This window comes from Panthera leo, chromosome A1 (genome assembly GCF_018350215.1).
Source record: "Panthera leo isolate Ple1 chromosome A1, P.leo_Ple1_pat1.1, whole genome shotgun sequence".
NCBI classification, from domain to species: domain Eukaryota; kingdom Metazoa; phylum Chordata; class Mammalia; order Carnivora; family Felidae; genus Panthera; species Panthera leo.
The window spans coordinates 94,226,851-94,363,275 of NC_056679.1; the positions used below are offsets into that span (position 1 = coordinate 94,226,851).

The 136,425-nt window shown below is 41.9% G+C and overlaps 1 long non-coding RNA gene across 6 annotated transcripts; it reads right to left on the reverse strand.

The window, feature by feature from the left end:
• Window positions 1-38,915: 38,915 nt before the first annotated feature.
• Window positions 38,916-121,382, reverse strand: LOC122216482. 6 transcript variants are annotated; one of them, XR_006200939.1, is made up of 5 exons: window positions 121,279-121,382; window positions 119,671-119,822; window positions 116,088-116,118; window positions 110,804-110,928; window positions 103,687-104,387 (listed from the first exon to the last, which is right to left on the reverse strand). It is a non-coding gene; the product is annotated as an uncharacterized LOC122216482 (long non-coding RNA). The 6 variants fall into 6 exon arrangements; XR_006200940.1 differs by lacking the exons at window positions 103,687-104,387; window positions 110,804-110,928; window positions 116,088-116,118 and adding exons at window positions 38,916-39,189; window positions 39,586-39,684 and having other exon boundaries at window positions 121,279-121,380; XR_006200941.1 differs by lacking the exons at window positions 103,687-104,387; window positions 110,804-110,928 and adding an exon at window positions 39,555-39,684 and having other exon boundaries at window positions 121,279-121,379.
• Window positions 121,383-136,425: the final 15,043 nt, after the last annotated feature.

Sequence of the window (136,425 nt, forward strand, 5' to 3'; positions counted from 1 at the left end):
ATTCTCCTGCTAGTGTTATACACAGGAGAAATGAGGACATATGTCCACCAAAAGACAATTATAAGAACATCCATAGTGTTATTCATACCTCAAACTAGAAACAATCCAAATATGCATCAAGAATAGAATGAATGAGGGTCACCTAGGTGACTCATTTGTTTAAGGGTCCAACTTTAGCTCAGGTCATGATCTCACGGTTCATGGGTTCGAGCCCCGCATTGGGCGCTGTGCTGACACCTCAGAGCCTGGAGCCTGCTTTGGATTCTGCCTCCCTCTCTCTCCTCCTCCTCTGCTTGTGCTCTCTCTGTCTCTCAAAAATAAAATAAGCATTAAAAAAAAACAGTAGAATGAATGAATAATGAATATATTTACTGCCAGTAATGAAGAGAGGGTGAGGGAGAGATATATACTTGCTACAACGTGAATAAATCTCACAGTAACAAAATGGGATGTATGATTCAAATTTCGATGTTCAAAAAGAGGCAAAACTAATGCATGATGTTAAAAGTTAATAGTGCTCACTTCTAGGGAAGTATTTATCAGCAAGGGGCATAAAAGAGCTCTTTGGGATGCTGGAAATGTTCTATACCTTGATCTAGGGAGTGGCTATACAGGTGTATACACATGCACCATTCATGGGGTTGTTCACTTCAAGACTTGTGTGCACTTTACGTATAGTATACTTCCACAATTTTTTTAAACCATGGGCTAAAGAAGATATTGTAAGGAAATTATAATGTATTTGGAGCTGAAGGAGACAGAAAGCACTACATATCAAAATTTGTGGGATACAAAATTTAGAGGGCCATTTATATCCTTGATCGTACACACTACAAAACAAGAAAGATGGGAAATTAATGAGCTATTCAACTTTTTTAAAATGCTAGGAAAAGAACCATAGAGAAATGCTAAAGAAAACTGGCAGAGGGGTGTGTGCATGGCTCCTGACCCTTGATTTCAAGGGTCCTGACCCTTGATTTCAGCTCAGGCAGTGATCTCACGGTTTGTAGGTTTGAGCCCTGCATCAGGCATTGATTTGACATGGCAAAGCCTGGTTGGGATTCTGTCTCCCTCTCTGTCCCTCCCTCACTCCCTCTCTGTCTCTCTCTCTCAGAAAACAAAAAACAAAAAACAAAAATCTGGCTGAAATATGTGAAAAGCAGAAATTAATATAACAGAAAAAAAAAGTAGCTCAGAAGAGAAATGTATATAAAGAAAGTAATAAAAGGAAGCCACAGGCAGTAGAAGCCATTTACAGAGAAGAAAATGAACAACAGTCATGAGTTAGTAGTAACAGAAACAGAAGAAACAGAAGCATCAAAATGGACCAGCCCTGCAAGAGGGAGTATAGCATACTCTATGCCTCTGTGATGTGGCAATTTCTAGAGTGGCTGTTTTATTCCAGAGCTGCAGACAGACTACTGGAGCCACAGCTGTATCAGGAATTGTGGTTCAATTCTCCATAAAGTATCTTTGTTTTTAAAAAAAAAATTAATGTTTATTTACTTTTGGGAGAGAGAGACAGAGAGAGAGAAAGACAGAGAGAGAGAGACAGAGCACAAGTAGGGGAGGGGCAGAGAAAGAGAGACACACAGAATCCGGAGCAGGCTTCAGGCTCTGAGCTGTCAGCACAGAGCCTGATGTGGGGATGGAACTCACAAACCATGAGATCATGACCTAAATTGAAGTCTGATGCTTAACCAACTGAGCCACCCAGGTGCCCCTCCATGAAGCCTCTTGAAACTGTTTCCTGATCTCTCTTACTTTCACAGGAATTCTTGAAATAAAATCCTATCCTTAGAGGTAACTTGACCTTGTGTCTTAATTCTTGCAACCTGTTGTGTTTACCTGACCAGTGTCCTTTCCCTCTTGTTTTGCTAACGTCCTATCATTTAGCCCTCTGGGAACCACTCCTCACACATGCTGACTACATATGGTTTTGTTTCCTGAGATACTGACCCAGTCCCTCGGTTCGATGTTGGACCCATGATCCAGGTACGGCTAAGTAAAACACAAGCTTACAGGTGGTTGGAGCAGGGATGGGCCCCTGCTCCACCGGGCCAATCAGTGTCATTCTTATGATTTTACAGGAAACCACTGGGAAGATGGTGACCTCTTTCCTTGAGGTTATTAGCCTGGTTGAATTAAGCCTAAAGTTACTGATGACCATCTTTCCAACACAATGCAAAGAATGCCTTGCCTGAGACGGATGCCCACAGAGGAGGAAAGCAGAGCAGACATGGAGAATAAGAAGGTGCAAGACAGGTTGAGAACAATATTGTTGGAGCAATCCTGAATCCAGCAGTGGCTGCTCCCAAAAGCAATTGCTTTTTTGCTCAGACTAATTTGTTTTAGATTTCTGCATTTGCAATTCAATGTCCTAAAGTAAGATTAGACCAATACAACAAAACAAAAAACAAAAAACAAAACCCTACCTCAACTACTTTGAAAGAATAAAAATGTCACTTCTCCAGGGCACCTGGGTGGCCCAGTTGGTTAAGCATCTAACTTCAGCTGAGGTCACGGTCTCATGGTTAGTGGGTTTGAGCCCCACGTCGGGCTCTGTGCTGACAATGCCTGGAACCTGCTTCAGATTCTGTGTCTCTTAGCCTGTGCTCAGAGCCTGGAGCCTGCTTCAGATTCTGTGTCTCCCTCTCTCTCTGTCCCTCCCCCACCTCATGCTCTCTCCCTCTCTCTTTCAAAAATAAATATTTAAAAAAACTAAAAAAAGAAATCACTGTTCCTTTAGCAACCTCCAGGATCTCAACATAGGTTTTTCCTTAATGTTACACTTATTTTTTTCCCTTTAAATGAGTGCTTAGAAGATGGTTTCTATAATATGCAACATGTACAAAATGTTTGCTGATTGTGTTTTCATTGGAACTTTTGGAAGATTCAGCACGTGGTTTAAATTTAAATTTGGGAGATGAATACCCTCATTTGGCAGAGTTCATGTGCATTCAGTAGTTGTAAGACAATTTAAGTACGCCTTCCCTGAAGAATTGTTCTCCTCTCTTCCTTGGAGCCTCCTGGACCGAAGCTGCTAAAATGAGATTTACAATTAGTGGTGCCATGGTAAAGCTCAGAAAGACCAGGGCTCTTAGAAACTGTGCGGAGCTCTCCCAAGTTTTCGAATACTCGGAATTCAAACCTTCTGAGTGTTATCCTTCATTTCCCCACACAGTCCGTGAGTAAAGGAAATCAGATCCCAGCAGTATCCACAATGAGAGCGGAGCTAATCTCCACTCTATCCTGTGATCTGCTCTGAGGCCAAGCCCTTGGCTCATACTGTGTGTGTGTGTGTGTGTGTGTGTGTGTGTGTGTGTGTGTCCTCTTTCAACAATGTGCTCTCCTCCAGAGAAAAGCCCGCATTCCTACACCATCAATACTGAAAGGATCCTCTGGTGCTTTCAAAGCGCATGGCGTAGCACTAAGCTTGCAGTTTTCATTGGGATGGGTTTCAATTCCGGCTTTAGGAGAGTGAATTTTGACAGGAGATGCTTCTCGGTTAATGCTAATCAGTGGTTAATTGGACAGAGCTGTAGAGACTGCAGGTGGCTGGATCATTCTTGCCTCTCAATTAGAGTCTTAACTGACGAAATGTACAGCGTCCCAAAGGAGGCGATTCAAACGACACCCTGCTGTCCTCAAGCAAACACGTTCTCTCACTTTGGCCTTGATGGGTTTCGCCTAGAGATAGATTCTGTGCCGCCCCACCCCCCAACTGCCGCCCCCATGGAATCAAGCAAGATGCATTACTATTTTATGAGATGCTGAAAACAAAGCACTTTTCAGCAAACAAGCAATAGGAGTGTTTCTTTGGGCTTGCTGCCTGGCTCATTTTGTTTCTAAACACTGGCAGTGTTACATCAGTGTAAGACGATACACCAAGTCTGATTTACAAATATTTAATCATTGGAATAAATACAGATAACACTACATCTAAAGTTCTCCAGAGAACCGAGAAACAAGAAACATATCTGCCTCCTCCTGGGAGGATCTAGGACTTAAATACTTGCAAGTAACTTTTGCTAAAAATTCTTTTTCTTTCCCCTTATACTCTGGCATCTGGCTTAAATACATCTTGAATGAGTGAATAAATGAATAGATAAATTCTACTTCACCGTGGAGATCTTCCTTCTGTTATTTTTTTTTAAAGATTTTATTTTTTGAGTAATCTCTACACCCAGTGTGGAGCTTGAACTCACAACCTGGAAATCGAGAGTCACACGCTCCACTGACAGCCAGCCAGGCACCTCTCCTCTCTTTTGTAACCAAATTCTGGCATTTGAAACACATTTTCCAGTATTTGGTCAATTTTAACAACCTTGGGGTCAAATAGCTTGCAATTAAACCTCTGATGCTTAAGGTCATGAGTAGACGCCTTTGGTTTATCTGTCAGGATGTCTTTAAAAAAAATTTTTTTTTAGTGTTTATTATATTTTGAGAAAGAGAGCAAGCGAGAGAGAGAGAGAGAGAGAGAGAGAGCGAGCCAGGGAGGGGCAGAGAGATAGGGAGACACAGAATCTGAAGCAGGCTCCAGGCTAACCCCAGGATGTCTTTTTTTTTTTTTTTTTAGTTTATTTATTTTGAGAGAGAGAGAGAGAATGAGCAGGGGAGGTGCAGACAGTAAGGGAGACAGAGAATCCCAAGCAGGGAGCCCCGGATGTAGGGCTTGAACTCACGAACCAGAAGATTATGACCTGAGCTGAAATCAAGAGACACATGCCTAACTGACTGAGCCACCCAGGTCCCCTGGATGTCTTTCTTTAAAGGAATTGTTCTTTCCTTCAATTTTGTCCCAGAAACCTAAAGAGTAGTGACTGAGAAGAAAAATACAATATTCACCTTCTTTCTTTCTGGCCAGTAATCGCACAGCCTGACAGATTTTCCCTGTTCGTTGATTGGTGGAACTCTTAAGGATGGGTAATATTTTTTTGTAAGATGCTGATCTGCCAAATCAAGCCAGGCACAGAGTGTCAGATCAGAAGCAGAATTCCATGTCCCCAGAGGGACAATGTGTTCTGAAGAAACAGAGCCAAAGTTTCCAGAGCTTTGACACTGTTCTACACATTGTGTCCAAGGATGCTCTCCTCTGTAATTTATCTCAGTAATTTCACTGAATTTTTAATACAGAAAGAAAAACCTTTTTCAAGCACTTGCAAGTTATTTGTTTGGCCATCTAGCTCTTTTGCATGGTGATTGCCTTTCCATACGAGGATTACACCTCTGGTGCTGTGTGTGAGTGTGTATGGTTTTCAATGAGGGCATTTGTTTCCTTGGTTTTAGAGGAGCCTTCCTTCCTTGGACTATTTCAGTAACTTCCAACATCCATCACTACTGGGTTTTCCAAGAGCTCAACTTTGGCTAGCAGGTCTCAACCCACTCTTTTTAACCTATATAAAAAAAAAAAATCCCACATCTGGACACACCAACCTATTGGGGTTTGGAGTTACGTCTTGATCATTTGAAGCATGAGAGTCGAACACTGTGGTCAACTTTTCTAACTTTTCTCTCCGCTGCTGTGCCACTCATTCTACTTTTTTCTCTCCCGTGTCCTCCCTTGAGAGTCAACTCAGATTCCTATACAAAATTTGGTATTTATTCCGTGCAAATTATGACTTCACTTCAAGAGTTAAAATTCTTCTTGTGAAATTCTCACGTGTTTTTCTTCTCCTGCACAACTTTGTTAATGCCGTGTTCTGGCCTCCTGGCCATGTGGTCTGGGCATTTGGCTCAGTCTTCCTCTTCATGCTTAGCTGGCCCTGTCCTGAGACATCTAACTGTCCATTGCCAAGCAAACATCCTAGCTTCTGAGCACCTTGACCTTCTCAACGCCAGGGGTTTTCAACAACAGTCCACGAAAATCTATTCCCATGGACCACAGTCTGGGCTATGTCATGATTTATAGCTGATCTTCAGGGGATATCCTATACATTAAGAGTGTATATAGCCTCTGTCAGCACTCTCTTATTCTTCCCGCTCACTCTTCTGCTCTCCATACGTCTAATCTCATCCATGTCCAGTCCTTGGAGCCACTTAAGTGTCTCCCAATTTACCACATCCCCTTAGATGACATATTTGGTCCATCGCTGTCCTTGCTGACCTGCCTTCACATCCTTCTGTTTTACTGGATTCACAAAACCACAGTCCACGAGCCGGGCCATCATACGTCTCATCTGCTCCTACCCATCGGTGGGTGTGTATGGTGGACAAGATTGTACAACGGGATAACCTGGAAATACTGGTCACAAATGATCTCCAGTCACCACGCTGAGCTACCACATGCAACAGTCAGCGGATGACGTTGATCCTGACTTCACTGAGAAGTTGCAAGTCGTTGAACAGACATGCCCTCAGCTGACCACCCTTGCGCCTACAAACCTACAAACATACCCTAACTGCACCGCCTCATCTTTTTCCATGCTACCTCAGTAAAAGAGGGATCCTTTCTGCTGAAACAGGGTGATCTTTTCATTTTAGTTTTTAATGCTAACCCAGTACCATCTCCTTCTCTTTACCTGCCTGCTCCTAACTCATTATTCCTCAGCAAATATTTACTAAACACTTAGCTCTTTGCCTACATTGCCATCACCTTCTCCTGGCGGCGGGGGGTGGGGGGGGGTGGGGGTGGGGGTGAGGGGTGGGAATCACTGCTTTCCTTGAGAAATGCTCTCACCACCACCCCCTCCCCCCCGCCATCTAGCCAGGTAGCTCAGCAAGGGTTCCATGTTCTCACATAATCCTACATGCCAGTTATAGCTGATTCTCAAGGAAAAGTTCCTGGCTCAGCACTGGGAATAAGTTCAAGGTGGGATCCCAAGGACGTGAGTGGGCCCTCAAGGTGTCATGTGGTCAGAGTAGTAAAGCTCTTCTCTCTCTGAGCATGGGGTGAATCGGTTTGTTGTTCTAAACAGAGGAGAGAAGAAAACCAAAAGCAGAGAGAATAGGAGAATCAGGATGAGCAAACCAGATGGAGATCAGCTGGGACTAGGTAGGAAGTGTTGATGGAACTCCAAAGCTGGGGGAGAGGGCAGGCAGAAGTGGTGAGAAGGGAATGGAAGGAGAGGGAGGTGAACACTGTTCCCAACACGGGAAACCTATTCCTTTATTTGAAGGTGCTTCTGTTGTCCTTTCACCAATCATTCCCCATCTTCCCACATGTCCCCCAAAAACATCTTTTGAGGGAATTTTGTTGTCGGTGCTGGGATTTAAAGAGGGGCCTGACTCTCACATCTGTGTCACTGTGATGCAGCACAGGGACCTCTCACATGGAAGAAAGGATCAAGACAAAGAGATCTTGAGATTGTAAAATGTGCCCACTTGCCCCCCACCCCTGAAACTTACAGAAATTAAGGAAGAGCTTTGGACTTCCATGGGCTTGGGGTCCAAGTCAACTTTACCACTTGTTTTTTTTGAAAGACAAGAAGAAGGTCCTGCTGACGCTGGGTTATATGTTATATGCCCAAGTCCGTAAATGACAATCGACACACAGTTACAAAGCAGTGATTCTGAAAATAAGATTTGCCAAACAATAATGGGATTTGGGACTCCTCTTTGTACAAACCCTTTAAAAAATCTTTTTAATGTTTATTTATCCTTGAGAGAGAGAAAGAGAGAGAGAGAGAGAGAGAGAGAGCATGAGCAGGGGAAGGAAAAGGGGGGAGAGAGAGGGAGACACAGAATCCAAAGCAGGCTCTAGGCTCTGAGCTGCCAGCACAGAGTCAGATGCGGGGCTCAAACCTGCAAACTGTGAGATCATGACCTGAGCTGAAGTCGGACGCTTAATTGAACCACCCAGGATTCCTGTGCAAGCCCTTTTAAAAATTATTATGGGGGCTCCTGGGTGGCTCAGCTGGTTGAGCACTGGACTCTTGATTTTGGCTCAGTTCATGATCCCACGTTCCCAAGATCAAGCCCCATGTTGGGCTCTTGGCTGACAGTGCAGAGCCTGCTTGGAATTCCCTCTCTCTCCCTCTCTCTCTCGCCCTCCCTTTCTGTGCATGCATGCGTGCACTCTCACTCTCTCTCAAAATAAATAAAAAAACTTAAAAAATTATTATGGGTGACTCATGCACAATTATATAGACTTACTCTACTTTTTTGTTTTTTATTTTTTTTAAGTTTATTCCTTTATTTTGAGAGAGAGACAGAGACAGAGACAGAGAGAGCATGAGCAGGGGAGGGGCAGAGAGAGAGGAAGACACAGAATCCCAAACAGGCTCCAGGCTCTGAGCTGTCAGCACAGACCGATGTAAGGCTTGAACCCATGAACCGTGAGATCATGACCTGAGCTGAAATCAAGAGTCAGACGCTTAACTGACAGAGCTACCCAGGCACCCCTAGACTTACTCTACTTTAAATGAAGACCAAAATTAGCCAGTTAGCAGAGTTTACTGAAGACCAGTACATGACATCTAGCTGCCACTGAGTGCTGTAAGATTCCCATTGCCCTTGACACAGGAAGAGCAGAATTTCTATTGATTCTCAGACTGCACTGCATTATCTGCACCATCAGTGCTGACCTGAGTGGGTCATGGTTTCCATTACTGCTGTTCCTGAAATAATTAATATAAATTAAGGATGTTTTCCTTCTGTGGGTCATTTTGTTTTTATGTAATCGTAATTTTTCCTGTAATTGCTGAAATGTTACCATTTTTATTTTAATTTGGGTCCTCTCTAAGCCTGGGTTATCACCAACTTCTTTTTTTCCAGTGGGAGATGGGAATAGCTTGGGTAGGTAGGCTGCAGCAACTTTTGTCCTGACTATGTTGGCAGAAGTCTAAGAAATTTTAAATCTCCTGAGCTTAGGGGCTTTCATTAGTGCCTTTGTAAGAAGCTTTTCATTCTATGCTTTAAAGATGTGGATTCTAAAGTATAGAAAAGTTGTGCTCACTTTCACTTTGGAAAGGTGGATTCTGATGCATCCTTTTATTTGTTTCTCTAGGGTCAGTAGTGATGTCTCCTCTTTTATTCCTAACTTTAGTAATTTGAGTTTTCTCTATTTTTTTTAACTTGTAATGTTTATTTAGTTTTAAGAGAGAGAAAGAGAGAGAGACAGAGTGCAAGTAGGGGAGGGGCAGAGAAAGAGAAAGACACAGAATCAGAGGCAGGCTCCAGGCTCTGAGCTGTCAGCACAGAGCCCAACGCGGGGCTCGAACCCACAAACTGTGACATCATAACCTGAGCCAAAGTTGGATGCTTAACCTACCGAGCTACCCAGGTGCCCCAAGTTTTCTCTATTCTTGATCAGTGTGGCTAAAGATTTACCAATTGCTTTTTAACCTTATCAAAGAACCAACTTTTGTTTTATTGATTTTCTCTATTGTTTTTTTTAATTCTCTATTTCATTATTTTCTACTCTAAACATTATTATTTCCTTCCTTCTTTTGTTTTAGGTTTAGTTTGCTCTTAAGTGTCTTGAAGTGGAAGGTTAGGCTATGTATGTGAGATCTTATTTATTTTTTAATGTAGGCATTTACACCTGTAGCTATCTAAGTACTATATGAGTGGTGACTCATAAGTTTCAGTGTGTCATGTCTTCATTTTCATTCATCTCAAAGTATTTTTAATTTTCCGTTGTGACTTTTTTTGACTTATTGGCTATTTATGACTATGTTTTAAATTTTCCATAGATTTATCAATGTCCCCAATTTCTCTGTTACTGATTTCTAATTATATTCCACTGTGATTGAAGAATATACTTTGTATGATTTCAATTCTTTTGAATTTATTGAAACTTGTTTTATGGCCTAGCATAAGGTATATACTAGACAATGTTCCATGGACACTTGAGAAAAATATATATCATGCTGCTATTGGGTGGAGTATTCAATAGATATCTATCAGGTGTAGTGGTTTTTAGTGTTATTCAAGTCTTTTATTTTTTGTTGATCTTCTGCTGTGTTGTTTTATCCATTTTTTTTTCAGAGGAAAATGACTTTATTATTCACAACACAGCAAGCAGCATAAGTACCAGGGAACTGGGGTTCCCTGAGCCCCATTTCCCAAAGGACAATGTAAAGAGTGTCACGTGATACCCACAGAAGTAATAGAATGCATTACAGAGAGAGGTGCCCCAAACTTAGGGAAACTGTGTCTTTTATAATGGGCAGTATGTCTGTCTGAATTTTGCCCCAAAGGGAGACATTATCTTGTTTACTGGAGAGTAAATGAATCTGCTTTTTGCTCCAAGGAAAACATTATCTCTTATCTTCTAAGACTTTTCACTATGAACATTCTCAAGAGATAGTTCTGAAGAAAAGTAATCAGTACCTAGGCAAGATATATAAAAAAGTGAGAGACCCATGAAGAATTGTTTCTCAACACTGAAAAAGAAAATATTCTCTGGTTCCTTCTCCCCTCTAGTTACTACACTATCACTACTCTTTCTTCCATAAGCAAATGTCTGAAAGTGTTTCCATTTTTCCATCATCCAGTCACTTCTTAAGCCATTGCATTTTTAAGTTCACTGTCACTCATGAATACAAGAGACCCTTTGCCATTTTCATCTAACTTGTCTGACTTATGACAACTCCCTCCTTCTTGAGACTTTCTTTGCTTTGCTTTCCTAAAATGAAATGTCTGCACCCTTCTTCTCTTCTCCTTCCTTCTCCTCATTCTCCTCCTCTCCTTCTCCTGAGATAAAATTCACATATCAAAAATTTACCTTGTTAAAATGTGCAATTTGTGGTTTTTCATATATTATCTATATCACACAATCATCACCACTAATTCAGGACATTTCCTTCAACCTAAAAAGAAATCCCCTACTTATGAGCAATCAGTCTTGATTCCCTCCTACCCTTGTCCCTACACATTACTCATCTGCTTCCTGCCTCTATGAATTTACATATTCTGGAATTTTATATAAATGGAATCATGCAATATATAGATATGGTCTTCTATAATTGGCTTCTTTCATTTTGCGAGATGGTTTCAAAGCTCACTGGTGTAGCATGTGTTGATATACATTCTTTTTTATGGCTGAATAACATTGCCTTGTATGGATACACTACATTTTGTTTATCCACCTATAAGGTGACAGATACTTGGGTTGTTTCCACCCTTTGGCTATTAAGGAACAATGCTGCTATGAACATTTGTGTACAGATTTTTATGGAAACATATATTTCAATTTTCTTGGGTTGAACCCATTATTGAAAAATAAAGTATTGAAGCCTCTATTATTATTGAATTGTTGATTTCTCTCTTCAATTCTGTCAGTGTTTGGGGCTCAGTTGGTTGAGTATCTGACTTAGATTCAGGTCATGATCTCACATCTCTTGAGTTCGAGCTCCGTGGCGGGCTCTGTGCTGACAGCTTAGAGCCTGGAGCCTGCTTTGGATTCTGTGTCTCTCTCTCTCTCTGCTACTCCCCCACTCATGTTCTGTCTCTCTCTCTGTCTCTCAAAAATGAATAAACATTAAAATTTTTAAAAAAATTTTTCAGTGTTTTTCCACGTATTATTTGTTAGTTTCATTTATAATTTTTATATCTTCCTAATGGATGGACCTATTTATCATTACAAAATGCCCATCTTGTCTTTTCTTTTTTTTTAATGTTTATTTATTTTTGAGAGAGAGAGACAGAAAGACAGAGTGTGAGTGGGGGAGGGCAGAGAGACAGGAAGACACAGAATCTGAAGCAGGCTCCAGGCTCTGAGCTATCTGCACAGAGCTGGATGTGGGGTTCATATTCACGAACCGTGAGATCATGACCTGAGCCCAAGTTGGACACTTAACAGACTGAGCCACCCAGGAGCCCCTAGAATGCCATCTTTATTTCAGTAATATTTTTAATTGTCTAATTTGTCCACTATTATTATAGGCACTCAGTTTCTTTGATTGCTATTTGCATTGTACATCTAATGTCCTTTTACTTTCAACCCATTTGTATCTTTGAATCTAAAGTATGTTTACTTTAGATAGTATATAGTTGGATCTTGTTTTTTTAATCCAATTTGACAATTTCTGCCTTTTTATTGGATTGTTTAATCCACTTACATTTAATGTTATTATTGATATACTTTTATTTACATCTGATATTTTACTTTTCGTTTTCTATATACCTCATGTCTTCTTTGTTCTACTGTCCTCTTTTACTGCTTTCTTTTGCATTAAAAGAATATTTTTGTTATAACATATTATCACTTTAATAATTTTTTTCATAGCTTTTGGAATATTTTCTTAATGACAGACTTACCATATACATTTTAACTTAACAGCATCTACTTCAGATTTATTCTAATTTAATTCCACTGAGATATAAAAATGTTACCCTATATAATTCTCTTCTTTTTCCCCTTTTTGGGCTATTATGATTATATATGTGTGTTTGTGTGTGTGTGTGTCTTACAAATTCAGCAATACATTATCATGATCATGACTTTGAATAATGTCATGTCTTTTAAAAAAGTTGAGAAAAAGTTGACATTTACAGAGTTTTCTATACTAACTTTATATACCACATATAGTTCTCTTCATTTGTTCTTGTGGATTTAAGTTACGATTTGGTATTATTATTTTACTCCAATACAGCTTTACTGCCACCTGTATCTTTTGTGCTGTTATTTTCAAATATATTGCATTTCTGTAAGTTATAATTCCAACAATACAATTATATATGTATTGTTTTATACAAGTGCTTTTTAAAAAGACTTTTCGTTTAGGGGCGCCTGGGTGGTGCAGTCAGTTGAGCGTCCGACTTCGGCTCAGGTCATGATCTCACGGTTTGTGAGTTCAAGCCCCGCATCAGGCTCTGTGCTGTCCAGCTCGGAGCTTGGAACCTGCTTCAGATTCTGTGTCTCCTTCTCTCTCTGCCCCTCCCCTGTTCGTGCTCTGTATCTCTCTGTCTCTCAAAAATAAATAAATGTAAAAAAAAAAAAAAGACTTTTCATTTAGAGCAATTGTAGATTTACAGCAAAATTAAGAGAAAGGCACAGAGATTTTTCATATACTTTTTACCCTCACACATGCACAGCCTTCCCCATTAACAATGTTCCCTAACCAAAATGGCACATTTGTTACAATTGATAAACTACATCATTATCACCTGAAGTCCATGGTTTACCTTAGGGTTAACTCTTGGTATTGTACATTCCATAGGTTTGGATAAATATATAATGACATGTATCCATCATTGTGGTATCAAAATCACAGAGTATTTTCGCTGCCCTAGAAATTATTTGTGTTCCACTTATTCATCCTTACCTGCCCCCTGCCCCCAACATTTGGCAACCACTGATCTTTTCACTGTCTCCATAGTTTTGCTTTTCTAAAATGTCATATAGTTGGAATTAGCACACAGCCTTTTCAGATTGGCTTCTTTCACTTAGTAATAATGTGCATTGAAGTTTCCTCCATATATTTTCATGGCATGAACTTTCCAAGCTCATTTCTTTTTAGTGCTGAGTAATATTCCGTTGTCTGGATTTAATACTATTTTTTAATCTACTCACCTGCTGAAAGACATCTTGGTTGTTTCCAAGTTTTGGCCATTGTTAATAAAGCTGCTACAGACATCTGTGTGCAGGTGTTTGGGTGGACAAAAGTTTTCAGCTTCTTTGGGTAAACATCGAGGAGCATGACTGCAGGATTATATGGCATAATTCATTTTATAAGAAACTGCTCGGAACACCTGAGTGGCTCAGTCAGTTGAGCATCTGACTCTTGATTTTGGCTCAGGTCATGATCCCAGGGTGGTGGGATTGAGCCTATCATTGGGCTCTGTGCTGAGTGTGGACCCTACTTGAGATTCTCCCCCCCCTTCTCTCTCTCTCTCTCTTCCTCTCTCTGTCCTCTCCTTTGCTCGTGCTCTCTCTCTAAAACAAACAAACAAACAAACAAAAAAAAACAAAAAAAAACCCAAAACACCAAATATATATATATTTATTTATTAAAAAATATATATATATGTATATTTTAAAAAGCCTGTTTTCCAAGGTAGCTTTACATTCTGCATTTCTACCAGTAAGGGGTGAGAGTTCCTCTTGGTCCACCTCCTCACCAGCATTTGGTGTTGTCTGTGTTCTGAATTTTGGCCATTCTAATAGGTGTGTAGTGGTATCACCCTGTTGTTTTAATCTGCAATTCTCTGATGACATATGATGTTGAGCATCTGTTCAGATGCTCACATGACCCTGGTATATATATCTTTAGTGAGGTGTCTGTTGGGTCTTTGGCCCATTTTTAAATTGACTTGTTTGTTTTCTTACTGTGGAGTTTAAAGAGTTCTTTGTATATTTTAGATAATAGTTCTTTATCAGATATGTCTTTTGCAATTATTTTCTCCCCATCTGTTTTCTCATCATCTTGGTATTGTCTTAAGTTTTTAATTTTTAAAAAAAATTTTTTTAACGTTTATTTATTTTTGAGACAGAGAGAGACAGAGCATGAACGAGGGAGGGTCAGAGAGAGGGAGACACAGAATCTGAAACAGGCTCCAGGCTCTGAGCTGTCAGCACAGAGCCCGACCTGGGGCTCGAACTCGCGGACCGCGAGATCATGACCTGAGCTGAAGTCGGCCGCCCAACCGACTGAGCCACCCAGGCGCCCCTTAAGTTTTTAATTTTAATGAAATGCAGCTTTTTGGTTATTTTTTCAAGGATTGTACCTTTGGTGCTGTATCTAAAAAGTCATCACCATATGCAAGGTCATCTGAGTTTTACATTTGATCTATTATCCATATATTCTTCTCTATTTTTTAATAGATTATATTATATTCTTCTATTTGATCTATTATCCATTTTTTATAGATTTATCTATTATTTATATTTTCTTCTATGGGTTTTGTAGTATCATACTTTAGCATTTAGGTCTCTGACCCATTTTGAGTTAGTGTTTGTGCAGGGTGTAAGGTCTGTGTCTAAATTCAATTCTTTTTTTGCATGTGTACGTCCAGCTGTTCCAGCACCATTTGTTGAAAGACTCTCTTTGCACAATTGCATTAACATCCCCTAAAGATCTGGAGTATAAGGTTAATTAATTCTGATAGTACGCTCAGAAATCTCATAGTTTCTGTTTGAACTTTGTAAATGAATTAAGGGAAAGTGTTCTTGTCTTAAAGTATCCAGACTGAGCTCCTAAGGGAATATTCTTCCATAAGTAGTTAAGAGTGTATGTTTTAGAGTCAAACCTTATTACTGCACCATTTTCCAGTTCTGTGGACTTGGGCAAAGGGATTAATTGTATCGACCCTCAGTTTTCTCATCTTTAAATGAGGTCAATATTTTTCTAGATGCTTTTTGTAAAGTGCTTTCCAGATTAGTAAATAGTCAGCAAATAAGAACCGTTGCTATTATTTATACTCAAAGAGTGGCTCTTTAGCGAAGACACATCACAAAGGAAGTTTAAATATTGTTTTCTTCCCCTAGAAACTATAATAATTCAGAATTTCAGAGGAACCTAATATTACACTTGAGCCCAGATCCATGGGAACCACAAATATTCCAGAGAACCCTGGCTGAGGAATATCCTTATGGAATACGTGAGACATTGTGTGGAAATTAAGAGCGGTCTATGTGGACAATATTTTGGTGATACTCTCTGTACGAAATGAAGGTAGGAGAGGACTATGATGAAAGACAAGAGGCTGCTGTTTCTGAAGTTTATTTCTGATGTTCGTATCATTCTGTTATTTTGCACCCAACCTCCCTACCTCAGCCCTCCTTTCTCTGACTGCTTTGTCACTCTGGCCTGCTACACAAGGGTTTTCTACAAAGAAGAGGTAACTGTAGCTGTTGTAGAAATTCTCCAGTTTCTACTCTTAATTAGGTCAAGGTTATGGATCAACCCTGAAATTTATCCATTCATTGAGCAGTTGTAATCTATTTAAGAGTCTCTATTTTGTGGGCACCTGGGGTGACTCAGTCAGTTGAGCGTTTGACTCTTGATTTCACTTCAGGTCATGATCCCAGGGTTGTGGGATCAAGCCCCACGGCGGGCTGAGCATGGAGTCTGCTTAAAATTGTCTCTCTTTCTCCCTCTGCCCCTCTCCCCTGCTTGCACTCTCTCTTAAAAAAAAAAGAGTCTCTGTTTTTAAGGAAATTAATTGTATTAATTTGATTAATTAATCAATGAATTTGATTAATTAATTTGATTAATATGATTAATTAATTAAGAAGCTAATGGGGCAGGATTGTTCTAGGCACTGGAGATAAATTGGTGAACAAGATAGACAGTGAGTTCATGAGGCTTTTATGATTTAATGTTATGAAATCATTAAAGTTGTTACAAATATTTTTTTTTGAAAATTTTTATTATTATGGGGCACCTGGATGGCTCAGTGGGTTAAGCGCTGGACCCTTGATTTTGACTCAGCTCACAATCTCATGGTTCTTGAGATGAAGCCCTGAGTCAGGGCCTGAGCTGACAGCATGGAGCCTGCTTGGGATTCCCTCTCTCTCTCTCTCTCTCTCTCTCTCTAATCTCTCATAAATAAATGAATAAAAATTTAAAAAATTTTATTACTATGGAAAATATAAAACATCCAAAAGCAGGGAGAAACTGCAATATTCCAATTATTAACACATAGCCAAACTTATTTAATTTGTAACTTCCGTACTTAAAGACTTGTAGAAAGGTGCAGTAAAAATGCTCTGACTCTAGCCTATATGACCACCTTCTCTGGTTTGGGATTTTAAAAATCAGGATATAGCTCGTAATTCTTCCATCCTTGGCATCATGAAAATAGCTTTTCATTTTTCTCACTAAGCCAACCTCTCATGAGAAGCCCAGGAGCTGCCAAGGCTTAATCATCCAGACCCACATGGAGAGCCCCTAGAATACTAGATTGGCCTTATTCTCTGCTGCTTTGCTCCTGCCACATGATAAATTTTGGGAATAAGGTTAAACTTGGTAATATAACAACGTGATGTGATCCTGGCCTTAGGGCATGAGGACTCTCTCCGTGCAGTTAATTCTGGACATGGGAGCTAGGCCTTAAAAACTCACCACAAATAAAAACACAGTCACATACTCATGCCCTCCACCTACCGCACTGAGCATAATCATGGAACAAATGTGAGGGTTTCACTCCCCATGGCCTTGACTCTGCTTTCTTCTCTAGGAAGTCAGCATTTTACGATTTTACTCGCTCTCGGTCTCTACCCTGAACCCAAGCCTGTCATCTCAGTAGATGCAGTGGCTTAGGTTTGGGCATGTCCTGCTTCATGCAGGACAGTCACCTTTTGACCACCAAGTTTTTCTGCACCTTTGAGGTGGAGGTAATCTTGTCTCTCTAACTCCCAGGCCCACACCAGTTTCATTTCTCCAGATGAGTGACACTTCTTTTAAGGGCAAAACTACCCTGTTAGCTGAAACAGTTTAAAGAGGAAAAAATTATGCAAAAACTGGCATACTTTGATGTCAGCTTTTTCAAGGAATAATAATGATTAAAAAGTAAGAGAAAAGACGAATGGAAACTACAGCAGAACACTAGAATGATTTGTCCAAGCATGGTAAGATTTGGGATATTATTTCTAAGCATTTGTTTCCTAAGTTATGTAATTTTCCACATTTTCTAAAATTAACATATATCAACAGTCAGAAAAAAAATAAGGCAAAAATACTAAGAACCTCGCCAAAGTTATAGCATTAACATTTTGTAAACAAGATTAAAATGGTAGTAAACCATTTGAAGGTTTCCTGGCCAGAGTCTTGTTCAAAAATCTAGTGTGATAGACATTTCACTGTGCAACAGGATAGGTCTAAAAAAAACTGGACATAGACACTTTTGGAATATGATTGTGCATATGTTTTAGCTTCTTCTCATTTTAGAGATAATACGTGTGCACTTCAGAAATTTTGGGACATAGAGAACAGTACCAGAAAAGAATAAGCATCGCCCTAACGCACACACCATGGATCTGTCCTCCCTAACTGTGCAAGGACCGGCCACGCCTTCAGGATCCCCGAGGCCACACCCCCTGCCCCCTCCCAGCCAATGGCTGAGCTAATCGAAGCGGGGGGGAGGTGCTAGAGTCAGGTCCGGTTTACCTGACGCAAGACTCCCCTAACTGACAAGAATATTCATTTACTGTATCGTCTGAAGTGATCTGGACCTTCTGGACATCTCACAGAACATCACCCTGATCCATTACGTCGATGACATCGTGCTGAGTGGACAGGTTAACAAAGTGGCGACTAATATGCTAGAAGCCTTGGGAAGACAACTACGCTCCACGGGGCGGGGGCCACGCCCCGGGAGACTCAGAAACCTACTATTGGAGTAAATTTTTTCGAGGTTCTGTACTCCGGGGCTTGCCAAGACACCCTCTCCAAAGTAAAAGACAAATTTCTGAATCTTGCATTCCCTGCTTTACAGATGGAAGCACGACGCTTGGTGAGCTTTTTTGGGTCCTGAATGCAACACGCTACACGTCTGGGAATACCTCTCTAGGTCCCTTACTGAGGGATATGTCAACCATGACTGGGGCCCAACCAAGAATGAGCTCTGCAGCAAATCTAGGCTGCTATGCAAGGGGCTCTTCTGTTGGGCCATATGATTCAGGACACCTTATGGTGTCCATGACTTCAGGGATGGAAAAAGCTGCAGTGTGGCAAGGTCCATGAGGGAATCACAGTGTGAGCCCCTGGAGCTCTGGAGCAAGGCCATGCCACCTGCAGGGCAGAATTATATGCCTTTTGAGAAATAGCTCCTGGCATGTTCCTGGGCCCCTGTGAGAGCTGGAGTGCTCGACCATAGGGCACTGAGTGACTCTGCATGCACAATTGCCCATTATGAAGTGGCTTTTGTTAGACACACCAAGTCATAATGTGGAATAGGCCCAGCGGAAGTCCACAGCAAGATAGAAATGGAATGTCTGGGATTGAGACCAAGCAGGACCAGAGGGCATGAGCAGGCAGCCCAAAACACCCATGTCACCCACTCTGGTTACACCGGTGCCCCTCCTTCACCTTGCACGTAGGACCACTTATGTGAGAAACTCATACAAACAGAATGAAGAGGGAAGAAAAAGCCAGCCTTTGGGATGAGCTGGCTTGGTCTGAATCTAAGCTGAAAATGGAGAGCAGCTGCATTTACAGCTACATTCAGAGCTGGATTTTAAAGACCTTAGAGACAAAAATCTTTCCAATGGGCAAAGCTGGGAGCAGTGCATCCTGTCATTGACTTTGTGTGGAAGAAAAAGTAGCCCAAGTTGGGAATATATAGATTCCTAGGTGCCAATGGGCTCCGTTTCAGAGGCCTGGAAGGGAAAACAAAACAAAACAAAACTGGAGGACTAGAGTCAAGGGGGTCTGGGGCAATATTAGCCAACCTTCATCACTGACCATCCCAGAATTGGCACACTGTGCCCACTGAATGGAGTGGCCCAGACAAGGCCCGAGACAGAGGACATGCATGAACTCAGCAGCATATATGCCCATTACCAAGACTGATTTAGGTACTTCCGCCTCTGAAGTTCCAACCTGCCAGCAACAGACACCAAACTAAGTCCCCTAAATAGCACTGCTCTTTTAGGAGACCAACCCATCATTTTATGGCAAGTAAACTAGGCCGGTCCCCTTCTTTGCTAGAAGAGCCAGCCAGTAGTTATCTTCAACAGGAAAGATAACTATTTGGGCTATGGGTTTGTTTTTCTTGCTCACAGAGCTTCAGCCAACACTACTATCTAGAAACTCACAGAATGCCTGATTTACAAGCATAAAATCTCATACAACACAGCACCCAACCAGGGGACCCATTTCACCGCAAAGGAGATATGGAAGTGGGCTCATGACCATGGGATCCACGCATTACATCATCTACAGCACCATCCAAGAGAAGTGGCTTTTCACTGGTGGCCTTCCAAAGGTGCAACTGAGGTGCCACCTTGCTGACAGTACTCTGCAAAATGGGGTGCCTTCCTTTGGGATGCACTATAGACACCAAATCAGAGAACTTTATGTGGTGATGTGTCTTCTATAGGAAACAGAAGCATCTGAGACCCAAGGGATGGAAACAAGAGAGGCTTCACTTGTCATCACTGTCTGTGACCACCGAGAGACTTGGTGCTTCTTGGGCAACTCTGTGATCATGGATGGTAAAGTCCTGGTACCCAATGGGGCACACTCTTACCAGGGTACACAGCAAGGGTCCCATTGAACTATATGCTATGGCTACTGCCAAGGAACTGTGGACTCCTTATAACCATGTTCCAGCAGGTGAAAAGAGTCACCATCATGGCAGGGATAATGGACCCTTACCAGCAGAAGCAGACTGCCTGTCTCATGCTCTTACAGGAGAGCAGGGCAGAATAATGTGCAAGTCCAGGTAATCCATTTAGGTATTTCTTGGCAGACGTTGCCCAGATGAAGCAGTGAATGGACGTGTAGCAAATGCAACCCGAAATGGGTATAATTACCAAGGCCTCAGACCCTGTAGGAATGAGGGTTTGGGTCACAGCACCAAGTAAGTCATCAAGACTTTCCCTCAGGAAGAGAGGTCCACAGTTCCTTGAATATGTGGAGCAAAGGATCTGAGCAGCACAAGGGGTGGACTGGGGCACTCATGAAGGTGCAATGCTCAGATCTTCCTTCGTGAAAACCTGCTGTCCAAGCCGGGTCAATGCTCTACCCAGGCTGCCCCAGCCAGTGAGTGGGCATGGTGGGGGTACTGAAGGTGGTCCACTTCTGCCTGATGCAGGACTCGTCCAATGAGCAACCTTCTACTCCAGGGTTGCCTGGCTTTCTCAGAGCCGTACTGCAGACTAAAACTCTTCCACCCAATCTTCCTTCCCTGCCCCTTTCACAGGTGTCGGACCCGCATCTCAGCCTGAAGTCTCTCCCTGTGTATTCCACTTCCCTCTCCCTTTTATTCGTTGCAGGCATTTCCCCCAACAAATCTCTTAAACTTCTAATTCCATCTGGCATCTGCTCCCCAGAAGACTTGAACTGACATATTGGTGTACAAGAATAAACACGCTCAATACTGTGAAGTATTTGCTTTGAGTGATAAAGTATTGTTTATTTGGGGGGCCACACTCTCTACTGAATGAATGCCTATATAGGAGGGATCCCAATTCTACAAGCTGTTCAGGCTAGGGCACATAAAACCACCCTGATATAATTCCACTGATTCTACTGGCCGAGGAATGGGTTTCCACATTTGCCCTAGCTCTGTGGCCAGCACCCCATATTTAATATTTTAGGGTACATTTTTTCATACTTCTAACATTTGGGTCTCTATTATCACAATATCTGAAATATTGGACCAGAGTCTACATCTAAAGTTGATTTTGCATTGGGGCGCCTGGGTGGCTCCATCAGTTGAACGACCGACTTTAGCTCAGGTCATGATCTCACATTCCATAAGTTCGAGCCCTGCGTCGGTCTCTGTGCTGACAGCTTAGAGCCTGGAGCCTGCTTTGGATTCTGTATCTCCCTCTCTCTCTGCCCCTCCCCTGATCATGCTCTGTCTCTATCTCAAAGATAAAGACATTAAAAAATTTTTTTAAGTTGATTTTGCATTGGGGCGCCTGGGTGGCTCAGTTGGTTAAGCGTCCGACTTCAGCTCAGGTCATGATCTCACAGTTCATGGTTCAAGCCCCATGTCAGGCTCTGTGCTGACAGCTCAGAGCGTGGAGCCTGCTTCAGATTCTGTGTCTCCCTCTCTCTCTCTGCCCCTCCCCAGCTCATGCTCTGTCTCTCTCTGTCTCAAAAATAAATAAAAACATTAAAAAAATTTTTTTAGGTTGATTTTGCATTAAGTATTGAAGAACTGGAAATAACAAGCAGCTGTGGTCACAAACATGAGATATTTTACATTCATTCCCGATTCGTGATGCTAACAAGACAAGATTCTATTTTGGTTTTTGAAAAGTTATCAAGTTATTATATTGGGGCTCCAGGTTACAAGAGAGGTGGAATCTGAGGAGCAAGGGGTGGCAAGGATCAGGGATGCAGGTGAGGGTCAAGGGTAGAAGTAGGAATTGAGGATGAGGGTTTCTATTACACACATTATTTGATAATTTAAATTTAAGCTGAATGTTTAACGGTGATTGTTTAGTTGCAAAGCTGCTGCTTTTTTTTTTTAAGTTTTTATGAGAGAGAGAGAGAGTGTGTGTGGAGCTTGAGGGGGGGCTGCAGAGAGAGGAGAGAGAGAATCTCAAGCAGGCTCCTCACTATCACCATAGAGCCCCACATGGGGTTTGATCTCACGAACCATGAGATCATGACCTGAACTGAAATTGAGAGTCAGATACTTAACCGATGGAGCCACCCAGGCACCTCTAGTTCCAAAGCTTCTTACACAGAGTTGAGATTGCAACAATTTTTAGATAAGACACACTTTTTTTCCCCCATGTTTATTTTGAGAGAGAAAGAGCATGAGCAAGGGAGGGGCAGAGAGAAAGGGAGAGAGAGAATCCCAAGCAGGCTCTATGTTGGTGCTTGTTAGTGCAGAGCCCCATGCAGGGCTCGATCTCATGAATTGTGACATCATGACCTGAGCTGGAATCAAGAGTCAGAGGCTTAACCAACTGAGCCATCCAGTCGCCCCAGGATGAGACACACTTAACTACATCATCAATGTTGGTTTGAATGGGCCAAGGGTTCCAATTAATATATAAGGTTTATATTAGTAATATATTTGTATAATTATCAAAAGGTTTCAGTTTGTTGATCCTTTTGTATTTTCCCCCCATTACTTCAATAAGACCATGGTAATTATAATCTTGGCCCTGTCTTAATTCTTTGGAATCCCCAAGTTCCTTTTCCCAGTGGGAGGTAGATCTAGGTGTGAACAAGGGGTTCCCTTATCTGAACAGAGTTGATTAAGGTAAAAACAAGTTTGAGAATATTGATCCAAGAGACTTGCAGTTATGCCTTTCTAAGTATTTTATTACCATCCTTTAGGTAGACTAGTACTAGAAGAGGGTTAGGGTGTGCTCAGTGTTATTTGGGGAAGCTCCATTATGATGCAGTCTTTTCCCTCAAAGCCCCGCCCTATTTGTGATTGGGATCTGCACGGTAGCCCTGAGGCACTCAGTGCTGAAGGGACCTGTAAATCACTGTAGTGCACTGCCCCCTTTGATGGTCATTTTCTAATATGAGAATACCTTTCTTCATATGTGGCCTGCCCAGAACCTACCTTTGTTAGAATCTTCAGGAAACACCCATAACCTACCATCATTAGAATTATCAGGAAACCGGAAAGTTTCATCTGTTTTGCTGCCAGGGCTGAGACTTCTACCTGCCCAAATGATGAATTTTGACAGCCAGTGACTTGTGTCCCCGTCCATTGGTCGGCTCAATCTTCTTCATGCAGACACCTGGATTTCACGAACAACCCTCTGAACACTCTTCACGTGCAGAGGTCAAAGGCCATCGTTCCTTCCATCTTTGCCTACATGATTTTGGCTCAAAGACCTCTAGTGTCCACTTATCAAGGGTCTGGACTTAGCTCTGCTCTTTCTTTGAATTATTCACGCCCACAGTCATCTCCCCAGTTTGTCTAGATTACATGAGAATGGGCAGCCACCCTCTTAAGTCTCCAGAACCACACTTCTGTATCCCCCATTTCTCTCCTCCAGACTCTGAGGACAGAGACACTGTCTTCGTCTCTCAAGCATTAGAGACACTGCTGTTAGGTGACCAGATGCAATTAGATGACACAATTACTAATAAATGAAAACACAACTTGAAGTACAAATTGCATTCATAATTTTATCTGAGCTAGGTAAAGGAATGGACAGAGAAAGTTCTGGAAAGAAACATATCAAAATATGAATCACTATTTCTCTTGGGCGATAGGATTGTGGGTAATATTTCTAACTGCCTCTTAGCAGCATTGTGTACTTTACAAATTTTCTACCGTGACCATGTATCTTTGCTCATCAAGCAAAAGAAAATGGTGTGAAATGCTAGAAAACAATACAAAATGTGGTGTTGCCAATCACTGTAAGCCAGGCAAAGTTGTAGTGGCAGAGGGTGTGCACAGTTCCTACAATAAAGGCCTTTGTGTGTATTTTTTTTAAGTTTATTTATTTTGAGAGAGAGAGGCTGAGCACAAGTGGGGGAGGGGCAGAGAGAAAGAGAGAGAGAATCCTAAGCAGGCTTAGTGCCACCAACACAGAGCCCGATGCAGGGCTCGAACCATGAAGCACACACGAGATCATGACCCGAGCCAAAACCAAGAGTCAGACACTCAACCGACTGAGCCACCCAGACGCCACTACAATAAAGGCCTTCGTAGCTACATGTGATCATGTCCCTCCAGTGTGGTTAACGGACTGTGAAAAGAAGCGGTGTGTCTTTTCCGGTGGTCATTTTTCCAGGGGTGTGGCATGCCACTTCTCCCTAGCTCCTGATGGCTGTGAGGTGGGGGTGCTCAGCGATGGGGGTGGGAGTCAAGAGTGGGTGAATCTCAGAGAAGACGGTGGAGCTCAGGGATGGGGGGAAGAATAGGATACAAGTCATGAACGAGGTGATCCCCAGAGACGAGGTGGGGCTCAGGGGTGGAGAGGCTGAGACAGAAGCTGGAAGTAGTGAAGAGATGTGTGGAAACAGACCTCTTCATTCACTCTTTCACACGCAGGCGGAGATCTGTTTTACACACGGTCATTAGAAAAACAAACAAGAAAAACAGAAAAGAAACTATGTTTTAGGCCCACATTTTGGTAAGGCGGTCCTGGCAATGATATCAAAATGTCACCTTCCATTTGGATTTCAACTCCTTAAAACAAAATGGAATGGAATGTTGGTTGTTCAAAAGCATACTTCAGGTAGCCTTCAGGGGAAGACGAGAGCGCTGCCTGGCCTGGTACAATGCTACCTCCTCAGGGGGGTCAAGATTGGAAAACAGGGGAAGAGACAAGGAAGTATTGACAGAAATCATTTTAGGGAAGAAGGAAACCCTATGTTTTAGATTATCTATTTATTTATCTATTTATTTAGAGACAGGGTGAGTGGGGAAGGGGCAGAGAGAGGGAGAAAGAGAGAATCCCAGGCAGGCACCACAGTGTCAGCACAGAGCCTGATGTGGGGCTCGAACTCACGAACTTTGAGATCATGACCTGAACCTAAATCAAGAGTCAGATGCTTAACCAACTGAGCCACCCAGGCACCTTCAGTGTTAAAGCTATTCTTCAACGTGTCAGCCTTGAACTATTTCCTCCAACCCTGTTCTAATTTCTATCCCTGTTTTTATTATATGATTTTATGAGTTCTTGTTAGAGTCCACTCCCAATCGTGAGTACAGTGAAAACGAATATTAGTACCTTAATCAACAAATCAACAACCCACCAATTAATATACATGCTTAAATAAAACCAAACTGACATAGAAAATGCAATCTTGATTATACCTTACCGGTAATTTAGAGTATTGAGGTTATATTAACTATATTAATATCTGTAGCTATTTAATATTCTAAAACAATAACTTACTAGGGGCGCCTGGGTTAAATGTCCGACCCTTGATTTTGGCTCAGGTCATGATCTCACAGTTCATGGGTTTGAGTCCCGCCTCGGGTTCTGCACTGACAGTGTGGAGCCTGCTTAGGATTCTCTCTCGCTCTCTCTCTCTCTGCCCCTCCCCTGCTCATGCTCTCTCTCTCTACCAAGATAAATAAATGAACATTAAAAAACAAAATAAAACAATAACTTACTAGCCAATACCATAATAATATTGTGAAGCAAAGAGAAATGACATGTTGGGTTTCATGCAAAAATATGGCAATATATCCCCACCTCCACAGCTGGTTAGCCAATGGAATAGGAGTAGTTAAAAGTAATAATCACGGGGCATTTGGGTGGCTCTGTTGGTTAAGCATCCGAATGCGGCTCAAGTCATGATCTCCCATTCATGAGTTCGACCCCTGCATCAGGCTCTTTGCTGACAGTGTGGAGTCTGCCTTGGATTCTGTGTCTCCCTCTCTTTGCCCCTTCCCTGCTCATGCTCTGTCTTTCTGTCTCTCTCTCTCAAAAATGAATAAAACATTAGGGGTGCCTGAGTGGCTCAGTCAGTTAAGCGTCTGACTTTGGCTCAGATCATGATCTCGCAGTTCGTGAGTTTTTAGCGACCCCCCCCCCCCCGGCTCTGTGCTTACAGCTCAGAGCCTGGAGCCTGCTTCAGATTCTGTGTCTCCCTCTCTCTCTGCCCCTCCCCCTGCCTGTGCTCTGTCTCTCACTCTGTCTCTGGAAATAATAAACATTAAAAAAAAGAATACAACATGAAAACAATAATAATAATAATAATTGTAACAATGATAACTCTACATCTTCCTTGACTTACATTGAAGCACTATCCTGATAAACCCATCAAAAGTTGAAAATATTCAAAGTCAGAATAGATTTAATACACCTAACCTACTGAACATCATAGCTTAGCCCAACCTACCTTAAACATGCTCGGAACACATTAGTCTACAGTCGGGCAACATCATCTAACACCAGGCCCATTTTATCATAAAGTGTTGAATACCTTATATGATGTATTGAACACTGAACTGAAAGTGAAAGACAGGTGGTTGTCTGGTACAGAATCCTTCGAAGTTGTTTACCATCATGATTGGGTGGCTGCCTGGGAGTCTCAGCTCGTTGCTGCCCAGTATTGCGAGAGACTATCATACCCGTACTACTAGCCCGGGAAAAGATCGAAATTCAAAATTTGAAGCATGGTTTCTATTTTTTAAAATTTTTTTTTTAACATTTATTTATTTTTGAGACAGAGAGAGACAGAGCATGAACAGGGGAGGGTCAGAGAGAGGGAGACACAGAATCTGACACAGGCTCCAGGCTCTGAGCTGTCAGCACAGAGCCCGACGCGGGGCTCGAACTCATGGACCGCGAGATCTTGACCTGAGCTGAAGTCGGCCGCTTAACCGACTGAGCCACCCAGGCGCCCTGAAGCATGGTTTCTATTGAATGTGTGTCGCTCTCACACCAACGTACAGTTGAAAACTCGTAAGTCAAACCCTTGCAAGTTGAGGACCATCTGTGTAGGTGTTATGTCCTTAGAGTCTTTTTAAGTTCTTACAACAGCTGTGAACTAAATGTCATCACATCCATTTTGTAGATGCGGATTGTGAAAATGTAGAGATTAAGTAGCCTCAGTAATGGGTACACATGGAGACCAAAGCCAAATCGGGCTGACTCCAAAGTCTGGACCATTCACTTCTACAGCCATGCTATCTGTCACCTGGAACTCTGAGACAGCATTCAACTGTGACAATAATTGTCTGTATCATTGACAAACTCTCTCACGGTTCACAAAGTTCTTTCAAATTCATTGGTTCAGTTTTGTTTTTTTGTTTTTTTTTTTAGTTTGAGACAGAGCTGGTGGTGACCGGCAGAGAGAGAGGGAGAATCTTAGGCTGGCTCCACACCAAGCATGGAGCCCAAAGCGGGGCTTGATCCCACAACCCTGGGATCATGACTTGAGCTGAAATCAAGAGTTGGACGCTCAACCAACTGAGCCACCCAGGCACCCTAGCTGCATGATTCTTTATATGAGGGCCAGCAGTTAAGATATAATCATGTCCTCACTTTCCAGATGAGCTAACAGAAGACCAGAAAGGTCATCTGACTTTCCCAGGATTATTAACTAGAACTGCAAAGTTAAGGAAATCCCCAAGACCACTTCGGACAACAATTGCGAGTTCAGGGGTCTCAGGTTTGATGATTCCCGGGGAGGACTCATAGAATTCCCTGGAAGCTGTTATATTTGTGGCTGTGGTTTGTTACAACGAAAGGGTACAGAGTAGAATCAGCTAGGACGAGAGGCCCACGGGGCAGACTCCAGGAGAGGCCCATGAATGGTGAGCCGTGACCAGTGATTTGTTCAGGCAACAGTATGTCACAATACACACGGGGTAGTGCCAACAAAGGCCGAGCCTTCATGTCCAGAGTTCTTACTGGGCCTTGGTCACATAGACACCGTTGAGTCTGACCTTTTAAGTTTTATTGTAAGGTCTGAGCACCTCTGATCTAAAGGGGAAAAAAAAAAAAAAAAGCAGAAATCTGCTACAGACTCTATAGAGTTTTCATGTAGGTTTGGGGCTGTCTTATGGAAAACATAACCGGCGTCCTCATTTTGAGTCAAGACCAGAAGAGAGAGGAGAGAAGATGAAGGAGTTAAGAATGGAGTCAGAGAAGATTCCAGCAGCAGGGGACGGGGGGGGGGGGCCCTCCTGGAATCTGACAGCATGCCCTCAAGCCCAGACAGTAGCAAGTTGTAGGGTGCTAGATGTTTTGCCTTTTCAATCTTTTGTTTCTCTTGACAATGACTTCTCAGAGAAGTCTCTCTGCTGGAGTGCCTGCAACAGCAAATAGAAAAAAATAGAGGAGAGAAAATGATTTGTTTTCTTCCATTCTCCAAAGGTTCAACAGAAGACAGGACCAACTAACACGACCTTGGCACAAAGACAAAGAACATCTGGTTCAGCGGTCACACTTGCAATTCTATAAACACAATGAATCCGGGGTCAGGTAGCATGTGGCTTTTTGGGTACTGATGAATGGATCTTTATCAGCAGCCTAGGGACAGAATCTGAAAGGTGACAAGTGTGGATAATGGGACACAGCTGGATTGAGGGAGAAGCTAACTTTGCTGTTCTCTAGAACAATCAAGAAAATGTCTGGAATTCATAAATAACAGTGGCGGCGGGGCGGGGGGCGGGGGGCGGGGGGTAGAGCACAAATGGCCAGAAATGGCCAGAAAGCAGAAATCCCTCTGCTTGACGTCTAGCAGAGTCTGCGAAATTTGTGTGGGTTATTCGAGAAATTCTTGTGGTACTTATGATATATTCAGGCAGTATTTTCCAGAGCTCCGTTTGCCTTCCGGATGCTAACGGCTGCTGGATGCAACGCGTATGCAGGAGATTTTAAATGGGTTTTCCTTTCACATGGTCTCTGGGGGTGTTTGGAAGTGAGTACCCTAACCAGAAGTATGCTGCAGGGAGGCACTAAATGTCCAGCCCCTTTTGTGCTCAGGAGACGTGGAGATTAATCCCCAGTGCCCACGTGCCTCCCTGCCACCGGCCAGACCCCAGAGAGGGTGAAGAGCGTTCAGTGGCGCTGGCCACTGAGGCTGAGCTAGGCCCCAGAAGGCTTTGTTGTCTTTTACCTCTGCCTCTTTTACCCTTCCCGGGCCTCAAGGGCTCTGGCCACAGTTTGCTCAGTCTCTCTGCAGCCTCAGAAGCAGCCAGTAGAGAAAACCGTCAGAGCCTCAGCCACATGTGGAGAGACTCAGCCAAGTACACAGCCTGGAGAATACTAAGCATGCCTGTGTGTGTTCTAGCACTCAGCCACCAGCCTGCCCCTCACACAGCCCTCTGACCGCAGAAGTATAGTCTGGGATAGTGAGAAAAGAGGACCTGAGCTGGTAGTTTCTTTTTCTTTAAACAATTTTTTATTTTTATTTTATGTATGTATGTATGTAATTTTTTAAATTGACATCCAAGTTAGTTAGCATATGGTGCAACAATGATTTCAGGAGTCGACTCCTTAGTGCCCACTTAGCCCACCCCCCCTCCCACAACCCCTCCAGGAACCCTCTGTTTGTTCTCCATATTTATGAGTCTCTTCTGTTTTGGCCCCCTCCCTGTTTTTAGATTATTTTTGTTTCCCTTGCCTTATGTTCCTCTGTTTTGTCTCTTAAAGTCCTCATATGAGTGAAGTCATACTATATTTGTCTTTCTCTGACTGACTAATTTCACTCAGCATAATACCCTCCAGTTCCATCCACGTAGTTGCAAATGGCAAGATTTCATTCTTTTTGATTGCCAAGTAATACTCCATTGTATATATATATACCACATCTTCTTTATCCATTCATCCATCGATGGACATTTGGGCTCTTTCCATACTTTGGCTATTGTGGATAGTGCTGCTATAAACATGGGGGTGCATGTGCCCCTTCGAAACATCACACCTGTATCCCTTGGATAAATACCTAGTAGTGTAATTGCTGGATTGTAGGGTAGTTCTGTTTTTAGTTTTTTGAGGAACCTCCATACTGTTTTCCAGAGTGGCTGCACCAGCTTGCATTCCCATTATTTTATATCTATTTATTTTAGAGAGAGAGACAGAGTGCGAGCAGAGGAGGAGCAGAAAGAGAAAAAGACACAGAATCTGAAGCAGGCTCCAGGCTCCGAGTTATCAGTCCAGAGCCTGACATGGGGCTCGAACCCACAAACCTTGAGATCATGACCTGAGCCGAAGTCAGATATCTAACCAACTGAGCCACCCAGGCGCCACTGGGTTGGGCTTTATAAGCCATCACCATGCTAACCACTCTAACCCGGAGGGGTGGGTCTCAATCCTGGCAGCACATTACTATCACCAGCTTGACACAGGGCTTGATCTCAGGACCATGAGATCATGACCTGAGCTGAAATCAAGAGTCAGACACTCAAAGAACTGAGCCACCCAGGTGCCCCTAGCTGTATCCAGGGTTATCACATGTAAATTCACGTGTGTCTGTGACCACAACCAATGAGCAAAACACTTTCACTCCCACAAGGATTCCTGCGTTGCCTTTCTATAACCACACCAACTCTGCCCAGCCCTCCTCCCACTCCCCTCGCCCCTGGCAACCACTAGTCTGTTCTGCCTTTCTAAAACTTTGTCATTTCAAACTCTTCTATAAATGGAATCATACATTATGTAACCTTTTGGGATTGGCTCTTTTCCCTCAGTGTAATTCCCTGGAGAGTCACCCAAGTTGTCCCGTGTATCAACAGTATTCCATGGTACAAGAGTGCGACAGTGCACTGAACTATTTTCCCACTGAAGAATCTCTGGACTGTTTCCAGATCTTAGCTCTTAGGAATACAGCTGCTACGAGCATTCATTTTTGCGTGAACATAAGTTTTCACTTATTTGGAATAAATACACAAGAGTACAATTTATAAGAAATTGGCAAATTATTTTCCCATGTAGCTGTGCCATAGCATATTCCCACCAGCCAAGGGGCCCAAGTTTTCCAAATCCTTGTCAGAATTTGATGTTTTCACTATTCTTTTTTTTAATGTTTTTCATTTTTGAGAGAGACAGAGAGAGAGAGACAGAGAGAGAGACAGTGCCAAACGGGGAAGAGCAGAGAGAGAGAGTGAGACACAGGATCCAAAGCAGACTCCAGTCTCCGAGCTGTCAGCACAGAGCCCAACACGGGGCTCAAACTCATAGACTGCAAGATCATGACCTGAGCCGAAGTCGGACACTTAACTGACTGAGCCACCCAGGCGCCCTTCACTAATCTTTGTTTAAGCCACTCTGATAGTTGTGTAATGACATAGAACTGTAGTTTTAATTTTTATTTTTCTTATGTCTAATGACATCGGAAACCTTTTCATTTGCTACTGGTCATCTGGATGGCAGTGAAATGTCTGTCATGTCTTTCGTGAATTTTCTAACCAGACTGGTTATTGCTTTTACTGTTGAGTTTTGAGAGTTCTTTATGTATTCTAGATATTAGCCCTTTGTCAAGTTCAAGTACCTTTTAGCACGTTACTCATGAAATACAAGATGACATTTTCACTGTGGCAGTGATAGAATAGTAACAAACAGAAAAATAGGAAAGTACCCCTCTAATTCCCACTTTCTAATCCCACTCATGCTCCCCAGGGCAACCATTTTTAACAATTTTAGTTCAGATCTCTTTTTAAGCTTCACATGCACAAGATGGGCTTGATTGCTATACATTTTTCTGCAACTTGCTTTTCTGACTTCATATCTTGCCATGACAGGAAATACATAATTGTGTGACCGTTTTGCCAATCATTCAGCTTTCCCATTCTCCTGTAATCCAGAAGAAACAACAACAACACACCGCATCTCCAGAAATCTGGAAGTTTAGAACACTGCTTCTGTCAGTGTTTGAAATCTTAGGTTGGAACAGAAATGGGAGAACATTCGGATGAGGACTGCCATGCCAGCTGATGGGAAAAAAGTCTTACACCACCCGTGTGGAGACAAGAGACTCAATTTCCATTAATGGGCTAACTGGATTCCTTGTCTATTAGAACTACTGTTTCTTCAGTAAAACCACAAAATTGGACACAAAGCTTTCTCAGTGCCTTGCCATTTAAAAACATTTTTTTTAATGTTTATTTATTTTTGAGAGACCTAGCAGGGGAGGAGCAGAGAGAGAGGGAGACACAGAATCTGAAGCAGGCTCCAGGCTCTGAGCTGTCAGCACAGAGCCCGACGTGGGCCTCAAACCCATGAACCGTGAGATCATGACCTGAGCCAAAGCCGGACGCTTAACGGACTCAGCCACCAGGTGCTCTGTGCCATGCCCCTTTTAACATACAGCCACTCAGTTCTCCATGGAGGGGAAGCAGGGTCTAGGGTCTAGTGCAGAATATCGATGGCTATGCTCCCTTTTTTTTCCACCCATCCACAATAGAAACCGACTCCAGGCCAAAAAATGAGCCATTCTCTCTCACTGCCTGGGAAACATGTATTTCCAAGTGGAAATTTGAGACCCATGCAGTCTGTAATATAAGTGAAACTTGAGGAGAAAGATTTTTGTTCTCTGAGCTACTCTGCTATTGTAGGAAATAGAGCAATACAGTAGTGACTGTGTTTACTAATTTGTCTTTCCAAAAAAGGTTAAAGGACTTTAAACAAAATCATTACCCTCTAGAGGTGCCTGGGTGGCTCAGTCAGTTAGGCGACCAACTGTTGATCTCGGCTCAGGTCATGATCTCACAATCTGTGGGTTCGAGCCCTGCATCAGGCTCTGTGCTGAGAGACTGGAGCTTGCTTGGGATTCTCTCTCTCCCTGTCTCTTGGCCCACCACCATTTGTGTCCTCTCTCTCTCTCTCTCTCTTTCAAAAGAAATACACTTTTAAGAAATTAAAAAAATAATTGTCCTTTCAGAGAAGTAGAATAAAGAACGTGTGTGGGGGGAAACTTTTACTTTGTGAAAGCTGTCATCGTCAGCAGCCTAGATTAAATACACACACACCCACCCACACCCACACACCCTGATTTGATATATTTATTTACTTAACAAATACTACTGAGTGTCTGTGAGTGCCATACCATGCAATTAGATTTGTATCTGCTAGATTTGAGACCCATGCAGTTTGTAATATAAGTGAAACTTGAGGAGAAAGATTTTTGTTCTCTGAACTGCTCTGCTCTATGCATGGTAACCATACATAGAGGGTTCTAAAAACTTCAGTATCAGGAAATGGTCCAAACACTGGGCATTCTTGCCCTGTGGCTTATTAATGCCTTCTGAAAACTTCCACCAAGGGAGAAAATCTGCAGGACAAGGTGGACTCCTATGAAAAGAGCCGAGTATCCACCAAAGAAGGTGCTTGCAAGCAAGCCTGATATTTCAAAGCTGTTCTCCTGGCCTTGCAGGGTGTTTAATTACAGACGAGCAGGGAGGTGAGACGGATGAGCCAGGGTTAACGGAGGCAAAAATGTCAAGCAGCCTGGGACTGAGCGCTGGACACTCTGGCAATCAACTCAGTCCTGCCCCTTTCCCTGTTGCCTGACATTTTGTCATTTGCTGAGCGGATGATCACAACCTCTGTGATGGGTTGATCTGACCTTGACTGAGAACGTTTGGTTTCCGTGATGTCATGAGGACAACTGCGAACGTCTGTCGCCCGCACAGAGCCTTTTAAAGGACAAGGTGGGGCAAGAGTTGCTAACGCCCTAGGAAAACGTGAGAAGCTCTTGTGTTCCATGTTGTGTGGTTAATAAGTCCTGAAATGCTAACCGTCGTGCTCCAACAGTCCTACATAATGAACATAGGTTGTCTCAAGTTGGCTCGGTGTTTCCTCCTTCTATGTGGAACATACCACATTAAGCTCGCAGGGAAAGTTATTGGCAAACATCGCATCTATTTTTAACGAAAGGCAAGCTGCTGCAGATCAGGCCAGATGCTTGGCTAAAAACTGCCTGCCTGTGTTCCAATCGCTTAATATACAACCACTTGCAATACTGAAGTCCTCAGTATTTGCTTGTTCTTCTGGCCTGCCCTCCGGCTATAGGCATGAATTTGCCTGTGTTGGATTTTTTTTTTTAGATAATTCCCTTTTTAGATAATTATCCCTTAGAAAATTCCCAACCCAAACACTGAAGAAGTCAAGAGTTACTCAGGAACTGGCTGCTTTTGGAAGCTGATAGACAAAAAGTGTTGCTAGGGGGCAGCAATTGGACTTTTTGAGGGGGAAGAGCCGTTAGGTCAGAACATGTATTTGTTAAAAGGGTTTGGGGACTGAGGGGGGGGACATGGTGGGTGGACACGGTAGGTCTTTAAGAAGGGTGAGACAAGAGCTTGAAAACATCTGTCCCTTAACGTTTTAATTGAGCTTCCAGCTCGTTTGGAAAATTCTGGATACAGAAAAAGTACTCCTATGAATGCCACCGCAATTTCCATCTCCAAAATGTGGAATAATTTCATGTTTAACTCGACGTCAGGAAAATGTTTGAATGTTTTTCCTTATCGTTTTCTAGTGCTGATTTCAAATCATCAGTTAGTTCAGAATAAAAGAGGAAATGATCACGTCTGATTATTCTTAAGAATTAATTGCAAAAACAGACTTTTTGTTGCTATTGTTGCCTGTAAAGTAATTCAATGGCATTCATTCTTAAGAATCTGATTTGTATTTCTCACATCCTTTTCCCCATTTTCTTTTGTTAAAAACTTACCTGCGGGCACCTGGGTGGCTCAGTCGGTTGAGCATCTGACTCTTGATTTCAGCTCAGGTCATGATCTCGCAGTTTATAGGTTTGAGCCCCGCATCAGGCTCTGCCCTGACAGTGTGGAGCGTGCTTGGGATTCTCTCTCTTTTCATTTCTCTCTGCCCCTCCCACATGCTCTCTCTCCCTCCCTCTCAAAATAAATAAATAATAATTTTTAAAAACGTACCTGTTCTTCAAGGTCTTGGCTCAAATGCCACTCTCTTTCCTCATATGTTTCTCCTTTCCCGTGGCACACAGATGATTTTGTCTTAGGTAGGTAATTTTAATTTTAATCTTACCTGCTGTAAAGTAAGTTCTGTAAGACCTCATCTGTCTCATTTGCTGCTATGTCTCAGGGTCTAGAATAGGTGCCCAGAAAATAATTGTTTCCCCACTTCCTCGTCTTTGCCACTAAACTTTATTTAGAGTCGCCCTACAGACTGCTGAACCATTACAGCCCTGCTCAGCCAACCCAGAAAAATCTCCAAACTGCAGCAGATATACCCCAGGTATACTCAGGATGGTCCACTGGGGTAAGGGAACATGATGGTTAATTTCATGTGTCCAGCATGGCCAGACTCTTCTGCCCAGATGATTTGCTCAAACGTGAGTCTAGATGTTCCTATGAGGGTTTTTGGGGTTTTTTTTCTAAGTAGGCTTCATACCCATTGTGGAGTCCAACATGGGGCTTGATTTCAGCACCCTGGCTCAAGACCTGAGCTGAGATCAAGAGTCTGATGCTTAACCCCTGACCTGTGCCCTGTTATGAGGCTTCCCTGTTATGAGGGTATTTTTGAGATGTGAGCAACATCTAAATCAGTAGACTGTGACTAAAGCAGATTACCCTCCATTCCATGATGAAGGTTGGCCCCATCCAATCAGCTGAAGGCCTTACAAAATAAAAAAGAATGAAGAAAGAATTCTGCATCCACAATGCCTTTCAACTCAAGATTGTAGTATCAATTCTTCCTTACTAGACTCTTGCCCTATGACATTCAGACCTGTCAGTCCCCCCAACTGTGTGGGCCAGAAACTAGGGTAGGACTTCTAAGTATTAAGTCTGGCTACATGTTGATATGTCATTAAAATGAGGATGTTTTTATTTTTTAACTAGAAATCTAACAATGTAGGATCTCCCCAGGAGTTATATGCAATGCTGTACCTCAGAAGAGGCTCCCAAAGACAATAGGAAAGTTTTTCTCTGCCATATAGTATTTATGATATTATTCACGCAGAGGTTGGGTCAAAGAGCATACTCTTTTTGAGTCTGTTCATAGTTTCTGCTGAGACTATTTAAGGAAAATATGAGCTCCATACATTAACTGTCAGTTTTGTCCCAAATATATTATACTTACATTTTAAGGAATAAGTTCTTACTCTAGAAAAATGAACACTTATTAAAATGTGGTATAGTGAAAAGAGCTTGAGCCTTGAATTCAGAGCAATCTGGATTGAAATTCCAGTTCACCATTTCCCTGCCATGTAATCTTGGGCACGATGTCTAACTTCTGTGAATCTAGGTACCCACATGATGTTAAAACTTTTGGTTTCATTTTTTTGGGGACTCAGTGAGATAATATATGTACAATTCAGCTTAGACACAAAATGGCCTCCTCACTTCAACTAAAATTTTAACCCCCAAACATGATCTAGCCTTCTACATTCTTTATGTTTTTCTTCATTGCATTTCTTATTTATCTACTTTATTATCTGTCTCTTTGACTACATTGAATGTAAAATGGTGCAGCCACTTTGGAAAGAATTTGGCACTTCCACAAATAGTTAAACATAGGATTAATTTATGACACAGAAATTCTACTCCTAGGTATATGCCCAAGAAAAATCAAAACATGTGGGGGCACCTGGGTGGCTCAGTCAGTTAAGTGTCTGACTTTGGCTTGCGTCACAATCTTACAGTTCCTGAGTTCAAGCCCCACGTCGGGCTCTGTGCTGCTTCACATTCTGTGTCTCCCTCTGTCTCTGTTCCTCCCCCACTTGCACTCTGTCTCTCTCTCAAAAATAAATAAAAGATTTTAAAAAAGAAAGAAAGAAAAACGTGTCCACAAAAAAATTTGCACGTGTTTTCTGCAGCATTTTTTAGAATAGTAAAAAAATAGTAAAAAATAGTATAATTTGGGTGCAAGCAACCCAAATGTCCATCAGTTGATGTATGACTAAACAAAATATTGCATATCCACACAATGGAATATTAACCAGCAATAAAAATGACTGAAGTAATGGACACCTGGGTGGCTCAGTCGGTTAAGCGTCCGACTTCAGCTCAGGTCATGATCTCATGGTTCATGGGTTCAAGCCCCACGTCGGGCTCTTCACTGACAGTGTGAAGCCTGCTTGGGATGCTCTGCCCTCCTTTCTGTCTGTCCCTACCCTGTGCATGCTGTCTCTCTCTCTCTCTCTCAAAAGTAAACATTAAAGAAATGAATGAAATATGATACATGCTACAATACGAATTAGCCTTGAAAACATTATGCCACACGTATTAGAAAGAGTCAAATGAAAACACAGATGACACCAGATGCTGGCGAGAATGTGGAGCAAGAGTGACTCTCCTTCATTTGCTGGTGGGAGTGCAAAATGGTACGGCCACTTTGGAAGACAGTCAGGTAGGTGCTTACAAAAGTAAATATACTCTTTTCATATGATCCAGTCATCATGCCCCTTGGTATTTGCCCAAAAGAGTCGAAAACATGTTCACACATGGACATGTTTTATTTATTTTTTTAAAAAATGTTTATTTATTTTTGAGAGAGAGACAGAGCATGAGTGGGGGAGGGGCAGAGAGAGAGGGAGACACAGAATCCGAAGCAGGCTCCAGGCTCCGAGCTGTCAGCACAGAGCTCAATGTGGGGCTCGAACTCACAAACCGTGAGATCATGACCTGAGCTGAAGTCGGACGCTTCACCGACTGAGCCACCCAGGCGCCCCTATAGCAGCTTTACTAAGAACTGCTAGGACTTGTAAGCAACCAAGATGTTCTTCAGTGGTGAATGACAGATAAACTGTGTTACACCCAGACAATGGAATATTATTCAGCAAGTAAAAGAAATGAGCTCTCAAGTCATGAGAAGACATAGAAGAAACTTAAATGCATATTACTAAAAGTGAAAGAAACCAATCTGAAAAGCCTATGTGCTATAGGATTCCAGGTATCTGATATTCTTTTTATTATTGTTATTTTTTTTAGAGAGAGAGGCAGAGTGAGTGGGGAAGAGGGGCAGAGAGAGAGAATCTTAAGCAGGCTCATGCTCAGTACAGAGCCTGACACGGAGCCCGATCCCGCCATCTTGGGATCATGACCTGAGCTGAAATCAAGAGTCAGATGATCAACCAACTGGGCCACCTTGGCACTCTTGTATGGCATTCTTGAAAAAGCAAAACTATGAAGACAATAAAAAGGTAAATGATTGCCAGTGGCCGAGGTGGGGAGAAGGATGAATAGGTCCAGCACAGAGGATTTTTAGGGTGCTGAATATACTATGTAGGATACTATGATGGATCCGTGTCTTCATACATTTGTCTAGACCCATAGACTGTACAACATCAAGTTTACCAGTTGTAAACTATGAGCTTTGAATGAAAAATGGCATGTCAGTGTAGGTTCATCAGTGGTAACAAATGTACCATCCTGGTGGCAGATGTTGATAACAGGGAAGGCTAGGCAGGTGGGTGAAAGGGGGTTATGGGAAATCTCTGTAGCTCCCTTTCAATTTTGCCATGAACCTAAAACTGTGCTGAAACAATAAAGGTCTTCAAAAATTTATGCTACGTGAAACAAGCCAAGCACAAAAGGCCACATATTTGATAATTCCAATTATATGAAGAGTCTAGAATGGGAAAATCCATAGAGACATAAAATAGATTAGTGGTTGCTTAGGTCTTGCGGGGAATGAGGTAACTAAAGGGTTTGGGGTTTCTTTTGGGAATAATGAAAAAGTTCCAAAATGGACTGTGGTGATGGTTGCACATATCCGTGGATGAATGATAAGTTTTAAATTGGTGAACTATATGCTGTATGAATTGTGTCTAAATAAAGCTGTTAATAAAAACTATATGTCCCCTTGCTGATTTCATTGCAATAAAATGTAAAATAAGGTTACAATGTACATTCTCTTTTCTGTATGACTTAGGACTTGGTTACTCTTGAAGAAGACTAATTAAACTTTCAAAAATGTCTTGATGGTTTAATGGATCAGATAAGTTGATTCTTCCACAAAATATTTATGATCACAAAAATATAAACGTATGTGTCTGACTAAATTAAATTGTAATAAGTACTATCTTTTAAACGGATCATGTCTTGTAAACACCAGACAATACTGCAATTCATTTTGAATGATTTCATTTTCTGCAAACTTTTAAAGACCATCTGTTCAAATTTTAATATCAATAGCAATTCTATTACTCCACACTGTTTCAACTTGAGTATTCTTTCCAAGATCCTTAGGGCTTGGACGAATATTAAATTAACTTATGGATAAACTTCAGTTGTCTGAAGTCTTTGGTTATCTGGATACTTCTAAAGAGAGTAAAAGTTAGAAAGACAGAAATTACAAAAGCAGTATAAACAAGTAATAGGTATTTTGTCTTGGTAAAGGTGTGAATTATGATGACAAATGTGATATCGTACATTCACAGTCTTATATAAATCAGTGACACAGTTAATATGTCTGAATGCCAAAATTTAAGCTTTAAAATCCTCATCTCATTTATATGGATTTGTGTATGTTTAAACCCACTTGGAGAGTTATATTAGAAATGGGAAAACCGGGAATCTTGTGAATAATTAAGACGAAAATAGAATTAAGTGACGGGGAAATGGTCCTTGAATATTCAGTCTGTTCCCTAAAAAAAAAAAAAAAAAAAAAAAAAAAAAATGCTATGTCTTATTTGGTGGCTTTTATGGAGAACAGACCTTCTTATCTCATAGACAGAGCACTTCCGGAGAGGCTCATAAATCTTCGTCGTTTCGTGCTGACTTCTTGGTTCACTTTTTGACTAAAATCTCTTATTTCTGAAAAAAAGGTTAAAATGTATCACTTGTTACTTATTGTTTGATTTACTCGTTCCTTCTGATTATTTGTGTGGCTAAAATTCCAGTAATTTTTTTGTCTTAAATACCTATAATGTATATACTAATGCTATACAATGTTTCTTTTTTTTTTTTTTTTAAGTTTATTGTGAGAGAGAGCATGTGCGTGAGAGAGGGGCAGAGAGAGAATCCGCGCTGACAGTGCAGAGCCTGATATGGGGCTCGAACTCACAAACTGTGCGATCATGACCTAAGTGGAAATGAAGAGTCAGATGCTTGACCGACTGAGACACATAGGCGTTTCCTAAAATGTTTCTTGATAATTATTCTGGATATTGAATTTCTCAAATCTAGGCTCCGATTATTGCATAATGAAATGTTAAGGCATTATTTTGTCTAAGGGTGTTATTTTGTCTTTCGGGGCAAAGAGAACTACACTGTGCTAACTCACAGCATTCTGAGGTCCCGTATTCTGACTTTGGAATAGATATATGTCATTTATTTAAGGAACAAAGTGCTTTATTAAAAAAAAAAACAGGTCTTGGTCTGGTCCTGAATAAAGATGCTATTTTGTCTATTTTGGGGGTTTCTCAAGAGGCTTCTAGGACATGCCAAATATTTGTTCCAGGAATTTATAAAATGCATACTACTATAAATGATTAAGAATATGTGTTATATGTGAATATGTGGAGCGTGCACAGATATATTGGTAATTAGCTCTACATGACAGTGAGAGCCATCCTGTTGCCAATTTCACATTATGGGACAAAGAAATGCTCTCAAATAAAAAACACATTACCTCTATAGATTAATTATATGCAAGTAAAATATTATGGATGTAAATATATTCTTTTAAAAAAATGTTTACTGATTTATTTTGAGAGAGAGTGAGAGAGCGTGTGTGCAAGTGGGAGAGGGGCAGAGAGAGAGAATTTCAAGCAGGCTCCTTGCTGTTAGTGCAGAGCTGGATGTGGGGCTCGATCCCACCAACTGTGAGATCATGACCTGAGCTGAAACCAGGAGCTGGATGCTTAACAGACTGAGCCACCCAGAGACCCTGAATGTAAATATATTTGTATTTTCAGGAGACCTGTAGTCATATATATTAAAAGAAATTCCACTTTTTTCATTCTAATGACTCTGGAGAATATTAACATATTCTATAATATTAATTAATAGTTGATAATACTAGCTATTGCCCGGAGCCATTCAGTTGTGTCATCAATAAATAGTTCCTGCTTTTCCGTTCTCGTTGCCTAAAATCTCCTGCTACAAACCATGGATCAGAGATTCTAGGCAAAACTTCAAGAGATCTTCAGGAAAGAACTCTTGGCTATTTGAGTCCACAGGAAAAGAGTCATGGATCCAGACTTGCACAAAAAAGCTGGCTTCATTATTACAAAGATACACCTGTCAGACTTCACAAAGATTGACCTACAACTTCCATAACCATCAACCAGAAACACTCAACCTCATAGAAGTAGGCTCTTGAACTAAGATTACCACACAAGATTTAATCACCTAGGGCTAAAACAACCAATTTCATTATGATTGATATTTTATTTATAGTAAGCACATTCAAATTTTTTTTTCTTCTTAATAACACATTAATAGCCTTAGGAACCATTTCCTACAAATCCTATCACTAATGATTGGTGAGATGTTTTCCACTACCACTCTTTGAGCTAATATGAATAGGAACTCAATCAGTGAAATTTATTAAGTGCCTCTTTGCACATGATATTTTTCTTTTCCTTTTTAAAAATTTTTAATTTTATTTTTTGAGAGAAAGACACACACAGAGCACAAGTGGGGAGGTGGCAGAGAGAGAGGGATACACAGAATTTGAAGCAGGTTCCAGGCTCTGAGTTGTCAGCACAGAGTCTGATATGGGGCTTGAACCCATGAACCGTGAGATCATGACCTGAGCAGAAGTTGGACGCTTAACTGACTGAGCCACCCAGGTGCCCCTGTTCTGCTCGTTTAAATAAGGAAACTATGATTGTTAATTTTATGTGTAAAATTGGCTAAGCTATAGTACCCATTTATTCAAACAGTAATCTATGTGCTGCTGTGAAGATATTTTGAACATGTGATTACTATCTACAATCACTTGACTTTGAGTAAAGGAAATTATGCTTGATAGTATGATAGGCCTCATTTAATCAGTTGAAGACCTTAAGAGCAAAATCTGAGGTTTCCCAGGAAGAAGAAATTCTGCCTCAAGATTGCAGTATCAGCTCCTGTCTGAGTTACAAGCAGGTCTGGCTGCCCTACAAATTCTAGACTTGCCAGTCCCCCTAATCATGTGAGCCAATTTCTTAAAATGGATTTCTTTGTATCCATATCTATCTTCTTTCCATCCATCCATCCATCCATCCATCCAACCATCCATCCAATCATCCATTCTATTGGTTTTATTTCTCTGGAAAACCCTGACTGATCCAAGAATGGATTTGTATAGAAGTTAGCTAAAATTAGAAGTACTGTCCATGCCTGGAGAAAAGAGGTTTTCTCTACGGAAAGCTGACTAAAGCCATTTAAAAATCAAATCTATTAACTTGATCCCATAGGACCACCATGTCGTACAATAAGGACCCAAAGTGATAAGACTACACCAAGGCCTTTTTCAAAAATAAATAAATAAATAAAGCTTTTTGTTCTTTAAATAAATTATATGTATATATTGGTTTCAAGGTCAGAATATGAGATCTCAAAACGCCTTGAGTTAGAACAGTGGAGCTCTCTTTGCCCCAAATGTTCAGCTTAATTGCCGACCGGACATCTTATCCAGTGAGAGATGAGGCTGTTTGATGTATCACCTGCCAAGGAGTGAACCTTATTTTCCATATCAGACCCCTCTTCCAATATTGAATGCTCCAGAGAAACAAGGATTCCAAAGTCAGCAAGACAGTATATAAAAAATGCATTTGTTTTAAAAGCATAACCATACGGAGCGCCTGGGTGGCTCAGTTGGTTACGCAGCTGACTTCAGCTCAGGTCATGGTCTCACCGTCCGTGAGTTCGAGCTCCACGTTGGGCTCTCTGCTAACAGCTCGAGCCTGGGGCCTGCTTCAGAATCTGTGTTTCCCTCTCTCTTGGCCCCTCCCCCGTTCACACTCTGTCTCTCTCTCTCTTTCTCAAAAATTACACATTAAAAAATTTAAAATCATAACTGTACATGACCACAATACAAGTTTGTCTTCTTTAGGAGACCACATTCATTTTTGCTGCAACCACCAACCCCCGTTAAAACGCTATTTCCTCTGTTCTCAGTGGAAGAAGTTTTTTCAAATTCATATTCATGTGTATTCAAAGCCTTCATATAAAAAAATATCTAGAAACCTTTTCTCACAACAGTGCTGTGCAGTTAGTTAATTCCACGAAATACACAAAAGAAAGGGAGCAATGGGAGTTTGAATGACTTACCCAGTTTCAAAGGATTTCTACCTCTCAGAGCTCCTCTCAGTACCAAGTAGAACAAGACTTCATTTCTAGCCTGTTGCTTTCTTTCTGTTCTTATTTGCATTTAACACACTTATGTTCAATGGGGCACCTGGGTGGGCTCTGTTGGTTGAGACTCCGACTTTGGCTCAGCTCGTTTTCTCAAGGTTTGTGAGTTTGAGCCCCACGTGGGGCTCTCTGCTGTCGGCGCAGAGCCCGCTTTCCAGTCCTCTGTCTCCCTCTCTCTTCCCCTTGCTCCTTCTCTCTCTCAAAAATAAACAGACATAAAAAAAATACAAATGTTCAAGCAGTGAATAAAAGTTTAGAAGACAATTAGCATGTTCATTTGCTAATGTGCTTCCCATCGAGTCATTTCCATATCTGTATAAGCATTTTTTTAAGTTTATTTATTCATTTTGAGAGAGATAGAAACAGCACCAGTGGGGGACAGGCAGAGAGAGGGAGAGAGAGAGAATCTGTTGGTGCAGAGCCCAATGTGGGTCTGGAACTCACAAATTGTGAGATCATGACCTGAGCCGAAACCAAGAGTCAGACGCTTAACCAACTGAGCCACCCAGGTGCCCCAATCTGTATGAACATTTTGAAACAAAATCAGAGAAATGGCTTCTCTGCTTTACCATTCCCTAGGTTTTGATGCCTTGAACATCAACCACAGAAGTTTCTCTATTTAGAACATACTTTATCCTTTCCAAGGTATACAAATGCTACATTAAACATTCTACATCCTATCATAAGAAAAAAATCACTAAATCAAATACATGAATAAAAGCATGAATAAAAGCAAGTTGCCAACAATATTTATGTTAGTATATAATGGATATGTTGGTATGTGTATTTTTTTTAAGTAGGAAAAAATCTGGAAGAATACAGAAGAGTTATCAGTGGTTATCTCAAAGGAAGGTGCTAAAATTAAGGTTAAGGGTAAAAGAGAATTTCTTTTTCAATTCTACATCAAAAACAGTCGGGAGATAACTAATTAATACTCTTCAAAAGAGTCAAGGTCGCATGAAGGGTAAGGAAAGACCAAAATACTGTTCCAGATTGAGGGAGAGATAGGAGCAGTGGTAACTGAAGGTAACATGGTATTCTAGATTGAATCCTGAAACAGAAAAGACTTTAGTACAGTCTGTAGTTTAATTAATAGTATTGCAGTAAGGTTTATTTCTTAGTCGTGATTGAGTGCATCATGGTTATGTAAGATGTTTGAAGCCAGATGAAGGATAGAGGGGAATTCTCTGCAATTCTTATGTAAATACAAACTTATTTCAAATTAAAGACTTTCGTTCAAAAGGGAAAAGGGAGAGGGGGGCCTGGGTGGCTCTGTCAGTTAGCCTCCAGCTTTGGCTCAGGTCATGATCTCACTGTTCGTGAGTTCGATCCCAGTGTCAGGCTCTGTGCTGCCAGCCTGCTTTGGATTCTGTGTGTGTGTCTCTCTCTCTGCCCCTCCCCTGCTCACAGTCTGTCTCTCTCTCTTTCAAAAATAAATAAACACTTAAAAAAGTGTCTTCTTTAAGGGAAAAGGGGGAGCTCGTAAAAAACCACACCTTCCGAATCCCACCTCATACTTAATGAATCAGATCAAGCATGGAAGTCTGCACATTGAATATGCTCCTGGGTAATCGTGTTGCATGCCAGAGTTTTGAGAACCCCTGTTCCGTGTACTTTGAAAATTGTTTTAAACACTGAGAACCACATTTGAAAAAAAAACTCACAAGAACGTATTTATGCATTACTTGTACAACTAACAAGAATAGTAGAACAATGTAAGTGAGTGGTTCTCAATCTTGGCTGTAAGAGTCACCTGAGGAGGGGGCGCCTGGCTGGCTCAGTTGGTCGAGCGTGTGACTGATGATCTTGAGGTCATGAGTTCAAGCCCCATATGAAGTGTGGAGCCTACTTAAAAAAAAAACAAGGCCAAGAATCACCTGAGGGGTTTAAAAACAACAACAACAACACCCCAATGAACAGGGCACACCCCAAATCAATCATGTCAGAATCTCTGGGATGGGACCCAGGCATGAGTAGTGTTAAACGTTCTCCAGGTGATTCTTTTTTATGTTTATGTATTCATTTTTGAGAAAGAGAGAGAGAGGAAGAGCGTGGAAAGGGGACGGGCAGAGAGAGAGGGACACGGAGAATCCCAAGCAGGCTTTGCTCTGTCAATCAATGCAGAGCTCGAGGTGGGGCGCAATCTCAAGACTGTGTGATCATGACCTGAGAAGCTGCAACCAAGAGTCAGAGGCTTAATGACTAAGCCACCCAGGCGCCCCTCCCTAGGAGATTCTAATATGAAGTCAAGAGTAATAACCACTGACTTAAACATTCAAATCCAAACAAAGGACAAAGGCAAGAAGAAAATTTAGCCCACATAGTTGGCAGAACTTATCTTAAAGAAATGGGAGATACTTTTTTTTTTTTTTACTTCTTACTGCACTTAAAAAAAAAAAAAAAAAAAAAAAAAAAAAAACTTCCCCAATTCTCAGTTTCTTGTGCATTACTTTATATTCAGAAAAAGATTATTTTTTAAAAAAATGATTCCTTGTTCATAACAAAAAGAAAGTTCTCTCAGTTTCCATAAAGGCTTCCATTCTGTTGAGGCCAAGGACAAAGCACTAACGAGTCTTCTAAAGATTGGTTGGTGGAGGCATCTGCTCGGTAATTCTAGAAGGACAAAATTGCCCAACCCACCTATTTACACGACTGCAGCAGAAATACTCATGAATTAACTTAATCCAACACTACATCTGTCCCAGCCGGGTGACTGGACCAAGAGTTGGCATCTGACTCAAGGTATCTTTAAGAAAACCTCCCTGGGATTTTTGGCATATGAGAGAAAATATAGCTAATCTCTCTTTGGGAGCCTGAACCATCAGATATTAAACTTGCTGAAATAAATTGAGTACTTTGCTTTTTGCCAGTTACTGCTAAGTACAATAATACATCCATGTTCCCTTTGGCGTATGAAGATCAGAGAATTATGAAGTATGTATCCCATAAATTCATTGTCAACAGAGATTCCCTTCTGGGCAAGAGAGTAGAAGTGGAGGCTGAGGAGAATAAATTTCTTTCTTTTTTTTTCTTATTTTGTATATGTATTTCAATGTTTTTTAGAAAATTTTCAAAGACATCGGATCAGTGTGCTGCTGAAATAATTAAAACTCCATGAGGGTCAGTGACTTTGATCATTATACTTCCTGGAATTCTATTGGAAGCTTTGAAATGTTGCCCACAAAAAGACAACGGCCTTCATTTGTTACAGAAATCCTTTTCTTGAAATCATTACAACTTAGAGTTGATGAAAAGAAGCTCAGAAGGAGAAGAGACATTAAAGTTGGGGTGCTTTACATCTGGCTGGCTCTGCTGGAAGAGCATGTGACCTTGATCTCAGGGTCGTGAGTTCAAGGTTCACACTGGGTCTAGAGATTACTAAAAAAATAAGAAAGAAAGAAAGAAAGAAAGAAAGAAAGAAAGAAAGAAAGAAAGAAAGAAAGAAAGAAAGAAAGAAAGAAAGGGGAAGGGAAGGGAAGGGAAGGGAAGGGAAGGGAAGGGAAGGGAAGGGAAGGGAAGGGAAGGGAAGGGAAGGGAAGGGAAGGGAAAGGAAGATGCTTTAGGGAGATTTTCTCATTCTGTGGTCCAATGACTCCCAAGGATATATACAGACAGAATTCACGGAGTCCATAAACCTGGACGGGAATAACTGTCCCTTTATTTTCACTAACACCTATCTGAAATTAGAATCTCCTTCAGTTAAGAGTGTAGACAGCAAACCACAGTACTAGACAAGAGAGTCTGTATCTCCAGTGGGAATCACAGATCTATTCATACCCATTACACTTGTTGCAGTATCTCAAAATACTATTACTGTCCATCGCTACTTCAAAATGAGAGTAGGTCATGGGCCTGCTAGACTGTAATTAATAAGTTAATAAAGAAGCATGTATTATCATATTACAAATTTGACTTAATATTTGAGTATCTATTTATTAGTGATTGTTTTTATTTGTAGCTTTCTGGGTGGTGTTTTTAATGCATTTAAAACATTATTCTTGTTTGTTTGTTTGTTTGACTATAGCTGACACACGATGTGACATGAGTTTCAGGTGTACAACATTGCAACTGGACGATATGCTGTGCTCACAAGTGTAGCCACCACCTGTCACCATTCAATGTTATTACAATACCATTGACCATATTCCCTGTGCTGCGCCTTTAATTCCCATGACTTATTCATTCCATAACTGGAAGCCTGTATCTCATGCTCCCCTTCACTTATTTTGCCCATTCCCTGACCCCCCGTCCCCCCGTCTCTCCTTCCCTCTGGAAACCATCAGTTTATTCTCTGAATGCATGGTTCTATTTCTCCTTTTCATTTGTTTGTTACAACAGTATTCTTAAAAGGGGTGTGTAGGCATCACCAGATGTCCAGAGAGGTTCATGGCACAAAATAAGCTAAGAAGCCCTGCCTTAGAGCAAAACGAAACTAAACAATCATTTAACAAATAAAAGCAATAACGGTCTTTTAGTCTCACTAAAAGAAAAGAGATGCACATCAAACAAATCTTTTTCATTTTGCAGAGACCTGGAACAAAGGAAAGAATTTTACCACAGTCGTCTGGAGATACACCATCTTCGTAAAGCTCTGGAAAGATCTCTGGTTTAGAAAGGGGACCTAAGGGAAAACCAATTTCAACAACAAGGCTGGTATTTTTCCTTTTAATCCAGCAAGCACTATTGGACAAATTTTTGATTTATGATGCTTCTGTTCTTTCAAACCATGGAGAGGATGCTTTGCAATTCCAGTTGGATTTTTCCAAACAATGGACTCAAACCCCATCTTATCTTTCTGAATCTTAAAAAGGGGAACCAGGATCCACACGGCCAAAGTGATGTGACAGGTACAAGTACTCAGTTTGGGAGTTCAAGCAAGATCATTGCCTGGAATCACCGTGTTGAGGTTTATGGCCACGTCACAGCTCGCATGAAAGATCTGTAGAGGGACAATGTTAGAGGACCCAGTAGTAAGTCATTAGCACCTGTATGTCAGTACATCTCTTTGGCTTGAAAGAGTTCATGGAAGGATGGCAGCGAGGGAAATCAAGGACAACAGAATTTGGGGAGAGGATATTGGAGGAGGAAGGTGGGGAGAAGCGGCAATATCATGTGATGCCCTCAGTGTCCCCAGAGCACATTGTGCAATCGCTTTGCCTGCCCCTCAAGTAGGACACATGGTCTGTTCTTATGCTGAGTTGCACAATGAGAGATTGCAACACTTTGTTTTTACCTTCTCCAGGAGGACGCTGTGTATGATGGCAAGAGCCCCAGGCCCCACCAAAGACTCTCAGAGTGTGCCCTGTAGACAGAAAGCACCATCTGGGAAACTTAGAAATTCAGATTCTCAGACCCAAACCTAGATCTACCGAATTGGACTCTCTGGGCTGGGGGCCCAGACGTCTGTATATTAATAAGGCTTCCAGGTGATTTTTAGACACACCAAGCTTTGGGAAGCCCTGGCCTAGGCAAGAAGATGCCGCTGCATCACCTGGAAGCAGCAGTGTGATGTGGGTGTTTATTAAGTGGCCGCAGCTCTACAAGGCCATGTTCTCACTGGACACCAAACCCATGTTCTCACTGGACACAGGCCAAGGGGGGAAAATCCATTCGTTTTTCTTGAGCTGGCCCATACTACATTCATGCCAATGAGTTTGCAAAACACGACACACCCCCACTGTGACTAACTGTTTTGAAACTGTGGGCAGGAGGAAAGGTTGAGCAGTTCAGAGAATTAAGGCAGAACAAGTTGTTTGCAAAGTCTGAAACCTTTTTCTGCTCATTCGACTGGCTTCCTATAATATGTTGAGAGTCGGGACTGGCTATCACTCATGCTTTTTTTTTTTTTTTTTTTTAATTATTTTTATTATTTTTATTTTTTTTATTCTTTAATATATGAAATTTACTGTCAAATTGGTTTCCATACAACACCCAGTGCTCATCCCAAAAGGTGCCCTCCTCAATACCCATCACCCACCCTCCCCTCCCTCCCACCCCCCATCAACCCTCAGTTTGTTCTCAGTTTTTAACAGTCTCTTATGCTTTGGCTCTCTCCCACTCTAACCTCTTTTTTTTTTTTTTTTCCTTCCCCTCCCCCATGGGTTTCTGTTATGTTTCTCAGGATCCACATAAGAGTGAAACCATATGGTATCTGTCTTTCTCTGTATGGCTTATTTCACTTAGCATCACACTCTCCAGTTCCATCCATGTTGCTACAAAAGGCCATATTTCATTTTTTCTCATTGCCACGTAGTATTCCATTGTGTATATAAACCACAATTTCTTTATCCATTCATCAGTTGATGGACATTTAGGCTCTTTCCATAATTTGGCTATTGTTGAGAGTGCCGCTATAAACATTGGGGTACAGGTGCCCCTATGCATCAGTACTCCTGTATCCCTTGGATAAATTCCTAGCAGTGCTATTGCTGGGTCATAGGGTAGGTCTATTTTTAATTTTCTGAGGAACCTCCACACTGCTTTCCAGAGCGGCTGCACCAATTTGCATTCCCACCAACAGTGCAAGAGGGTTCCTGTTTCTCCACATCCTCTCCAGCATCTATAGTCTCCTGATTTCTTCATTTTGGCCACTCTGACTGGCGTGAGGTGGTATCTGAGTGTGGTTTTGATTTGTATTTCCCTGATAAGGAGCGACGTTGAACATCTTTTCATGTGCCTGTTGGCCATCCGGATGTCTTCTTTAGAGAAGTGTCTATTCATGTTTTCTGCCCATTTCTTCACTGGGTTATTTGTTTTTCGGGTGTGGAGTTTGATGAGCTCTTTATAGATTTTGGATACTAGCCCTTTGTCCGATGTGTCATTTGCAAATATCTTTTCCCATTCCGTTGGTTGCCTTTTAGTTTTGTTGGTTGTTTCCTTTGCTGTGCAGAAGCTTTTTATCTTCATAAGGTCCCAGTAATTCACTTTTGCTTTTAATTCCCTTGCCTTTGGGGATATGCCGAGTAAGAGATTGCTACGGCTGAGGTCAGAGAGGTCTTTTCCTGCTTTCTCCTCTAAGGTTTTGATGGTTTCCTGTCTCACATTCAGGTCCTTTATCCATTTCGAGTTTATTTTTGTGAATGGTGTGAGAAAGTGGTCTAGTTTCAACCTTCTGCATGTTGCTGTCCAGTTCTCCCAGCACCATTTGTTAAAGAGACTGTCTTTTTTCCATTGGATGTTCTTTCCTGCTTTGTCAAAGATGAGTTGGCCATACGTTTGTGGGTCTAGTTCTGGGGTTTCTATTCTATTCCATTGGTCTGTGTGTCTGTTTTTATGCCAATACCATGCTGTCTTGATGGTGACAGCTTTGTAGTAGAGGCTAAAGTCTGGGATTGTGATGCCTCCTGCTTTGGTCTTCTTCTTCAAAATTACTTTGGCTATTCGGGGCCTTTTGTGGTTCCATATGAATTTTAGGATTGCTTGTTCTAGTTTCGAGAAGAATGCTGGTGCAATTTTGATTGGGATTGCATTGAATGTGTAGATAGCTTTGGGTAGTATTGACATTTTGACAATATTTATTCTTCCAATCCATGAGCAGGGAATGTCTTTCCATTTCTTTATATCTTCTTCAATTTCCTTCATAAGCTTTCTATAGTTTTCAGCATACAGATCTTTTACATCTTTGGTTAGATTTATTCCTAGGTATTTTATGCTTCTTGGTGCAATTGTGAATGGGATCAGTTTCTTCATTTGTCTTTCTGTTGCTTCATTGTTAGTGTATAAGAATGCAACTGATTTCTGCACATTGATTTTGTATCCTGCAACTTTGCTGAATTCATGTATCAGTTCTAGCAGACTTTTGGTGGAGTCTATCGGATTTTCCATGTATAATATCATGTCATCTGCAAAAAGCGAAAGCTTGACTTCATCTTTGCCAATTTTGATGCCTTTGATTTCCTTTTGTTGTCTGATTGCTGATGCTAGAACTTCCAGCACTATATTAAACAACAGCGGTGACAGTGGGCATCCCTGTCGTGTTCCTGATCTCAGGGAAAAAGCTCTCAGTTTTTCCCCGTTGTCACTCATGCTTTTATGACCAGCAACTGGCTCAGGGCCTCGTTGGCTAAAGCTGCTCAGTGATTGCTTGAAAAATGAATAAGTGAGTGAATGAATGAATAAATGGAATTAAATGAACTTTTTGTCTTTACCTTTGTGCGTTAGTGTTATATTGCCCCCAAAACAAATTACCACTAATTTAGTGGCTCAAACAACAAAATGCATTATCTTACATTTCTCCATGTCAGAAGCCTAGCATGGGCCTCACTGGGCTGAAATCAAGGTGTCAATAGGACCACATTTCTTTCTGGAGGCTCCAGGGGACAATTCGTTCCCTGGATCCTGCGGGTTGTTGGCAGAATTCAGTTCTTTCTGGTTGTGGGACCATGCCCCCGTTTCCTGGCTGGCTGGCTGGCTGTCAGTTGAGGCCTCACCGAGGTTCTAGACGCAGCCTGGATTCCTTGGCTCATGGCTTCCTTCCTCCAGCTTCAAGCCAGCAATAGGGGGTCGAGTGCCTCTCAGGCACTGAATCTCTCCTCCTTATTCCACCACATCCTTCTGACTGACTCTTCTGCCTTCTTCTTCCGCTTTTAAGAACTTATATGGGTAGATGGGTATTACTCAGATAAACGAGGATAATTTCCCCATATCAAGGCTTATACTCTTCATCACATCTGCAAAATTCCTTCTCCCATGTCAGGTAACATACTTACGAATTCTAGAAATTAGGACATGTGCAGTTTTGGTGGACCATTATTCTGCCTACCACACTTTATTGGAAAACATATATTAAATGCATCTGGGGGTGCCTGGCTGGCCCAGTCGATAGAGCGTCCAACTCTTGATCTCAGCATCATGAGTTCAAGCCCCATGTTGGTTGTGGAACTTACTTTAAAAAAAGGGGGGGGGCATTTGAATCCCAGGAATTTGATGGGGAACAAGTATGATGTTCTTGCAGCATGCATTAGCACAAAGTGTAAACACCTAGAATTGGCCTTTTGTGAGATGAGGAGTTTAGAGAAATATGTAGCTCTCCATCAACACCATTTTTAACCACTCACTCCTGCACCCTCTCCCCTCCCCCTTCCATACAGTGTCAGACAGCGCCTGAGTTCTTAATCCTTCCTCCTCTCTCCTTTTCCTGAGTCCCAATCAAAACACAGCAGGAATAGTTAATGATTACTGACTGCTTTACTTGTATGCTGAGTATTTTCACAGAAACCATCTCATTGAATTATATGATCTCGATTAAGTGATTGTATTCTCATTTTACAAGAAGAGGAGGCTTAGAAAGTTTACCTTATTCAAGATAGTAGTAGAGCTTAGATTCTAGCACAAGCCCTTCTTTTTAATCGTGACAGACACAACCTCCTTGTGACATCCCATTTTCACATGTCATCCACTGTAAGAAATAAACAGCGAAGCTCATTCAAATTCAAATATTCATTTAGCAAAGCTATTTTTTCACTAGCTGATATACGAAGAAGTCTGTAAAAGTCAGGGTTCTCCAGAAAAACAGAACCTATAGGAGACAGATAGATAGAGGTAAAGAGAGAGAATTCATTATAGGAATGAGCTCGTGCAATTACGGTGTACAAGATGCACGATATGCAATCTGCAAACCGGAGAACCAGGAATACCAGTGGTGTCATTCAGTCCAAATCAAAGGCCTGAGATTCAGGGGGGCTGATGACACAAACCCCAGACAGAGTCTGAAGGCCTGCGCTCTGGAAGAACCAGGAGTGCCGATATGTGAGGGCAGCAGAAGATGAATGAATGTCCCAGCTCAAGCAAAACGAGCAAGTTTGCCCCTCGCCCACCATTTTGTTCTATCCAGTCCCTCAGTGGATTGGATGAGGCCTGCCCACACTGTTGAAGGCTCTCTTTACGCAGTCTTCCAACGCAAATGTGACTCTCTTCCCGAAACACCCTCACAGACACACCCAGATATAATGTTTCACCATCTGGGCATGCCTTAGCCCAGTCAAGTTGGGACTTTCATAGAAATTTCTCAAGCTGTAAAAACCCCAGTGGTAAAAATCCAGGCATCTTGTGATAGACCAGGAGAGGAAATCAAAATATCTGGTTTTCCTCAGTATGCAAACATTTATAAATCCTGGCAGAGTCAGAGTTTAGGAGAAAAGCACCAGACAATTCTTCTCCATCCTTTCTATGCCAGAAAGACAAAGTGCTAGTTGTACAGAGTTGTTAGGGAAAGGTCTCAAGAAACTGATGATTGCTATAGACCCAATACTGGTACAAAGTCCCTCACTTTGAGATTGCAATTCTATCCTTACCAGAATTGTATCCAAATTGGTCAAAATGCTCCCTCAAGGTGGGAGCCCACAAATAGGAAAGAGAACCTATTGGGTAATGAGTTGTTTTGCCCCTATTTTGAATATTTAACCATTCCTGTCTAGTTCCTTTTTAAAAATTTTTTTAAATGTTTTATTTATTTTTGAGAGAGAGAGAGAGAGAACAAGTGGGGGAGGGGCAGAGAGAGAGAGACAGAATCCACAAAGCAGGCTCCAGGCTCTGAGCTGTCAGCACAGAGCCCGATGTGAGGCTCGAACCTGTGAACCACAAGATCATGACTTGAGCTGAAGCTGGACGCTTAACCGACTGAGCCACCCAGGCACCCTCCTCTTTTTTTTTAAATGTTTTATTTATTTTTGAAAGAGAGCATTCGTGTCTAGTTCCATTAATTCAGTGACTCCTTATTCGTAAACATAGACTATTTTGCTGTTCGCAGACACCATGCTAGGAACAGAGGTAAAAGGAAGGAATACAAAGTTCAACCACAGATTGAGACACGCTCACCAGCCACTGAGCTCATAAGGATACAGTCTCATTTTTATTCTTATCCTGGATGCTACCTCGATCAAGAAACCCCCAAGGAAACATGGATTTATTTCTGAATATCTTGTTTGTTTGGAGGCCAAGTCTTGTCCCTGAGGTTCATTTTTTACAACTGTCCCATATGGGACAGGGAAGCTCACTCTGCCTTTGCTTCATCATGTTTTATTCAGGAAAAGGAACTATGTTCCCGGAGAAGAGGGAACAGACTAGTCTCAGCACTCTGCTCCTGCCCGCCACCAAAGACTGTTGACCCTTAGATTCCCCACTAGTTTTCCTGAAAGACGAGCAGGGATATCTAACTTTCCTGATACTTAAGACTTTTATTGAAGCCATAAATAACTACTTATTGTACCATGTGTTTACCATGTATATAATTTGCCAGGAACAATAATCCCATAGCTGTGGTGAGTGTTTGCAGTTTAAAAAAATTACTTTTTTTGCATTAGCAGCACTGACCCTGTGAAAAATAATATAGATGGGCTTTTCTTCATACATCTCTTCTCTTTCAGCACTGACTGACCTCTAAGAGACCAAGAGGACATAGGATGCTGTTGGATGCATTTTTTATAACTCCCAACTCCAAACTCCACCTGTTCTAGAATGTGTTTTTCCAGGATGCATTATGCTTCTGGAATTAGTATTGCTAATTTCAAGCCCCTGCTTCATAACACTTCCTGTCCTGTTTGCCTCTCTGTTCAGAACTTAGCTTACTAACTCGATAGATAAGGAGCCAGCTAAAGGGCAAGGTCATGTCTTATTTTTATCTGTATTCCTCGTGTCTAGGTTACTGCCTGGCTATACTAATAAACAATGCTGAAAACTACATCAATGATAATATCATCATAATAACGTACAGTTATATAGTGTTTACAGGGGTGCTAAGCAATTATTTACGCGATTTATAGAAACTAATTCATTTCCTCTCATGACAACTATATGAGACTGGCACTATTATCACACTCATTTTACAGATGAGTAAATTAAATCTGTGTGTTGAACTCATGGGGCAGCTGGGTAGCTCAGTTGGTTAAGTGTGGGACTTCAGCTCAGGTCATTATCTCGTGCTTTGTGGGTTCGAGCCCCGAGTCAGGCTCTCTGCTGGATTCTGTGTCTCCCTCTGTCTCTCTCTGTCCCTCCCCCACTCGCACTCTGTCTCTCTCTCCCTCAAAATAATAAATAAAAAATTTTAAAAATATTTTTAAAAATCTGTGTGTTGAACTCGTGAATGAAAGAAGGGAAAGTTATCACATCTTTGAGACAAACCCTCCAACAGTGGGAATATGGAGTCTAGAAAGTACTTGAGAGTGAGGGGATGGGAGAGTACATGTCTTCAATCCCTGCAGTGACATAGTGCTCAATCAGTTTTCCAGGGATTTCCCTTTATCCATGGTCTTGCTGCAGACAACTCTGCTCCATCATTTTTCTGATTTTAAGGAGGTCCAGGGGCCATGGAGGTTGTAAACGCATTAGCTCAGGTAAGTGTTGTGGAGAGCTTACAACCAGCAATCCAAGGACCCAAAGGGAAGCCACCCTAGCCAGCTCTCAGGGTCGGTGGGGCGGTGCTAGGCCAGCTTACTCCACTTGTCCACAGGGCCTCTGTATTAGTCCGCTCTGCTACTTAACAAATTACCACAAATTAGCGGCTTAAAACACACCCATGTATTACCTCATGGTTTTGGGGAGTCAGGAGCCTAGGAATGGCTTATCTGGATCTCACAAGACTAGAGTCAGAGCGTCGGGCAGCCTGCGTTCTCATCTGGAGGCCCGACAGGGGAAGACTCCGCCTCCCTACTCACTCCTCACTCAGGTGGTCGCAGAATTCAGTTCCTTGCAGCTGTAGGCCCGAGGGCCCGACTGTTTGCTGGCTGTTGGCTGGCACCTGCCCTCAGCCCCTTGCCACGTGGGCCTCCCACTAAAGTCCCATACCTCTTCCAAGTCAGTTCAGAATTTCTAGAGTGAGTATGCAAGCGAGATGAAATCTTGTATATCCTGCTATAACCCGTGAAGGGACATCCCATGATCTTTGTCACGTTCTACCGCTAGAGGTCACAGGTCCGACCCGCACCCAAGCCAAGGACCTGAGTAACAGAAGATGGGATTGTTGGGCACCACCTAACAGCCTGTTTGCTACGGGACCCTCTGGAAGGAGGTTCCATGAGGTTAGGCAGAACTGTTAAGGGCCCTGCACTCACCCAGCAGGTGAGCGGGTGGGATCAGGGGCCCTGTCCAACGTACCCATAGAGGCATCTTGAGTCTAAAACAGTGCCCCTTCCTTGATTCATGTCTGTCCATGAATGGCTGAGCGAATAACTTCTGGTATCACGCCTGTCGTAAACGGACTAAACATGATGGGCAGGCGTGAGGCTGCAAAACACGCTTGCCCTTAATGTGATGTGCAAAAGACGGTTCCTTGCCACTCTTCACTCCTAGTTAACTCATCTGTTTTCTGCGACAGAAAGTCTGGAAAGACATTGCTTAGAAAAGTGAGCCAGGAGATAAGGGAGGAGGACAAAGACCTGGTGTGAGGACACACTCTGTGGTGGACAGAACCCCAGTCTGCTCTCAGAGGGGACTGGCGCCCAGGTGCCTGGGGGGTTGTAGTCCACTCTGCTCTTCGGGAATTTTGGAGGTGCTGCAAAAAATGTTAACAAGGGTGCTATGCGGTTCTTTTTAAAGTACTTTTTCTAAAAGTTTATTTATTTATTTTGAGAGAGAAAGAGAGTTCAAGCGGGGAAGGGGGAGAGAGAGAGAGAGAATCCCAGGAAGGCTCCACACTGACAGCAGAGAGCCCGATGTAGGGCTCGAACTCATGAACCAAGATCATGACCTGGGCTGAAGTCGGACATTCAACCCACTGAGACACCCAGGTGCCCCAGAACGAGGAGCTCTTTAAGAGGTAAAAGAAAACACAAGACTTTTCCCACAGGGCCACCCAAGGTCTGTGAGGAGAAATACAGGGTTCAGAACTCAGCACATTTTTGAAACTCCAGCTGCAAAGAAACTTTCAGGCAGGATAAAGGATCTATTCACAGGCTGAGATTTCACAAAAATGTATGAACCAGAACACATTGTGTAACTAAGAGATAGGCCTTGCAATCAGGCCAGGAAAACCTCTCGGAGGGAGGGATTTATTCCCAAGAAGAAAAACGGTGTCCACATGAAACAAAAAAAGGCAAAAAAAGCAGGGAGTAATCAGTTGCCTTTTCACCCAGGATGTGGAGCCGCTTTTCATACCCGGGGTTTCTGACATGCAGTCCTCATCTTCCCTGTCACGGGCACATCACACGAAATTATTAGAGGCTCCTGGGACTTGAGGGACCCACCATTTACCCAGAGGTCTGACGGCAGCTTTTTTATCTTGTTCTTTTTCCCCCTGCCCCTGCCTCGTGGCTGAGGAGGAGATATGTTAGTCATTTCTAGCATGCTGCCATTACTCCTGGATGAACGTGTTGGATGTGGTCCTCAAAGACTGGCCTGTCTGGCCTAGGTTTATGATTATAGACGATATCCAAACACAAGTTCCATTGGACTTTGGATACATGGGAATAGAAGAACTTTTCTCAAGAAACAGAACGTACAATGGCCAACACTTCACAAACTAACTGGGGACAGTCTGAATTCCGGCAGCTAGCCGCAAAGGTACACAGTCACCGGGAGAATTTACCCTGCGCTCTAGGAAGGAAAGCCTTTGAGATGCTGGCTGTGCTGAATTCTTTGGGTACGCCATGAGCAGAAAGAATATATAATGAGCTTAATGGACTTAAATATTAACTGGCATTTTAGCAGAGTGTCGTGCACGTCAGAGATGCTCAGAAAGGCCTGGGAGCGAGGGGGAAGATGGTGGTCAATGCTTGAAGTTAGAGCCTTAAAAAGAAAAAAAAAGTTTATTTATTTTTGAGAGATAGAGAAAGAGACACAGAATCCCAAGCAGATCCCACTCTGTTAGCACAGAGGTGGACTCAGGGCTCTAACTCACAAACCGTAAAATCATGACCTAAGCTGAAGTCAGATGCTTAACCAACTGAGTCACCCAGGCGCCCCAAAGTTAGAGCCTTCTGGTGACACAGTGATGACAGTAAGGAGGCAGAGGAAAAGCAGGAAAGAGGAAAGAATGTAAGTGGGCATCACTTTAGGACTTACGCACAGGACGGAGCTACCACAAAGAGGAAATGCTATTTTTGTGCTTAAGAAGTACAAGTGAAGAGGGGCGCCTGGGTGGCTCAGTCGGTTGAGCGTCCGACTTCGGCTCAGGTCATGATCTCGAGGTTGTGAGTTTGAGCCCCGCGTCAGGCTCTGTGCTGACACTTCGGAGCCTGGAGCCTACTTCTGATTCTGCCTCCCTATCTCTCTGCTCCTCCCCTGTTCACTCTCTCTCTCCTTCTCTTTCAAAAATTAATAAACATTAAAAAAATTTTTTTAAAAAAGGAAGTACAAGTGAGGAGAAGGTCAAAGGAGGGGAAATAAGCTTATCTGGGACTTGAGCAGGCTAAGAAAGAGATTTCTCTTTTGTCATTTAAGATAATCCAATGTATCGATCTCTTACCAAGATTACATAAAACTTCACTAAAATCTGTCCTCTAAGCTGACAAAATAACCAAGACTTTTCTGGACTCCCTCTCCCAACCATTTGTCATTGTTTGCTTGTTTGTTTGTTTTGTCACGGGAAGAATTTGGGTGGCCAGATTTGAGGGGATGGTAAATGAGAAGACAGACGATTAAAGTCAGACAATCCTGGCTCTCTCAAACACACCAGCCTGTGCACGGCATTGGGTGTCACTGTCCATGGGCGATGAACTATTTATCCCCTGTCCTCTTACTCAGATGGGAGGCATGCACTCTATAACAACTTTATGTGACTGTTGCTCACTGTGCCCCAGACTGGGGGGCGGGAGGGGGGATGCTTATACAACATAAATTCATCATCTCCCAGTTCTGGAAGCTCAAAGTTCAAGATCAGGTGTGAGCAAGGTTGGTTTCTCCTGAGGCCTCTCTCAGGTGTGCCGTGACCCTCTTCTGCCTGTGTGTGTGTCCATGTCCTAATCTTTTCTTCTAAGACACAACTCATATGAGACCTCATTTTACCTTAATTACCTAAGGACCCTGTCTCCATGTACAGTCACAATCTGAGGTATGGGCGGCGGGGGGGGGGGGGGGGGTGAGGGGGGCTCATTCGGCCCCTGGTCATTCGGAGGTGGAGACTAGGATGGGTTTTGAGTTTTGAAAAGTGCTTCTCCTTCCTTGTTTCCTTCCGTTATCCTCGGAACACAGCCAGCCGCCGAGAGCTCTGTAGATGTGTGAGCGTTCTCGGTCTTCCTGGAGGCCGGGAGTGATTTCCGAGTTTGAGAACCCACTGCTAAATTAGGAATTGACCTCTTGTCCTGTGTGGAAGTTCAGAAATAGCCAGCAGGGTTCCAGAGAAGTGTTTCCCTCCTTCCCTTCTATGTTAAACTACACTTTCTAAGCAGATAGTGTTCCTACACAGGACCCTGTACAGTTGTCTCTTCGATGTACATCTGTCCTTTCACTGAGAAACACAAAATCTTCAGAAATGGTATCTCGGTTTCCTAAAGGTGATGCACCGGCCATTGGCGATATCTGAGACAATATTACGAGGCACAAATGCAGAGTATTAAGTTACATCGAGTGCAAGAGTGAAAAAGTTCCTTTCTATCATTTTTTTTCAGTTCTTTGGATTAAATAAAAAAGAAAGTGTCAGGTCAGGGCGGTTATACCTTTAACACCTGACCAAAATCGTTCTTTCGGACCAACAGAACAGACCTCAGGACAGAGACTTTTGCAGGCAAAAACATCCAGGCGGAATTAATAATGCTGGTTGCTCTCCATTACATTTATTGTTCCATTTAAATTCTACCACTTCTATCACCAGGGAGGTGATAAGTGTCCATTTATCTTTTGAAATTGATCTGTCTTAAAAACTGAGCTAAAGAAAACGTTAAGGGAATAAGGCATAGGCAAAAATGTGCAAGCAAGTTGCAAATGACTGAAATTTGGGGACCCCTGCTTTATTTCATTTAATTCTTCTAACAACCCTATAAGGTAGGTTCCATTGAACACATGGGTTTTTTTTTTTTTCATATGCTTTTTTAAAAGTTTTTAATTCCAATTAGTTAATGTAGTGTTATATTAGTTTCAGGTGTATGATATGGTGATTCAACACTTCCATACATCACCCAGTGCTCATCATGACAGGTACACCCTTAATCCCCATCACCTATTTCACCCCTCCCCCACCCACCTTCCCTCCTGCAACCATTGGTTTGTTCTCTAGAGTTAAGAGTCTGTTCCTTGGTTTCTCTCTCTCTCTCCACCCCCCCCCACCCCTCTACCTTTGCTCATTTGTTTTGTTTCTTAAATTCCGCATATGAGTGAAATCAGATGGTATTTGTCTTTCCCTGACTGACTCTAGTTCCATCCATGTCATTGCAAATGGCAAGATTTCATTCTTTTTTTATGGCTGAATTTTTTATGTTCATCAATCAATGGACACTTGGGTTGCTTCCATATGTTGGCTATTATAAATAATGTTGCTATAAACATCCAGGTGCATGTATCCTTTTGAATTAGTGTTTTTGTATTCTTTGGGTAAATACCTGGTAGTGTGATTGCTGGATCATAAAGAGGTTCTATTTGTAACTTTTTGAGGAAGCTCCATACTGTTTTCCACAGTGGCTGCACCAGTTTGCATTCCCACCAACAGTGCAAGAAGGTTCTTTTTTCTCCACATCCTTGCCAACACCTGCTGTTTCTTGTGCTGTTGATTTTTGACATTCTGACAGATGTAAGGTGATATCTCATTGTGGTTTTGATTTGCATTTCCCTGATGACAAGACGGTGATCATCTTTTCAGGTATTTGTTGGCCATCTGTATGTCTTTGGAGAAACATCTGTGCATGTCTTCTGTCCATTTTTTAATTGGATTATTTGTCTTTTGGGTGTTGAATTGTGTAAGTTCTTTATGCATTTTGGATACTAGCCCTTTATCAATTATGTCATTTGCAAATATCTTCTCCCGTTCCATTGGTTGCCCTTTAGCGTTGTTGATGAAGGGCAACAGTGAAGAAGAAACTGAGGCTCAAGAGTTGTTTGTTCATCTGGTTTCCCATCTGGTTATCTGCAGAACCAGAATCAATGTGTGGGTGTGTTTGACTGCAAACCTTAAGCTCTTAGCTGCAAAACAATACCACTTGCTCATTAGGCCCGTAGCAGCTTTTTGAGTAAAAGAAGGCGAGTGCTTGAAGGAAAATACTTCAGATATGAGAATGTGACTAAGGAGGGCTGACACTGCTTGGTATGTGAAAAATCATTTCTTTTCTTTTTTTTTTTTAATGTTCATGTATTTTTTATAGAGAGAGAAAAGAGAAAGAGAGAGGGCAAGCAGGAGGGGCAGAGAGTGAGGGAGAGAGGATCCAAAGCAGGCTGTGTGATGACAGCAGAGAGCCCAAAACGGGGCTCAAACTCTCCAACCACAAGGTCATGACCTAAGCAGACGCTTCACCAACTGAGTCACCCAGGTGCCCTGAAAAATCATTTCTTTAGTCAATCAATAAACTCATAGTGAGGGTCTGCTATCTGCCAGCCAATAAACTTGGTGCTGCATTACAGCACTGTGATTTTTCTGGGAGTAACCAAAGATGTTAGTTCCCAGACAAGAAAAACAAAAATCAAACAAAGCAAAACAGAACACAAAAACAGGGAGGTTTCTTTTTCCATGGAGATCACCAAGTGCCTTGAGAATGAAATAAATATCAAGGGAACACCAAGACCTGTCTGCAGCAAAGTGTACTGACTTTTCGCTCTGGCTCAGAATGTAAATATTAATGAACTTCTTTATAAAGGAATATTGCACCATAACTGTTTTTCAAGCATGGGACTTTAAAGAAAAAGGTAGGAGGTTTGCTCATATCCAATCTCTGAGTTTCCGAGTATGAGTTTCTTAGCATTGGCAACGCTTCCTGGTGATTTTGCCAGAGAAGTAAGTCATTGTGGTCTTTTAAAGACTTTACCTAGGAGGATTGCCAAGACAGAAAATTCAAACTGTAATGGGGACCAGCATCCAAACCCCTCATGCTTCCTGCACCCCCACCCACCACATCTTGTCATCCATTATAAAAAGAGGTGATCTAAGAACTTAAACCTGCTGGTTAGCAACTGACCACACGAGAATGAACTATTCCTAATTCCCTAAAGTACCAGATCAGCAGCAGGAAGAAGGGAATCAAATGCTTCTCTGCAAACCGTGTCTCTTTAGGGAAACTTCCATTGGTAACCGTGCCCACACGGCATCCACACAAGTCCAGCATTTAGTGGCCACAGGTTGGTTGCCCCCTCTGATTTTGGGAACCTTGGAGACCTTCTTCTTCCTCACCTGGATCAAAGAAACAGTAGAATTTGCTCCTGAACAGAAGCCCTCTCTGTGTGGTCATTTTGGGAGTTTACTTCTACATCTTCTTTTTTTTTTTTTTTTTAAGTTGTTAAAAAAATATCTATTTATTTTTGAGAGAGAGAGAGCCTGCACGAGCAGGGTAGGAGCAGAGAGAGATGGAGAGAGAGAATCCCAAGCAGGCTCCCAGCTATCCACACAGAACCTGACTCTAGGCTTAAATCCATGAACCATGAGATCATGGCCTGAGCTGAAATCAAGAGTATGACTTTTAACCAATTAAGCCACCCAGCCGCCCCCTACATCTTCCTTTTATGTGAAGGGTTCCCAACTTTTTTGCATGTACCTGAAAACTTTTGGTTAAACATTCCCTGAGAGTCAGTCTCTATCCTGCAGTATCTTGGTACAGACTGCCACTCTTCAGGGGCAGAATTTTCTCTGCCTAAGCAAACATGATTATTTGGGTTTCTATCACACCATACTGTCCACTCGAATGGTACATCCAGACTATTTAATCGTAAGAAGCTATTTTTAATACTCTCCAAAAAATGTTGGGAACCACCATATGATCACATTTGTGACCTACCATCGGTTGAGATAATATAGAATGACCAAAAATATGAAATAAGGAGTCTTTCTAAATGATTTTGACAGGTATTAAGCGCAAAGTAACTACATACATTTTAAACAATAAAGCATAGGGGTGTCTGGGTGGCTCACTTGTTAAGCATCCGGCTCTTGATTTCAGCTCAGGTCATGATCTCACAGTTCATGGGATCAAGCCCCGCATCGGGCTCTGCACTGACACTGAAGAGCCTGCTTGGGATTCTCTCTCTCTCCCTCTCTCTCTTCCCTTTCCGTGCTCATGCACTCTCCCTCTCTCAATAAATAAATAAGCTTAAAAAAAAATAAAGCATGTATGTCTGAGGCAAATTATTTATTCAGTCTGATGAACAAATAGACTCTCAGGAAAAAAGCCTTCCAAAGGAATCTCCAGTCTACAGATTGAAAGCCATTATATTATGTTATGAACGCCTTGAGGAAAAAAGCTATGTTTTGTTCAGCTTTATATAACCTGATGCCTAACCCAGTGCCTAGCCCACAGTAGGTGCTTGGATAGGAAATAGACATTTGGGAGGTGTCTTGTTTTAGCTAGCACTGGTGACATTCCTTGAGCATTTACCATGTACCAGGCACTGTTCTAAGCGTGGTACATGTATTAAGTCATGTAACCATCAAATAACCCTGGGGGGTAGATATTATTACCACCCATATTTTACAGATGACAAAATGGAGGCTCAGAGATCTTCAGTAATTTATTCAAGGTCACACTGCAAAGCATTTCTAAAACCAGGATACAAGGTAGGGTTTTATTATTTTTCATGCCTTTAAATGTAACTTTATGGAGTCCACAGCTATGGGGATGCCATGGGGCCTTGGGCGCTGCTGACCAGCCATATTAATAGAATGCTCTTTGGACACATTCACGCCATAAGAGGAAGAATGAGTGCTCTTCATGAAGAGGCATTCATTTCCTTGTTTCTAGGCTACTAAGAAACGGTTTCACAAGCTTGTGTCACAGGGTGTACATCCTGCCCATCCCTGCCTGATGTATTTCATACAGTAAGCCCTCACCTGGTTTCTAAGGGATTATAGGCATGAATGATAGAATAACTGAATATCCATTCCTAGAAGAAGACTTTCAAGGACATCGATTACTTTTTGGGCTGGGAGGTTTGTGATCACACTGTAAGCCCTTCCATGAACGAAGGACCTAAGTCTTTAGTTCTCATTCTAGATTTAGAACCCATATGTAAAGACAAAGACCTAAGGCAGAGAGAGGCGAGGAGGTAGAGGCTGGCTACATATGATTAGCCTGACCCGACCATGTCCCCTCAGCTCTGTGCACACAGAGCCGCAAAGAGCAAGAAACGTGGCCGTGCCCTGCCATCCAAGACCTCACGATGGATTAGAGCAGGTGGAACATGAACATTAGTAAGCACAATACAAGCCAAGACGTGACCTGTGCTTAAAAATAAGTAAATAAACAAAAGAACACAGAGAAGGATTTGAACCACGGACAAGGGCCAGAAGACTTCCAGCTAGGGGAAGCAGAAAATGCCAACTTCTGAACTAGCTGTGTTTTGATTAATAGAGATTAGAAGGGAAGGGCTTTCTACATAAGGGGAACTCTCTGTGGATGTGGCAGGGGAGGACAGGAGAAAGGAACTGGCAGTGCATTCTGGTTGATTAAAGAGTAGTTGTACACTGACCAACTCTGGGCTAATCTTGATTTGGCTAGTACATTACTATGTTTAAAAAAAAAAAAAAAAAGTTTTCTCTGAACGTCCAGAGCAAAGACATGGGCTCTGTGTGCATCGTTATGGTCCTCCACTGTCTGACTCTCCTACCCATTCACATACTCATGTTACCTGCTGTCTCTGCAGCTTCAGGATGGGGACCCCCTCCACTAGGGCAGAGGGTGTCTTGGGGCCTGTTGGGAAACTCAGGAATTGGTAGGTATTTTTAACTTGGAATGAAGGCAGGGAAGGAGTGGGGGGAGGGAGTGTGTGCAGGGAGGTTGAATTTGATAGGGAAAAAAAACCGCACCTTTATTTTCATTGACTTCCAACTGAAATTGAGCATTTCCTGCTATTGTGAATGTGGGCAAAACTCCCATAAAACTATAAGCAGTATGTGTTACTTCCTCACCAATAAAACTCACAGATTATTTCATTTCACATTACAGTTGCAGACATCTTAAGCCATCATTTATGCTTGTTGGCACTTTGAAATTATGTAGTAACAAGATTTATGCTAGATCTTGTTATGTCATGAGTTAAGAAAGAAGAACATATACTACGATCACAAATTGTGTAGGTATTTTGATATAATTTCCAGGTAATCAGTTTACTTTGTATGTGTTTTCCTATGCGTTTTGTTTTATGCATTGAAAAACATTACTCTCGGAAGGAGTCCATAGTTTTTACCAGACCACCAAAAAGATTCATAACACACAATTAGTTAAAAACCTTTACTGAAGGTAGCTTGGGGTCATACAGTAGAGAGCTTTAAATATCTTCTTCAGCAGTGTGAATTTAATCTTATAGGTAAATGGGAGCCACTGAAGGGTTCTGTTTTCAATGTCAATTATTATTTCATCAAAAAGTAATTAAAAACAATTTGATTGTAGCATAATCATTTTTAATCAGTTGTATTGAGATATAATTCAGTGCATCCCTTTAGTGAGTTTTGAAGTGAGTTTTTTTTTTTCAATAAATGTTTATTCACTTTTGAGAGACAGAGTGGGAGCAGGGGAGGGGTAGAGAGAGATGGGACAGAGGATCTGAAGCAGGCTCTGCACTGACAGCACAGAGCCCGATGTGGGGCTTGAACTCATGAACCTCAAGATCACGACCTGAACTGAAGTTGGATACTCAACCGACAGAGTCGCCCAGGTGCTCCAAATTCAGTGAGTTTGGACATATGTGTGTATGTTTGTGTGTGTGTGTATACATGTAACTACCACTACAATCAAGATCAACTTGGGTAGTAGGAAATAAAATCCCAGAATTGTACGTCCTGTTTTCTCATCCTCAAAGGACCCCCACTCTGGGCTCCCAAGGGTACCAGCACTTCACTGAGGGCCCCAGAACCCAAGCTCTGAGGAGGAAGCACAGTCTCAAAGGAGTTCAAACACACACAGGAATGGCATCTTGAAAATCAGGGACTTCGTTATAGATAGGACACATGAATGGTCTAAATGCCAGTCCTCAAATATCTACTTATGTAATGATTTATGGAACCACAAGATCACAACCTTTTACCAGTAAAGAAAGCGACAGCTTCTGCTCATCCATTCTTATCGGCCAATGTCATGGCTGCCATTAACTGTACTGGCACAGGAGTAATGGTATTTCTTCTATCGGCCACAACTTAAGCTATATCTTGTTGAAACTTCTAAAAACTACACACACTCATATAAAATTTTTTTTTACAGTTATACCCCCTGAGATTCTGGGAAATCATCCCAATTTGGTTTGTCAGGTCCTACAAATATTTACCAAGATGGCACAGGACCAAAAGTCATGAAACTGTTTGCATGAGAGCTTGCTACTTCAGCTGTGGGAGGGCGGGCTTCCACCACCCTAAAATAATTCAGCATTTTCTCTTTTAAAGACAGAGAAGCTGGCGGGGGCGGGGATTAACTCACTCTCAAACAACTCTTCTAATCTTCTTAAGGAATCTTATTATTGAGACCCTCCCAACATATCTTTAGGGTGTGAAATAAACTAAGAAAGAGGTGATTTTCTAGGAGAGTACATGTGGAGGTCTTTCCAGGTGTATTATACGAGTCTTCTGTCATGTACTCCCTTAATAGTCCCATAAGGCAGGCAGGTTACACTCAATAAACATATTTTTTCTCATATAAAATCTCTGCGAGAATGTTCATAAGCCTTCCATTGCACAATAATGTAACAACAATGATATAACAACATAATGACGATATAATGACAACAAAATAATGATGATAATGATAGAAGTGCTTTTCTTAACGTGGATGGTGCATTTTCCAGCATTTTTTTTTTTTGGGTTTGTTTATTTATTTTGGGAGAGAGAGGGGGAGAGAGAAAACCCCAAGTAGGCTTCACATTCAGCACAGGGCCTGACATGGAGCTGGATCCCAGGACCTCGAGATCACGACCTGAGCGGATATCAAGAGTTGGACGCTCAACCGACTGAGCCACCCAGGTGCCCCTTTTTTTTCACATTCTCATTAAGCTATTCTCTTTAGTGGTTTTTCCTAAGAGCAGGTTTTCTAGATTATTTAACAAGAATTGCAGAGACTGGTCATAAGATTACTGCAGCGTCTGCTTTAGCTTTGGTTAATTAGGACACAGAACAAGAACGCTCATGGCTCGAGCTTTATCTCCCACTATCCCTCTAAAATGTGTTTTGTTTCCCTTTCCCCTTCACAAAATCCAGCATGTTCCATGACTTTTCTGCCCACTCTTAGGAAATATGCTGTCCTAGGTCACTTTACGTCACAAAACAGCTTTCATTGGACAATGAGAATGTCGATCCTATGTAACACGCAGAACTCTTTCTGTGCTCTAGAGGATCTTTCCCCTCTCCTAGCAAGGGCAGACTTCAAGGAGCGGATGTGGGCATTTGTTCTCTCTCTGCCTGCTAAACAAGGCTCCTCGGCCCCTGGGGTTAAAGGGAAGAAGGTAAAGGAGTACAAAAAGTTTTTCCTTGATTCCTGCCATTCTAAAGGGCTTTGTAGTATCTGGCACAGCAGCAGTCTACTTGGGATTCTCCCATGAGGACTACAGTGGGTGCCTTAGAAGTGCCCTTGATGGGTCCCTCCCACTACCCTGCTGGACAAACCAGTTCTCATGCAGTTCCTTTGGCAGCTTGTGTTTTGATCTGCCTCCTTATCTCCTTTGTTCCCTGACAGCTACCCTACCTCGGAGCGTCCAGTCCAAATCTCCTATTTAACAAACTATAACAGTCGCTGTTACATTAATCCTTTTATAGTATGGCTCCTTGTCACTTGGACTGAGCACTGAGCACAGAATGACATTTCCTTTCAGCCAGTAAAATTGTATATAAAAAACGTTGGCTGGGGGCACCTGGGTGGCTCAGTTGGTTGAGCGTCTGACTTCGGCTCAGGTTGTGATCTCAGTTCGTGATCTCACAGCTTATGAGTTCAGGCCCCCATCAGGCTCTGTGCTGATAGCCCGGAGCCTGGAACTTGCTTCGGATCCTGCGTCTCCCTCTCTCTCTGCCCCTCCCCTGCTCACGCTGTTTTTCTGTCTCTTGAAAAATAAATGAATGTTAAAAACAAACACAAGGCTGGCCTTGTTACAGTATCTGGAAATTTTCTTAGAATTACTACTTTTTTTTTAATGTTTATTTAGTTTTGAGAGAAAAAGAGAGAATGCAAGTGGGGAGAGGCAGAGAGAGAGAAGAGAAAGAGTTCCAAGCTGGCCCTGTGCCATCAGCACAGAGCCTGATGTGGGGCTCGAACCCACAAACTGTGAGACCATGACCTGAGCCAAAATCAAGAGCTGGACGCTTAACCGACTGAGCCACCCAGGTGTGCCTAGAATTAACTACTTTTCATTCAAGGTTTTGCTTTGACTTCAATTAGAAACGGGTTATATGAGTTCATTTTGAGATGGGTTATAATATCTCTGGCACAGACATTGATTCTTTTTCCAATTTGTTCCACATTTTAGGTGCTCTTCTCTAAATAGGCATTCTCAACTTGGATCATCCTGGGCCTAGGCTTGAAATCAATTCTGTCTCTCCTTGCTGATGGAAATTTCCACATTGAACTCATCATATTTTATGTTTTTCAATGTAAAAATACAGAAGAGAGGGGTTCCTGGGTGGCTTAGTCGGTTAAGCGTCCGACTTCAGCTCAGGTCACGATCTCGCGGTCCGTGAGTTTGAGCCCCGCATCAGGCTCTGTGCTGACGGCTCAGAGCCTGGAGCCTGTTTAGGATTCTGTGTCTCCCTCTCTCTCTGCCCCTCCCCTGCTCATGCTGTCTCTCTCTGTCTCTCAAAATAAATAAACGTGGGGCGCCTCGGTGGCTTGATCGGTTAAGCGTCTGACTTCGGCTCAGGTCATGATCTCACTGTCCGTGAGTTCGAGCCCCGCGTCAGGCTGTGTGCTGACAGCTCAGAGCCTGGAGCCTGTTTCAGATTCTGTGTCTCCCTCTCTCTCTGCTCCTCCCCTGTTCATGCTCTGTCTCTCTCTGTCTCAAAAATAAATAAACGTTAAAAAATTTTAAATAAAATAAAATAAAAAATAAATAAATAAATAAACGTTTAAAAAATTTTTAAAGAAAATACAGAAGAGAGTATGAATTCCAGTGCCCTATCCTGAGAAGAAACGCATTCTAGCTGAAGATCACTGTACCATTCTTAGTCAAGATTATCTGTGCATCTTCAAGGCTCATCAGAGCTGTATGTTTTTAAATAAGAGTAGTATATGAGTTTTTAAACGTTCCAATCCATTTTCCTGTCTCTCACCCTGCCCTCAGCATCATGTCAGCAACCACTGTGGTAAGTGCATCAGCTGGGCAGTGGCTGAGGTGAGGAGGGTGTGGCCTCTAGGATGTAAAATTTATTTACTTTTTAATTTTTTTAATGTTTACTTATTTTTAGAGAGAGAGAGAGAGAGAGAGAGAATGGGGGAGGGGCAGAAAGAGAGGAAGACACAGAATCTGAAGCAGGCTTCAGGCTCTGAGCTGTCAGCACACAGCCCGATGCGGGGCTCGAACTCACAAATGGAGATATTATGACCTGAGCCGAAGTTGGACGCTTAACTGACTGAGCTGCCCAGGAGCCCCTAGGATACATAATGTAAGGAGGTGCTCACTCCGGTGGTCCTGCAAGATCTGTGCCCTTGGGCCTTGCTTACCTTACTCTAGTGCTGTCTCTGTGTGTCAGACCTGCATTTATTCAATAACATTCCTGAGGACCTTCTGTGGTCCAAATACTGTTCCTGATGCTGGACATCCAGAAAAGAAGCAATGGGAGAGAAGTTTCTGCCCTCAGTGGGCAGCAGCAGGCGCCATGCAGAAAGATAAGGCAGAGAAAGGGAGCAAGGAAGTGCCAGATTGAGGCAGGCAGCCTCACTGGAAACAGGGGCACCCTTAGTGACAAAGCAACATTTGAGTGATGGCCTGAAGGACATGACATGTTTTGGACCACGTGATGACAGGTTCAAAATATCTTATGAATTTGTTGCCAACAGTTTATGATGCCTCCTTCCCGTAAATATCCGGCCTCTCTTGACAAACCCAAAGATCTTGCAACACGGGAGTCCTATTCCTGGGTGACACAAATGACATGGAGCAGAGACGCGCTGGCTACTTTAAACCAAGCCAGGGCCTTTATATTGGGCAAGAGTGCCGTGGTTCCCCGAGTCTCCACGTGCCTGCCTTCCTCACTTGTATCACATACCTGTCCCCTGAAGACACTGGACATTGCAAACCTTGCCTCAAATCCTTGAGAGAGATTTTCAAACCTGCCACCCTCCAAGCAGTAACTCGGAGGCTTGGTGGCTACTGCAATGAGAAGTGAGTTCACCAGATCACAGTGAAGTCACTCCACTTACTGAGGCAAGGAAGGCCTTGACATTGGACTCCAGCGATGAGTGGTGTTTACCTACTGCTTATGGCTGGGGGAGACCCAGATACCAATGGGCTGTTCTCTTGCACAATGACTGATATTCCCAGAACTGTGGTAAACTCCGCAGTCCTAATCTAGACACGCGGTAACTTTCCACCGGTCTTTTTTTTTTTTTTTTTTTTTGGAGCAAAAGGAAAAAAATAAATAAATAAATGAATTCTGGGATGTGCAAGGCATGATTTTCTGCCCTAGTGGTATTTCAAGAAAACAAGCAGTCACGGGTCTTAGGGACCCCACCTACCTGCTGGCTTGTGTCAAGGACAGAAATTTTTCACGTGGGTGAGATGCCCATATCCTTCACTGAAACTACCCCGAGGAAGAAATCCGTGGTGACAGCACCGCAGAGATGAGGTGATGACTGAGTGCCATTTCCAGCTCACCAGGGGAGGGAAAGGTGTGTTGCCATAGTAACTAACCATCTCTCCTAATCTCAACCGGTTCAGAGGTGTTTTTGTGTCTGCAACTCTGCCTAAATTATAAGAGGGTTTTAAACTTAAGCCAGGTAGGTAGGAATGAGCTAAGACTTCTCGTCTCCGCTTGTGTAAAAATCTCAAGTGTGAAACTGCATGAAACTGGTTTTGTTGTAAAAGGAACAGAGCTGGGGCACTGGGACTTTGAAGCAGATGCGCCACAAGTAACAAACGGGGTGGGAATCTGGATGTATTCCCATCCACTGACTGTATTTGCAATGGATTTAAAAACCTCAAACCCTGCCTAGTGTATGGAGTACATTATGTCTCTGCATTATTTCACAATCCGTTGGGAAAAAAAAAGAAAGAAATAGGACAGCATATTTTCATATCTTAACTTCAGGTGAGGCGCAGGAAAACTGAATTTTGATGTTAGTAGAAATAAAAACCACGGATTAAAACATTAGAACTATTTGTTTTTGGTTTTGTTTTTGTTTTCCAGAGGGAGTGTGCTAGCTGGAGAAGAGGGGCAGAGGGAGAGAGAGAAAAATTTTTTCTAATGTTTGAGAGAGAGAGAGAAAGATAATGAGCGAGGGAGGTGTAGAGAGAGAAGGGGATAGAGGTTCTAAAGCAGGCTGTATGCAGATAGCCTGATTTGGGGCTTGAACTCACAAATTGTGAGATCATGACCTGAGCCAAAGTCAGATGCTTAATCAGCTGAGCCAACCAGGTGCCCAGAGAAGGGGAGAATCTTAAGCAGGCTCCATGCTCCAGGCTCAGCTTGGAGCCCGACATGGGGGTCGATCCCATGACCCTGGGATCATGACCCGAGCCAAAATCAAGAGTCCAACGCTTAACTGACCCAGCCAACCAGGTGCCCCTAGAACCATTTTTAAAACAAGTTTGCAAATAACTCCTCGGCCATTCCTACAGCTTGAATGCTAAACTCACATGAATTGAAGGGAAGTTTATTTTAAGGTGACCCCTAGAAAGCTTGTGAAATGGGAGAAATTTCTCTTTGGTATGCAAAATCTCTGTATTTTCCTTCACCTTTGGCAGGTTCCTCTCCGCCCTGCTCACCACACTGTTCTCGTGATCACACTCTCTCATGCTTCTGGCTCCCTGTATCAAAATATGGGCCAACAGGGAGACATGAGAAACTTCTCTTACCTTTTTAAAGAAGTTCTGGTTCTAAAGATTGCTTCTTATTTTAAGAGTGTGAGGGAAAGAAGGTCAAGGGAAGAAAGACTTTGTCCCCTTTGCACATTCTTATGACCTGTTTCTCCTCTTGAGCAAATTTTTCAAAGGATGCTAATCATTTCTACAATGAAACGTTTTTGTGGTTTGCTTTTGGAAATCAAACATCAAGTAGCAGCATCTGGCCTGCAGCCTGTTCTATTAACTCACACCTGCTTGTTACATCCATCGTATCAGTACAGGAGCTTGACAAATGTGTTCTTGTGACATCCTGAATAAATATATGCTTTAAGGGGTGCCTGGGTGTCTCAGTCAGTTAAGCATCCTACTCTTGGTTTCGGCTCAGGTCACCATCTCACGGTTCCGTGAGTTCGAGCCCTGCATCGGGCTCTGTGCTGGCAGTGTAGAGCCTGCTTGGGATTCTGTCTCCCTCTCTCTCTCTGCCCCTCCCTCCCTCACACTATCTGTGTCTCTCTCAAAATAAGTAAATAAACTTAAAAAAAAAAGTATGTTTTAATTATGCAGTAAACTTGAACTTGCAAAGAAAAGACAAAAGAAACCTTATTTTATCTTTTAATTTTTATTTATTTATTACTATTTTTTAAGATTTTATTTTTAAAGAATCTCTATACCCATTGCAGGGCTCGAACTTACAGTGCACAAAGAGTCACATGCTGTAGTGAACGAGCCAGTCAGGCGCCCCCAAGAACCCCTATTTTAATTTTTCCATTAAAAAAAAAAACCTTATCAGAGTATTTTTTTAACCTGTATGCCTTTTCATTCTTTTTCATTTCGCCTGAAAACAAGTTTGCAAAACAAGTTTAGGGGCCCACACACATAGCTTGAATACTAAACTCATATCAACGGCAGGACAACTTAATTTTAGTGTGACCTTCCACTTTAAGAAAGCCACATATGAGAGAGCTTAATTTATTTTAAAATATCAGTTAAGATGAATAAACCCATTGGGGCACGTGGGTGGCTCAGTTGGTTAAGCCTCCGACTCTTCAGCTCAGGTCACGATCTCATGGTTTGTGGGATCGAGCCCCGAGTCGGGCCCTGTGCTGACAGTGCTGAGTCTGCTTGGGATTCTCTGTCTCCCTCTCCCTCTGTCTCCCTCCCCAGCTCATTCTCAATCTCTCTGTTTAAAAAAAAAAAAAAAAAAAAAGCAATAAAGGGATTTAACAAGAAACAAATTTTAAAGATTGAGGAAATAACTTTGGGGGAGAGTCCCCTTCCAGTGTCCTGGAAATCACAATGACAACAACGGGGAATTCTGCTTTTGCTGAGGTTTATCCTGTTCACTTGTTTCCCTCCATGAATCATTACTAAAGGACAGCAGTGTCTCAGGATGGCCCAAAAGTAGGTGACCCAGGACAGCCCCTGTCCTCGAGGCTGTGCATTATGTGAGAAAACGACCACCTTTCCTCTACCTTCTGTGCCCACACCCCTCCCCCTCCACTTCCTGCAGAGGGAGAAGCTTTTCTCCTCACTGCTGGTTCCATCCACTTGCTTTCTTCAACTCTCTCTCCTCCTTTTGAATCTCTTCCCAACTCCTGTTCCCTTCCTTTCCAGCCAAAACCTGTGCACATCTCCCCTATTCTGAAAAACCCCTCTTTGCAATATGCTGTCACCTCAAGTTACTACTGTCCACGTTCTGTCCCTACCAATCACCTTGAACAAATACCCTGAGGCTTCTCAAACACGATCGTGCATGTGAATCACCTGGGGAACAGTGTTAGAACACATATTCTGAGGGTACCCGGGTGGATCAGTCCGTTAAATAGCAGACTCTTGATTTCCCCACAGGTCGTGATCTCATGGTTTCTGGGTTCCCGCCCCGTGATGGGCTCTGCACTGACAGTACAAAGGCTGCTTGGGATTCTCTCTCTCCCTCTCTGTGCCTCCCTGGCTCATGCCCACATACTCTCTTTCTCAAAATAAATACATAAAATTTAAAAAAAAAAAAAAAAAAAAAAAGAGGGGCAGGCAGCTTCCATATGTGTCTCTAACATGTCTCTATCTCCGCCAATCTGGGGCCAAAATAAGATGGCCGTAAATTAGACATATGAAGTCTGAGAACACGGTGGTGCTGGGACAACTGGCTAGTTATTTGCAAGATATAAACAGTGAAAGTTAAGGGGCGCCTGGGTGGCTCAGTTGGTTAAGCATCTGACTCTTGGTTTCGGCTCATGTCGTGACCTCACGGTTGGTGGCCATCAAGCCCCCGCCAGGCTCTGTGCTGACAGTGCAGAGCCTGCTCGGGATTCTCTCTCTCCCTCTCTGTCTCTGCCCCACCCCCCCGTATGCAAGTGTGTGCGCACACCCTCTCAAAATAAATAAACATTAAAAGAAAATTATATAGATATGTATGTATATATATTTACACATACGTATGTGCTGATATATATCAACACAGAGGTATTAACATATACATATGCATGGAAAGAGAGCGAGAGGGCCAAGTAGTAGCTAAGGTGCCCACTGGGGTTGAACTGGCTTTGGACCTCGAGACAGCTGGATTGGATTCACACCAACGCACTTTGAGAGTTGACTCCTCCCCGGAAGTTTACTTCTTCGTCTCTCCAGCTGCCTCTGCACTTCTGTGCCCCGGTGTACTGGTCTTGTTCCATCTCCTAGAACTAGGACTTCAATGTAAAACTTACTCCTTCACAATAACTCTGTTCCCTGTCAGCCTTTTGTGAGTTTTTGCTGACTTTATTCAAGGCTTCAGGGGCACTGTGATGATCCCTTAGATTCCCTCAGTCTTTTTGCTGCCTGATTTCCAGAAAGCCTTGGTGCCAGCCAACATCCAGCCCTGTGGATGTCTCTGTCATGAGATATGTTGTATCTATGTATGGATGTGTATATGTATGTACACATAAATGTGTATATAGTATATTATGTATTATATACTATATTTTATATTATAGATATACTAGATTCTGGCTCCCTGAATATTGAAAACTCTAGGAAGATATTCTTCAAAAAGTTAACAGTGGCTATCTCTACATAGTAGAGGCTCCAATGACTTTTATACTGGTCTTCATGCTTTTCTGAATTTTCTGAAATTGTTGCAAGTGTGTACTACTATTATAAGAGAAAAAAATCAGAGTTTTTTTTTAATTTTACTTTTTCTTATTTATTTTTATTTTTTATTTTATAGAGAGAGTGCATGCACACAAGCAGGGAGAGGGGCAGAAAGAGAGAGGAAGAAAATCCCAAGCAGGCTCTGTGCTTTGTGCGTGTGGAGCCCGACACAGGGCTTGAACTCACGGACCTTGAGATCATGACCTGAGCCAAAATCAAGAGTCAGGTGCTCAACTAACTGAGCCACCCGGGCGTCCCTGGCTATTGTTTTCAATTTTAAAGGAGAGGGGCATACTAGTGATAACAACGTAATATTTCTCCGGGCCTGTCCACACCCGCTCTGCAGAATCTCAGCTCAAATTCATCCCACACGAGGGAGTATGCAGGCGGTGTTCCACATGGGACCTGAAACCACTATCTTGGCTACCATGTGGGTCTCCTATTTGCTGCCTCTCCTGCGGGGATGTCCCCTGCCAGTATCCCCAAGGGAAGCCCTCCTCACACGGTCCTGAAAGAGCTCTGCACTGTTGCTGGGTTCCTGCCAGCCTCTCAGCCAAGGGACTGAAGGTCTCACAAGGCCACTATCCCCTATCTTTACCCAAATTGACCTTCTCTGTTGACTTGCCCTTTGTGCAGAGGACAGTGTGAACTTCCAGAGCTGGGAGTGACTTCTTCTCCCCTTTCTCTACCTCTGATAGAAAGGAAGTGAAAGATAAATAAACAGGATTAATGTCCAAACCAATCCTGCGGTTCTCCCTCCTCCTCGTGTCAAAGAGAACAAAAGATCCCTGTGTTCCTGCCTTCCTGGAAATGTCACTGCAGAGCCCTTAAGAGGCTACCTGTGGGAGCTAAGAGCTGGGGGGGACCACACAGGCAGAGATGAAAGAAAGCTGTCTGGCTCCCAGTCAGCTACTTTGGTGGAGTTGGGGGGGGGGGGGGTGGGACCAGACTGAAGTACCCCAAGTAGGCACCCCGAACTGACTATGACAATTGTCCCGACAGTTCCAGTTCATCGGAGGAGATGTGCCAGGATACCCTCCCATCCCTAGAACGCAAGCTTGCTGTGTATGGTCAGCCCCTTTCAGCGGACTCCCAATGAGTGTGTCCAGGCAGAAGAACACTACCAACGCCAGAAATTATGGCCTCATATCATGGTCTCTGCATGACTGAACAACCTCAGGATGGTGAATGCAGGTATCTGGGCTCAAGCCTCAGAAAGCTTACACTAAAAAACCACTGGATACATCTGTTACCAAAAAGAAAAACATAACACTTCAGTATCTACTACAAACTGGCCAGCCACAGGCTGGACCTGCTGGCTTACAGCTACATTTTATTTAAACTACTCATTATTGGCCTGCTTGGGCTTAAAATTTTTAAAAAAAGTTTTTAACGTTTATTTATTGTTGAGAGACAGCGAGACACAGAGCATGAGCAGGGGAAGGGCCAAGAGATGGAGAGACACAGAATCCGAAGCAGGCTCCAGGCTCTGAGCTGTCAGCACAGAGCCCGACGCAGGGCTCGAACTCACAAACCGCGAGATTGTGACCTGAGCTGAAGTCGGATGCTTAACTGACTGAGCCACCCAGGCAACCCTAAATTTCTTTTTTTTTTTTTATATCATTTACCAATATTTAAAAATCAGGAGAATTGGGCACCTGGGTAGCTGAGTTGGTTAAGCGTCTCTTTTTTAAAATGTTTATTTATATCTGAGAGAGAGAGAGAGAGGCAGTGCACAAGCAAAGGAGGGGCAGAGAGACAGAGAGACAATCAGAAGCAGGTTCCAGGCTGTCAGCACAGAGCCTGATGCGGGACTCGAACTCACAAACTGTGAGATCATGACCTGTGCCGAAGTCAGCCATTTAACTGACTGAGCCACCCAAGTACCTGATGCATCCGACTCTTGATTTCGGCTCAGGTCCTGATCTCAGAGTTCGTGGGATGGAGCCCCACAGGAGGCTCTCCGCTGATGGTGAGGAGCCTGCTTGGGATTCTCTCTCTCCCTTTTTCTCTGCCCCTTCCCTGCTGGTGCATGCACTCTCTCCCTGTCTCTAAATAAATAAATGAACATTGAAAAAAAAAAAAGGAGAATTAAAGAGAAATGAAAACATAGTCCCCACAAAGACCAGTACGTGAATATTTACAGTAGCTTTGTCTTTGCCGAAACAAAGACACCCGAATCCATCGACAAACAAAGAACCCGAATCCATCGACGGGTGGATGGATCAACAAATCGTGGTATATTCATCCCAGAAAGCACTACCTGACATTTTTTTTAAATGAATTATACACACATTATGATTTGAATCTCAAGGCCATTACGCTGAGTGAAAGGCACCAGAAAATAAAAGCATATACCACATGATTCCATTTGTATAGTATTCTAGAAAATGCAAGCCAGTGTGTTTTGACAGAAAGCTGATCAGTGACTTAAGGGTGGAGGGGAGGGAGTAAAGGACTGGAAAAGTGCACAGGGAAAACTTCCAGGGCAATGGAAATGTTTTCTTTCTTTCTTTCTTTCTTTCTTTCTTTCTTTCTTTCTTTCTTCTTCTTTCTTCCTCTCTCTAAATGTTTTTTTAACATACATTAAAAAAAATTTTTTTTAACGTTTATTTATTTTTGAGAGAGAGGGAGAGACAGAGTGCAAGCGGGGAGGGGCAGAGAGGGAGACAGAATCTGAAGCAGGCTCCAGGCTCCGAGCAGTCAGCATAGAGCCCGACAGGAGGCTCAAACCCACAAACTGCAAGGTTATGACCTCAGCTGAAGTTGGAGGCTTAACTGACTGAGCCACCCAGGCGCCCTTTTATTCATTTTTGAGAGACACAAAGAGACAGAGCAGCAGTGGGGTAGGGACAGAGAGAGAGGGAGACACAGAATCTGAAGCAGGCTCCAGGCTCTGAGCTGTCAGCACAGAGCCTGACGCAGATTTCAAACTCATGAACTGCTAGCTCATGACCTGAGCTCAAGCCAGACGCCTAACTGAGCCACCCAAGCAACCCAGAAATGTTCTGTTTCTTAATTGTAGTGATGGTTGTATACATACATCAAAATTCATCCCTGCCTGGCTCAGTCAGTTGAGCATGGGACTCTTGGTCTTGGGGTTATAAATTTGAGGTCCACATTGGGTGTAAAGATTGCTTAAAAAAAAAAAACTCGGAAGATGGCGGCGTAGGAGGATGCTGAGCTCACCGAGTCCTGCGGATCACTTAGATTCCACCCACACCTGCCTAAAAAACCCAGAAAATCGCCAGAAAACTAGCAGAATGGATTCTCTGGAGCCAAGCACAGAGAGGCCCACAGAAGAGGGTAGGAAGGGCGGAGAGGCGGTGCGCGCAACACGGACTGGCAGGAGGGAGCCGGGGCGGAGGGGCAGCCTGCCGGCAAAGCAGAGCCCCCGAGTCTGGCTTGCAAAAGCGGAGAGGCCGGACGCAGTGTGTTCCGACAGCAAGCGGGAATTGACATCTGGAAGGTTATAAGTTAACAGCTCTGCTCAGAGAGCGGGAAGGCTAGAGGACAATGGGAGGGAGAGTTGTTGAGCCCCGGACGACAGAGCACAGCTTGGCAGGGAACAAAGGCGCTCGCCAGCGCCATCTCCTTCGCCCATCTGCCAGCCATCTCCTTCGCCCATCTGCCAGCCAAAATCCCAAAGGGAACCAGTTCCTGCCTGGGAACTGGCTTACACCGCACAAACACCGAACGCTGTGCTTCTGCGGATCTGACTCCCTCCTGGTGCTGCAGGGCCCCTCCTGAAGCGGATCACCGAAGGATAAGCCAGCTGAGCCTGCCCCTCCCGCCCCGGGGCACCTTGCCGATCCACCCCAGCTAATACGCCAGATCCCCAGCACCACAGGCCTAGCAATGTGCAAGTAGCCCAGACAGGCCACGCCACCCCATAGTGAGGTAGAGAAAGAGAAAGTACACACCAGTCTGACTGTGGCCCCAGCAGTGGGCTGGGGACAGATATCAGGTCTGACTGCGGCCCCGCCCACCAATGCAAGTTACTCAAGACAGCACAGGGGAAGTGCCCTGCAGTTCCGCACCACTCCAGGGACTATCCAAAATGATGAAACGGAAGAATTCCCCTCAAAAAAAACCTCCAGGAAATAACGACAGCTAACGAACTGATGAAAAACTATTTAAACGATATAACAGAAAGTGAATTTAGAATAATAGTCATAAAATTAATCGCTGGGCTTGAAAACAGTATAAAGGACAGCAGAGAATCTATTGCTACAGAGATCAAGGGACTAAGGAACAGCCAGGAGGAGCTAAAAAATGCTATTAATGAGCTGCAAAATAAAATGGAGACGACCACAGCTCGGATTGAAGAGGCAGAGGAGAGAATAGGTGAACTAGAAGATAAAGTTATGGAAAAAGAGAATCTGAGAAAAAGAGAGATAAAAAAAAATCCAGGAGTATGAAGGGAAAATTAGAGAACTAAGTGATGCACTAAAGAGAAATAATCTACCCATAATTGGTATTCCAGAGGAGGAAGACAGAGGGAAAGGTGCTGAAAGTATACTTGAAGAAATAATAGCTAAGAACTTCCCTGATCTGGGGAAGGAAAAAGGCATTGAAATCCAAGAGGCACAGAGAACTCCCTTCAGACGTAACTTGAATCGATCTTCTGCACGACATATCATAGTGAAACTGGCAAAATACAAGGATAAAGAAAAAATTCTGAAAGCAGCTAGGGATAAACACGCTCTAACATATAAAGGGAGACCTATAAGACTCGTGGCGGATCTCTCTACTGAAACTTGGCAGGCCAGAAAGGAATGGCAGGAAATCTTCAATGTGATGAACAGAAAAAATATGCAGCCGAGAATCCTTTATCCAGCAAGTCTGTCATTTAGAATAGAAGGAGAGATAAAGGTCTTCCCAAACAAACAAAAACTGAAGGAATTCATCACCACTAAATCAGCCCTACAAGAGATCCTAAGGGGGATCCTGTGACACAAAGTACCAGAAACATCGCTACAAGCATGAAACCTACAGTCATCACAATCACTCTAAACCCATATCTTTCTATAATAACACTGGATGTAAATGGACTAAATGCACCAACCAAAAGACATAGGGTATCAGAATGGATAAAAAAATAAGGCCTATCTATTTGCTGTCTACAAGAGACTCATTTTAGACTTGAGGACACCTTCAGATTGAAAGTGAGGGGATAGAGAACTATTTATCATGCTACTGGAAGTCAAAAGAAAGCTGGAGTAGCCATACTTATATCAGACAAACTAGACTTTAAATTAAAGGCTGTAACAAGAGATGAAGAAGGGCATTATATAATAATCACAGGGTCTATCCATCAGGAAGAGCTAACAATTATAAATGTCTATGCGCCAAATACGGGAGCCCCCAAATATATAAAACAATTACTCACAAACATAAGCAACCTTATTGACAAGAATGTGGTAATTGCAGGGGACTTTAACACCCCACTCACAGCAATGGATAGATCATCTAGACACATGGTCAATAAAGAAACAAGGGCCCTGAATGATACATTGGATCAGATGGACTTGACAGATATATTTAGAACTCTGCATCCCAAAGCAACAGAATATACTTTCTTCTCAAGTGCACATGGAACATTCTCCAAGATAGATCACATACTGGGTCACAAAACAGCCCTTCATAAGTATACAAGAATTGAGATCATACCATGCATACTTTCAGACCACAATGCGATGAAGCTTGAAATCAACCACAGGAAAATGTCTGGAAAACCCCCAAAAGCATGGAGGTTAAAGAACACCCTACAAAAGAATGAATGGGTCAACCAGGCAATTAGAGAAGAAATTAAAAAATATATGGAAACAAACAAAAATGAAAATACAACAATCCAAACGCTTTGGGATGCAGCAAAGGCAGTCCTGAGAGGAAAATATATTGCAATCCAGGCCTATCTCAAGAAACAAGAAAAATCCCAAATACAAAATCTAACAGCACACCTAAAGGAAATAGAAGCAGAACAGCAAAGACACCCCAAACCCAGCAGAAGAAGAGAAATAATAAAGATCAGAGCAGAAATAAACAATATAGAATCTAAAAAAACGGTAGAGCAGATCAACGAAACCAAGAGTTGTTTTTTTGAAAAAATAAACAAAATTGACAAACCTCTAGCCAGACTTCTCAAAAAGAAAAGGGAGATGACCCAAATAGATAAAATCATGAATGAAAATGGAATTATTACAACCAATCCCTCAGAGATACAAGCAATTATCAGGGAATACTATGAAAAATTATATGCCAACAAACTGGACAACCTGGAAGAAATGGACAAATTCCTAAACACCCACACACTTCCAAAACTCAAACAGCAGGAAATAGAAAGCTTGAACAGACCCATAACCAGTGAAGAAATTGAATCAGTCATCAAAAATCTCCCAACAAATAAGAGTCCAGGACCAGATGGCTTCCCAGGGGAGTTCTACCAGACATTTAAAGCAGAGATAATACCTATCCTTCTCAAGCTATTCCAAAAAATAGAAAGGGAAGGAAAACTTGCAGACTCATTCTATGAAGCCAGTATTGCTTTGATTCCTAAACCAGACAGAGACCCAGTAAAAAAAGAGAACTACAGGCCAATATCCCTGATGAATATGGATGCAAAAAATTCTCAATAAGATACTAGCAAATCGAATTCAACAGCATATAAAAAGAATTATTCACCATGATCAAGTGGGATTCATTCCTGGGATGCAGGGCTGGTTCAACATTCGCAAATCAATCAATGTGATACATCACATTAATAAAAGAAAAGATAACCATATGATCCTGTCAATCGATGCAGAAAAAATATTTGACAAAATTCAGCATCCTTTGTTAATAAAAACCCTTGAGAAAGTCGGGGTAGAAGGAATATACTTAAACATCATAAAAGCCATTTATGAAAAGCCCACAGCTAATATCATCCTCAGTGGGGAAAAACTGAGAGCTTTCCCCCTGAGATCAGGAACACGACAGGGATGTCCACTCTCACCCCTGTTGTTTAACATAGTGTTGGAAGTGCTAGCATCAGCAATTGGACAACAAAGGGAAATCAAAGGCATCAAAAGTAGCAAAGATGAAGTTAAGCTTTCACTTTTTGCAGATGACATGATATTATACATGGAAAAGCCAAAAGACTCCACCAAAAGTCTGCTAGAACAGATACATGAATTCAGCAAAGTTGCAGGATACAAAATCAATGTACAGAAATCAGTTGCATTCTTATACACTAATAATGAAGCAACAGAAAGACAAATAAAGAAACTGATCCCATTTACAATTGCACCAAGAAGCATAAAATACCTAGGAATAAATCTAACCAAAGATGTACAAGATCTGTATGCTGAAAACTATAGAAAGCTTATGAAGGAAATTGAAGAAGATATAAAGAAATGGAAAAACATTCTGTGCTCATGGGTTGGAAGAATAAATACTGTTAAAATGTTAGTACTACCCAAAGCTATCTACACATTCAATGCAATCCCAATCAAAATTGCACCAGCATTCTTCTCGAAGCTAGAATAAGCAATCCTAAAATTCGTATGGAACCACAAAAGGCCCCGAATAGCCAAAGTAATTTTGAAGAAGACCAAAGCAGGAGGCATCACAATCCCAGACTTTAGCCTCTACTACAAAGCTGTCATCATCAAGACAGCATGGTATTGGCACAAAAACAGACACACAGACCAATGGAATAGGATAGAAACCCCAGAACTAGACCCACAAAAGTATGGCCAACTCATCTTTGACAAAGCAGGAAAGAACATCCAATGGAAAAAAGACAGTCTCTTTAACAAATGGTGCTGGGAGAACTGGACAGCAACATGTAGAAGAATGAAACTAGACCACTTTCTTACATCATTCACAAAAATTAACTCAAAATGGATAAAGGACTTGAATGTGAGACAGGAAACCATCAAAACACTAGAGGAGAAAGCAGGAAAAGACCTCTCTCACCTCAGCCATAGCAATTTCTTACTTGACACATCCCCAAAGGCAAGGGAATTAAAAGCAAAAACTATTGGGACCTTATGAAGATAAAAAGCTTCTGCACAGCAAAAGAAACAATTAACAAAACTAAAAGGCAGCCAATGGAATGGGAAAAGATATTTGCAAATGACACATCAGACAAAGGGTTAGTATCCAAAATCTATAAAGAGCTCACCAAACTCCACACCCAAAAAACAAATAACCCAGTGAAGAAATGGGCAGAAAACATGAATAGACACTTCTCTAAAGAAGACATCCAGATGGCCAACAGGCACATGAAAAGATGCTCAACGTCGCTCCTTATCAGGGAAATACAAATCAAAACCACACTCAGATATCACCTCACGCCAGTCAGAGTGGCCAAAATGAACAAATCAGGAGACTATAGATGCTGGAGAGGATATGGAAAAACGGGAACCCTCTTACATTGTTGGTGGGAATGTAAACTGATGCAGCCACTCTGGAAAACAGTGTGGAGGTTCCTCAAAAAATTAAAAATAAAGCTACCCTACAACCCAGCAATAGCACTGCTAAGAATTTACCCAAGAGATACTGGAGTACTGATGCATAGGGGCACTTGTACCCCAATGTTTATAGCAGTATTCTCAACAATAGCCAAATTGTGGAAAAAGCCTAAATGTCCATCAACTGATGAATGGATAAAGAAATTGTGGTTTATATACACAATGGAGTACTATGTGGCAATGAGAAAGAATGAAATATGGCCCTTTGTAGCAATGTGGATGGAACTGGAGAGTCTTATACTAAGTGAAATAAGCCATACAGAGAAAGACAGATACCATATGTTTTCACTCTTATGTGGATCCTGAGAAACTTAACAGAAACCCATAGGGGAGGGGAAGGAAAAAACAAAGAAAAAAAAGAGGCTAGAGTGGGAGAGAGAGCCAAAGCATAAGAGACTCTTAAAAACTGAGAACAAACTGAGGGTTGATGGGGGGGTGGGAGGGGGGGGGTAGGTGATGGGCATTGAAGAGGGCATCTTTTGGGATGAGCCCTGGGTGTTGTATGGAAACTAATTTGACAATAAATTTCATATAATAATAAAAAACTCATCAAGTTGAACACTTAAATAAATGCACTTTATTATACATAAAGTCTACCTCAATAAGATAGAAAAATTAAAAACTGGCAACATTTTTATATGACTTGAGATGTTTAGTTTTCCCTGAAGATCAAAATGTCTGGCATTATTTGATCTGTATTTTCACAAGCCCCAAATCACAGGAAATAGGTATTAGCTGCCCTTTAGAAGAAGTATACCTTTTCCACTTTGCCGAAGGGTCCTGCACTTACGACCCTTTTCCCAACGCTCGTTACATGTTCCTTGTCATTCATTTAACACCTGTGCATCTATTGAGACCCTTCATTCTAGGTATTGGAGATAAAGCAGCAACTGAACAGGCAAAAATGCCTAACCATCGTGAAGTTACGTGAAGTCTCCATTTTAGCGGGTTTGGAGAAAGAGAGACAAACAACGTAATGAGTAAAATACATAGTTTGCTGGATGGCATAAGTACAAAGTAAAAAGATGAAATCCACAAAAAAATGTAGATGTTAACTAGGGAGTCAGGGAAGCCCTGGGTCACAGGTGACTTTCGTTTCTTTTAGCTTAGAATTTGCTTTTTTTTTTTTTTGATTTCAAGGTTTTTTTAAATTTTTTTTAATGTTTATTTCTGAGACAGAGAGAGACAGAGCATGAGTGGGGGAGGGGCAGAGAGAGAGGGAGACACAGAATCCAAAGCAGGCTCCAGGCTCTGAGCGGTCAGCACAGAGCCCGACGCGGGGCTCAAACTCACGAACCGTGAGATCATGACCTGAGCCGAAGTTGGTCACTCAACCAACTGAGCCACCCAGGCGCCCCCTAATTTCAAGTTTTTATTTAAATTCTAGCCAGTTAACATATACAGTACAAGTGGTTTCAGGTTTAGAATTTAATGAGTCATCACTTACATACAACACCCAGTGCTCGTCATAACAAGTGCCCTCCTAATACCTTACACCCATGTAGGCCAACCCCCCATCAACCCTCAGGTTGTTCTCTACAGTTAAGAGTCTCTTATGATTTGCTTCCCTCTTTTTCCCCCTTTCTTCTGTGTTCATCTGTGTTGTTTCTTAAATTCCACACGTGAGTGAAATCATGGTAATCACCTTTCTCTGACTGACTTACTTTGCTTTGCGTTATACACTCTAGCTCCATCCACATCAATGCAAATGGCAAGATTTCATTCTTTTTGATGATATATTCCATTATATTTATATATACCACATCTTTTTTATCCATTCATTAGTCAATGGACATTTGGTCCCTCTCCACAGTTTGGCTATGGTTGATAATACTGCTATAAACATTGGGGTGCATGCGCCCCTTGAAGTCAGTATTTTTGTATTCTTTAGGTAAATCCCTAGTAGTGCAATTGCTGTAGGGTAGTTCTATTTTTAACTTTCTGGGGAACCTCCATCCTGTTTTCCAGAGTGACTGCACCAGTTTGCATTCCCACCAGCAGAGCATGAAGATTCCTGTTTCTCCGCATCCTCGCCAACATCCGTGGCTTCCTGAGTTGTTAGTTTTAGCCATTCTTACTGGTGTGAGGTGGTATCTCATTGTGGTTTTGATTTATATTTCCTTGATGATGAGTAATGTTGAGCATCTATTCATGTGTCTGTTAGCCATCTGGATGTCTTCTTTGGAAAATGAGAGGTGACTTTTGAGAAAAAAAACCTGAATGGATAAGGGAGCGAGCCATATATGCAACTCAGGGGAGAGCATTCTAGCCAGAGGCAACTGCCCAAACAAGGGAGTTGACGTGGCATCCTCAACGAACAGCAATTCTCGTTTGGAGCAGAATACACAAGAGATCAGAGAGATAGCAGGGAAGAGAAAGAAAACGGTCTTGCAGACTACTGACAGGAATCTATCATTTCTGGGTGACACGGGAAGCCTCTGTAGTGTTTTATTAATTATAATCAGGCTGGAGTTACTGACTTTATTATGGTAGAGCTAAGAAGGAAGGGAAATAGTTTTCATAACCATGTCATCACCGTGGTCCCTGTACCCATCTGAGTTTGCAATTCCTGTCATAGTTAGTCTGATTCTCATAATACAGCACAAAATCCCTGGCTTCTGCCACCCTGATAGGCAAAGTCAGTCACGTGACTAGCTCTCAGGAATATACCACTTTGGGTGGCCTTTCTCTAACCTTTGGGGCTTCACCCACACACTGGTTCTCCCACACCTTATACCACACCCTTCTCTCCTTTTCTTTGTCATCCCCTGGGCTCTTCCTCGATCCCCTTAGCCAAAGCCTCCACTCTGGTGACTCCCTCCAGGAACATACTCTAGGTTCTCAATCTGGAGCTGCCTTACTCTAGAACCCACATCACTCACAATGAGATTTAAGTTCCCTTGAAAAGGAATTTACAACATCCTGAAATTTACTCAGCAACCACACCTCACAGGTAAACTCTGTCAATGGAGCTCATATTGGAAATGAGCTGTGAGATTAGAGAAAGCGGCTTGGTAGCCAGGGAGCAGAGATGTAAGAGCACTGGCCCCAGGGTCCCAAACAGACCAGGTTTAGCCACTGGCCCCTGACAAAATCCAAAGGCAGAGAGATGAGGGGTGGTGAAACAAGAAAGGAATGTACTTCAGCAAGGCCAACAGTGGGAAGATGAAAATACTTCCAGGTTTATATAAGGAGAATGTGGGGCGAAGGTGGCTGTGTACCTGCAGATGGGCAGTGAAGGGCAAATTGATCACTGTCTCGGAGTCAACCTTAGGTGGGGTCTTGCAGGCTCAGGGAAGCCCTTATTACAGAAAGGGTTAGTTTCAGTTCCATCAGGGGATGCTTTCCCTCAGGATTTTCCACCTGAGCCCAGAGACAAGTTGGAAGGAGAAACCAGCTAGAAAGTTTGAGATCAAAATGGAGGCAGCTGAGGTCATCTTTCAGTTTCACTGCTAAATCCAAAGCAAACGTCTCTGAAATTATTTCACCAATTAGGAAAAGAAGTCAATACTCACTCAGGAAGTTAAACTTTGCCTATGATTTGGCAAAAGAAAGAAACGTGGCCAAAAGTAATCTGGCGGAATGCAATTCGAAAAGACAAATTAAGGGCGTCTGCATGGCTCGGTGGGTTAAGCATCTGACTCTTGATTTCAGCTTAGGTCATGATCTCATGGTTCATGAGATTGAGCCCTGCACTGGGCTCTGCACTGATATGGCAGAGCCTGCTTGGGATTCTCTCTCCCTCTCTCTCTGCCCCTCCCCTGCTCACATTCTCTAGGGTGGGGTTGGTGGGGGGGGAGAGGAAGGAAAAGAAAAGAAAAGAAAAGAAAAGAAAAGAGAAGAGAAGAAAAGAAAAGAAAGAAAAGAAAAGAAGAAAAGAAAAGAAGAGAAAGGAAAAGAAAAGAAAAGGCAAATTTGACCAAGATAAGTCAGTCAATGTAAATCTTCTCCTAAATTAATATCCCTTCACAATGACACTACACAATGACATACACAAAGGTATACAAATATTTGATGGAACCAGCTGACACAGGGATCCACATTTCCACCTTGGCAATAGAACTTTCTGGAGCTCAGAGTTTTTTCAAAATATTTGGACCATAAGAGTGCATAAAATGAGTTAGAAGATTATAGCTACAAGATAGAATGGACATACTTCTTCCAGTCTTTGCCTCTAGGTATAGCTAAAGCCCTGTACGTTATACAGAATAAAAGCATAAGAATACTTGGAGAGATTGAGAGAAGAAAAGAGATCAGCCAGAGACTTTGAAACCTTAGAAAAAAACATGGCAGTGCATTTTCTGGATTTTCTTTTGCATTGCATACTCTGGACTGGGTGCCGGAAGAGCCTGGAACCCAGAAACACCAACAGGCACAGACAAAGAAAAAAATAAAGCCCAGAGAAAGCCTTTATTCTCTAGCCAAAGGACCAAGAAAGGGCCAGCCTGGCAAGATGGAAAAAATTTTTTTAATTTTTTTAAAAAGTTTATTTATTTTTGAGATAGAGAAAGACACAGTGTGAGCAGAGGAGGGCAGAGAGAGAGGGAAACACAGAATCTGAAGCAGGCTCCAGACTCCAGGCTGTCAGCACAGGACCCAATCCAGGGCTTAAACCCACGAACCAAGAGATCATGACCTGAGCCAAAGCCAGATGCTCAACCGACTGAGCCACCCAGATGGAAAATTTCCTGCAAGATGGAAAATTTTTGACAATGACCACCCAACTTCAGCCAAACACCATGGAGAAAACTGAAGTCCCACCCAATCCTGTCAGCAAAGTCCAAATGGGGAGCCTAGACTTCCATCCTCACCCAGCTGTAATGAGGTGCCCTCTCCCTGTCCTGAAGACATCAAAAGAGGCTGAACTAAGAACCTAGATCTCTAACCCGACCCAGCACCTCCTTCCTTCTTCTGCTGGTGTGATGGGCAGTACCCCCTTGCCCTGCTGGTGTGATGTCAGAAGAGGTCTGCCAAAGCAGAAGATTTAAATACGATCCAGAGTCTCATAATACCTCAAAAGTCCAAAATACTCACTAAGAAAATGACCCTTTGTACCAAAATAAGGAAGATCTCAACTTGAATGAGAAAAAACAATAAACAGATGCCAATACTGAGATGATACAAATGCTGCTTGAATTATATGACAAGGATTTTAAAACAGCTATCATAGAATTGCATCAGTAAGAGGGCACCTCGGTGGCTCAGTCGGTTAAGCATCTGACTTCGGCGGTCATGATCTCACCACTTGTGGGTTTGAGCCCTGCATGGGGCTCTGTGCTGACAGTTCGGAGCCTGGACCCTGCTTCGGATTCTGTCCCCCTCTCTCTCTGCCCCTCCCCCACTCCCACTATGTCTGTCTCTCTCTCAAAATAAACATAATAAAAAGAAATTTTTTATAAAATTATGTCAATGAGGAGCACCTGGGTGACTCCGTCAGTTAAGCACCCGACTTTGGCTCAGGTTATGATCTCGTGGTTCAAGAGCTCGAGCCCATGTCCAGCTATGTGCTGACAGCTCAGAGCCAGGAGCCTGCTTTGGATTCTGTGTCTCCCTCTCTCTCTGCCCTTCCCCTGCTTGCACTTTCTCTGTCTCTCAAAAATAAATAAACATTAAAAAAATAAATAAATTTCATCAATGAGGTTCACAAACATACCTGAAACAAATGGAAAAAAGAGAACGTCTCAGGGGGAAAAAGACATAAAGAAAAACCGCATAGATATTTTACAGATACAAATACAATAACTAAAATTAAAAACTCAATGTATGGGCTCAACAGCACAATGAAGAAGAAAGAGGAAAGAATCAGTAAACTTGAAGACAGAACAATAGAATTACCCAATGTGATCTGCAGAGAGAAAATAAACTGGAAAACAAACAAACAAACAAAAAAGAGCTCCAGGGACCTATGTGATTACAACAAAATTTCTAACATTTGAAGAGATAATAGCTGAAAAATGTCCCCAATTTGGCAAGACAGAGAAGCACATCTATGTGTAAGCAGTCAAGAAGCTACATGAATTCTAAGTAGAATAAACCTAAAGAAAACCCCAACAACAGGGGCGCCTGGGAGGCTCAGTTGGTAAGTGTCCGACTTTGGCTCAGGTCATGATCTCGCAGTCCATGAGTTCAAGCCCCACGTCGGGCTCTGTGCTGACAGCTCAGAGCCTGGAGCCTGCCTCAGATTCTGTGTCTCCCTCTCTCTCTGCCCCTCCTCCACTTATGCTGTCTCTCTCTGTCTCTCTCTCAAAAACGAATGTTAAAAAAAAAATTTAAGAAAACCCCAACAACACATCATAATCAAACTTCTAAAACCTAAAGACAAGGAGAAATCTTGAAATCCACCAGAAAGAAGCATCACCTCACCAATAAAAGAAAAACAATTTGACTGATGTTAGATTTCCCATCAGAACCCTGGAGGCCCGAAGGAAGGGGCTAATATTTCTCAAGTGCTAAAAGAACTGTCAACCCAGACTCCTATACTCAGGAAAACATTCTTCAGAAATGACGCAGAAATCAAGACATTGTCAGATGAAGGAAAAGGATGAGGATCTGTCACCCGCAGAACTGCCCTGCCCTTAAAAAGTGGCGACAGGAAGTTCCTGAGACAGAAAGGAAATGAAAGAAGGAGGAATCTTGGAAGATCAGGGAAGAAGGAAGAACAATAGAAAGGGTACAAATATGGGTAAATACGATACATTCTCCTTCTCTTGAGTTCCTCAATTATGTTTGACATAAATATGACAAAAATTAAGACATTGTGTTTCATTGTTTACAGAGGAAGTATTTAAGGCAATTATATTATAAAGGGAAGAAACTAGAAGGACTCAAAGGGAAGTAAAATTTCTACACTTCTCTAGAACTGATAAAATGTTGTCACTAGTAGACTAAGATTATTTACGCATCTGTAATGTTATAACTAGAACAATCATGAAAAAAATCTGTAATAGAAATATACTCCAAAAATGCTGGATGAATCCAAATGGATTTCCAAAAAATGCTGAAAGGCAAGGAAGGCAAGACAAAGGAAACAGAAATGAAAAAACCACAGGGAAAAAAACAGTATACAAAAAACAAAATGGTTTAAGCCCTAGCATACCAATACATTTTTTTTAATGTTTATGTATGGACAGAGTGCTATCCCATATTCCTCAGAATCCTATGATTTTGTGTCTAAACCTTCACTTGTCCAAATGAAGGCTTACATTCTTCGATACACCCAGAATGGTTAAAGACACATTTTTTCCCCATAATTTTCCATTCCTTTGCTTTATTACATGCGTGAAAATGTTCTTCAAAGCCACAGACCTTAGAAAATGGAGCAGTAATTAGTCAGGTAGGGTTTATAGTTAACTAAAGCCATGATATAATATTTAGCACTTCCTCAAATCAAAGCTCTCCATATATTTCAGAATTAAATTAAGGCTTTTTTTTTCCTGCCCTACCTCTGCCCCTTAACCAAGTGTGAGGACGATGTTATAATATTACCAAGAAGAGGCACATTGTGGTTGGAAAGGAATGAAAGAATCTGATCTGAATCCACCTGCAGCACAAAACTTTTCTTTCCCTTTCTTGTGTCATCCCTGAGGTTTGTGAGCTAATTCTCGAAGACTCATTTCACGTAAAAGGGAATTATATCTATCCTAAGGATTAAACAGGTTTGGTAAACGTGAAGGTATCCAACAAAGAGCAATGTAAACAGAGGGTATTAATAGTAGTTTTCTTTCTTCCACCTCAGTGTTCTGTTGGGCAGACAAATCTAGAAATGTTTAGAATGAAACATGACTTTATGTTTTCACATTTTCTTTTTAATTTTTTAGGAACCTAAGTAGAATTCTAATCCATGGATCATTTAGAGAAGAAATTAGCATATAGTGTTTAGTCTTGTTGATGCTGTCATTCATCTGTATGGTGACCATTTAAATTTTTTTTTAATATTTAGTTATTTTTGAGAGAGAGAGAGAGAGAGACAGACTGTGAGGGAGGGGTAGAGAGAGAGAGGGAGACAGAATCTGAAGCAGGCTCCAGGCTCCGTGCTGTCAGCAGAGATTCTGACGCGGGGCTCAAAGCCATGAATCGCAAGATCATGACCTGAGCCAAAGTTGGATGCTCAACCGACTGAGCCACCCAGGCGCCCCTGTATGGTGACCATTTAATCTCTTCTATCTGGAATAATTTTGAGAATGAAAGAGAAGAGTATGAATATATTACTCTAGGACATCAGGACTATCATAGAAAAATCAGGATGTATAGTCACACATCAGAAATTGAGCTGTCCCCCAAGAGATAAATCACAAGACATCAAAGTAGCTGAAACAGAGAGCCCAAAACAAAGACTCCCCAAATTCACTCAAGGTCATGCATTTATGGGAAAAGCCCAGGATTTTTCAGTAGAGCCCATTTACTCTTTGGAATGTGATTGGTTTGTTTTGAATAATTAAGAGATAATTTTTAAATAAAATGTATTAACCATGAAAAATATGAATGTACAATATAGGGATTTGAGGAAAGTCCAAAAATGACACCCTTCTTCTCCTTGAGTTGTTTTGAAATAAAGTTACCAAAAAAAGGGGGCGCCTGGGTGGCTCAGCCGGTTGAGCATCCAACTTCAGCTCAGGTCATGATCTCACAGTCTGTGAGTTTGAGCCCCACATCGGGCTCACTGTTGTCAGTGTGGGGCCTGTTTTGGATGTGATCCCAACATCACCTTTATTACTAATAAAGCTGATGCTGGTGCTGATGATGGCTAAGGGGGCTTGTATCTATGGACAAGGAGGCTTCCAGATACCGGAACCAGAATTAGATGGCTCCTCTCCCGACAGCACTGGACAGGGCTGTCCTCTGTACAAGGAAGAGGAAGGTGCATGTTCTCTTTAGCAGCTCACCCTCGGGAGGAGGGGAAAATGAATAATCTACGCTATGCAGGCCCATTTTCTCCTTCCGAACTCATGGATCTGATTAAGTGAGGGAGTGGAGAGTTACCTAATGACTGTCTTTCACAAGGAAGACACATCAGGAGTGTTTCCCAAACATAGTCTCTAGTTTTGTGCTCTATGAGCCATTAATCCTGAGGTGCAGCCACCTGCTTGGGGGAAAATAGCAGCAGTCCCGTGAGTGACTCAATACCAATGCCTTCCGCTTTGAATAGCATGCTGGGACCACCTATGGGCAGTTTTGATTTAGCCTCCAGAAGGCTCATAAATGCATCAGAACAATACATTGGGTAGATTAAGACCAAGGCCACTTTCTACCCAATTCTACCAGGTAACAACCTGTTCTGTTTCCCATCACAAATTCTGAGCAGCCTCATTGTCCAACATAGTCTGTTAGTGGTTCACAATGATAGGAAATGACAATGTGAGTATAGTCCAACCAAAAATGGTCAACATATTGGTATGAATATAAACTCCCTTCCAGTAACAGTTCTCAAAGAACAACTGAGGTCTACACACTAAGCCCTACTTACAAGGCAAATAGAAAGCCACTATGGTTCAAAGGAATTAAAAGTCCAGAATCAATTTCCCTTGCCTTTCAGTGTGAAAGTTCAAAGACATTAAAGTTCACAATATACCCCTTCCAATTTCTTATTTTATTCAGTCTTGAGAGATGGATTCTCCATCTTCAGTAAAGTTATGACTCTTCCAGCAGCTATAGCTGAGGCTGCTCCCTGCCATAATTAATGTAGTTCGTAAGAAGGGGTACCACTTAATGCTAAATCTCTCACAAACCACCCTTGGAAAAGTCTAGAGTTAATCATTAGTAGGACACATAAGATTACCCTAGCATTGGCCCCACATCTACCAAATTTAGAAAATGATTCAATCCCCAGTCCCCATGGCAGTTAGCCCAGAGCCAAATTACATTCCCTGGACTCAGTACTTAGTTTAAACCAAAGAGAGTTGGCAAGGATCACTGTAGAAATTCAGTGGCACTGAAAAAGAGGAGGATACCTCCTTGGGTTGAGCTACAACAATGTGCCAGAATTTCTTCCACTTGTCCAAAATCTGTGCTCTGTGATCTTCAAATCAGTTGGGAAATGTCTCTTGGCAGGAAATTAGTTTTGCAACTCATGAATTTTCTAGATTGGGAGAAAAATCCACTTGCGCAGATTGTCTTTTGTCACAGGAGGGCATTTAAGATATTGCTGCTTTCAGCAAAGTCTAGAAATGTGACCTGGTGGCATCCTCAGTCTTATTTAAGATGTCTTTCTTTCCTATCCAATATATTGAAAACTTTCTAAACTTTCATTCCTCCTATAAACTCCATGTTTCTAGTGTTAAAAGATATTTTGAAAAGAAGCAAATACACGACTGACATACAGATATAAAATGAACAGGTCTTAAAGATTTTATATAACTCCTAGATTAAATGGAGGAGGCAGACAACTGGCTGAGAGAAAGAAGTCAAGGAAGCACAAATTTTTACAGAGTAAGCAGTGTTGAAATGAGTATACAAACGCATACAAACCTGGCTTTTGCGTAAGATCCTTCCCATGACCATAGACAGGAATTCTTTGTACTGCCCTCCACTATTTGCAACTTACAAAGTTGTAAAATAGCCACTGGAGAATCAGAATCAGGGAACCATGAAAAGTGTGTGCTAGCTGGATAGTGACAAAGTTACATGGGTTTCATAGTTTGGAGCATACATTTTTCCTCACTAGAACCCCATGTGAATTGAAGGCCAGCCCCAGCCAGTTACATAGCATTTACATTCTTTTTTTTTTTTTTTTTTAATTTTGTTAACATTCGTTTATTTTTGAGAGATAGAGGAGTGGGGGAAGGGCAGAGAGAGAGGGAGGCAAAGAATCCGAAGCAGGCTCCAGGCTCTGAGCTGTTAGTACAGAGCCCGACTCAGGGCTGGAACCCACGAACTGCGAGATCATGACCTGAGCCGAAGTCAGAGGCTCAACAGACATAGCCACCCAGGCACCCAGCATTTGCATTCTTATAAGAGCGGACCTCTTCTGTCTTTGGCCATCGAGGCTGTTTGTACCACCTCTTGCTGTTGGTCCGCTAGTCCCCAGAACCTTGCCTTCTAATTTGAGCCACATTAAGATCACATGGTTAGGGAAATTCTTGCATCTGTGCTCCAGGCCTGTGAATCCAAGGTTAGCCCCTTCACAGATCACTCCTTGGGCCTGGATGCAGAATGGAATTGAGACAGCGCAGCCGGTGCTCCCTAGAAGGTCTGGCACAGTTGAGACTCTCTGCGGCACGTGCGCGCACACACACGCACAACTCGGCTGCTCGCACTTCAAAGCAGCTGAAGAACGCTGCTTTAAAAGTACGGCCAAAGAATCGTCTTCCTAAAATTGGATGGCTGCCTCCGCTCCTCCAGCTTTTAATCCCTCTGAGACCTACTGATATTGCCAGAAGCCCAGGAGGCCAGAGCACACGCGCCTGTGTAACCCAAGGACCAGCTACAGCCTGCATAGTCAAGCCACCGTTTGGGGACAGTACCTTTGCTGAGGACAATAAGTTCAGTGCCTGCCTGCTCACCAGCCCCCTCGTGGCTGTCTGCTGAGGCCAACTGTGGCCCTCATATGTTTGCTGGGTTCTCCTCCATTAAAGACAACCACTGGCCTGCGAATAGAGCCTCATATGCAGCAGTAACCAGCAAGTGCAAAATACACAAGGATTGGGGAGCCTGGGTGGCTCAGTCAGTTAAGTGTCTGACAGCATGGAGCCTACTTGGGATTCTCTTCCCCTCTCTCTCTGCCCCTCCCCCCACTCCTGCTTGCAAGAGCGTTAGCACTCTCTCCCTTCCTCTCTCTCAAAATAAATAAACATTTAAAAAAAAAACAAAAACAGGGGCGCCTGGGTGGCTCAGTCGGTTAAGAATCAGACTTTGGCTCGGGTCATGATCTCACAGTCCATGGGTTCAAGCCCCGCATAGGGCTCTGTGCTGACAGCTCAGAGCCTGGAGCCTGCTTCGGATTCTTTGTCTCCCTCTCTCTCTCTCTCTGCCCTTCTCCCACTACTGTTTCTCAAAAATAAATAAATGTTAAAAAAAATTTTAATAAAAAAATGAACAAAAATAAAATACACAAGAGAAAGAGATGCTCACTTATGTGCAGCAGTTAAAAGTTAATTGTACAATTTTTCAGACTTACTATATGAAACCACCGTGGTCAAAAATCTGTGCAACCCAGCTTCACCTAAAACTTCTAATACTGCCACTTTGCCACCCAAGTCAATTCTCCTTCTTATCTATTATTCCAGGTGTGCTGCAAACATGTTTTTGCATTTAACTCGCCCTCTCCAAACTGCAGTCTCATGAGGACCAGGCAAGAAAGGAGTCTCTTCAGCCCAGTTTCTGCCATACCCTTTGGTTGGGGAGGTACTTCCTGCTTCTGAGAGGCCAGAAGTATCAGAGCTAAATTCGATTTCCTCATATCCTTTACTGGAAATACAACAATGGGAAATAACTACTCATGCAACACAAAGTAATACCATCAGCTAATGATGCATTTCTGTTTTATGTATCACCAAGTTTACCAAAAAAAAAAAAAAAAAAAAAAATTCCGCCCGGTAAGCCATTTATTCCATCCAAGGTAAAGATGCATCCTAATTAGTAGGAAGTAATAAGTTAGAAAGAGAAACAAAGTGAGTTTTAGGATCAGTGAAGGCTAGTAGGCATCGGAATAACAGCTAAGATTTGGGTGTAGTTACTATGTGCCAGTATTGTCTTATTTAATCCTCATACGAGCCTCATGGGGGCAGACACTATTAGTGCTGTTATCCCCATTTTATAGAAGGAAATGAAATAGAGTGGGATTAGTACCTTGCCCAAGGCCAGGTGGGCATTAGATAGTGGAGCCACCTGTCTGAGTCTAAATCCTGGCTCTTGCATCATGAGAGCTCATTCGGAAAGCACAGGAAACATATAGAAGCAGGAAAGAAAAAACATCACTTGTCATCCTACCACTGAAAATCATCACAGATTCGATGCTGTTCCTTCTGGTAATAAGAATAACAAATTTTCTATGAGATGTTTAATCATCAGTCTTGTTGAAGCAACAGTTTTTATAGGAACCAAATGGAACTGCTAATAAATATAACTCTGAAAGTTCTGTCCAACATTTTGGAACAGTTCTACGATGAGTCCTTTGAATCACCAGGTTTTGGTGGGGAATCCCGGCCGATTTTTCCCTTGAGTTGCTCCTCAATGGGTAAATCCGTGCCTTCATTTCCGTGGCTTGCCCCATTTCTATGTGGGCTTTTCAGAAGGTCACCCGTTCATTTGTCAGTACTGAGTGCATCTCCTGAGACCATGGACACTGTAACACAATTCTGCTGAATTCTTGCAGGAAAGGATCCCAGACCCCTTGCGACACCATATGGCATACAACCACATGTCATCACAAACGCAGATTTCTGGGCAGCCAGTAGCCTCAGAGGACAAAGCTCTCCCAAGGCCTTGGCACTCTTGCAACACTGGCCACTGATAGAATGGGCATCTTCATGTGAGAGAACTATCCCAGAGGGCATCTGATGCTTGAAAATGCAAATGTGGCTCAAAAGCTTGTGCAACACACCCAGCAAACCCAGGGGATGAAATGCAGACTAACTATATTTTACAGGGACTAAGTTGAAAGCGTTATGCTGGGTTATTTCCCCCTTAAGGGCACATAGAAGGAAATCTGCATGGTACCTTCCCTGTCAGGGCCTCCAAAGTCCCATACGTGATTGGAAATGGTTTTGTATAGAAATAATCTTGTGGTTGGGCATACATTTTCCCATACTGGGAGGCAGTGGGAGGGACCTACTCAAATCTTAAAGGCTTGGGAGTTTGGTGAAGAATTTTAATGTGGAGTTTCCATTGTAAAGAAGAGTATAAAAACCATCTTACTGGTTATAAAGAAATAATCCATCTGTAGTGATAATTCACACCTGAAAAACTTTTGTAGAAGACTTTCGTTCTTTTTTTGTTTTTGTCTCCTTTTTTCCCCTTTGTTCATTTGTTTTATTGCTTAAAGTCCACATACGAGTGAAACCATATGGTATTTATCTTTCTCTGAATGGTTTATTTTACTAGTGTTATACTGTCTAGCTCCTTCCATGTTTTAAAAATGGCAAGATTTCATTCTTTTTGATGGCTGAATAATATATATAATAATATATAATATATATATATATTGGACACTTGAGCTGCTTCCATAATTTGGCTATTGTAAATAATGCTGCAATAAACAGGGGTGCATATATTCCTTTGAATTAGTGTTCTTGTATTCTTTGGGTAAATACCCAGTAGTACAATTGCTGGGTCATAGGGTTGTTGTTTTTTCAATTTTTTGAGGAACCTCCATACTGTCTTCCACAGTGGCTGCACCAGTGTGCATTCCCACCAACAGTGCAAGAGGGTGGCATTTTCTCCACACCCTTGCCAACACCTCGTGTTTCTTACGTTTTTGATTTGAGCCATTCTGATAGGTGTGAGGTGATATCTGATTGTGGTTTTGATTTGCATTTCCCTGGTGTTAAGTGACAATAAACATCTGTTCATGTGTCTGTTGGCCATCTGGATGTCTTCTTTGGAGAAATGTCTTCTGCACATTTTTAACTGGATTATTTGGGGGATTTTTGGGGGTTGAGTTTTATAAGTTCTTGGTATATTTTGGATACTAACAACTTTTGTTTATTAAAGTAATGTTTCTCCCACTGAGGTAAGTGGGTCTAGTCTTGGGATTTTATGAGAATTTTTTCCCCTTGGAAAGGTTAATATTATTTTAAAATTTTTTTAATTTAAAAACTTTTAAAATTTTAAATTAAAACGTACATTAAAATTATTTTTAAATTACAAAATAATTTAATAAAGTTAATATAATTCTTAAATTTGAGAAACATCAGTGTCATACATTACACAAATTTTTTAAACTACAATATCTAACTATAATCTGGGATTAGTCCCCCTTTACCTCAGTTTTTCTGTTAAATGAGAACTAATTCCCCTGAGTGAGATGTAAATTCAGGTGAAATTAATATGCTATTGCTCTTTCAGTGGAAAGATGTGGAATTAGTGAAGGGTGTTAGTCGTTTTAGGCATAAATGTAGTCTTTTTTTTTTTTTTTTTACTTTATTTATTTTTATTTAATTTATTTTTTTAATTTATATCCAAGTTAGTTAGCCTATAGTGCAAAATGATTTTAGGAGTAGATTCCTTAATGCCCCTTACCCATTTACCCCACCCCGCCTCCCACACTCCCTCCATTAACCCTCTGTTTGTTCTCCATATTTAAGAGACTCTTATGTTTTGTCCCCTTCCCTCTTTTTATATTATTTTTGCTTCCCTTCCCTTGTGTTCATCTGTTCTGTGTCTTAAAGTCCTCCTATGAGTGAAGTCATATGATATGCAGCTTTCTGTGACTAATTTCATTTACCATAATCCCCTCCAGTTCCATCCACGTAGTTGCAAATGGCCAGATTTCATTCTTTTTGATTGCCAAGTAATACTCCATTGTATATATATACCACATCTTCTTTATCCATTCATCTCTCGATGGACATTTGGGCTCTTTCCATACTTTGGCTATTGTTGATAGTGCTGCTATTAACATGGAGGTGCATGTGTCCCTTCGAAACAGCACACCTGTACCCCTTGGATAAATACCTAGTAGTGCAATTGCTGGGTCGTAGGGTAGTTCTAGTTTTAATTTTTTGAGGAACCTCCATCCTGTTTTCCAGTAAATGTAGTTCTTGAGTAGGAATGCACAGCCTTACAGAGAACTGAACAATTCAATATTTTAGAAAAAAATTTTTTAATGTTTATTTTTTTGAGAGGGAGAGGCAAAGCACAAGCAGGGGAGGAGCAGAGAGAGAGGGAGACACAGAACCAGAAGCAGGCTCCAGGCTCTGACCTGTCAGCACAGAGCCCGATGTGGGGCTCGAACCCACGAACCATGAGATCATGACCTGAGCTGAAGTCAGATGCTTAACCAACTGAACCACCCAGGCACTCTTTCATTCTTCTTTTTTTTTTTTTTTTTTTAAAGATTTTTCTTATCTTTAAGTAATCTCTACACCCGATGTGCGGCTTGAACTTACAACCCTAAGATTAAGAGTCACATGCTCTACTGAACGAGCCAGCCAGGCACCCCACAAATAATTCACTCTTACCCAGAAGCCTTGTGGGGAGAGGGAGACATGGAATACATGCTCAGAGCCGGCGGGTCAGCTCCTCTGCAGGGGCAGAACATCCTGGGCTTGACTAACACAGGACCTTGCCAAGTGTAGCAGTGGGGCTTCTGTTTTAGCCAACTGAGCAGAGGAAACCTCTAAGGCAAGGACTGTTGCAAGGAGTGGGTGAACATGCACGTGAAAATTCCGAGCACAGTGCGTGGCACAAAGCAGAGGCTCGCTAAGTGTTTGTTCGGAATCTTGAATTCAATTCTGGAGATTTATACAGAACACTTGGCTTGACAGGACCGTTGTTTTGATTTATATTCCTGATAAGCTTTTATACTGTATCGAACCTAGCTTGGGCATAGTCGAATGAATGTGTTCACATTTGACAAGCCTGTGGTGGCTATCTACCATATGCTAGACACATGTGCTAGGTGATTTTCCAGATGAAACCTCAGTCCTTTCCAAACCTCCAGTGTTCTAGGGTCAACTTGTCTCTTAACACCCAAGTGAATAATTGCAGTCCCATGTCATGCTATTCCGGAAACCCAAAATCCAGTCTCTGGGAGGAAACTCCCATTCTTCTAGAATTTTCTGTTCAGTTCACTTTATGTTGAAATGAAGATCCAGCCTCTTCTACACCATGTTTCAAAACACACCATAAATAGGGCTCTTGTGCCCATAAAGTGAATTCAACTGCTTCTCTAGAAATCTCCCTCTGCCTTAGGATTTTTATCCCAAACTCCAAGAGCATTTTTCCATTAAAAAAATTTTTTTTTTGATGTTTATTTATTTTGAGAGAGAGAGAGACAGCATGAGCAGGGGTGGGGCAGAGAGAGGAGAGGCAGAATCCCAAGCAAGCTCCATGCTCCCAGCACAGAGCCTGACACGGGGCTTGAACCCACAAACCATGAGATCATGACCTTAGTTGAAACCAAGAGTCAGACGCTTAACCGAATGAGCTACCCAAGTACCCCCTTACTTTAAAAAAAAAAAAAATTTAATGTTTAGCATTTTTCCATTTTTAACTCTACCTTTAATTCCCATCCCCAAGGAAGCCGCCCTGGCTAGAAAGAGAGAAGACCTTAAGGGCTCAGGTCAACCTCCATAATATTGACCGTACCTAGATTCAGAATACCAGATACCCAGATTTATTCTGATGCTTCTCGATGCCTAAGTAGAAGTTAAGGATTATCAGAAAAGAGGAAGTTGCCTTACATTTAAGCTTTCATGAAGTTTTTCTATTTTAAAGTCGTAATTCAGTTGTTCCACTTTGGAAAACAAAGTATTATTTGGGTAAGCGCTCAAGCCATGCTAATTTTGGCTGCTTATAGAGGTCACCTGATCGACTCAGTTAAAATCAAAGGAAGAAAATAAATTAACATAGCTTTTGTCATTATTCCTGGTATATCACCACACAGTTACAATTAAACATTCTTATAAACAACGTTTTATTTTGTTTTTGTTTTGTTTTTTCCTATAAACTTTTTTCTAAAATTTATTTATTTTTGAGAGAGAGAATGTGAGTGGGAGAGGGGCAGAGAGAGAGAGTGTGTTAGGGTACCCTCCCTAAGGAAAGGAAATAAAAAACAAACCTCAAGGCAACCTTGCTATTTGTGTACTTGACAACAGCCCTCGTGACCTTGTAACATGAGACCACTTAATCAGACTACATGTTTGTGTGTTATTGTACGTGGGAGACAAAGAAGTAAACAATGGCCACATGGCGTTAAGGGCTCAGTTCTTTGGGTACGAACCCATCTGGGTGGTACCAGCAGGAATTAAGTTGCTTCCTGGAAAGAAAAGCCTCGGTGTCACGACTCTCTGTGCAAGAATCCTGCTACAAGAGGGAGAGAGAGAATCCTAAGCAGGCTCCACACTGTCATCACAAAGCTGGACATGAGGCTCCAACTCATGAGCTATGAGATCATGACCTGAGCCGAACCAAGGGTCAGACACTTAACTGACTGAGCCACCCAGGGGCCCCAAAATTACTTTTATTTTTTAATTAAAAAGTTTTTTTAATGTTTATTTATTTTTGAGAGAGACAGAGACAGAGCTTGAGCAGGGGAGGGGGGGCAGAGAAAGAGGGAGACACAGAATCCGAAGCAGGCTCCAGGCTCTGAGCTGTCAGCACAGAGCCCGATGCGAGCTCGAGCCCACCAACGGTGAGATCATGACCTGAGCCAAAGTCGGACACCCAACCGACTGAGCCACCCAGGCGCCCCCAAAATTACTTTTAAGAGCAGTATAGTGAGGGGTTAAATTTTGGCAAGCAGGGAAGTACACACCTACAGAAGGAATGCGGAACAATACGGGCCTGCTGTTATGTGAACATGGGCTTGTGACTTGCTTCTGGATTGTGTTCAGCTGCATGTAACAGAAGCCTGACTACAATGGCTTAATCAAAAAAGGACTGAATTCTTTCCACATGGCAAGAAGTTCAGACATAAGCAGACTAAATCCACATGAGGCAGGGCAGCCAACCCATTGGGCTCCTTTTCACTTTTCCTTCCCCAGCTCCACTGTGTGTTTTTAGTCCCTGTGATTACAAGACAACAGCTCCACCTCCCCCGGTGCTCATCCACATTTCGGGCAGAAATACAAGGAAGGGTTAGGACTAGAAGAGAAAGTCAAAAAAGGGCATGCAAACAGAGTTCCCTTTTCATAAAGAATTTTCCTAAAGACCCAGCCAGCATTTAATTTCTGCTTCCCTCTCGTGGGTCAGAAGTTAAACTGTGCTATGTGGTCAAGTCTAGCTGCAAAGAAATCCGGGAAGCTGAGTTTTTTCTATCGGAGCCTATCGGTCTACCCAAACACAACTGGAGTTCCACAGTTAGGGGGAAGCGGAAGGGCTGGTGGGAGAGCAATGAGAAGTATCCACCATAACATCATCGGAGGTTCAAAGCATGTTATATTGCAAGCAGTTTACATGGCAGTGAAGATTATGTGTTCTGGAAAACAGATGACAGAAGTGATGGCAAGATGGTTCTCTAGATCAGTGCATCTCAAACTTTAGTGTGCACACTGACGACTTGAGGAATCTTGTTAAAATGTGTAGTTGGGGGGCACCCGGGTGGCTCAGGTGGTTAAGCATCCCACTCTTGATTTTCAGCTCAGACCATGATCTCATGGTTCATGAGATCGAGCCCCACGTCGGGCTCTGCACTTGTCAGCAGAGAGACTACTTGGGAGTCTCTCTCTCTCTCTGACCCTCCCCCACATGCAAGTGTACACTCTCTCTCATTCTCTCTCTCTCAAAATAAATAAAAATTTTTTTAAATGCCTATTTTGATTCAAGGCAGTCTGGGGCATTTTGCATTTCTAGCAAGTTCTCAGGGCATGCCAATGCTGTTGATCCATGGGTATTTGTAGCAGGGGCGTAAAAGATGCATACGGAACGTATGGATAAAATGGTTGATTTGTTAAATAACATTTCTAAGCCAGTGCATTATTCTACATAGTATTAATTTAAAATATACACAGCAGATTTAATAAGTGACATTGTATAAGTAAGCATTTAAAATTGTCTTCTGCTTCAGTAAAAATGTATATACTCAAGATGGCCCCTTGAAACTTAAAAAAAAAAATCAATCTCAATGACAAATTAGGAAAACAACCTTTTATTTGGAGTTGAAGGTTGAAGCTACAATTGTTAGCTTTCTAACTGGGGCATATTGTGTGGTTTTAGAATCAAATACTCTCCTGGATTCCATACTTTACTCCTGGGGCTACTGTTTGAGTCACACTCAGCAAGACAAGCTATTTTATAACATAAGTAGTAAGGGGGAAAAAAATAATATGAGATATGGTTCTCAGGTCAGACAAATCTGAGTTCTGATCCCAATTGTATAAATGATCTATTTCTACATATTAAATTGCTTCAAAATTTAGTGGCTTAACACAACTGTAATCATTTATTCTCGCATGTATTTCTGTGGGTCAGGAATTTAGGTGTGGCTTGGCTGGGCAGTTCTGGCTTGGGGTCTCTCGTGAAGTTACTGTCAGATGTCCACATTTGGGGCTGACGTCATCTGAAGGCTTGACTCTGGTTGCAAATCCACTTCCAAGGTGTTCATTTGGTTGGTGCTGGCTCTTCATGGGAGATCTCAGTTCCTTTTCATAGAACTGCTTGACCATAGCATAGCAACTGGTTTCATCCAAAGTGAGTAATTCAAAAGATCAACGTTGAGGGGTGCCTGGGTGGCTTAGTTGGCTAAGCTTTCGGATCTCAATCTCAGCTCATGTCATGATCTCATGGGTTTGTGAGTTCAAGCCCCACGACTGAGCTCTGCAGAGACTGTGGAGAGACTCCTTGGGATTCTGTCTCTTCCTCTCTCTGCCCCTTCCCTTCTTGCTCTCTCTCCAAATAAACCTAAAAAAAATTTTTTTTAATTAAAAAAAAAAAAAGATCAAGGTTGAAGCTGTACTTGGTAGCTGGGACACAATGGGAAGTTACTCAAATAAGAGGGCTGAAAGCTACCAGCAGAAAGGAGGAGGGCAAAGGGCAAAAGGAGGGAAGGAATGTGTTTTGTTTTGTAGAATCAGCAGGAGACATCCAATCAGGTATTTCGCCATTTAGCCCTTTACATGAGCCAGTTTGAGCCAGATTGGATTGAGGCTCTCTACAGAAGTCCCCTTCATTTGTCCTGAAGTTACCTTTAGTTTATTACAATAAGATCTCCTCCTATGGGCACTGTGTAGCCATTTTTTGAACACATGATATATGTATATACTAACATGTTGACCTTCTAGGCATATGCAATTGAACCAAAGAGTCTATGCAGGCTCCCTGCCCCCTGCCCCTAATACACTGAATAAAAGCTTCCTGTACAAACCCCAAAGCTGGACAGTGTTTTGAGAGCTGTCTCCTTACTTGTAACAATACAAAGTTCTTTGTTTTCAATATGATGGTGACGAGCCCCTTGAGTTCAGTTAGCCTCTGAAGTCATACACAATCGCTTGTACCATGCTCTATTGATTGTAATCAGATCAACTCTGATTTTATTTTACTTACTTATTTAGAAAGAGAGCAAGAGAATGAGAGTGGGAGAAGGAAAGAGAGAGAGAATCTTAAGTAGGCTCCTCGCTCAGGGCAGAGCCTGACTCAGGGTTTGATCTCATGGCCTGGTCATGAGATCAAGACTTAAGTTGAAATCAAGAGTCAGATGCTTAACCACTGAGCCCCCCAGGTGCCCCAGAATCAGCTCTGATTTGAATATGAGGGTAAACTACACAAGGTTGGGAATGTCCCAAGGTAAAGATCATTGAGAGCCTTCTTAGGCACCTGCCATCATAGTTCAGCTCTGCCACTTATTTTGGGAAGGTCCCATAGACCCTCCCTGCACTAATGTCCTTATCTATGAAACCGGGAATTCATAATAGTCTCTGATTCATGAAGTTGTTTGAAGATAATATAGGTCAAGTGCTTTTCACTTAGTAAGGACTCATTATGCATTAGCCATAATCATAATAACGATGTTATCAACATTGTTAGATGATGCCTGTGATATTGTGATTTATAAGAAATATAAACTTGGTCTCCCTCTTCTACACACAGCTCCTAAAACTCTAGTAATTTCCTAAGTAATCTGAGAAGTGAGGGCATCTTTTGTTCTTTTATACTGGTTCCTGAAATAGCTCCAGAGCATAAAGGTAAAAGGAGTGTCTTTTGTGATTCACAAAGATCCCCTTTCAACAGTGTCTGAGTTTATGTTACTGAAAAGGATTTTGGAAAGCCCTTCGATGAGAGAGAGAGAGAAAGAGAGAGAGAGAGAGGGTTGGTTGCTAGGGAAACCAACTGTGTGAATAGAGAGGTTGAACTTTCAGCCTGCCCTCCAACCTCCAGGAAGGGAGATGGGTTGAAGGTTGATTAAGTCACCAATGGCCAAAGATTCCATCAATGGTGCTTAAATAAGGAAGCCCCCATAAAAATCCCTAAAGTATGAAGCTTGGAGTTCAGAAAGATTCTGGGCTGGTGAGCATGTGGAGGTGCTGGGTGGGTGGTAGGACTCAAGGGGACATGGAAACTCTCCGTCCCGTTTCCACAGACCTTGCCCTATGCATCTCTTACACTCAGCCATTCCTGAGGTGTATCCCTTGTGTAGTAAACCAGTAGCCTAGTAAGTAAACTGTTTTCCTGAGTCCTGTGAGCCATTCTAGCAAATTACCACACCCGAGGAGGAGGTCGTGGGGCCCTCCAATTTACAGCCAATCAGAAGCTTAGCCTTGCAGTTGGTGTCTGAAGTGAGGTGGCAGTCTTGTGGGCCTGGTCCCTTTAATTTGTGGGATCTCTCCAAGTAGATAGTGTCAGAAGGAAGTTGAATGTAGGACACCAGCTGGTGTTGGAGAATTGGTCAGTGGGAGAGAAAACTCCACACATTTGGGGACTAGAAGTGAAGTAGTGAGAGTATTGAGTGTGGAGAAGGGAAACAATGGAGTTTTTTCCTTTCAACAGCTAACAACCTTCCCATACAAAAACCGTGTCTATCAGTCAAGATCCACATCATATAGGTAGTCATGTAGAAGGGTGACAGAAAGCCACTCATTCTTTGATAGATTCAGAGAGTATTAGAACTTCCCATCGCTTCCATGCCTCCCCTTGCCTACAGATCACACATTTCAGCTGTCTTTATTATTTTTTTAATGTTTATTTTTTAGAGAGAGAAAGACAGAGTGTGAGCAGGGGAGGGGTAGAGAGAGAGGGAGACACAGAATCTGAAGCATCAGCACAGAGCCTGACGCGGGGCTCGAACTCAAGAACCACGAGATCATGACCTGAGCTGAAGTCAGACGCTCAACCGACTGAACCATCCAGGCGCCCCTTCGGCTGTCTTTATTGAACAACTCACATTTCTTTGTTATTCCATACTTTCTGTCTTTGTAGATGCTCTTCCCAACGCCTAGAATACTTTCTGTCTCCCCAAAACTTCACCTAACAGCAACTCATTCTTCTTTTTTCAATAAATATATTGATTTGTTTTCCTCTGCATTCTTTCTTTCTCTTTCTTCTTTCTTCCCCCCATATATGTACTTACCCTCTTCTCCCTCCCCCCTCCTTTTTTTTTCACTCATTCAACAAATAGTTACTGAATGTCACCCATATGCCAGGAAACACATTGGTCAACAAGATAAAGTCCCTGCATCCCTGGAACTCAAGGTTTGATGAGGAAGATAGATAATAAGTATCCTCCCCCCAAAATAAATACAGAAACATATAAAACGTCATGTGATGATAAGGGCTATGAAGAGATACTTAGTGGGATACAAACAGTTGTGAGGGGCGCTGGGGTGGCTCATTCAGTTAAGCATCAGACTTCGGCTCAAGTCATGATCTCATGGTTTATGAGTTTGAGCCCCACATAGAGCTCTGTGCTGACAGCTCAGAGCCTGGAGGCTGCTTGAGATTCTCTCTCTCTCTCTCTCTCTCTCTCTCCCTCTCTCTCTGCCCCTCCCCCACTTGTGCTGTCCCTCTCTGTCTCTCAAAAATAAATAAATGTAAAAACAAACAAACAAAAGACATAAACAGTTGTGGACATGTGGAGCTATTTTAAGTCAGAATAACTTAAATAATTTAAATACATTGATGTTCTATGCTCATATACGGTGAAAACCTCACAGTCTGAAATAAAATTACTCAGCGCTGTATCTCCAGTACTTAATAGGTCTGGATCCAAGGAGATATTTAGTCAGTATTTGTTGAATAAAAAAAGAAAAAATAATAAATGTGTGAATAAATGAATGAACACATGAATTTTAGATGAGGAGACGACAGCCCAGAGGTTTGACTTGCCCAAGACCAAACAGAGAGCAAGAAATAGAAATCTTAACTCCAAGAAGGCCTGCTTCAAGGACAATGCTGTTTTTATTGTGTCATATTATGCATGCCTAAAACATCTTTGTTTTAATAATGCCCCATCTGTTCCTCTTTCAGTGTTGACTAGACTCAGCTACTTGAATGGAATTCTGAGAGCTTGCTTTTCTAGTTTTTTATTTATCTTCATGGAAACCATCACTGTTTGCTCTTGAATAGACAAAGAGCTTCACCATATATTTGTCCACCTGGGCAAGCAGTTGGTTGGTTATAAATCACATGGATTCGGAATGCACGGCAGATCAGGAACCAGAAAAGAGTTCCCACTGAGATCCCCAAAGATTCTTAAAAAACATTTTTTTAACGTTCATTTACTTTTGAGAGAGAAAGAAATGGAGGCATGAGTGGGGGAGGGGCAGAGAGAGAGGGACACACAGAATCCAAAGCAGGATCCAGGCTCTGAGCTGTCAGCACAGAGCCCTACATGGGGCTCCAACTCACGGACGCCGACATCATGACATGAGCCGAAGTCGAACCCTTAACCAACTGAGCCAACCAGGTGCCCCGAGATCCCCTAAGATTCTTTTATAGAGGAAAATAAATCTGGGACAAGACTTCTCAAATTTTTTGGCTCAGGAAAACCGTCTTAAAAAAATACTGAACATCCCAAACAGCTTTTGCGTGTGCATTATATCTATTGATATTTGGTGTGTTAGAAATTAAAACTGTAACTTAAAAAACATTTATTCATTTATTTTAAAATAACAATCAATGATGCATTACGTGTTAGCCTAAGTAACAAATTTATGAGAAGTAACTGCATTTTTCAAAACAAAAAAGATACTTAATGAGGAGAGTGGCATTGTTTTACATTTTGAAAATCTCTTTAGTGTCTAGCTTAATAGAAGCAAGCTGGATCCTCCTATCTGCTTCTGTATTCAGTTTGTTGTGATACCATTCATCATTTAACCTCTGTAAAACTGCAGTGCACATCCATAAGAGAATGAGTAATAACATCTTAGTATTATAACAAAAGTAGTTTTGATTTGTGGACTGCATGCAAAGTCTTGGGAGACCCTGGGGGTCCCTTGCACCATACTTTGAGAACCGCTAGTTTTAAGAGCCATCTGGGCACCCGGGTGGCTCAGTCGGTTGAGCGTCCGATTCGGCTCAGGTCATGATCTCGTGGTCTGTGAGTTTGGCCCCACGTCGGGCTCTGTGCTGACAGCTGGCAGCCTGGAGCCTGCTTCCCATTCTGTGTCTCCCTCTCTCTCTGCCCCTCCCCCGCTCATGCTCGCTCGCTCGCTCTCTCTCTCTGTCAAAAATAAATAAACATTTAAGAGCCATAAATTTGTATTAAGAAACAAACAAGGAGAGGCTCCTGGGTGGCTTAGTTGGTTGAGCGTCCGACTGTTGATTTCAGCTCGGTCATGATCCCAGGGTTGTGGGATGGAGTCCTGAGCTGATCACATTCAGCACAGAGCCTGCTTGGGATTTTCTCTCTCTCTGCCCCTCTCCTCCACTTGTGCTCTCTCTCTTAAAAAAAACAAAAACAAAAACAAAAAAACTCCAAGAAAATGAAATCAAACTACGCTTTGAGTTTTTCTTCTAAAAATCTATGTTTTCATATTTCTATAGTAGTCTTCAACTTTTAGGGCACGTGCTCGAGAATCATGTAGGCCTATTTAAAATGCTGGTCCTGGGTTTCCATACCCAAAATTGCTGATGTATTAAGTTTCTGCTAAGACCTAGGACTGTGCACTTTTTAACAAGTCTCCACACCAGTTCCTCTGCCTCTGAGCTAATACTAATCCATCGTGGATAGTTTGAGGAAAATTGTTCTAGAGAAAAAAAAAAAAAGTAATAACTTGGATATTTTGCAAAACTAAAACAGGATGAAATTTTAAAATTTTAAGTGAAAGCACATATCTGACCTGAAAGCAGGAAGAGACCAAGGGAGACCTTTTGTGTGTGTGTGTATGTGTGTGAAAGTCATGGGCCCATTCTGTAGTTATTGCATCAAGAATGTGTATTTTTGGTAACACGTAGCATGTGGAATTTTCCTGTTCATTAGATTTCACTATAGTCTGAAGTCCTTCATAAGCTCATCCAAACACAGTTCCTCAAACTATTAAGATATTTACTTTATACCATGAAAGAAAAAAACACATTTTTTTCCTCGAAGGAGCTAAAGACATCATTAAAACATCATTAAAACAAACAAAAAAAAAAACACATTAAAAAACAGGAAACGTAAAATAAGGACTTGAAAATCAGTGAACATTAAGGCAGCTGCCTTTGGCTACAAACAGTGACGGAAACTAAATTCACCATTTCATCCATTCACTTATCAAATAGTCATAAAGCTTGTAGGCTGGGTTTTGGGAATACCAAAATGTTTCCCCTGTAGACTCTTCCATTTCTGCCACTGGTATCACGATCTACCTTGTTTTTTAGGCAGGAAAACTGTGAGCCACTGGACTTCTTCCTTTTTTACATCACACTTCTCATCTGTCAACCAGTGCTACTGACTAACTCCAGAAGTATCTCAAACCCGTGACCCTTCTCTCACCTCATCACTTCCACTTTAACCAAACGATCACCACCTTTTGCCTGGACTCCTGCAACTGTTCCTAACTGTCGTAACTATTCATTCATTCATTCATTCATTCATTCATTCATTCAAGCATTCATGCATTCATGCATTCAAGTATTCATTCATTTAATATTTATGAGTACCTGCTAAGTACCAGGAACTTTTCAACATAGTTGAAAGCAGACCTGGGAAACAAAACAGACAGAACTTCTGCCTTTATGGAACTTTCATTTAGTAAGGGGAGAGAGACAAAAAACTGGTTACACAAATATATGCAGGTATGCCAAATAGATGATTGGTAGAGTACCAAAGTTTCAAGAGAGAAGTCAGAAACATTACTTTTCAGTCATCTGGTAATTCCAGGAAGAGGTCAAGGACTCACCTGATCCCAGGGCCTTTGCACATACCGTTCCCGCTACCTAGGACCCTCTTTGCATGTTTCAAGGCTGATGCCATCTCACACTTCACCTGATACATCATCTCCCTAGAGAGGCCATCCCTGACTACCTGGTTTAAATTAGGAAAAATAATTTCCATTCAATGACCTGTTTGTCTTCCTTCTTGGCGCATACAACAACTTGAAAATACATACTTACCTACTTACTATTTCTCCCAATATTAAACTGTAAATTGCATCTTTGTTTTTGTTTATCATTGACTATTTAGGGCCCATCACATCATGGACATGTGTATTAATGTTTCTACCAGCAAATAGAATCAATAGGAGAGTATAGATCATATATATGAGATTTATTGCAAGGAATTTATTTATATAAGATATATGCAAGAAGCAAATATGTAAGTAAACTACTACAAAATAACAAAGCAACTATGATGTCCCAAAGGCTGCAGTCAGTACCATGGTATCCTGAATAGGACAAAAAAAGCCACTGAAGCTGAAGTGCTAGTTCTTACATAATTAGCTATGAGATTAGCAATAATACCCATTAGTATCAGGGGAAGCTGAAATTCATTTATTCCTAAAATCAGCTAGATACATACAGCTTGCTCCGGAACCTTTTCTTTTTTTTCTTTTTTCTTAAAAAAAAATTTTTTAATTTTTTTCAGACAGAGTGAGAGCCTGAGCAGGGGAGGGGCAGAGAGAGAGACACAGAATCTGAAGCAGGCTCCAGGCTCTGAGCTGTCAGCACACAGATTTACCTTATTTTAGTGACTACATAATATTCGTGATAAGCAAAGTACTGTAATTTATTTAACCACTCCCTTGCTTAGAAGCATTTAGATTGGTTGGCTGTTTCTGCTATTGCTAGCAGTGCTGCCTGTATGAAGGACGCGTTTGGCTGAAAGTAATAGAAACTCTGATTCAATCTGCTTGAACCATTAAGAAATTTTTAGCTGACAGAACTAGAACTTGAGAGATAAAGAGGCTTTGTTGCTGATATATTCACGTCTGGGCTCAACAAAGCCACCATTTAGCCAGGTGCTTTCCATCCTTCTTCCCTGCCATTCTCAGAATCCATTCCATCCCAAGGCTGGCTCACCTCTGCGCATAAAATGACTGAAAGAACTGCACGCTTTTTTTTTTTTTTAATTTTTTAATGTTTACTTATTTTTGAGAGAGAGAGAGAGAGCGAGCTAGTGGGGAAGAGGCAGAGACAGGGAGGCAGAGGGAGGGGCAGAGACGACCTGAGCTCAAGTCAGACGCTTAACCAACTGAACCACCCAAGCACCCCTGCATGCTTTTTTATTTGCAAAGCCAAATGGACAAAGAGATTTGGCGCCCTCAGTTCTCAAGGGCAGAAAAAAACTTTCCCAGAAGTCTTCGCTAAAGGTAACTCACATCTGATTGGCTAAATTTGGGCCACATGCCCATTTCTGAACCAATCAATGGCAATGGGGTTGGGATTACTCTTAGACCATTCAGACACCCTGTTTGTCTTGGGGTCAGTTCCCCAAATTGCTCTGCTGCTTTCAACAGTAGAGAGATGGGATGGATATTGCAAAAATGGAATCAAAATGTCCAAATTTTCAAGCTGTTATCTCACTGAACTATATACACCTTTGAGAATTCGTACAATTAGAATCTCTTTAGGATAGATTCCTATTAGTATAGTTGGTGACTCAAAAGGTATGCATATTTAATGTGTTGATAGATTCAGCCAAATTGCCCCCCAAACAAGAACCACAATAAAAACAAAAAAACGTGGCACAAAAACAGACACATAGACCAATGGAATAGAATAGAAACCCCAGAACTAGACCCACAAACCTATGGCCAACTAATCTTTGACAAAGCAGGAAAGAACATCCAATGGAAAAAAGACAGTCTCTTTAACAAATGGTGCTGGGAGAACTGGACAGCAACATGCAGAAGGTTGAAACTAGACCACTTTCTCACACCATTCATAAAAATAAACTCAAAATGGATAAAGGACCTGAATGTGAGACAGGAAACCATCAAAACCTTAGAGGAGAAAGCAGGAAAAGACCTCTCTGACCTCAGCCGTAGCAATCTCTTACTCGACACATCCCCAAAGGCAAGGGAATTAAAAGCAAAAGTGAACTATTGGGACCTCATGAAGATAAAAAGCTTCTGCACAGCAAAGGAAACAACCAACAAAACTAAAAGGCAACCAACGGAATGGGAAAAGATATTTGCAAATGACATATCGGACAAAGGGCTAGTATCCAAAATCTATAAAGAGCTCACCAAACTCCACACCCAAAAAACAAATAACCCAGTGAAGAAATGGGCAGAAAACATGAATAGACACTTCTCTAAAGAAGACATCCGGATGGCCAACAGGCACATGAAAAGATGCTCAACGTCGCTCCTTATCAGGGAAATACAAATCAAAACCACACTCAGATATCACCTCACGCCAGTCAGAGTGGCCAAAATGAACAAATCAGGAGACTATAGATGCTGGCGAGGATGTGGAGAAACGGGAACCCTCTTGCACTGTTGGTGGGAATGCAAATTGGTGCAGCCGCTCTGGAAAGCAGTGTGGAGGTTCCTCAAAAAATTAAAAATAGACCTACCCTATGACCCAGCAATAGCACTGCTAGGAATTTATCCAAGGGATACAGGAGTACTGATGCATAGGGGCACTTGTACCCCAATGTTTATAGCAGCACTCTCAACAATAGCCAAATTATGGAAAGAGCCTAAATGTCCATCAACTGATGAATGGATAAAGAAATTGTGGTTTATATACACAATGGAATACTACGTGGCAATGAGAAAAAATGAAATATGGCCTTTTGTAGCAACGTGGATGGAACTGGAGAGTGTGATGCTAAGTGAAATAAGCCATACAGAGAAAGACAGATACCATATGGTTTCACTCTTATGTGGATCCTGAGAAACGTAACAGAAGCCCATGGGTGAGGGGAAGGAAAAAAAAAAAAAAAAGAGGTTAGAGTGGGAGAGAGCCAAAGCATAAGAGACTCTTAAAAACTGAGAACAAACTGAGGGTTGATGGGGTGTGGGAGGGAGAGGAGGGTGGGTGATGGGTATTGAGGAGGGCACCTTTTGGGATGAACACTGGGTGTTATATGGAAACCAATTTGACAATAAATTTCATATATTAAAAAAAAATAAAAATAAAATAAAAAAACAAGTATATAACAAAAAAAAAAAAACACAAAAAAACGAAAACGGAAAAAACGGAATCCATTTGAAAGAACAAGTGAATACCTCTTACGCCATGCATGTGCCAAAATGGCCTGTCTTAAATCTCGCTCAAGTGATGTCTTTCTCACCTCAAGATCATAAAATTAATTCTCTATGATCTCTTACTGTTGTAAATAACAGTAATATGTCTTCTAATAGGGGCTCATCCATGCATTCCTGAGATAAACTGTACTTGCTAATACAATGATGCATTTCATTTGCTAATGTTTCATTTGTGCTTTTTACAGCTGGGTACCCAACTGAGGCTGGCCTACAGTTTTGTTTGTCTTTCTTTGGTGGTGGTGGTGGTATTCCAGCCTAACAGAATGAAGTAGGGAACTTTTCACCTTTGTCTGGATCACTTTCTATAACCTGAATTACCTGTTCCTTGAAGGTTTGGGATAATCTGGCCACAGAATAATATGGCTTGGTGACACTTTTGTGGATAAATGTTTGGCCCTAGCAATGTTTTTTGCTATTTTTCCTGTAAATACTAGTGTATTCAGATTTTCTATTTCTCTACCCTTTCTACTGTTTTCTGTAGAGAAACAATACATTTAAAGTATTAATGTCATAAAATTATATGTAATACTCTCCTAATACATAAAAGATCCTTAATATTTAGTATATATATGTAAAGTCCCATACTTTATTTCTATACTTTTTCCTTTTCTTTTTATCAGATTTTTCAAAATTGGATTCTTCAACTTTTTTCTCTTACTCATTTGCTTACTTATTACAAAACTAAAATAAAGCCTTACATATTTTCCCCCAAGAAGCACCTGGGCCTGGTTTTATCTGACCATTTTATCCAATAAAGGTGAATGTGTCACCAATAATATAGGACAATGCCTGTTAACTTATATTGTCACTTGAGAGGTGTTGAGTGACAATATGTATAAGGCTTGCAGCATTTCTGATAATTTATTTTCTTAATCTTTTATAAATTAAGCTTTGAGTTTCTGAAGCACATTATGTTAAACCCTTATCACCTACAATGAACTAAATTCAAGATATTAAAATGTTTATCAAAATCATATTTTCCTGATGGCTTTACCTAATCAGATATCTAAAAAGTTTTAACATATTAAAAATAACGGGGGTGGGGGCACCTTAGTGGGTTAGTTGGTTGAGCATCTGATTTAGGCTCAGGTCATGATCTCCTAGTTTCTAAGTTCGAGCCCTGCACAGAGCCCACTTCAGACCCTCTGTCCAACTCTCTCTCTCTGCCCCTCCCTTTCTCTCTCTCAAGTATAAATAAACATTAAAAAATAATGATAATCAAAACATTGGTAAGAAAGGTGACACTGTAGAAGAAATGAGAATGTCACAGTGGAGGGAAGTTCTATTAGGCTATAAAATTGGAATAAAATCCTCCAGTCATGAAGGTGGGCAAGAGAATCCTGAAGAAAGAGAAAACACATTAGAAAGGAGAAGAATAGGGACAAATGGGTAGCTCAGTTGGTTAGGCGTCCAACTGTTGATTTCAGCTGAGGTCATGATCTCATGGTTTGTGAGATCAAGCCCTGCATCAAACCTTGTGTCAAGCTCCCCTGGGCATGGAACTTGCTTAAGATTCTCTGTCTCCCTCTCCTTCTTCTCTCCCCCTGCTAGCATGTGCTCTCTCACTCTCTCTTTCGAAAGAAAGAAAGAAAGAAAGAAAGAAAGAAAGAAAGAAAGAAAGAAAGAAAAGAAAAGGAAGGAAGAGAAAAGAAAGGAAAAAGAAAAAAGAAAGGAGAAGAATATGCTAGAACTCATCAAACAGAAGTATAGGATGAGATACTCAACAGGAAAGGAGGAAGCTTAGGAATTAACTGTTTCATCTGTGAGCACTCAAGGGTCTGGAATCTGTTCTCATATAACACACACTTCTCATTTCATCTGACCCATGTATTTTCCCCATTCAAAAAAAGCATTCATCCTCAGCATCTATTTAGACTTCAATATCTCTCAACAAGTCCTAGAAGCACAATTTGACAGAATCTGCTCAGACCTCTCCAAAATGCTTCATCTTATATATTATTCCCACCTCAGTCTGGTCATTTGACTCTTCCACTTATCTGAGAAGAATAATAGGTTGTGTTAAAGGTAAGTCTATGAATAAACATATACAATGTGTTAATATTTGCTAATATCTACTAAAGACTACTTATTATTTTATTTTTTATCAATTCTTTATTTAAATCTCTCTTTGAAGACTTGATTTTTTTAGAAACTTCCTACCTCTGGCAGCCCTCTCTCTTCTTTCCCTCCCATCTTCCCTCCTCTGAGGTAGACATCAGAACTTCTGGACTGTGCTAGGTTATAAGCAAATTCTTCATCTAGATCTTCTTACCCAGAGTTAATCTTCAACTCTGCCCATTCTTCTATAAAACTCACTTATTGAAGTTTTAAAGGTTCTATGATTATGTTCTTGATTTCTAAGAATTGTTTTCATAATTGCGTATGTTGTTACATATGAATATATACCTGTATTCCTCTTTTATTACCCAAAGATATTCATTAGACCCGAGGATGCATGGGTGGCTCAGTCAGTTAAACATCTATCTGCATCTTGGTTTGGGCTCAGGTCATGATCTCACAACTCATGAGATCGAACCCCTCATCGGGCTCTGGACTGACAGGGAGGGGCCTGCTTGGGATTCTCTCTCTCCCTCTCTCTCTGTGCCTCCCCTGTTCTCTCTCTCTCAAAATAAATTAAATAAACTTGAAAAAAGAACTGTCTTGGAGTCTTTTCTTCAAGTGTTGATTCGTTGTTGGGGTTGATGCTTTTCTTTCCCAGTATTACTCCAATGGTGACTCTTAGTTGTGTGCTTATCTTTGTATCTGTGGTTCTGTGTATACATGTCTGTGGATTCAGCTTCTGTTTCCTACATCTCGTCTCCAGGGATCGTGGGGTGGGGCAGTACATATAGCTGGAGGAGGTGTTCCAACAGTGTCTTCTGTGTGAGAGTCCTTCCTACCCCTCCCAAGAGTCATCAGCTCTCTAGGGCACTGCTCTGCTGTTTCAGACCTAGGGTCCACTGCGGGGGTCAAGAGCTGCTCCCTCTGCTTTATATTAAGTGGGGAAAAGGGGGAAGGGCCAACCTGCTCAGCTGCTTTGCACAGGATTCCCTAATTAAAAATAAAAATTTTTTTAATGTTTATTTTTGAGAGAGAGAGAGAGAGAGCATGAGTGGGGGAGGGACAAAAAGAGAAAGAGACCCAAAATCCGAAGCAGGCTCCAGGCTCTAAGCTGTCCGCACAGAGCCCCAGGCAAGGCTCAAACTCACAAGCTGAGAGACCGTGACCTGAGCTGAAGTTGGATGCGTAACCGACTGAGCCACCCAGGCACCCCAGGATCCCCTAGTAACTATGACCCCCTTTTGCTCCATTGAATCTGCTGAGTGGGCTTGCAGGTTCCTAGAATTACAGTTGGGTCTCACAAAATTACTTATAATAGATTTCCATTAAACCACAACTCTTATTTTAGATTATTTACATACAGCATAAAATGAAGCACATTTATATCCACATTGTTATGATTTGATCTCCATTAAGAGATCTATGAGAGATTTCTTGAAGCCTATGTAAAAATGCTTTTGCTTTACGATCTGCATAAACTGTTTTAAGAAACATCTAAAGAAATATGAAATGGGGCGCCTGGATGGCTCAGTAAGTTAGGTGTCCGACTTTGGCCTGGGGTCATGATCTCATAGTTTGTGGGTTTGAGCCCCGTACTGGGCTCTGGGCTGACAGCTCAGAGCCTGGAGCCTGCTTCAGATTCTGTGTCTCCCTCTCTCTCTGCCCCTGCCCGGCTCATGCTCTGTCTCTCTTTCTCTGAAAAATAAACAAACATTAAAAACTTTTTTTTAAAAAAGAAAAAGAAATATGAAATTCTTGACTTGCTGTTTTTAAAATGCAGCACTACCCATTAATCATATTCCTGGTGGTATTTATTGATCTAATAGAGACGATGGAATCATAGTTTTGAAAAAGGCAAAGAGGTAAACAAAGCAGAAGCGTTAAGTGCAAAGTCAGACCTCATGTTAAGAATCTTTTAGTGGGAAATTATTACCATCGTCATCAGAAGAGAAACCAAGTGCCTCCTTTTACAGAATAGATCTTAAATATCTCTATATTGTTTGGGGAGATTCAAGGAGAAAGAGAAAAAAAAAAGAAGACATCAGCTTAATATAATTCATGTTTTTAAAGGAACCCAGACCATTCAGATGATATTTTTAAATTTTTTTTTAAATTTGGAAAGCAAGTCTTTTGCTGTTATATTTAATGTTATAGCTAGAATATTACATTTAGGTGGGGTTGCCAGTATCCTGTATATACAGGACATGCCCCGTATTTGTGTTGTACTGTGCCCTGTACTGACTTTGTCATGACCCCTTAAGTGCCCTGTATTCAGCTTTTTAAAAGAAATTACAAAAATCCGCACCTAGAGCTATCTTTCTGCCCCAGTAAATGGTACTTACATCACTTACATGGCAATACCAGCTGCAAACCATACTCCACAAACATCTCAACCATCTCTTATGGCCTCTCCTGCAGGTTTGGCTGCAGGGAGATCAAAGAGAGGAACTGAGAATGAAAAGTATTTCTTTTTCATACTCAAGAAAAGACTATTCTTCGACCAAATTCCCAAGCTGTGAACAAGTAAGCATTGTTAATTCGAGTTAACTTCGTATGAGTGCACATGCTCTGAAAATCAGCCAAACAGTTGTAGCCTCACTCCTGTGGCCTGTTTCTGGAAAGCAGCCAGTTAACAGCCTTACTCCAAGTGTCTAAAAGCGAGCAAATCAGTAACAGCCCAAGCTTCTGAAAGACATTCGGTGATAAACCTCCAGTCCTGAATGTCAGCAAGCTGGGACAATGCACGCTTCGAGACAACAGCCATTCAAAAAAATACCCACTCCAGCAGCCAAGCTTCTGAAGGTCATGGTTAGCTGGTGGACAGCAGCCTTTCTCCAGTGAACACACTAACACAGCTGAAAATCTTTCAATCTGTACACACTCCACTTCTGAAAACCCACCGATCCCCGAATGTCAAGCTTCTCAAACCCTTACATAAGATCAACTCTGGCTTTCTCAAGAAAACAATGTCTTACAAACACAGCTGACTCTTGGAACAATCCAGGGGTGAGTGGTGCTGACCCTGCGGTTGAAAATCTGTACATAACTTTTGAATCCTCAATACCTTAATGGCTAATAGCCTACTGTTGACCAGAAGCCTTATGGCTATCATATATGGTAAATAAGCACCTATCCTTATGGTATGTATTCTATATACTATAATCTTACAAGAAAATAAGCTAGAAAAAAAATATTATTAAGAACACCATAAGGGGGCGCCTGGCTGGCTCAGTCGGAAGAGCGTGGGACTCTTGACCTCAGGGTTGTGAATTCAAGCCCCACATTGGGGGTAGAGGTTACTTACAAATAAAATCTTTAAAAAAAAAAAAAAAAGAAGAAGAAAACCATAATGAAGAGATAATACATTTACAGTACCATACTGTATTTATCTTTAAAAATCTGCATGTAAATGGGCACGTGCAGTTCCAACCCATGTTGTTCAAGAGTCAGCTGTATAGATTTCCCCTGTAGGCAAACAGAACGTTTACCTTTTCTGCATCAGAGTTCAACTGAGTTCAATTCATTGCTAGTTGGCAAGTTTGCAACTCTTCGTTCCTGGTTACAGGTCATGATGAGTTGATTTGTGAGTGATGGATGGCAGCAACATGGTCAGAAGACTACCAAATTCAATCTTCAAATTCTGCAGTGATTGATAAAGCAAATTGGTAATTTCATAATTTGCACAGAATTAAAACCCCAAATGTGAGAATAAAGTTTTATGACCAATTTCTGAACAGTGGACATTTATTAAATGAGAAAACAAAAATCCTTTGAAGCTTTTTGTATGAGATACAATTGTTCACTCACTATAAATACTGTCAGATACAAAGCAACATATCCTAGCAGCTGAGCACAAGAGATGTATGACTTCCTCAATCAGTACGAAAGAAAAGGATAAAGTAACTTTTTAAAAATTATTTAGAGAGATTCAGATGAAGAATAATCACAGCAGAGGCTGTAATGGCCTTCCATGGTCTATATCCTCATTCAGCTCAAATGTTTAAATGTACTGCTATCAGAAATATTTTCTCATTTCAAAATTGCAAGCAAATACTAAACAAACATCAAATCAAGGGCCAGGACAAAATCTACAGCAATGCTAAAACGTGTAAAAACCACATTCATTAATGCAAGTAACCACAATCAGAAAACGCTTTTCTCTTGATTGGGCAATATTTTTGTGAAAGAGGATTGCTTACAAGGCCATTGTCCATGAAATCCCTTCCAGATGAGACTTCAGAAACATTAGGAAATTGTAGCAAAGACTCTCTTATAAGCCAGAGTTAATGAGATACATTGAATTGGAGGTAGACCATGCAGTTGTTTGTGTAAAGGTGCTGAAAGTCAAAGTTGAAGCAAAGCATACAATGATTCCATAAAGTGTTGGCTGTCCCGCCCTAGTCTGCCTAATGCTGCTCAGATAGCATATGATGTTCTTTCTTTGGACACTGTCATGACACTGTTATGAAACTGTTCTCCTACTTCAGCATGTATACTAACGCCATCAGCATCGATACCCTCTTTGTACTGAGCAATTAAAAACGTCATGATTTTGTTGGCATTATTCAGTTCTAACAAACACATTTGAAGGAATTCTCAGTTTATCACTTGAAGCATAAAATCATACTTTAATTATGAAGAAAAGGACCCCTTAATTCTTGTTGAGGTTTTTTTTGTTTGTTTTTTTTTAATGTTTTTTTTGAGAGAGACAGACTGCGAGCGGGAGAGGGACACAGAGAGAAGGAAACAGAATTGGAAGCAGGCTCCAGGCAACAAGCCGTCAGCACAGAGCCCAGCGAGGGGCCTGAACTCACCAACCCTGAGATCATGACCTGAGCGGAAGTCGGAGGCTTAACTGACTGAGCCACCCCAGGTACCCCTCTTATTGAGTTTTAACAGAGTAGTCTCCCCACCCTTATCCATATGGGATACATCCTACGACCTCCCATCTGAAACCGCAAATAGGACCGAAGCCTACATATACTATGTTTTTCCAATACGTACGAACCTTCGATAAAGTTTAATTTATAAGTTAGGCACGGTAAGAGAGTAACAACAATAACAAATAATAAAAGGGAACAATCATAGCAGTATACGTAATAAAAGTTATGTGAACGTGGTCTCTGGCTCTCAAAACATCTTGTCTCACTGTACTCACCCCTCCTGTGATGATGTGAGATGATAAAATGCCTGTGTGAGGGATCACGGAAGGGGCGTGTCGCAGACTTTGTGACGTCACCGAATGGGATAAGTGAGGGGCGTGTCGCAGACTTTGTGACTTCACTGACGTGGCGTCAGGCTACGGATTGACCTTCTGATGCCCCTGCTTCTGGTCGGGGTTGACTGCCTGGAGCTGGAACTGCGGAAAAGCCAAATCCCAGAGAAGGGGGAACTAGTGTAATTTATTCTGTGAAAGCTCCCTATTTATTGGTCATTGTCTTCAATCAGTTTGGTAAGAGGATTATGCAAAGTGAAAGAAGAGCTACAAGGTTTTCAACGGTACTCCACTGTTTAAAGGAATTTGCTGAGTGTGTTAAGGAAAAAGTTGGCATCAACTTTATCCCTTTTGTTAGCAAGGCTGCTGGTGAAAAGGTCAACCGTACTTTTGAACAGGAAGAGAAATTCCAACTTGAGGTAGATAATTACTACAACACTTGTAACTAGGTTTTGAAGTCAATATTATCCTTTGAAGAATTTGTTTTGTTTTGTTTTGTTTTGTTTTACTGGATGTTGCTAAATAGTCTTCTAGCATGGGAATAAGTGGAATCACCTATATTACCGAAGAAGGAACTAAAAAAGGACAACAATGGGCACCCGGGTGGCCCAGTCAGTAAGCAATGGACTCTTGATTATGGCTCGAGTCATGATCTCATGGTTCTTGAGATCTAGCCCGCCCGGCTCTGAACTGACAGCCCAGAACCTGGTTGGGATTCTCTCTCTGCCCCTCCCCTCCTTGTGCTATGCTTAAAAAAAAAAAAAAAAAAAAAAGCAAGTTATGGGGGCACCTGGCTGGCTCAGTCAGTAGAGCATGTGGCTCTTTATTGCAAGGTTGTGAGTTCAAGCCCATGTTGGGTGTGGAGCCTACTTAAACAAACACATAAATAAATAAATAAATAAATAAATAAATAAATAAATAAATAAAAGACAAGGTATGCCATGAAAGATGGTATGTGCTTCAACCAATCAAATTTGAAGAGCAATCATCAGAACTTTAGCTTTATGCTGGTATATGTTTAGCATACTGTCTTATAATGATAATATTGAGCATGTTTTCTCATTAGTGGATGTTAAGTAGGTGGACAAAATAATAATAAACTGAATGTGACCACTGTAGATGATATGTTACAGTGTAAGTGGAATATAGACTGTGACCACAGGAACTTTATAAGCAAATTTGGCAAAGCAAGGAAGTATTAAGGAGAGCCAATCTTTCGGGAAATAAAATTAAGGAAAGTGGTATATAATTTAGGTGGTTAAAATTTATTTCAGATAAATAACAAATACTGTTATAGTAAAATATGTCCCATGCCATATTTTTCATTTAATCTAAATGTATATATACATAAAGGCAATTAGATATAAATCAAATTTAAATGGGGATTTATTTACATGACTGTGAGATCATGACCTGAGCTGAAGTCGGACGCTTAACTGACTGAGCCACCTGGGCGCCCCTGCAACCACAATTTTAGAACATTTTCAGCACTTTAAAAGAAACCTTCACCCTCGAGCTATTTGCTTTTGTCCCCCTCCTCTTCTTTTTCCACTGCTCCCAACCCCCAACAATCAACCAGCCCTGGGCACCACTAATCTATTTTCTGTCTCTATAGATTTGTCAATTCTGGACATTTCATATGAATGGAATCACATAATAAGCCATCTTTTGTAACTGGATTCTTTCACTTCTTTTCTTTTTCTTTTTTTCTTTTTTTAAGTTTACTTATTTATTTTTTGAGAGAGGAATAGAGTGCACGCTCATAGGCAGGGGCAGAAAGAAAGGGAGAGAGAGAATCCCAGGTAGACTCCACAGCACGGAGCCCAACTCAGGGCTTGAACCTACGAACCATGAGATCATGACTTGAGCCAAAATTAAGAGTTGGATGCTCAAATGACTGAGCCACCCAAGGCACTCCAGTTAGCATAATATTTTCAAGGTCATCCGTGCTGCAGCAAGTATAAGTACTTTATTCCTTTGTAGGGCTAAATAATATTCCATTGTATGGATATATCCCATTTTGTGTATCCGTTCATCACCTGATGGGTATTTGGTTTGTTTCCATCTAGGTTGTTAGAGTAGATGTCTTGGGTCAAATGGAAACTAAATTATTTGAGAAGCTGCCAGACTGCTTTCCTAAGTGGCTGCATCATTTCACATTCCCACCAGCAGTGTATGAGGGTTCTGATTTAGCCACATCCTCACTTGTCATTATCAGACTTTTTTTTTTAACTTTATTTATGTATTTTGAGAGAAAGAGAGAGCAATAGAGCACGAGCCAGGGAGGGGCAGAGAAAAAAGGGGAGAGAGAATCCCAAGCCGGCTCTGTGATGTCAGTGCAGAGCTTCACCCGGGACTTGATGTCACAAACCATGAGATCATGACCCCGAGCTGAGATCAAGAGTCAGACACTTAACCAGCTGAGTCCCCCAGGCCCCCCTGATTTTTTGATTCTAGCCATTCTAGCAAGTGTAAAAAAGTATTTCATTGTGGCTTTGATTTGCATTTCTCTGATGATTGATGATGTCCAGCATCCTTTCGCGTTTATTGGTCATTTGTAGATCTTCTTTGGAGAAATGTCTATTCAGATCATTTCCTCGTTTAAAAAAAATGTGTGATTTGTCTGTTTATTATCAAGTTGTAAGAGCTCTTTATGTAATCCAGCTACACGTCTCTCATCAGATGTATTATTTCCAAATATTTTCTTCCATTCTGTATGTGGTCTTTTTACTTTCTTGATTGTGTCCCTAGAAGCATAGAAGTCTTTAATTTTTGATTAAACCCAATGTTTGGATGTTTTTTCATTTGTTGCATGTGCTTTTGGTGTCGTACCTAAAAATGCATTGCCAAATTCAAGGTACTGCAGATTTACCCCTCAGTTTTTTTCTAAGAATTTTATAGTTTCAGCTCTTACATTTAGGTCTTTGATCCACTTTGAGCTAATTTTTATATATTGTGTGAGGTAAGCATTCAATTTCATTCCTTTTTTTAAAAAAATCTGTTTAATGTTTATTTATTTTTGAGAGATAGAGCATAGGTGGGGGAGGCAGAGAAAGAGGGAGACAAAAGGATCTGAAGTAGGCACTGCGCTTCAGATGCGGGGCTCAAAGTCACAAACCGTGAGCTGAAGTTGGACCATGAGCCACCCAGGTGCCCCTCAGTTTCACTCCTTTGCTTGTGGCTATGTCGTTTTTCAGTACCATTTGTTGAAAAGATCCCTCTTTTCTCATTGAATAGTCTTGGCACCATTGTTAAACATCCGACCAGCATCTCTGAAGCATAGGGGAAGAACTGTAGGATAAGGATTGGCTCTTAGAGATTGCCTTGAAACGATCTGTGGATCTCCATTCGAGAAGATGACCAAAAGGCTTCCAAGTGGGCCAGGAAGTACTGCCAGACACCCTGGGGCAGCTGAACCGGATACATCCTCCTCTTTCCATGAGGAACACTAGCCTTTACTGATGAGAAGAAAGGGAGCAGGAAGTTCCTCACTGACGCTTGACCAAGGAACGAGTTACAGCTTGTCTGCCTGTCCCCTGCAGATCTACCCCTGCATCTGCGGTATCACTCACAGCTTCCCCTCTGCTTAACGCACCTCCATAGCTTGACCAACCCTCGGGGGCAGTTAGAGCCAAGAGCAAACAAAGAAATGTTCTTAGCATCTTGATGAGCACTGAGAAATGTACAGAATTGTTGAAGCACTATATATTGTACACTGTATTTACTAACATAACACTGTCTATTCATTATACTTGAATTTAAAAGAAGCAAGAAAGAAATGGTCTTAGGCAACCCAACAGCCAAAAAAAAAAAAAACCTAATAAAGAGCAACCAGAACATCCAGAATTGGGTTAGCTTCTACTGTACTAGTTGGCAGAGGAGACAGAAGACGACTATAATAATGAATAAACAAGTAATAAATACATAAGCATGCACTCAAGAACTCTCTGGACCTAGCCAGCATTATTCTGAAGCTAAATTATTCAGTGAAAACATAAAAAAGGGAGAGACGATGAAATTGAGAATCTAATTAATGGTGTGATGATCAAACAGAAGAAATATCTGAAGAAGAGAAAGGAGAGAAACAAGGAGGAGGAGAAGGAGGAAGACGAAGAGGAGGAAGAAGAGGAGAGAAGAAAGGAGGGGGGAGGGGAAAGGGAGGGGGGAAGGAGAAGGTGGAGGAAAAACATCTCAAAACAAAGAACAAAAGTTCTGATTTAAATAAACTGAAGTCATCACCTTGAAAAGATTTAGCAAGTTCCAGGCAGGATTAAAAAATAAATAATACGTCTATTCCTAGATATCTCCTGGTTTTCTGAATTGCAAGGATAAAGGGAAATCTTACAGGCTTCCAGACAAAGGACAAAGTATCTGATTGGCCCTAGACTAGGACTCCATGGCAACAATGGAAGGCAGGAGACTGTGGAATATCTATTACACATTCAAAGAAAGGAATGTAATCAGAAAACCCTGCTCTCAGCCAAGATGCCCTTCGCCTCCCAGAGTAAAAATAAACCTATTGATGAATACGTGATGATTGAGATGATTTATCCCACATGTATCCTAGCTGAGGAAAACACTAAGGAAGAGTGTTGAACACTTTCTTGAACACTAAAGGAAGTTCAAGAAAATATGTAAGACCGATATGCAACGCGCTCTCCAACACACATCATTAAATCTAAATACATGGCAGTGGAAAGCTTGGGAATGTGTAATCTAAGTGTCGAAGAGTCTCAAAACTGAAGAGTTGAAGACTTATATGGCAAAGGAAAATGTAATAATAGTTCAGAAGTAAAGTTACCAGAGGATCTCAGCAAGCAGGAATTAAGAGTGGGAGGGGGGAAGGATTAGCATTCGAAAGCTCTCCTTTAGAAAGGAAGGAAGCAAAAACATCATGAGGACTGGTAGAAAGACAGTAGAATCCTGTATCTTGTTTTCACACAACAGTAGAAAAATACTGATTTTATGATGAGCGGGAGAAATCAGAAAAATAACCTCCAGTGGAATGGAAAAGTAAAAACCGCTAAAATGAAGGTGCTTCGCCAGAAGAACTTGGAAAGGACCTCAGTTTTATGCCCAAGGGCTCAGTTTCCTGGCCCTCAGCATCTGAACAGCTCAGCCCGCAGCCAGGATTCTTAATTGGACTCTTGCTCAAGTGTGTGAGAAAAGCTTTCTGGAGAGACGGGCACACAATTTGGAGGCAGGCGAACTGTCTGGATCATAAATCTGACACTTTGCAGCTTGCTCTGAGCCTTTGATGTCCTTATCTGTAACATGACGATTAAAAACACCCCTCATGGGGGTGTTGCAAACAGTACGGAATAACATTGTGAATACGCTGTGCCCAGCCTAAGTAGACACATTTACAGCAGTGATGGTTACTTTTATTACCGTTCTTATTTTTTCTTGGGATAACCCCAGCCCACAGATGCTCTGCAGTCCTGGAGCCCAGGGGCATGGTTTCAGCTCTGCAACCCGTTTTACCTCTTTTCTATGTGATTTTGCTCAGCAATCCCAAAAGCACCCTCTAGAACTCTCATCCTGAGACCCAAGGTAGACTAGACTGACCTTTTGGATCTGTTTACTCAAATCTTTGAACTGTCTTGAGATGAATTTGTTTATCAGTTTCTTTACAAAGGGAGTAAAAAGATTCTTTTCTGGGGCACCTGGGTGAGCGTCCGGCTTCGGTTCAGGTCATGATCTTGAAATGCCCAGAGTCTAAGAGACCCCCAAAAACGAACCACCAGAGTCCAGAGTCAAAGCTAAGCAGCAAGGGTCATTTATTGCAGGTTCGAACCTGGACCTCTGCGCCCTCGTTGCCGGTGACGCCGAGAGGTCCTGAGAGAGGTTTTTACACCCCTTTTATAGACAGGTACAAACAAGTCATGGGGAAATCAGGAATTTTCCACAGTTACAGAGCTGCGATTGGTTGGTGTTTAAAGTTGGACACTTAACAGTATTCGATTGGTTCCTGCCTTTAGGTCAGACCACAACCGGGGGTATGGGTATCACAATGATTGATCAGGAATACACGGTTGTGCCAGGCAACAATGATTGATCAGGAGTACACGGGTGTGCCAAGTAACAATGGTTGACCAGGAATATACGGATGTGCCAGGCAACAATGATTGATCAGGAATACATGGGCGCGCCAAGCAATTGTACAGAAGCGGAACAAGCTGGTTAAGCTTGGTTAGGTTTCAGTTTCCCATAACTTAAGCTTTTAAGTTTTAATTTTCTCAGGCCTCTCAATCTCGCAGTTTGTGAGTTCTAGCCCCGCGTCGGGCTCTGTGCTGACAGCTCAGAGCCTGGAGCCTGCTTCTGATTCTGTGCCTCCCTCTCTCTCTGCTCCTCCTCCACTCCTGCTCTGTCTCTGTCTCTCTCAAAAATAAATAAACATTAAAAAAAAAAAAAAAGATTCTTTTCTGGCTATTTTGGGAAAAAATATGTGAAAATTGCTTCCTGAAATAAAAAAGTCAGCCATTTTGGATTTTGAAGTTTAAAAAATTGAATTTAGGTTTGGACCTTCCCAGACTAACATTGAAACCTATAAATTAAAGGCAAATTACTTTCTCCCAGTTGAGACCCATTGCAAATTCCTGCCAATATCTGATGTGGGCAAAGAAAGAGTATTTGATCAGAATCAAATGTAGTTTGTTTTTTGTTTTCTCTCTCTTTTTATTTTTTATTTTTGGTTAAAGTAGACTTCATGCCCAGCGTGGAGCCCAACATGGGGCTTGAACTCAAGTTCCCTTAGATCAAGATCAAGACCTGAGCTGAAATCAAGAGTCAGAGGCCCAACTGACTGAGCCATTCAGGTGCCCCAGGAATCAAAAGCAGTTTAATTGCATTGATCTTAAAATATTGTAGATGGGAAAAAATCTTGAGGTTCTTGCACATAATGGCTGAATTAACATATACAGACAAATTTATATCTTGGAAGAAGAAATAGCATAGAAAAATATGTAGAACTAGATTTCCATGCAGCATTAAAAACAACCTTAATGACTCACACAGAGATGGTTTTTTTCTGAAACTAACATGACAGTTCTTCCCATTGTGTGCCCAAGAAGTAGACTTTGTTATGTTCCCTTCATAACAATTTATTTAAATTAAGTGAAATCTGCTTCTGTATGGGATATAAGTTGTTTTGTTTTTGGTTTTGGTTTTGTTTTTTAAGTTGAACTCAAGAGAAACAGAGAGTGGAATAATGGTTGCCAGGGCTTTGGGAGTAAGGAAATAGGGAGAGGCTGGTAAAGGATATTAGCTTTTAATTATAGGATGAATAAAGTCTGAGGATATAATGTGTAACATGCTGATTATTGTTGATAATACTGAACAGTATAATTGAAATTCACTAAGACAGTAGATCTTTATTTTGTCTTAAGTTTATTTATTTTTGAGAGACAGAGACAGAGCATGAGTGCAGAAGGGGCAGAGAGAGAGGAAGACACAGAATATGAAACAACCTCCAGGCTCTGAGCTGTCAGCACAGAGCCTGAGGTGGGGCTTGAAGTCATGAACTGCGAGATCATGACCTGAGCTGAAGTCAGATGCTTAACCGACTGAGCCACCCGGGCGCTCCAAGAGGGTAGATCTTTAAAGTTTATTTATTTATTTTGAGAAAAAGAGAAAGTGCTCGTGCACAAGTGCGGGAGGAGAAGAGAGAGAGAATCCCAAGCAGATTCCACGCTGTCAGCACAGAGCCCAAATGGGGGCGGGGGGGGTCTCCGTCCCAGAGATCATCCCAGAGAACCCCGAGATCATGATGTGAGCCGAAATCAAGAGTCGGATGCTTAACCGACTGAGTCACACAGGTGCCCCTAGGAGGGTAGATCTTTAGTGTTCTCACTCCTCCACCAATCTCATCCAAGAAAAGGTATAGATGTGAAGTGATGGATGCGTTAATTAAATCATGATGGAAATTCCTTCAGTGTATACGTGTATCAAATCAGCACGTTGTACACTTTAAGTATATTACAGTTGTATTCATCAATTATACCTCAGTAAAATTGAAACAAGTTATTAATAGAATGGAAAAAATGGATTAAGTGAATCTGCACATTCTTATCTGGGCAAATCACACAGGATAGACTGTCCCTGTAAAGCATTTTTCATTCCTTCAGGGGCTGCATGGATTTTCCTACCTCAGTCATGTTTCCCTTCGGGCTCTATTCTGATGGTGGTGCCATTCAGTCTGATAAGAGAATTAATCGAAGGCAGGTCAATTCACACATTCTATTTTCCTAAGAAACTCCTCCAAATCAAACTTAATTTTATCTTCCCAGGATATGTTTCTTCCTGACTTGTCAGACCCTTCTCCCCGGAGCCTGGTAGAGCGTTCAGTTGTCTCTGATTACTTGCTTCCTCCAGCCAGTCCACAACCAAGTCCTGAGCATTCAGCCTGAGCAATGGCTCCTCTGTCCCTTGCATCCTGTCCATTTTGGTGGCCAACTCTTGATCCAGACCTCCCCATCAGGGCCCTCTAAAATGACATTTCTGCCTTCACTTCTGTCCTTCCCACAACCCAACTCACACCAAGAACCAGGTCAAATTTCCTAGTACCCAGCTCTGATCACATAACTGTTCCATTTGAATCACTTTCCATTGCTTTCCATTTCAGTATTATGCCCGAAGTCCTCAGACTTTGCCCACTGCTTTTTCCCTCTGCCTTCCACTCCCACCCTGCCCTGCAGTCAAATTGTATCCACAATTTTCCTAAAAATGTCTCTTTAAACATATGCAACTCAGAAGGTTGTGAGCCTTGGCTATGGGGTAGCTTTTCTTCTCCCTACTCTACACTGTCCTCTGTGTCTACCTGTAAAAATCCTACCTATCCTTTGGGCAAAAGACCTCTCCATTCTGAATTTCCACAGTGTCTGGCTCATATCTTTCATGACATAGTTATTAGTTTGATATTCTGTGTGTGTGTGTGTGTGTGTGTATGTTACATATTCCTCTTCAGGATGGGGGCCGTGTTCTATTTGGACTTCCTGCAACTCCCCACACAAAGTCTGGCACCTAAGAGGCACCGATAGATGTCCATTGAATAAATGAATAAGTGAATTCATTTGTTGGATTGGGTTTTGCCAAAGCAGACTTGCTTTGTGCAATTTATTTAATCAGAAGTTTAGTTTCCTATAGGGTTCCTTGAAATTTGAGCAAAGCTTACTGCATTAGAAAGTTTTCATTTATAAATAAGCAGAGTTTTTACATACAGGTGGTAGCTCTATAATTTTTTTTTCTATTGATGGCAATCTGAACAGCCACCTTAGGGGTACCTATGATGATATATGTCCTACTGGCCAGGAGATAATTAGAGTGGTGTGAGCACACATTAGTCCAGGGTTTGGTGAGTGCCTGTGACTTCCAGGCTGTGTTCTGGAGAGAAAATGTCTGATGTGGAGGACAGAGCATTTCCCAGCAGACCATGATGCCAACCATCTGGGGCAGGCGGCATTTGTGTCTTCCAGCATGTCCAGAGATATTTCTTTGTACTGCATTGTCCTTATTTATACACACGAATGGGAAGGATACCTACTGATTCTTCAATTAATGGAAGTCGTTAATCCCTTCAGTACTTCAATCCCTTTGGCCAAAGAACTTTGTCTGCTCCTGCCACATTACAGGCGCCTGACCCTTTCTGGTTAGCACGTTAATGGCTGAACATGGTCACTGCTGCCCAACCTGGGAGGAGCAAACCTCCCTTGTTTGCTGCTCTCGTTGCTGGGGTGATAGCACATTGTCCTGGAACAGAGAGAAAGAACTCAAAGGGATTATCTTATCTTGTTTTGAGATGATATGATGCTTTTCAGGGGAACTGTACCTTTCAAATGTTCTGGCAGTCCTCTGCACAGTCTGTTGTCGTCCATACCACAACTTGTAGATAGTTTATCAGGGGCATCACTGTGATGGGGGTAACAGGGAGGGGGAGACGTAACTCTGGTAGAGACGGAGCAGAATTGGATGGACCATTGTCCTTGGATAATTAGGCTTAAGTGACTCTTTTATACAATTTTTTTCTTTTAATGTTTTTACTTATTTTTGAGAGTGTGCACATGCGAGCGGTGGAGGGGCGGGGACAGAGGATCTGAATCAGGATCTGTGTTGATAGCAGCTAGCCTGATGCGAGGCTTGAACTCACAAACTGCAAGATCATGACCTGAGCCGGAGTCGGATGCTTAACCGACTGAGCCACCCAGGTGTCCCCAGACTTAAGTGACTCTTGAGTTGATTCTCTGGTAAGCACTGATTGCCATAATGCTCGTGTCACCCACTCACACCTCTGGCTCTTAATAAAACATGCTTCCCAGAAGTGAATGCTTTCTCCCCAGTTTAATAAAACTGGGCATGGCATGGGACCAAAAAAAAAAAATATCCTACAGAGAAGGATTTGTGTCATGGATTCCATCCAGGGTTTCTGGAATCATAGACACCAGAGATCAAAGGGACTCTTTAAAGACCTCTTTAAATCCTGTGGATTAAAAAATAAAAACAGCAGTGGGGTCTCTTTCCAGACCAAACAAAACCATTATTAGAATTCCTAGATATAAAGTAAAAATTCAAAGCCAAGCTGGTTTGATTGTTGGAGGAGTTGGGTGTTGTATGTGTGGGGGCATGTGTGTGATGGGAGGATGTGCTTTATTCCGGACTATCAGTCTATCCTTTGCCCCTCATTAAATCTTTGAGTCTGGGAAAAATATAGATACCCTAGGGTTCTGTGGAGCTCAGTATGAAAAAACTCCTTTCAATGAAAGATGGGGAAACCAAGGCCCAAAGAAATTAGAAGCCTAATATTCCAGTATAAGCTGATAGCAGAGCAGAGTTAGAACCCAGGTCTCCTAAGTGTTCGTTCTGTTCCTCCTAGAATAGGTCTGTTATTGGCAGAGGTTGGGAAACAAAGTCAAAGGAAACTCACTCAGACTGAACTTCAGAAGAGTTACTAAGAAATAGTTTAGGCCTGGGGCGCCTGGGTGGCTCACCCCGTTAAGCAACCAGCTCTTGATTTCACCTCACATCGTGATCTCATGGTTTGTGGGATCAATTCTCTCTCTCTTCCTCTCTCTGCCCCATCCCCACTTGTGCACACACACTCTCTCTCCCAAAATAAACAAATAAACTTAAAAAAGGTTGAGGCATATGCGTTCTAGCACAAGTCTCAAAGATAGTGATGTGAGCGGGTGTTTCTCTAAGTGTGTTCTGTACATCTTCTGCACCAGAATACCCTGGGGTTGCTGGGAAATTGTTCCAAGTGTAGTGGTCCTGACTCCTGCCGCGAAGGATTGGATTCTCTAGGGATATGGGTCCAGGACACTACATACATTTCTCCACAAGCTTCCCCAGTGGATTCTTACACTTGACTACTGCATAATCCATCCCTTCAAGAGCCACCTTCATACCAATGGGGGCAGAGTGCAGCACATAGTGGGATGTGTCACCTGCACGCCACTTCTTGTAGCTGCTGCTACTTGGTTTCTGACTTTTTTTCAGAGGCATAAAGAGAGAGAGAGATCATGTAAGCAGGGGGAGGGGGAGAGGGAGAGAGAGAGAATCCCAGTCAGACTCTGTGCTCCTCACAGAGCCCGACACAGGGCTTGATCCCATGACCCTGGGATCATGAGCTGAGCTGAAATCAAGAGTCAGATGCTCAACCAACTGAGCCTCCCAGGCACCTCTCCTGTTTCTGACTTTTAAAGGACCTTTGGGGGCACCTGGGTGGCTCAGTTGGTGTGTCTGACTTCCACTCAGGTCATGATCTCACGTTTGTGAGCTCGAGCCCCACATCAGGCTCTGTGCTGACAGCTCAGAGACTGGAGCCTGCTTTGGATTCTGTGTCTCTCCCTGTCTCTGCCCCTCCCATGCTCATGCTCTGTCTGTCTCTGTCTCTCAATAATAAATAAATGTTAAAAAAAAATAAAAACAAATAAAAGTACCTTTGGTAATCCGGGAGGGAGGCAGAGTGGTCCCAAATTTCCTGTTCTCACAGTTCTCACAGTTGCTTTAGCTGGACGAGCTTCATAACTGTTTCCACACTTCCTCCGATAGTGTCCTTGAAGAAACAGGGATCTGACCTTCAGCTGAGGAGGTCCTTTTTGGTGAAGTAAGGTTGTTGGTACAAGAAGGCATTTTCCAGCTCTTGCCACCACTGTTTTCTGCTGCTGTGGCCTGGCTGGCTTCCAGCACTCCCCCTCTTTGTGCAGTGAATCAGGAAACCAAGTGAGAAGGACATTCCCATATGGGTGCTCAGGATGACAGGAAATGATTGGCTCTTTCAAATTGATATTTAAATCACAGATGGTGGTTCCTGGCTGGCTCAGTTGGTTAAGCATCTGACTCTTGATCTCGGTTCAGGTCCTGATCTCACGGTCCAAGGGTTCAGGCCCTGCATTGGGCTCAGGGTTGACAGCACAGAGCATGCTTGGGATCCTCTCTCTCTGCCACTCCCCAGCTCACTTGCTTTCTCTCTCTCAAAATAAAAAATAAACATTAAAAATCAATCAATCAATCACATATGGAAACAGCACTAACAGACCACCCACTATTAGCAACCAAGAACATGCTAACTACCATCCTGCTGTGGTTTTGTGACTACACTCTAGGCTGGCATCCCCCACCCTGGCTTCTCTCCAGTGGGCTCTAGGAATGAGAAAAGGAGGAAAGGGAGTGAAAAAAATGGGACAGCAGCTGTTGTCACCAAGCGTGAGGAGAACACATGTAAGGCAACAAACTTTTGCCTCAAAGGCTTATAGCATGGCACTTGGCATGTGAACGCGCCAAGGTTCAGAATCCAGAATCATACAGAATCATTCTGAATCATCCCACAATGCTGGAATTATAGGAAGAATCAGGAGACTCCATTGTAACGTAATATGATTTCCGGTTTCATGAAGCTTCAGCTACCATCCTCCCTATGGATTGCACTGTTGCAAAAAAAATGGGAACATGCAGTCTTCTCTAATTTTTTTCATTTAACATCACTTTTCATGTTGTCTTTGAGCAGACAGTGAATTAATTATATACCTGCCTGAGTTGGAGCTTACTTTTTCTGTGGAGTGATATGTACTTGTTTCTTTTTATATGTATATAATTTTATGTATGTATGTATGTATTTTTGAGAGAGAACACAGATGGCAGAGGAGCAGAGGGAGAAGGAGAGACAAAATCTTAAGCAGACTCCATGCTCAGCAGAATCCATCATGGGGCTTGATCTCAGAATCATGAGAACATGAACTGAGCCAAAATCGAGTCAGGTGCTTAACTGCCTGAGCTATGCAAGAGCCTATGTCAGTTTCTTATAGTATGATTTCCCCAAGTGTGATATACACCCATTGATATATGTGAAATTATTTTTTTATTTAAAAAAATGTTTATTTATTTATTTTGAGAGAGAGAGAGAACAAGCAGAGGAGGGGCAAAGAGAGGGAGAGACAGAATCCCAAGCAGGCTCTGAACTGTGAGTGCATAGCTAAACGTGGGGCTCAATCTCACCAACTGGGAGATCATGACCTGTGCCGAAATCAAGAGTCAAGTGCTTAAATGACTGAGCCACCCAGGCGCCCCATGTGTAATTATTTTAAGTGGTACATGGACAATTTTTAATAGTTGAGTGCTTATTTTAATGCATGTTGGAAAAATACATAATTAGAAATCAAACCCATGATTTCATGGAGTGTTTGCTTAGGACAAGGCTAAAGTAGCAAAAAATCAAAGAAACATAAATATTTAATAATAACGTGGTGAGAGGTAGGACACTCACATTTCCGCATGGAAGTGTTTTTCCCCACCCCTCATTCTGCCAGCAGGAGGCGGGGAGTGGTCTGATTGGTCAGTTTGGGAAAAGGAACTGGCATGCTCACTTAGCCACTTTCTCAGTGTTAGAGACTTCCCTGCCTTGCAACAAGGGATTTATGATGAGGTGGGGGAGTGGTCTGCAGTTATTACTGCTGGGCCAGTGCCTAGGGGTGATTTACCATGTCAAACTGAGGAGTAAGATACTAGCAAACCCACCTGGCCATAGTTTTGAAGCCGTGTTTACCAATCAACATGCCAGTAACAAAATTGATATTTTCCAACTCTATGTGTCTGACTCCTAAGAATATCTCTGGACTTGTTTGTTCCAAACTCAGGGCCCCTGAAACTCCCACAATGTGTGCAGCTCTAAAAGGAATCTCAGAAATAGTGGAGTGTAAATGCTATGAGGGAAATAAATATGGAAGTCAGTCACTATCAGTATCTGGAATCCACTGACATGTTCTAGTTATTATGGCTGGGTAACAAATTACCCCAAAGTGTAATGGTATAAAGCCACTGTTTGCTATGCAAATGATTATGATGGTCATGAATTCCAACAGGGCACAGAGAGGGTGTTTTTTCTTTGCTCTATGATACCTGGAATCATCTGAGAGCTTAGTCTATGATATATACAGCTGCTTGGCCAGGTGGTCTGCCTCCTTGGGGACACTGCTCGGGTAATAAGCCCACAGAAGCTCTTGCCAGCCTGCAACTGTAACCTTCGATCATCATGTTTCTATTAATATTCTTATGAAGAAGAGTCCAGACCCCACTTGGGCCCTAGTCCTTGCAAAGCAACCCCAAGGCATGTTTGAGACTGTGCAGGATGCCGTCTCTTGTGTGTGCAACAAGCCCCCTATTGCTTTCCTTGCTGCCTTGCCTAATGCTGTTGCCAACGATTTCTGGGGGTGACTGGTCCCTCCTCATCACTGTGTCCCCAACTCTGGCCTCAAGGAGGAGACATCATGGCCCCTTTGTGGATCCAACTCAAACCTTCCCTTGATCCCTCACAATCCCACAAAGACTAAACTGAAATGAAAACAGCATCTCTCAGAGGTTGGGCACAGTCTATACAACACACAGCCTCATAGTCCTGCTGGACGTGGCTTCTCTGAGGCCTCAGATCTGCTCTGGGATTTCTCAAAGTGCTGCCTCCTGCCTCCACCTGGAGGGGATAGCCCTGCCCCTGCTACAAAACCCCAGATTTACACCACATTTTGCAACCATCTGCTGGGGA